The sequence below is a fragment of the Ornithorhynchus anatinus genome, chromosome X5 (genome assembly GCF_004115215.2).
Source record: "Ornithorhynchus anatinus isolate Pmale09 chromosome X5, mOrnAna1.pri.v4, whole genome shotgun sequence".
Taxonomy (NCBI): Eukaryota; Metazoa; Chordata; class Mammalia; order Monotremata; family Ornithorhynchidae; genus Ornithorhynchus; species Ornithorhynchus anatinus.
The window spans coordinates 22,552,721-22,679,412 of NC_041753.1; the positions used below are offsets into that span (position 1 = coordinate 22,552,721).

At 44.9% G+C, this 126,692-nt stretch overlaps 1 protein-coding gene across 1 annotated transcript; it reads left to right on the forward strand.

Moving 5' to 3' along the window:
- Positions 1 to 4,393: 4,393 nt before the first annotated feature.
- Positions 4,394 to 74,825, forward strand: B4GALT1 (beta-1,4-galactosyltransferase 1). Its single transcript, XM_029055799.2, has 6 exons — positions 4,394 to 4,819; positions 44,976 to 45,211; positions 62,426 to 62,613; positions 68,320 to 68,442; positions 70,577 to 70,681; positions 71,233 to 74,825. Exons 1-6 carry the CDS (start codon positions 4,495 to 4,497, stop codon positions 71,363 to 71,365), a joined length of 1,110 nt encoding a protein of 369 aa, XP_028911632.1. The 5' UTR covers positions 4,394 to 4,494; the 3' UTR covers positions 71,366 to 74,825.
- Positions 74,826 to 126,692: the final 51,867 nt, after the last annotated feature.

A 126,692-nucleotide genomic window follows, 5' to 3' on the forward strand; every position in this document is an offset into this window, starting at 1 on the left:
CCAGGCACTTAGTACAGTGTTCTGTACACACTCAATAAATACCACTGATTGAGTCTGCTGCAGTTCCACCCGCTACCCTCTCTGATGGTGCATCCAGAGGCAGCTGCCTCTCTTACTTACCTTCTGGAATCGGCCCTGACTGCCAGGCCCTTACTCACCTCTGTGTCTTTTCCCCATCTGCAAAATAGGGACACAAGAGTACGCCACTCAACAGTGATGTATAAATCCGATGAATGTGCAGTGGTGACTCCTGTTGAAGAGGGCAACCAGAAGCAGCGTGGCCTAGTGGATGGACCCCGGGCCTGGGAGTCAGAAGGACCTGGGTTCTAATCCCAGCTCTGCCACTTGTCTGCTGTGTGGCCTCGGGCAAATCCCTTTACTTCTCTGGACCTCGGTTACCTCATCTGTAAAACGGGGATTAAGACTGTGAGCCCCATGTGGGACACGGACTGTGTCCAACACGATTAACTTGCACCCAACCCAGTGCTTAGTACAGTGCCTGGCACCTAGTAAATGCGTAAGACGAGACATGGAACTGCTAGGTTCTCCCCCCTTCTAAACCGTGAGCCCGTTGTGGGCAGGGATTGTCTCTCTTTGTTGCTGAATTGCACTTTCCAACTGTTTAGTACAGTGCTCTGCACACAGTAAGCGCTCAATAAATACGATCGAATGAATAAATGAATGAACATGAGGTGCCCACGCTGCCAACTCCGGAAAAACAGATATTATACCCTACTCCACTAGGTGGTGCTAGCCATTACCTAAAAGAACTGGGAAGTTGAGCATTGGAAAGTATTCACCTTCATTTAGCTTTGTCCATTTATTAGAAACAGGATGGGGATCTTGTTCAAAGGTAGTGATTATAGGGGCATTTACAAGTCATTCAGGGACACGGTATAACCACCCCTAGCCCTGTTGTTGGCCCAGCGGGTTCATGCCACTGAATGACTTTATCCTGTAGCTGCTACCTGGATCGTCTTTCTAAAAAGTAATTCAGAACACATCATTCTGCTCCTCAAAATCCTCTAATCCTCTCCCCATCCAACTGAAATTACTGACCACTGGCTTCAAAGCAGTCCACCAGCAATCGCCTTACCAATCCGCTCTCTTCCCCTGTTATGGTCCAACTTGCTCTCTTCTCTACCCCCCTACTATACTTTGAGGAGCAGCGTGGGCTGATGGAAGATGGCCAGGCTTAGGAGTTGGGGAACCTGGGCTCTAGTCCCAACTCTGTACTTGATTGCTGGGTGACCTTGGGCAAGTCACTTCTCTTTGCCTCAGTTTCCTCACCTGTAAAATGGGGTTTCAATACCTGTTCTCCCTCCTACTTAGACGGTGAGCCCCATGTGGGGCAAGGGACTGCATCTGACCTGATGATCTTCTATCTACCTCAGTGCTTGGCACAGAGTAAGCCCTAAATACCATTATCATTAACACTGCTCTGAGAATTGGGTTCTGCCATCAGTGGTGAAGGTTTCTGACCAAAGAACCCCCTAGGGCACTCAGTGAGGTGAAAAGGCCCAGCAGGAATAACAGCTGACTAACATGGGTGGCAAAGACCACAATGGCTACCAAAGGCAACCGTCTGCCAGGTCTGCACAGCAACAACCCTATGCCGCGATCACTTTGGCTGCGAATGGGTCCTGTGTGTAAAATATCTCTGCGTGCACTTTGCAATCCACTGCCCCCCTACTTATTCGTTCCACTCCGCGCCTCAGCAGGAACACATCTGACCCCAAGATGAGAACGTGAGAGTGTGCTGGGCAAAAGCACTAACACTATAATCGATTCCTTCGCACAGGTTCTCGGTCACTCGATAGTATTCATTAAGCACCTATTAAGCGCTGGGAAGAAATTCACAGGTGAAGAGTAGAAACCGTCTCTGGGCCCCAAGGGACTCACAATCTAAAAATAAGCAGGAGGAAGGTCGGTGATGGAAAGGAAAGAGAAAACAATAAAAACCAAAAAACAGACAAGGACAAGAGTGATAACAGTAAACTGCAGAAAGGTGAGGCTAAAGGAAGAGATTCACGCTCCTCTCTGCTCAGCAGCTGTTCAGAGTCCAGGCAGAGCTGTTCAGATTTCAGACAGAACAGACGCTGTACAACTGCTCCAGCTCCCGTGTTCTAAAAGTTCAGAAGGCTTTGCCTTGACGCTTCATTCTCGCCCCGTCGAGCTGGAGGTAAGCAGGGTGGTCCATCATTTTCCTCATCCACCTATCCATCCACATAACCGCTCATCCAAAACCCTACTTAGAATGGAAGTACAGTGTTAGAGAAAAGTCAAAAGCAAGGGAAGCCCTGTAGTAAGAATTTGATAGAACAACTTCAAGATTTCCCCCCCAAAACCATTTCCAGTGCCTCACAATGACAACTAGAATTTCAATCCTCTTGAGCCTCTTAAACCAGAGCAGACCTAAATAAGAGGAGATTTTTAACATTAAAACCACTGATTTGCCCAAATTCCTGATCCCAAGCCATTTTCCAATCAATCAATGGTATTTATTGAGCACTTACCATGTGCAGAGTGCCGTAGCAGGCACTTGGTACAACAGATGTGGTGGACACAATCCCTGCCCACAAGGAGGTTTTCATTCTTCCTTTTCTGGCTTCCCTGTTTCTTGCTTTTGATAAGCTGCAGTCCAGAGCCACTTTGTTTATTCTTTGGAGAGGGGAAGAGTTGAACCGAGAAAGAATTCAGAATTTAAATGGTGATGGTTATGGAATATATCTGTATCCATAGTGAAGAGCCAATGAAAAATTCCTTCATCTTGTGCCTTCTCCAAGAAACTCAGAAGGAGTCTGGAAATTTGTCAGAAGGCCCACTGGGTGACTAGCTACCTAAATTTCATTTTATACCAACCCCTTCCAGGATTACCTAAATTCAGAAGGTTAGAGTTGAGCCCCTTGCAGTTCCCGGGGTTACTATTATTATTACTATTATTATCCTATTTTGGACAACTTCACTGTCCCAGGGTGGGGCCCCTTTGGTTCCCTCGGCAACCTTCCTTGTGCTATTGTGTTGGGGCCTTTGGAGGGGGAAGTGTGGAATGGAGGCTTATCTGAAGCTGTCGTGCCTCAGGGAAAGCAATTCACCATCGAACCCCGCGCTGGCTCCCCGGCAATTATGGGGCCTCTTTTGGTTTGTCTTTACCTGTCCGGGCAACAGGAATTGTTTGGAAGTTTTTCAACCATCTGAGAAACGGTCGTTTACGGGACCCAACAAGGGAGTGGGAGGGCGAGATGGGAGTCAGGGGGAGCAATTCCTTAATTTCCCTCCCCCTCTATTATCCCTCACAAATGCCCCGCAGTAGCCCCACCAGCCCGCCCGGGCCGAACACTCAAAAGAGGAAGTTAAGAGGTTCTGCTGTTTCTCCCAATCTAGCGGCCGCGACCTTCTGTTCGAGTTGAATTTCGGGGATCCGCAACCCCTCTTGCTAAACCCGAGGTAGGAGACTCGCAAGGAAGGAGGTGAGCGAACAGAAGGGCTCTTTTCATTCATTCGCATTTATTGAGCGCTTGCTGGGTGTAAAGAACTGTACTAAACGGTATATATAACAACAAAGAGACATTCCTGCCCACAAGGAGTAATTGAAGAACCAGAAATAAGGTTGGGAGGGGCAAGGCTGGGCCCCACCTAGGTTTCTTTTAAGTAGTGTAAGGGTGGAGGGGCGATATCCCCGAAAAGTAGGTAAAGACTACAAGATGACTGCTTCCTGTAAAGAAAGCCCCCCCCCCCTTCTCATTATTTTGAAAGAACCAAACTATACACCCCGCCCCGGATTTCGGAGGGGAAGGAAGCGGCATTCTCGGGGCTGGTGTCACTGCCCCGCAACAGAGGCGTACGGTGCTGCTTTGAGAAGTCTCAAGAGAAAAAAAGGGGACGGCTTAGAGTTGGCCGAGTTGGTCGTGGGCAGGGAAGGTGTCGTTGGTGTCCCCTCCCAAGCGCTTAGTACAGTGCCCCGCGCGCGGTCAGCGCTCAGTAAATAACGATCGATCGAGAGTAGGGCTAAACGGCAGGAGCAGCTGCTCCCAATCCTCCCTCGCTTCTCACGCCCCGCCTCGGAGCCAAACCGGGGGCCGGGGGGAGAAGCGCTCGGGTTCGGGTAGCGGCCGCGGCTTCTCCCGGCGCGGGAGGGCCCCGAAGGCGCGGAGGGCAGCAGCGACTAGGGAGAAACGATCCAGCCAGGTCCTGGAGATCTGGGGGAAGGGGAGAGGAACGGTGGGTCGCTTGCCCGGTCTTTCCGATCTTTGCAGGAGGAAAACGGGGGGGGGGGGGGGAGAAAGAGGGGGAGAGAAGAGGCCCGCCCAGTCGGCTCTCCCCTCCCCTCCTGGAGCGCTGCCGCTCCTCCTCTTCCCCTCCCCGCCCCCCTGCCGAGAACCACACTCCTCCCACGCAGAGAGTCCGAGCCCCTCGCTGCGAGCGGCCGCCGGCCTTGGGGCTGCGCCTCCGCCTCCGTCCGGCCGCTGGCCCGCCGAGCCCCCGGGACAGAAGATGAAGGAGCCACTGCTCGGCAGCGTGGCCATGCCCGGCACGTTCCTGCAGAAGGCTTGCCGGCTGCTCGTGGTCTTCTGCGCCCTGCACCTCACCGTCACCTTGGTCTATTATTTGTCCGGCCGAGACTTCGGCGTCCTGCAGCTCTTCTCCGAGAACCAGCAGAGCCAGGACCTGCGGGGCGCGACGGAGGGAGCGGGGGCGGCGGCGGCGCAGCAGCCGGGGACGGAGAAGCCCCTCGAGTTGGCGACCGAGGGAGCGGAGCCGGAGAGCCGGACGCGGGACTCGACCCGAGCGGATTGCCCCGACCCCTCCCCGTTGCTGGGTAAGATTGACTCTCCTCCCTTGCCCCGAACGCGCGCGCCTCGTCTCCCCCCGACCACCTCTCTTGGACCCCAAGCGGAGCTCCGGGCCCGGGGGTAATTCCATTGGAAGCTGGGGGGAGGGGGGGCAGGTGAAGGAGCTGCCCGAATTGCAGCCTCCCCCGCCCCCCACGAACGGAAAACGTTGATGGGGGTCCCTGGAGCCCCTTGGGGGGTCGTTTCTGACAACTTGGGCCGAGCGCAACAGCTTCCCTCGTGCTTCTCCCAAGTCACCTCCCCCACCCCCTCCCTTTTCGGGATCTCTCCTCCGCCCAACAGGCTCTGTTATTTTTGTTGTTGTTGTTGTTGTTGTTTGCTTTTTTTAAAAAAAGTCTAGATCGTTTTGGCCGGAGTTGCCCCCAAACCCTCGCTGTCCTTTCCTCTCCACCTTCCGCTCTGACCTCGGGCTCAAGGAGCCGGGTAAAGGCTCTAATTTGGTCGACCCCGTTAAGCGCAGCAACTACTACAGAGCCCTTGGCTGTATGCTGCTCTTGTTATTATTGTTATCAGTGTTCTTGTTTTTCCCCGTCTCCACCCAAGGAAAGTTAGCAGTTTTGCACCTTCCTCGGAAAATCGAGGGTGGTAGCCGCATCTTCGAACCGATGAAGTAGGGGTTTTATTGAGTTCAGAAAGAATCGTGTGACCAGTGACCCCGGTGAAGTAATAATACCCTAACTGGCTATTTGCTTGAAGCACGCAGTAAAAGCCCAATCTTGGAGAAGTCCACCCTGTAAAGTGTGAAATTCAGAGTTGTTCCGTTATTCGAGGCCGGTTGAAATTGGAACTCGAATCCCATTTATGTCAGTTTTATAGAGAAATAACTCATAAAGGGGATTGGGCGAAAGTGGAGGAAAAGGTGTTCCTTGAACGACACAGAATCTCTAGTACAATCAGTCCTCATCAGCCTTTTAAAAAAAAAAAAACTGACTTAAACTGGCTGCCTTTTAAGGGACAGGTATTGAAACAGGTAGTTCCTTATTTCTAAAATCAGGTTTTGGAGAATGCTGTTTTTCAAGGAAGAGTTTATTGGGAAGATGCAATTTGTAACTTTATCAAAGTACAGCTAAGCTTACTGGTAGTTACCCAACTTCCTCTGTTAATGTCGTAATATTTATATACTTTTCAAAGCATGAAGAACCATCTGATCCATTTGAAGTAGTGAAGTGGAACTTAGTTGTTAAATTTAGCTGTCTTGCTGAAGAGGCTGGATTTTTATCGTATTAAGAAGGAAGTCTTTGGATGCTGTAATTTGGAAAAAATGAAATCCCTGTGAGTAAGAAGTCACTTCTAGAGAGATTCCTTACATGAAAATTAGCCACCTGCTGACTGACGAAGACACTGGAGTGTCCTTAAATTCCTACAATTTGAAAGATTTGTCAGGAGCCCCCAGATGTTAAGTAAGCGGCTTTTAAAATAGATCCAGATAACTTGGGGGGGGGGGGATGGATTCAATTTGGCAATTTAAGAATCCCTACTATTTTAGCAGAAAGGTTAGCATGAAAATTAGTAAACAAAGAACAGATTGATTTTTCTAATTTTTCTTTAAATCCTTACTATTGCATGACACCTCTGTTATCACACCGATTTACTGGTTATCAAATTGATTTTCTAAATTAACTTAGCATATCCTTACAATATTGATTTGCTCTAAGATGCTATAGTGTAGGAAGACCTAATTTTCATGTATTAACTGCTTATATTGTACACTTCAACCGCTTGCACTAATATGGAGTTTCCTGAAAGTTTCACATTGTTTGTAGGCTTAGTTTGGCGGTGACCATATGTATCATTTACTGAGAAGCTTTTTTTAAACTGTAAAACATTTTTTTCTGCTTCAAGGAAGTTTCATGTGGATTCCAATTAGAGGAGCTCTGAGATCAAACGCATTTGTCTGTGAGAGCCTATTGGTGTTTATAAGCAAGGACATCTAGGTAAAATGCCAGTTGTTTGACCACTGGTGGGAAATTTGGGGATCAGTAGAAGACACTGTATATGGTGTAACTGTTCACACTTTTGCAGATCCATTCCCTAGTGTGGAACGGTTAGTATGTCCTCTCTGCAGCAGTCAGGTTAACTGTTGAAACAGGATTATTGGCCAGTTACCCAATTTTATGGGCTACTACTGATTGTTTGTAAAGTTTCAGTAAAAATTTTAATAATAATAAAAATTTTGGTATTTAAGCACTTACTCTCGGTCAAGCACTGTTCTAAGCACTGGCGAAGATGCAGGATATTCAGGTCAAATGCAGTCCCTGTCCCACAGTAGGCGGGAAGACGTATTGAACCCCCCATTTTGCAAATGGAGAAGCTGAGGCCCGGAGAAGTGAAATGACTTGCCCAAGGTCACACCAGCAGACAAGTGGTAGAGCCGGGATTAGACTCCAGATCCTCTGACTCCCAGGCCTGTGCTCTTTCCACTAGGCCATACTGCTCCTCTTGGATGAAGTCTGGTTTGCTTTTGGTTATTTCACTGGCGTTAAGGGGAAAAGAAAAATAAAGTACTGAGCAGGTTGACTGCACAAACAAATCATTGATTTGTGTGTCTGTGTGTGTGTTGCCCGGTGATGCTTTTGCAGTGGGTAATACTCCTACCTGGATGCGGGCATTTTGTAAATAGTTCACAACCTGCAGACTCAACAGGTTCTCATCTTTATTTTGGGTCCATGTCTCCAACTAACTGTCAAGAAAGGTTCTCCCAGGAATCACCGGGATATGATTTGACCACCCTTTTAATTCTCTGAGGAGTTTATTTTAGAAGTCCATAGCCAAGTTTAGGTAGTATTCCTGTTTGACTTCACTCGTAATGGTCTAGACCTTTTCTTGCTGACTCCACATTCTACTAGGTGCATTTTAGTTTCTGTTTCACCTCTCCCGATACATAGGCGTCAATTCTTTGACTATTGAGAAGCACCTTGATTTGTGTGAAGAGAAAGCCCAGTACATTTTGCCATTGAACTAGAGTACTTTAAGCCTAAACAAAGCTAGGAGGTAACCCTCCACCCTCAAGAGGTTTACCCAGGCCTGCCAGCCTCAAGTCAGGTAATAAAAATTGACCCAGGCTTGGGCCAATCTCAGACAGCGAAGATCATGTAGTCTTTATTTCAGGTGTCCTTGGGTCTTTGAGGATGTCAACCCACCCTAATAATAAGATGGGAGGGACAGAGAAACACTCCATTATCATTGGCTCCTGTCAGTGACCTGAAAAGCCAAAGATTCAGAGCCCAAGCTGGCATCAGTGACAGAATGCAGCAGGCAGTGATAGAATCTTGGTCTGGTCAAAGCAGAGTACCAGAATCATGGTGTTCAGGTCTGAGCTGGAGTGGGTGGGGGTGGGGAGGTCAGGGTTAGACATACTCTCTGCAGTGGTGCTACAGGAGCATCCAAACCCAGCCCTAACCTTCCTGAGTTTTCTTTTGCCCTGTCCTCAGGCATGGGACCAGTAGATTCTCTGAGCTGCTTTGGGTCTGAGCAAGAGCTGTGGTGGAAGACTGAGCCCAAACTCAAAGGCCAGGGTTTGGTCGAGGGAATTAAGTGAGCAAGGGAAGTTGGGCCTGGCTGAAAGGCTATTGGAGCATTGGGCTGGGTCCAGATGCTGCATTCGAAATGGCTCTTTGGGTCAAGACTGGTTTGGGACCGAAGATTTCAACCTGGGCAAACCTCAATCCCCCTCATCTCATTTGGTCTGTAGTCCTTTATTCAGCTGTTCAAATGAATTCTGAAAACATAAATTGAAAAGTTTGTCAAGCTCTCTTGTCTACATAGAATCAAAGTTGTTGTCTTAAAGTTCTCTAGAGTGTAAGCTCATTGTGGGCAGGGAAAGTGTCTACCCATTCGTTATTGTACTCTCCCGAGCGCTTAGTACAGTGCTCTGCACACAGTAAGCGCTCAGTGAATACCATTGATCGATTGGAGACAGTCTTATTTTCAAGTGCCGTCGAGTCGTTTCCGATTCATAGCAACTGTCTTCTGCCATGATCCGTAACCTTTCTAACGGTTCTTCCGCTGTCGTTGTTATGGTCTCTATCCATCTAGCTGCTGGTCTGCATCTCTCCCATTTTCCTGGATGTTTCCTAGCATTAGTATCTTCTCCAGGGAATTAGTCCTCCTGATTATGTGTCCAAAATATGCTAATCTAGTTGAGCCTTTTGGCCTTCCAAAGACCACTTTGGTTTAATTTGCTCCAAAATCCATTTGTTTGTTTTGGAGACAGTCCATGGGATTCGCAAAAGCCTTCCCCAACACCACATTTCAAAAGCATCAGTGCTTTTTCTATCCTGTTTTAACACTGTCCAGCTTTCGGACCCATACGTTGTCACTGGAAGCACCATAGAATTGACAATTTGTATTTTCGTGGCAATTGTTACTTCAGCACATTTCATGAGTGGCTTAGGCAGTGTTATTATCTGAGAAGCTTGGGGCACAGAGGGCTTGGCATTATACCCTCCTGCCAGTTGGGGCCCTGGGTCCCAGAGAAGCAGGGTCAGGACCAAAATGTCTGGAGTAAAGGGTAGCGTCAATCTTCCCTTTCCCAATCTCCCACCCAGCTGCCCCCACAGCTCAGCCACACCTCTCACAAGAGCAGGCCAGCAGGATGAATCTTGAAGGGGATTAAGGAGACTCACCAGCCTTCCTTCCCTCACCCACCCTTCAGGCCCTGATGGATGCCGCTTGCCTTTCGAACCAGCAGCTACTTTGGGCTGTAGTCATCTGTCTAAACAATTATGTGGAAAGGGAGGCTGGGTGAGTGTATCCGTTGCTTCTGTCTGTCTGTTTTTGTCTTTTGTTTTTTGTTTCTTTATTTTCACTCTCTTGCTCCTAGATATGTTTGTCTCTTGCTTTTGTTTTTGTTTTCTCTCTCCCTCTCTCCCTCCTCCCACCCCCTCTTTTTATGGTATTTCAGTGCTTAGTATGTGTCAAACACTGTTCTAAGCACTGGGGTAGATACAAATTAAGTGGGTTGGGCACAGTCCCGGTCTCACATGGGGTTCAGAGTCTAGGAGGGAGAATAGGTATTGAATCCCCATTTAGCAGTTGAGGAAACTGCAGCACAGAGAAGTTAAGTGACGTGTCCAAGCATTTGGCAGAACTGGGATTAAACCCAGGTGCTCTGACTTCCAGATCCATATTCTTTCCACTAGGCCAAGCTGCTTCTCACCCAGCTGCCTCTCCTCCTTTCCAAGAAAGGGAAGATTTTCCCCTCTTGCTCAGCAACCTAGAGACAGAAAACCACAGGCATACATCATCCCTATGCCCACCTATTTACATCTTCTCTCCCCCGCCCCACTTCAGAGTCTGACCTCCCTTCCTCCTCTCTCGCCCCGCTCCGGTCTATTCTTCACTCCGCTGCCCGGCTCATCTTCCTGCAGAAACGATCTGGGCATGTCACTCCCCTTCTTAAACAACTCCAGTGGTTGCCTATCGACCTCCGCTCCAAACAAAAACTCCTAGGGCTTCAAGGCTCTCCATCACCTTGCCCCTTCCTACCTCTCCTCCCTTCTCTCTTTCTACCGCCCACCCCGCACACTCCGCTCCTCTGCCGCCCACCTCCTCACCGTCCCTCGGTCTCGCCTATCCCGCCGTCGACCCCTGGGTCACGTCCTCCCGCGGTCCTGGAACGCCCTCCCTCCTCACCTCCGCCAAACTGATTCTCTTTCCCTCTTCAAAACCTTACTTAAAAATCACCTCCTCCAAGAGGCCTTCCCAGACTGAGCTCCTCTTCCCCCTCTACTCCCTCTGCCATCCCCCCTTTACCTCTCCGCAGCTAAAGCCTCATTTTCCCCTTTTCCCTCTGCTCCTCCACCTCTCCCTTCCCATCCCCACAGCACTGTACTCGTCCGCTCGACTGTATATATTTTCGTTACCCTATTTATTTTGTTAATGAATTGTACATCGCCTCGATTCTATTTAGTTGCCATTGTTTTTACGAGATGTTCTTCCCCTTGACGCTGTTTAGTGCCATTGTTCTTGTCTGTCCGTCTCCCCCGATTAGACTGTAAGCCTGTCAAACGGCAGGGACTGTCTCTATCTGTTGCCGACTTGTTCATCCCAAGCGCTTAGTACAGTGCTCTGCACATAGTAAGCGCTCAATAAATACTATTGAATGAATGAAAGAGTCACAGTTCCCCAACCTACTCACCTCACATACATATATCCATATTTCCCTCCCATACATAGTGCATGGATGTGCATATTTATCTGCCTATATATATATGCCCCCCTCACATGGAATAAAGGAACTACTTGCATGTAGAGAACCGTAGAATCATGTTTAAATTCAGAAGTAGGAATAGAGACTTGACTGCAGGAGACACAAAACTAGTACACAGAATGGTGAAAAAGGAAGAGTGTGTGACACAGGACTTGGAAAGGACAGCAATTGCTAGAGAGGGCAAAAAGAGAAATGGATTTGAGAAAAGGAAATCTAAATTAGAGAAAATAAGAAATGCATACTTGAACCTGGGCAGTTTAGGTACTTTGACGGGAAAAGCATGTAAAACCTTGGTTCCCTGGCAAACCTTGTAAAACAATTTCACTGTATTGTGAATCAATGGCCTCCCCTGGGGAGGGTCAGATTCTGTGTTCACCCCCCCACTCCCAACCCGCTCTTTTTCCTCCCCGAGTGAAATGTGAGAAGTCATGGTGGGTGGGATGGGGGGACGAGGGTAGAGGGTAGAGCTTTTGCCCATTGAGAACCATGTAAACTTTCATTCTGCATTCTCTTAGCGTAGACTTGAGAAATGGAAAAGTTTCAGAGCTCTGCATCCATTCATTCAATTGTATTTATTGAGCACTTACTGTGTGCAGAACACTAATACAGGGCTTGGGAAAGTACATTCCAGCAATATAATATTTGTGGTTTTTGTTAAGCACTTACTACGTGCCAAGCACTGGGGTGGATACAAGCAAATCGGGTCAAACCCGGTTTCTGTCCCACGGGGCGCTCATAGTCTCAATCCCCATTTTACGGATGAGGTTAACTGAGGCACAGAGAAGTTAAGTGTCTTGCCTCAGGCATTCCAGACAGAGGAAGGATGTGGGCTAGTGGTCGGAGGGGAGACGTGAGATCGTGGCACAGTGAGAAGGTTAGCACTATACACACATACCCATGCTTTCATAGATGCACATATTCCCTCTTAAACACTCAAATGCAGGCTCACTTTTCTCCACCCCAGTGGAAAGGGCAGGGGCTTGGGAGTCAGAGGTCATGGGTTCGAATCCCAGCTCTGCCACCTGTCAGCTGTGTGACTGTGGGCAAGTCACTTAACTTCTCTGTGCCTCAGTTACCTCATCTGTAAAAGGGGGATTAAGACTGTGAGCCTCACATGGGACAACCTGATTACCCTGTATCTACCCCAGTGCTTAGAACAGTGCTGTGCACATAGTAAGCCCTTAACAAATACCAACATTATCGTTATTATTATTACTATTTCAGGATCAGAGGGAAAATGGCTAATGCTCCCCCTTAGTTGTAAGCAAGATTGTTAAGAAGCATCCTGGCCTAGTGGAAAGACCACATACCTGGGATTTGGAGGACCTGGATTCTAATCCAGGTCACTTGCCTGCCAGGTGACCTTGTATAAGTTACTTAACTTCTCTGTGCCTCCATTTCCTCTTCTGTAAAATGGGGATCTATTAACTGTTCTTCCTCCCACTTAGACTGTGAGCTCCCTCTGGGACAGGGACTATGTCCAATGTGTTCATCTTTTATCTACCCTAGTGATTAGTACAGTACTTGGCACATTATAAGTGCATAACAAATACCATTGTTCTTTTCATGCTTTTTAACTGGAATTATTAGAATACTATATGGTGCCTAAGGTGAACTCCCTTTAACACTTGTCTTTGCAAATAAGGCACAAGCTTTAGGGTTAGCTGTTTTATTCCATCATTTTCCTGCTATATGGCATTTTGGAGAAGGCTTTGCTAAATGTGTTCAAGGAGAGCTGTAATCTTGTATTGCACCTTGTGCCAGTGGAATTTGCTTAGTAACCGTTGGTTGAGGATCCAGGGTTGAGTCGTTGTTAATTAGAAAGAAGTATGTAGATACAAAAAAAACCCACAACAATTCAGCGATGGGTGGGTGGGGTTGTGTGTTTCTTTTTTTTTTCCATATGTGTATTTTCATTTCTAAAGGAACTAATTTCAAGAAGTTCTGAGCAAGTAGAAACAGATCAGAATGAGTCATACTAAATTTGAGCATGAACACCTGATGGTATAATCTGACTAGCATTTTGCAACCAAAAGTTCATCAAAGCCCTAACCTGGAAGTCTAGAATCTACAGATTACACTGAATGCAATAGGCACACACATTTTCTGTTTGGATTTATTATTGTTGTCACCTTTTTCCAAGGAGCTCAGATCTCATTAACTGACAATGTCTTATAGTCTACCTACCACAGGAGGGCTGATGGTCCAATTCCCATTTTCTAAGGAAAACTGAGGCACTATGAAGTATTTTGCCCAGTGTATCCATTTTGCCCCATTTCATCACTTCATACTGCTGCATACGGGATTCCTCAAATGAGACAGCAAGGAGGTGAAGTAATCAAAACATAAGGACAAGAGCAAGTAGTCCCAGGTATTAAATGCCATCCCAGAGTATTGAAGGTATAATTATCACTCCCACATACTGTTGCATTATTTACCTGTAACCAGATGTCATTTAAGGTAGTGCTAGAGGCCTGACTAAGTTTGGGAGGTGAGTTTTTATTTTGAAAAATATGCTCCTTTAAAACAAAGGGAAAATGCTAGCGTGGAACCAAAGCATGCTTAAAAACGCTCGATTAAATGAAATGAGCAGCCGTGCATTAATTTTTTTACCGTAACTACCACATTACCTTGGGTCTTAAATGAAACAGTTAAAGACGATTACAGGCTTGAAAAAAAAATTACGGGTCAGCTTCCTGTCACTGGCCTTCTGACATGTTAATTTCATGACCATGTGTGAATTGGTGCAAAGTAGGGAATCCTATGAGAAATCATCTTTTCTCAGGATCTGGTCACAGGGTAACCAAAGATCCATGATATGGAGTGGTAAAGCAGTTTCTCAGTACATATGTACCAAAGCAGGTTTTCAGAGGGTGAAACGACATCCATATTTCACGTGGCAGGTTGGCCACCCCTTCACCATCATTCATTGAGAGCCTGGTCAACCACTGGACACGTTTGACCACCCATTCTCATCCATAATTGGGTAGAAGAGGAGGCAGAGGTTTCACCGGGTGACAGAAAAACTGTTTTCATTTTTACATCACCTGTGTTAGGGAGCCTACAAACTGTCTAGTGGAAAAACCAAGAACAGGAAAAGAATGGAGAGTCTGATGTGTTGTTGTACTTTTTCACTTTAGCAAGCATCTTTTGTTATGTTCTTAATTTGAAGAAACCAACATAGCTTCAGATTTTTGTGTCTTTTCCCCGACTTCTCTTCCCTCCCCTTGAATAATTGTATAAAGTTAATTTTTAAACTGAAATCATTATGGGCTTGATACATTGAGATTCTTGTTTTGTGTTAAATCTGAAGTGGTGAGATTCTAGCCACCTTTTGCTATAGAAAGAGAACATGAGGTAGAGTTACACAGAGAGGGATTTGGCATGGTTTAGGAAGTTATTTTATTTGTGTATAAAGGGTATGTGTTCTGAAATCTTTGATTAGGGAAAGAAAATTAGGAGCAAGAACAAGATATTGCACAAAAGATGCTCGAGAGATCTTACTAGAAATCTGAAGTACTAATTAGATTAAAATTGTAATTTTAAAAGAGATTGGTATTCCTTAGTGTTTCTGCGATATATGTTCATGTGTATTGTTTACCAAACATTGCAAACTCAGATTTGGGGGAGGGAGGGGGCGGAAGAATTGTCATTCTCAAGTAGAACTTTACAGCTTCTATTACTAAGTCTGAGATATCTTTGATTTCAGAGTGAGCCTTGACTATCAAAACTGCTTGGCATTTCTTCACACTCCCACTTAATCATGAACACTTGGTAAAAGCAGCTGGTTAAGGCAATTTGGCAAAGGAAAAAAAGGCAATAAATTGGAAGAGTAATCAGAAGGACAACACTGAACAGTTGTCTGAATATGTCCTCCCGAAATTCTTTCTTTTCAGAAAAAAATTTTGTTCGTTGCTTTCTGGTTTTTTTCCCTGACATTCTGAAATAATAGTAGTAGCCGCAACAGTGGTATTTATTGAGCAACCATTTGGTGCAGGTACAAGGCACTTGGGAAGTACAGAATAAAGTGACACATTTCCCCACTCACAAGGAGGTTACACTTTAAAAATGCTGCATTTCATCATTGCCATGCAGACTGATTAGAAAATTATTTACATGGGATTTTTTTTCACTGTAATTGCTGATCTTTATTATTTTAGGTTGATATTAAATTTGTGGGGGTGGATATTTCACAATCTATCTGCATCTGAATTTGGACTTGTTAATTGCTCTTGTCTGGTTTCAGAGGGTTGCCTCACTTTTTCCCAGGAACAGAAGTGATTCAACTTGCCCAGTCATACCACTTCACTCTCAAAATTTTATAGCCCAATTGTGTATGTTAAAATAGTCTCGTTTTCTTTTCATATCCATTAGGAGAGGTGGAGACTCTAGACTGTAAACTCATTGTGGCCAGGGATTGTCTTTCTCTATTGCTGTTCCTAGCGCTTAGTACAGTGCTCTGCACACAGTAAGAGCTCAATAAATATGGTTGAATGAACTGAATGAATGAATGAGAAAAGGGCAAGACCACATTTTCCGATTGGTAATTTTTGTGCATTGCAACAGTGTTTGGAACACAGTATTTGGAGAAATGTGGCTTTTTCCATCGTCCTAAAGCCTCATTCCCACCAACACAAACTGTCTGTCCCCTCTTAGGGTAGCTTTGGTGTTGTGAAGGGCTTTTGGAGGAGATATCACTGACTGAAATTCACCTATGGGTGAATTAGGTCACATGCATGGGACCGAAAAGTGTCAGCACCACCACCATCTTCCTTGTCAGAGAACCCCACAGATTTGGTGTCTTCTTTGACTCCTCTATAAATCCTATTGTTTTTCCTTTAATTCACAGATCTGCCTCTTCCCCTTCACCCTTTCAGTCACCACCTTGTTTCAAACCCTCATGATCTCCAGACTGCATTACTACAAAAATCTTCTTGTCTTGTCTCCCCATTGGAGGGTCACCCTCTTCTTTCTGTCCCATATAACAGATGTTTAGCTCACCTTCTTAAAGTGCCACTCAGCATGCATCACTCACTCCTCCCCCCCCAATCTCCAGTGATTCATTTCCTTATTGCATTAAACTCATGTCTTTTACATTTAAGCCCATCCACCAGCTAATCCTCTTAACATCTGCTCCCTTCTCCTGATACATCCCAACTTGCACTCTTTCTTTTTGTTCCTCCCAAACTAACCTTCAACTCTACCTCAGTTACAAGTCTCCTGTCTCTGACCCACTTCCCACATCTTTCCCTCTGCACAGATGTCCCTCCAGTCAGTCAAATTATTGAAGGTTTACTGTGCCAAGCACTGTACTGAGCACTTGGAAGAACACACTGCAATAGAGTTGGTGAACATGATTTCCTACCCTCAAGGAGCTTACAGTTTAGTGGTGAGAGAGGCAGGCAGTCAAATAAATTACAGATAGGGGAAATGGCAGAGTATAGGGATATGTTCATAAGACATGCAGAGCTGGGGGCGGGTGGGGGGAGTATCAGGTGCTTAAGAGGTACAGACCCAACTGCACAGATGATGCAGGAGGAAAGGGGAAAATGAGTTAGGGAAATGTTGGAGGAGATATTGTTTTAGTGGGCTTTTGAAGATGGGGAGAGTGGCGGTCTGTCAGATATGAAGGGGGAGGGAGTTCTAGGCCAGAGGGGGGATCTGGGTGAAGGGTCAGCATTGAGACAGATGAGATGGAGGTGTACAGTTAGTAGGTTGGCGTTAGAGGAGCCAAATGTGAGAGGTAGATCATAGTAGATCAGCGAGGTACGGTAGGAGGGGGAGACCTGATTTAATGCCTTAGTCAATGGTAAGGAGTTTCTGTTTTGATGCAGAGCCGGACAAGCAACCACTGGAGATTTTTGAAGAGTGGGGAGACTTGGACAAAATAATTTTTTCAAAAAATGACCCAGGCAGCAGTGAAATGGCCTGGAGAGGGGAGAGACTAGAGGCAGGGAGGTCAACGAAGGGGCTGATGCAGTAGTCTAGGGCTTGGATCAGTGTAGCAATTTGGATAGAGAGGAAGGGGCAGATCAGTTATATTTATTGAGCTCTTACTGTGTGCAGAGCACTGTTCTAAGCACTTGGGAGAGTACAATATAACAGGATTTGTAGACACATTCCCTGCCTATAAGGAGCACACAGTCTAGAAGGGGAAACAGACAGTAAATTATGGCTATGTACATAAGTGCTGAGGGACTGAGGGTGGGGCGAATAAAGGGTACAAGTCTAAATGCAAGAGCGATGCAGAAGGGAGGAGTAGGGGAAATGAGGGCTTAGCTGAGGAAGGACTTTTGGCGGAGATGAGATTTCAATAGGGCTTTGAAGGAGAGGTGAGTCATGATCTGTCTTGGGAAGCAGCATGGCTCAGTGGAAAGAGCACGGGCTTTGGAGTCAGGGCTCATGAGTTCGAATCCCAGCTCTGCCACTTGTCAGCTGTGTGACTGTGGGCAAGTCACTTAACTTCTCTGTGCCTCAGTTCCCTCATCTGTAAAATGGGGATTAAGACTGTGAGCCCCACGTGGGACAACCTGATTCCCCTGTGTCTACCCCAGCGCTTAGAACAGTGCTCTGCACATAGTAAGCGCTTAACAAATACCAACATTATTATTATTATCTGTCGGATGTGAAGGGGGAGTTCAGGCTAGAGGCAGGATGTGGAGAAGGGGTCCGCGGCGGAATAGATGCGATAAAGGTTCAGCGAGTAGGTTGGTGTAAGAGGAGCAAAGTGAGCGTGCTGTTGTAGTAGATCAATGAGGTAAGGTAGGAGGGGGCAAGGTGATTGAGTGCTTTAAAGCCGATAAGAAGTTTCCATTTGAGGAGGTGGATGGGCAACCGCTGGAAATTCTTAAGGAATGGGGAAACATGGACTGAACAGTTTTGTGGAAAAATGATCCGGGCATCAGAGTGAAGTGGGGAGAGATGGGAGGTAGGGAGGCAGGAAGGCCAGCAAGGAGACTGATGCGGTAGTCAAGGCGGGATAGGATAAGTGCTTAGATCAGCACAGTAGGAGTTTGGAGCAGAAAGGGCAGGCTTTAGTGGTTGTTGTGAAGGTAGAACTGACATGATTTGGTGACAGAGTGAATATGCAGGGAATGTGTCTGCCAACTCTGTTGTATTGTACTTTCCCAAGTGCTTAGTACAGAGTTCTGCACACAGTAAGTGCTCAGTAATTACCCTTGATTGATATGTGGGTTAAATGAGAGAGTTGAGTCAAGAAGAATGCCGAGGTTAAGGGCTTGAGACAGGGAGGATGGGGGTGCGGAGAAGGAGAAAGACAGAGTTGGAGATGTAGATTTGGGAATCATCCACATAGAGATGGCAGTTGAAGCCATCGATCAATCATTTGAGTGCTTACTGTGTGCAGAGCATTGTACTAAGCTCTTGGGCAAATGAGTTCTCAAAGGGAGTGGGTGTAGATAGAGAATAGAAGGGGACCCAGAACTGAGCCTTGAAGGACCCCTACAGTTAGGGGGTGGGAGGCAAAAAAAGAGCCTGTGAAAGACACTGAGAATGAGCGGCCACAGGGATAGGAGAACCAGGAGGGAGCAGTATCAGTGAAGCCAAGTTTGGGTAATGTTTCCCAGGAGAAGGGGATGGTCCAGTGTCCGAGGCAGCTGAGAGGTCGAGAAGGATTAGGATGGAGTAGAGGCCGTTGCATTTGGCAAGATGGGGATCATTGGTGTCCTTAAGGTGGTTTCTGTGGGGAGTGAAGGGGGGTGGAAGCCAGATTGGAGGGGGTCACTATTCCCTCATCCTCCAAATCACATCATTTTCCACCCTGAAACCCTTCTTAAAAAAAAGCCACCTCCTCAAAAAGACATTCCCTGATTAACCCCCACCTCATCAACATGGAGTACTCCCATGCATACCGCGTGATACGACTGGGTTATGGTCCTTGAACATGGGGTTGTTTTTTTGAAATGGCTGTATTTTGGTTGGGATGTTGCAAATATTTACATGTTATACATTAGGTTTCATTCCAGAACCTCAGGAAGAGCAATGTGAAATTCCTTTCCCAACACTTATCACTGGTATAGACCATGTAAATGATTGAATTACTTTAATAAAAGATTAAACAAAGCAAAACACTGCAATAGTAATTAAATGAGGAATTGTGATATGATTATGAGTCTTGGAGAGGAAGGGGCAGATCTGGGAAATGTGGAGGAAATACTGGCAGGATTTAGTAATAAATTGAATGTGAGAGTTGAGCTAGGCATCAAGGACAGGGAGGATGTTGGAGTTACTCTGATGGGAAAGTTACGGGGAGAAGTGAATTTGGGAGGAGAGAGGAAGAGTTCAGTGTTAGACAAGTGCTGGCAAGACATCCATATGCAGATGTTCTGGAGGGAAGAGGAAATGCAAGACAGTGAAATGGATTAAAATGCATCTGCATAGGGGTGATAGCTGAAGTCATGGGAACAGATGAGTTCTCTGAGAGAGGGAGGGAGTGTAAAGTCATAAAAATGGGGACCCATAGCTAGAGTTTTGAGGAAAACCCTTAATTTAGGGGATGTGAAAAACCAGCCAAAGAGACTGTGAAGGGAACCATCAGAGAGAAGAGGGGAATTAGAAGAGAACTGTTTTGGCAAAACCAAGTTTTCATAGTGTTTCCAGGAGAGATCTGGGTTTATAGGGCCAGCTAAGTGTTCTATTTGAAATTGGTATTATCTGCCTAATGGAATTACTCTGCATGCATCACTCCCAGTGGCTTCAACGTGCTTCCCAGTTCATTCCAAGCAGGATTTTAACAAAAAAACACTCCAGTGTCTTCTGAGCAAAAATGTGTTACCTCCTCTAATATCCACAGAGCCTGAGTAGAATTTCATGTGATTAAAATGTTGACTCACTAAAAAGCACGATACCATTTTAATTCTTCCTGGATATTTGCATTCTTTTAGGTGTAACTTGTTAGAACACAAAATAAAAAAGCCCTTTGTCATCCATGTTCCAACTCACCTTTGATTCAGATTTTAATTTCAGGTCAGTTTTGTTTGCCCTAAGTGCTATACAAATAAGAATATTTCCTCTTAATGATTATTATTAATATGCTGGTACTTAAGTGCTATGTGCTATGGACTGTATGGAGTGCTGGGGCAGATTCAAGCTAATCATGTTGGATACAGGCTCTATCCTACAAATGGATCTAAGTAGGAGGAGTAGGATTTAATCCCCATTTTACAGATGAAGAAGAAATGAAGTAACTTGTTCAAGGTCACACAGCAGATAAATGGTGGAGCCAGGATTAGAATTAAGGTCCTCTGATTCCCAGACCTGTGCTCTGTCCACTAAGTTACACTGCTTCCCTTCCCCCTTCCTTTCTCTCCTTTCTCCCAAAACACAATTTGTTGCCTTTTTTTCTTGCATCTGAACAAGTTGTTTTTGTGTTTTGTGTTTTTTTGTTGTTGTTTTTTAGCACATACAACTAGTGCTCAGGATTTCAGAAAGCTACCACCTCAGAGGTTCAAATTCTTTTTTCACATGGGCACTTAACTCTCAAGAGGAGAACTGCTGGCAAGGCATATGTTTGAGGATTTGGGGCATGCTCATGCTTGTTGTTAATTTTAGTAATGACTTTGCTGCCTCCAGTCTCTTGGGTAATTCTTTTCCCATCCTGGGTGCTTCATTTTCTATACTTGCTCTAAGGGCCTTGGAAACAGAAACGTCAATGTTTTGAAACACCCATTTCCCCCCTTCCTCTTTTCTTCACCTTTCAATCTCCAAGAACAAAGCACTTTTCAGTGGCAGTAATGATGACATCCAAAAAAAACAAAATCATCCTAAGAAAAATGGATAGGATCTAAGAAAAGTAGTGGCATTCCAGTTTACTATTAGGAGTGTACATGAATTGATGGTAAAAGTGCATTTACTCATTATATCTGAAGGGTTTGCTGTGGAGAGTGAGATCTTGCTCAGGTAGGTTGAAAACAATACCTGACTGGTGCCTGCCTTGAGACTGTACTTCATTGTATCTTTAAAACTTGGTTCTGCTCTTCCTGCTTGCACTTGTCCCATTTCAGCTCACCCAACAAAGCAGTCCTCGACCCGGTACTCTGACGCTGGGCACTTCTGACATTAATTTTCTAAATTGACACCCTCTTTGGTTCATTGACGGTAAGAAAGATGTGTCAACCCTCTGTATTGGCTCCACTTAACTGTCAAATCCCCCAAATCTCCCTCTGCCCCCATTTGAGCTTTCTCTCCAGATTGTTTCCCCATTTACAAGAGCCCATCTACCTGCCCTGCAACTTCCCCCTCTCCAGATGGGGTCTTTTCTTTATTAGCACAGTGGTATACAGCCAAGCCGGAGCTTTCTCTGATCTCAACCTGTCTCCCCTCTTCTCTCTCCTTCCCCTCTACCCTTATTATTATTATTATTAGGAAATATTCTTATTTGATTAGCACTTAAGGTAGACAAAGCTGACCTGAAATTGAAATCTGAATCAAAGGTGAGTTGGAACATGAATGACAAAGGGCCTTTTCATTTTGTGTTCTAACAAAAGGGTGAGGGGCTTCTTTCTTCATGCATGCCCTCCCCACAACCTTTGGAGCTCTCCCTCTCCCCTCCTCTCCCCCCAACCAAGGTATCCTCTCAGGCCTAATGGTTTCCTAGTAGAGAGGCACCCATTCATTGTTCCTCTCAGTACTTGTAGTTGGGATCCCGTGCTCCAATAGAACTGCAAGGTACTCACAACTTTTTTAACCACCAGACATTCAGACCACCAGACATTGCGATGCCTGAATGACTTGGATGCCATCTTGGACTGTGTCCAACCCAATTTGTTTGTATCCACCCCAGCACTTAGTACAGTGCCTGGCACATAGTAAGTGCTAACAAATGCTACAGTTATTATTATTAAACATTCAAATACAATTGATTTACATTCCCGCACAATAATCTAAATGAGGTGCCATGATTTAGCCTTCGAGTGCATCTAATGATGTCTCGTGTCCTGTGAGACAAATGATAGTACAAGGAGTTTTGAGCTGATGTTGGATTTAAAAAAAAACAAATTATTCAATGAAAATTAGCATTCTCCTTCCTTGAATGTATTTCATATTTTAGCATCCAGTACCAACTTGAGTAAGAACTTTACACCCTCCTTAGCACTTATATATATATAGGTGGATCCAATTTTGTATTTCAACTACTGTAGTTGTAAATATTTTTATGTTTGTCTCCCTCTGTCTAGAATGTAAACTCCTTGACAGCAGGAAACATGCCATTTTGTTTTTCCGTACTTCCTAAGCATTTGTTGAAGTGCACCGTAACTAAAAGAGCACACAGTAAATGCTGCTGCTTCTGCTCTAAAGGCCTTGACAAATGGAAAAGCTTATGCCATTATAGCCACAGAGCTGAGTTCCGGGCAACTGCCTTCTTGATAATCCTAATCGTCACCAGCCCCAAAACCACAGTAGCACACATAGTCAATATCTATGAGAAGCAGCATGGCCTTGTGGATAGAGCACAGGCCTGGATGTCAGGAGGACCTGAGTTCCAATCCCAGCTCTGCAACTTGTCTGCTCTGTGACCTTGAGCAAGTAACTTCACTTCTCTGGGCCTCAGTTACCTCATCTGTAAAATGGGGTTTAAGGCTGTGAGCCCCACATGGGACATGGACTATGTCCAACTGGATTAACTTGTATCTATCCCAGCACTTAACAAATACCATTAAAAAAAATTCTGCAAATATTTGTAGGTACCCCTAAGAGAGCAGGATCAGGTCTTTGAATGGTCCTACGGTACAACAGAATGCAGTTTTCACAACCTCAGGCAAGGCTTCACCCTGGGTTAGAAAAACATCCATTGTCCAAGTCATTGTTAAAACCCATGCTTTCCACTACAATTACAGCAGTTTTTCTTAGAGTTTAATGTTTTGGGTTTTTTTGTTTGTTTTAATGACCCCGACAGAACTAGCTGACAACAGACAGTTTTCTTTTCTGCCCCTCTGGACTAAACCTAGGTTTCAGCAAATCCTGCATACTTTCTTCGGCCTACTTCTAGGAAGGGGAATATGAGAAAACAAAAGCTAAATTCCTGAGAGGCCACTAAAGAAAATGAGATATAGAGCTGGCTTTGAAAGATACTACTAGTAATAGTAGTACAGGGCCTGTTGCATAGTAAGTACTTAAATACTATTTTTTAAAAAAACAAAACACCTTGGGAAGTACAGGGAAGTACCTTGGGAAGCTTAGCGGAAAGAGCCTGGGCTTGGGAGTCAGAGGTCGTGGGTTCTAATCCCAGCTCCGCCACTTAGTGTGACTTTGGGCAAGTCACTTAATTTCTTTGTGCCTCAATTACCTCATCTGGAAAATGGGGATTAAGACTGTGAGCCCCATGTGGGACAACCTGATTACCTTGTATCTACCCCAGTGCTTAGAACAGTGCTTGGCACACAGTAAACGCTTAATAAATGCCATCATCATCATTATTATTATTACAAAGCAGACAAGTAACATTTCCTGCTCATAAGGAGCTTACACTCTAATGGGGGAGACAAATATAAGAGTATTTTTAGACAGAGTGATCAAAATAAATGAATACATTTTTTAATGGTATTTGTTAAGCGCTTACTATGTGCCAGGCACCATACTAAGCGCTGGGATAAGTTGTTGAGCTTGAACACAGTCCATGTCCCACATGAGGCTCACAGGCTTAATTCCTATTTTACAGATTGAGGCACAGAGAAGTTAAGTGAAACATCCAGTTGGAGGTGGTAACCTGAATCCACGTGAGCTCCTCGAGAGAGTGGTCCTAGAGGCAGAAAAGTAGGGGACCCAGAGTAGAGCCTTATGGGACACAAGGATTGAAAAGGTGGAAGAGGATCCAATAAATGAAATTGAGGAATGAGAAGGTGAATCAGATGAATACCACTAGTCTGAAAGTGTTTCATGAAGTGGGGAATGATCCACAGTGTCAAAGGCAGCCAAGAGTTCAAGGAGGAGAATAATAATAATAATTGTAGTATTTAAGCACTTACTATGTGCTGAGCACAATACTAAGCAACGGGGTAGATACGAGATAATCAGGTCCACACCACACCCCTCTTCCATACAGGGTTCACAGTCTAAGTAGAATGGGGAATGGGTGATAAATCCCCACTTCACAGATGAAAAAACTGAGGTGCAGGGAAGGTAAGTGACTTGCCCGTGGTCATACAGCAAGCATGTGGTGAAAACAGAACTTAGGTACATACGTGCTTATGTACATATCTGTAATTTCTATTAATGTGTCTCCCCCTCTAGACTGTAAACTCATTGTGGGCAGGGAATGAATCTGTTGTTATATTGTACTCTCTCAAGTGCTTAGTACATACAGTGCTCTGCACAAAATAAGCATTCAATAAATATGATTGATTGAGCTCCTTATCTTCCAACCCAACCCCTGTCCTCCTCCTTCCTTTTCCATCACTGTATACAGCACCACCATCCTTCCTGTCTCCCAAGCCTGTAACCTTGGCATTATCCTCGACTCATCTCTCTCATTCAGCCCGCATATTCAATCATTAAATCCTGTCAGCTCAACATCGATAAAACCTTCCCTTTCCTCTCCGTCCAAACTGCTACCTCATTGATCCAAGCAGTTACCCTATCCCGCCTTAATTACTCTGTCAGCCTCCTTGCTGAACTCCCTGCCCTCCTGTCTCTCCCCACTCTAGTCCATTCTTCACTCTGCTGCCCAGGTCATTTTTACAAAAACGTTCAGTACATGTGTCCCCACTCCTCAAGAACCTCCAGTGGTTGCCCATCAGCATCCGCATCAAACAGTAACTCCTAACCTTCAGCTTTAAAGCACTCAGTCACCTTGCCCCTTCCTACTTTGCTTGCTGCTTTCTTACAGCAACCCAGCACCCACACTTCCCTCCTCTAATGCCAACCTACTCACTATACCTTATCTATCTCACCGCTCACCCCTTGCCCACACCTTGCCTCTGGCCTGGAATGTCCTCCCCCGCCCCTTCATATCAGACAATTACTCTCCTGATCTTCAAAGCCACATTGAAGGCACATTTCCTCCAAGAGGCTTCCCTGACTAAACACTCATTTCCTCTTCTCTCACTCCTTTCTGGGTCACCTTTGCATTTGGATTTGTGCCCTCAATTCACCCCATCCTCAGCCCTACAGCATTTATGTACATAGCCATAATTTATATATATGTCTGACTCCCCTTCTAGACTGTATGCTCATTGTGGACAGGGAATGTCTACCAACTCTTATTTTGTACTCTCCCAAGTGCTTAGTACTGTGCACAAAGTAAGCTCTCAATAAGTACGGCCGATTTCCTTGATGTGGCAAAGTCAGAATTTAGAACCCAGGTCCTTTGACTCCCAGGCCCCTGGTGTTTCCACTAGGCCACGTTGCTTCTCAGGGATTAGGACAGAGTAGGGCCCGTTGCTGTTAGCCACCTGCCAATCTTGATTTTTGTCACCATCTTGGACCATTTTAAATGGGTAGATTTGTTGACCCCTATCCTAAAAATAATACTTTCTTCTTTGGCCGAATTACCTTCCCCTCCACTTCCACTTAGAAGGGAGAGCTGTTCCCCAGCCTGCTGTAGCTAGTGGAGACTATACTGATTTGCTCTAAAGCAAATTTTTACTGGGAGCAAAGGTGAGAGGGAGTGTGAAAGGAGAGAAGTGGAGTAAAGATGAAAGGAGTCATAAATACTAGCGGCAAATCTCCTAAAGTGATTGATTTTGAGATTGCACATATGGAGTTCTTCCAGTGAGCTTGGAAGCCAGGTGACAGAGGAAAAAGAGCTCTCTAAAGTTCAAGGGATCTTTCTAGGACATCTAAAAGAATCCTCTGTCCATTTTTTTTTTAATTTTTCATTTTAATCTGAACACTCTCCACCCCACCAGAATCTGACCTCCCATCTACCTCAAAGGTGTTGTAAGGATATGCAGGTTTGTGAGTTGAGGCTCATTTCAAAGTTGGCTCTGCTGTGTAAGGAGATCTATTTAAAGTTTGGGTGAACCAGACCCCAAAATTTTGAGCGACTCTGGCTCAGGGAGGAGGGATGGCAGAAGTGCAAATCCTTCACTCTTTTGGTATGCATTATGACATTTGCTTCCCCCACATACAAATTCAGCAACATTATCCATAGTTTGTTTTCCTCTCTTCGGAGTTAGTACTGATTTCCTATTAGGTCAGTTGCCTACCTAGTAGGGACACTGTGCTGGATTGCTTGTGCTTAGCACAGTATTTGGACCCCACATATTTTAGGAAAAAACAGAATCGTCTTACTCAACAGAGCATTTTCATGTGTGTACACATGCATACAGATACTCTCATATGCAACAGATGCGTTTTCCATGCCCTCAAAATATTTGATGAAAAATGTATTATGATTCCATTTGAGTGATCATTTATACATATATACAAGCAGTGTGGCCTAGCGGAAAGATCCTGAACCTGGGAGTCAGGAGGTCGTGGGCTCTAATTCCAGCTCCACCACTTGTCTGCTTTGTGACCTTGGGCAAATCACTTCACTTCTCTGGGCCTCAGTTACCTCATCTGTAAAAAGGAGACTGAGACTGTGAGCCCCATGTGGGACAGGGACAGAGTCCAACCTGATTTGCTTGTATCCACCCCAGCACTTAATATAGTGCCTGGCACATAGTAAGCACTTAACAAATGCCATTAAAAAGTGATAGAGAACACTGATCTTGATATTCGAAGAGGTTAATTACTATCTCTATATGGCTGAATAACTGAAAATACAGAAACTACAGTCTTGTTCACAATATGCACGCACAGATCATGGCCCTGTTTGGGACATGGTCTTGGACTCAGAGTCTTTCCAAAAAGGGTTATTCCCATTTCTGATCGTCACCCCCCTGCTGCCATTGTACTCGTGTTCTGTAACATTATTGCCCTAGTTCAGGTCACAGAACCACAGTTGCTTGGTTATCCTGTTTTTCATCCGTTTTCAGTGCACATCCTGCCCAGTGAAGTTCTGTTGCGAGGCGCATTGCTTCAGTGTTAGCGAACTGGCTTTGTTCCAGAACCTTGTTGTTAGCGACCCTGTCCTGTTGCTAGGTATGGCACATAGGCAATGCTGGTGAAAATGCCCAAGAAGCCATTATTATATCTCCGTATCGTGTCCAAGTCTCAGCCGTATAGAAACCTGGACACAGACACTAAAGGCTCAAAGTTCTGTAACCAATTGAAGGGCAAACAGATTTCAGGATTGAGTGCATTAATGAAAAGCATGCCAGTCGACACCCAAATGCCAATGTGTTTGCAGAGCAGCGCAAATGTAGGGTATAATGAGGCTCAGCTGAAAGGTGCAAGGATACTCATCCATTCCTAGCCACAGTGGCACCGTTGCCTAGAAATAGTGGGGAACAGTAGGAAGTACAACCACATATATCAGGTGAATCGGTTGGGAAACAAACTGGATATGTAAAACTTCAGATAGTTTTGGAGACAGATGTATAGAAGGGTTCTAATGAAAGGGCATGGTTAACGGAACACTGTCTAAGGCAGACTAGCATCTCGTGGCTGACAGAACACCTCCCAACCTTGCATGTACAAAACCATGGAAAGACAACTATGTTGTACTGCTTTGTGCTAAATGAGAAACCATCTGGATAAATAACTAACCCAGATAAGTGAGGACCAGACGGATGATGTTGCACAACAATGAGCTTTGAATTAAGATGGTTGAATCATTTTTGAAACCCGTGATTTTCAGAAATAGTGGGGTATTATGGTAAATTCTTTGGTACCTCTGCTTTGCTTGAAGCTGCCATCATTTCTTTAAATCTGAATTATTTCCCCTGCTCTTCCTTTCTTTAACTGTATTGCCAAAGCAACGTTCTGGCCTGTTCTGTTACTTTTGTATTTCTTGTCCTATCCCTCTCACCGTGCAGTTGGTTCAACCTCTTATGTGCTCAAGTGGAATAGTTCAACCCCAACTTTGAAATTGTACTGAGGCATGTGGGGATTTACTAGGCAGCAGGTCTGTGCTGTTCAGTATGGAGACCCTGTTTTGACTTTGCTAAACTGACAGATATGTCCCCCTTAGGTCAAAATCCTGTTCACAAAAAAAACATTTGCGAAAGCCTGCTGGGAAAAAAATCAACAGTCTAATGTTTTGAGAAAAGATTTTGGCAAAATTGCCTTGCTAGCTAGCTTGTTTTGTATGCTTGCTGATTTTTAAAGGCACAGACCCTCTGAAATGCTTTGTTAAAATTACACTAGTCTGAAATAATTATCTTTTTACCGAGAGTTATCTACAGTTTCTGGGTATCAAAGGCTCCTTAAAAGAAGGACACGCTTGGCTTTGTTTCTAGTTGTAATGTCTCCCAAAGTTCTAAAAAGCAATGCAGAATGTCAAAGAATAATTATCCTACAAGCTATGCTGTAGAAACTAGTCACCTGCTTAACTAGCTGGAACTATAATCGCTAAAGTCACGAACACTAAAGGGAGCTAACAGGTAATGCCGTGTAAAATATAGTCAGTTCTTGTTTATGTTGTGGGCAGTCTGTTGTAATTTATTGAGCACTTACTATGTGCAGAGCACTGCACTAAGTGCTTGGAAGAGTCCAGTATAACGGTTGATAGACATTCCCTGCCCATAACAAGTTTACAGTCTAGAGGGGGCACAGAGATGGCATGAATAATCAAATACCTAGATAATCCAGGATTATCCCAACCTCTTATCAAAGCTGCCCTTTCTGATAGCAAACTTAAGGTGTTTGTGTTTCATTTATTTCTCCCATCCCCTCTCTGATGGAAGTGCTTATAAGCAGAAAAATGATGAAAAGGAGGTAATAGGAGAGAGAAGGTAGGGGACCCAGATAAGCTACATACTGCCTTTTACGGTGGACCCCAATTCCCCTGAGAGGCCGGGAACGTGTCGAACAGCTCTGTTGTAGTCTCCCAAGCACTTTGTACAGTATTCTGACCGTAAGCGCAAAAAATACCATTGAGTTCTTGTACCCTGAGTCAGCCCCATCCCCTTGGATGGGTGGGTGAGCCTGGAGGAGCGGGGAGGCAACATTCAACCAGGCCAATTCTGGAGTCTAATGAATTGTTTGGGAGCAGAGGTCTTAGTACAACATCTCTGATTTGACATTGTGTCAGAAGTTAAGGGTATTGTGGTAAAAATGAACCTTTTGCAGACACATTTAAGGCTTGGGAAATATAGCATCTTCTCTAGTGCAAACCAAAATAATAAAACCCAATTGAACTGGCAAATCGGCAACTTCAGCCCTACCTCCCTCTAGACTGTAAGCTCCTTGGGGGCAGGGAATATGCTAAATCTGATAGATCGCACCCTCCCAAGTCCTTAATGCAATGCTCTGGACACAGTAAGCGCTCAGTAAATCAGACCAAAATACCTCAGAGTCCCAAATAATTGGGTCAAATCTATTTTGGATAACTAAAATGGGGAGAATGCCTGGGTAATAATAATAATGGTATTTGTTAAGCGCTTACTATGTGCCAAGCACTGTGCTAAGCGCTAGGTATCACTGTATCAAGTGCTGGGGTAGATACAAGCTAATTAGGTTGGACACAGTCCATGTCTCACACAGGGCTCACAGTCTTAATCTCCACAGGCTCACTTTTCTCTCAATCCCCTGCAACACTGGATTCTTTTTTTAATGTATACCCGGACAATCAATCAGTGATATGTAGTGAGTGCCTGTTATGTTCAGAGCACTGTACTAAGAGCCTGAAAACCAGTAGCACCGCCTGAGAAAGAAGGCAGATGAGGAGGGCAAAAACCTTTCCTTTTCAGACATTTCCTAGTCTGCTTACTTTCAAATTCAAGTTGCCACAGAGTCTTTTGCGGCTAAAAGGGCAGGCAGTTGATTCATTATCACAATCGGTGGTTTGAGCAGCCAGACAGACGTTAAACAGCTGGACCATATTCTTTCCAGTTCAACTGCATGCTGGACAAAATTGGGATTTAGTGGTGGACTGAGTAAAAGAAGCTGAAGATTTGGAATCAAGCTTAGAAATTAAACGTTTGACAAATTCGGTGAACTATGGAATGAACGACGACACTATTAAGGACAACTGAAAAGAGAGAGTTGCCACTGTCAATCTATATTTTGTTCATTTTTGAAGTGAAAATAAAAATCCCTTATTGAAACTATGAAGGAGGCGATTTAAGTGATCGACATTGTCCTGCTTTCCGTATGCATTTTGTCATTGTGTTTTAATTTTACTTCTCTAATATCATAGGAAGGAAATCCATTCCCGATAAATTAAATGTGAAGAGGGAAGATCAGAGAACTTGTGAAATATCCAACCAGCTAATTTTCTTTTTTAAAGATAAAAGAATTTAATAAAGGGTACACAGATGAGCCCCCAAAAGGACGATGAGATCATGTGACAATCCAATTCGTGCGAGACTAAATTTCTCTAAAATGAGTATGAAAGTAGACTCTGTATATGGGAAATCCTCGACTTGGCGACAGTCCGAGCTGTGATGAACGGCACTTCGACGTCTCTGAATTTGCACCCCGTTTCAGGTTTCCGCCGTCGGATCCAACTTTACAGCGCCGGGCTTGTAAGGTAAGTATTTTGACACCCCGCCCCCCTCCCTCCTCACAACTTTCTAGCTCCAATCCTCTTCCCTATCTCCACTCCCTGATCATTGCTGCTCTCGCCGCTGGTCCCGGTCACTTCCAAGGCTAAAAGCCTGGAGTGGGGGGCCCGGCCCAGGCCCGAGGAGGTGCCTGGAGGGAGCCAGTGGCGACCATGATAAGGGCAGCAGCAACCTTGATTTGGGCTTCCCTAGTGGCTTTTAGCCCCCTTCTCGTCCTCCCCAAGGCTGAAGACCCAGTCTGGGCCTGCCTCTGGGTTGTCCCCCCACCCACCTGATCCCAATGTGGGTCTCTGATGGCAGCGGCTGAGGGGAGGCCCTGCTCAGTCGACCTCCCCCAAACATCCTGTCTTCCCTGTGGGAGTGCCATGCACCTACCCCCTCCCTTTCTGCAGCCTGTCCTCCCTGTGTCCAGCTGTTTGGTCACTGAGGGACCAGCTGCTGTGGGGGAGGGGCTAAAGGGGTGAAGTGGAGCCACCCTTTGCTCCACTGGGTCACTGCTTTGGGAGACTGGCTCCCAGCCAGGAAGGGTCCCCCTTGGGCCCAGGGGGAGGTGAGGGGGTGGGGGAGCTGGGGAAGGGCAAGCGATAGCTGCTGGAGCAACGTCAAGACCTCCGTCGCCTCCCAGATCTGCCTGGCCAGTGTCTCCCCTCAGCTTCTTCCCCCGGAGGACCCGACCCACACTAGAACTGCTTGTAGTGATGCCACAGCATCACCCCCAGCTCATATGAGCACCCCCTCACATCTAGCTCCTCACTGTTCTTCTAGGCTTTCCCCTGTTTTCTCCTTTCGCCTCTGTTGGCCTGGGCTGAGAGACCCCCTGCCACCCACCTCAACATTGCTTGACTGGTGTTTCATCCCTTTACCTGCCTGCTGGTCTGCTTGCCTGAAACCCTGGAAAGCTGGGTGACTTTCAGCAGCTACAGCAGAGGGATTCATCAATAAGTTTTTGCAGGTCACTTCTATATACTATAGGTCCTTTTTTTTTTTAATCTGTCTGTGCCTTTTGGATCATTTGTAGATAGAGTTGATGGACATCGTACAGTACTATGTTTAGCACGCTCTGTTTTGAAGTTTTTTGTGGCTTTTTTTTTGGGGGGGGGTGTTCAGTGTATTGGTATTATAAACAGAGATCATATTAATGTAGCTCCATTTCTCATCTGTAATGGTTGAGTACATAATCCTGAATCGTTTTAGTAAAATTGGGGGATCTGGCCATGGTTCAGAATCTGATCTTCATTTCTAACATTGTTCCTGTTGGAAAATTGATTTTGACTTAAGATGCAGTTTTCAGGAACCAGTTGTGTCTTAAAAAAAAAAAAAAACAAACCCAGGTATTCGTTAGTTGCTTACTGTGTGCCGGGCACTGTCCTGAACACTAGAGTGGATTCAAGCAAATTGGGTTGGATGCAGTCCTTGACCCGCATAGGGTTCACGGTCTTAACCCTAATGTTACAGATGAGGTAACTGAGGCACAGAGAAGTTAAGCGGCTTGCCCAAGGCCACACAGCAGACAAGTGGCAGAGCCGGAATTAGAACCCATGACCTTTTGACTCCCGGGCCCCTGCTCTGTCCACTAAGCCATGCCACAGTGGTACAGGTCTTGATGAAATTGTTATGCCTGATAGATACTGACAACCAAATTAGTCCCTTGGATGGTAGTGTGCTTATCAAAAGCTGTATTCAGCAGTTATTCAGGGAAGCAGCTTGCCTAGTGGGTAGAACATGGGCCTGGGAGTAAGAAAGACCTGGGTTTTAATCCAGGCTCTGCCCCTTGTTTGTTGGGTGACCTTAGGTAAGTCACTTCACTTCTCTGGGCCTCAGTTATGTCATCTGTAAAATGAAGGTTAAGACTTTGAGCCCCATATAGGACATGGACTGTGTCCAATCTGATTAACCTGTATCTACCCCAGCACTTAGTAGAGTGCCTGGCACATAATAAGTGCTTAACATATACCATGAAAAAATTTGCCTGGAGAGTCCCAATTTGGGGGAATTCTCCAGTACTGATAAATAGCTGCAAAAATCCTAGTAGGGAGCTAGTAGAGAAGCTGTAGGGACTAGTGGAAAGAGTACAGGCCTAGGAATCAGAGGATCTGGGTTTTAATCCTGGCTCCACCACTTTGCTGTGTGACCTTGGGCAAGTCACTCAACTTCTCTTTGCCTCAGTTCCCTCATCTGGAAAATGAAGATTCAATACCTGTTCTCCCTCCTACTTAGACTGTGAGCCCTATGTGGCACCTGATTATCTTGTATCTACCCCAGCACTTAGTACAGGGCTCTGCACATAGTAAGTGCTTAACAAATACTACAGTTACTATTAGGGACCTCAGAGATTCATTCAATCATATTCATTGAGTGCTTATTGTGTGTAGAGCACTGTAGTAAGCTCTTGGGAGAGTACACTATAACAGACACATTCCCTGCCCTCAACGAGCTGAGCTGATTATTGTTTTCTTGCTTTCTGTTCTAAATCCCAGGCTACTAGAGAGCAAGGGAGTCCTTGGGGCCCTTTTTGACCTAGAGGAACCCCAGAAAGGGGAACTTTGGAGGCCCCCTTTCTCTCAACAAGCAGCACAGACATTATAGCAGAGTGGATTAGAAACCACCACTTCCACTCCTCTGACCTGCCTCTGTATCCTGCGCTGCTGGTGCCATGATCCCATTTGGTAGCACCTAGGGTTTAAGAAAATTATATTATGCTCACTCTAGCAACATTTATAATAGAGTTCATATTCCATATCAAGGAAGGGTGAAGTGAAGAAAGAAGGGAAAAACTGGAGTAAGGAAGTAAATATTCCAAGAGGACACACAGACCCAGTTTTCCTATGATGTGAAGGTTGCGTTCTTGTGTTCTGTTGTAACTGAGTGTATATACATTGATGGTTGACTATGTACATAGTCATACTTCATTTATATGGATGTCTGTCTCCCCTTCTAGACTGTAAGCTTGTTGTGGGCAGGGAACTCATCTACCAACCCTGTTGTATTGTACGCACCCAAGCACTTAATACAGTTTCTGCAATCGGCAAGTTCCATAAATGCTCCATAAATACTGTTGATTGATTGAAATTAGATAATCTAAAAAGGGAATCCTTAAACTCCCAAAATCAAAAATCAACTGTTTCTTTTTTCTGAGAAGCTCTGAGGTTCTTCAAATTCTGTAGAGTGTTCTATGGAGCTTCACAACATTTAAAAAAAATGCATTGAACTCTTTTTAAGTAAAATGTAGAATTTCCTACAGATGAGGTAATAGGGTGCTGTGCATTTGATTGCTACATACAGTATAACAAGCATGATTTTCAAAAATCAGAAAAAAGTTGGGTTGGGAACAAAGCAAGAAAGAATGACCAAATACAAAAGAAACTCACTTTGGGAAATTGACCTATGACTGAATAAAGTTTATCTCCCTCAAGGATAGTTCATTCATTCAATAGTATTTATTGAGTGATTACTATGTGCAGAGCACTGTACTAAGCACTTGGAATGTACAAATCGGTAACAGATAGAGACAGTCCCTGCCCTTTGACAGGCTTACAGTCTAATCAGGGGAGACGGACAGACAAGAACAATAGCAATAAATAGAATCAAGGGGATGAACATCTCATTAAAACAATGGCAGATAAATAGAATCAAGGCGATGTACATCTCATTAACCAAATAAATAGGGTAATGAAAACATATACAGTTGAGCAGACGAGTACAGTGCTGAGGGGATGGGAAGGGAGAGGGGGAGGAGCAGAGGGAAATGGGAAAAGAGGGTTTAGCTGCAGAGAGGTGAAGGGGGAGGTAGAGGGAGCAGAGGGAAAAGAGCTCAGTCTGGGAAGGCCTCTTGGAGGAGGTGAGTGTTAAGTAGGGTTTTGAAGAGGGGAAGAGAATTAGTTTGGCAGAGGTGAGGAGGGAGGGCATTCCAGGACCGCGGGAGGACGTGGCCCAGGGGTCAACGGCGGGATAGGCGAGACCGGGGGATGGTGAGGAGGTGGGCGGCAGAGGAGCGGAGCGTATGGGATGGGCAGTGGAAAGAGATAAGGGAGGAGATGTAGGAGGGGGCAAGGTGATGGAGAGCCTTGAAGCCTAGAGTGAGAAGTTTTGTGTGGAGTATTGAAAGTGCTAGGATGAATGGAATTTCAAGGCATCCAAGTCTAAAGATAGAGGAGGCTTAAGCATAGCCTTAAGGTGAGAAGATTTTTCTCCTGCCAGTTATTTATTCGTTCATTCATATTTATTGAGCGCTTACTGTATGCAGAGCACTGTACTAAGCACTTGGGAAAGTACAGTGCAGCAATAAAGAGACGCAATCCCTGCCCACTACAAGGTCACAGTCTCACAATTAAAAAGTCCATCAATCCATCATATTTATCGAGCACTTACTGTGTGCAGAGCACTGTAATAAGCACTTGGGAGAGTACAATATGACAGAGAAATGTAAATTTCCAGACCATTAGCAGTAGCCAAACCGAGATCTTTAGGAAGGGTGAATGTGTAGCAAATGCCCATGTTTGATTGCTTTCACACAGGATGTCAATTTCAGATGATCGATTTTCGGGGGATTTTTTTCCTTTTGTTTCTTAGGTAAATGGAGGGGAAAGGGATATCTGGATCTTATTTCAGAATTCTGGATTCAGAGGTTTCTGGATCAGAACAGAACCCAAGTTTATCTTGGGAATCTGGGGTTTCAGGGCAGTGAAGGGGTCACTTATGTTCACAAGAAATTACTTCATAATTGAAACCATCTCAGATTTGAAAATTAAGACATTTTATTCAAGTGTGTGAAATTTTCTGAATAATCTTTTTGCAAGGGGAGTTCTTTGAGCTTACTTGGAAATGTAAACCTACAAATATCTTGTTCATCGTGCAGAAAAAGAAAAAAGTGGTCACAGTCTGTCAATGTTTGAGTTTTTGTGGAAATGTGAACTTTCAAAGATTGGTGGGAAGCAATGTTGAAATCTCTGTGTGTGTACATTGATTATATGAAGTCAGACACATTAGTGAATTATCACTAATATAACTCATTCTATTCTGATCAAGATTAGTGCCTTCTTATTACTCTCCTAAAAAAAATTCAATCATTGAGCTACAGGGGGAAGGGATGTGGTTGACTGTTGCCTTTTTTCAATTTCTGAAACTTCCTTTGAAAGGCACTTCCTGTTTTTAGAGAACAGAGGATGAGTTATCACTCATCCTTGATACAGTTTGAATATGTGAAAAGAGGAAAGTATAAAATTGGAATGCTCATAAGCTGGAAGTTCCCCTGTGAGGGTCTTTCTTTTGGTGTCCTTTAAGTTCATGTTTTTTCCTTTAAAAAAAAAATAGCATTTTAAAGATTCTTAAACTCTGACAAAGAGAAACTTTAGCAGGAAACTTTTACCTAAATGCTAATAGTTCCAAAGAAGCAAATGGCCTTCAAAGGGAAATTGAATGTTGAATTCAGTAGGATATGATTGTTTTTCTGGCCGGATTCTAGGCTGAAAAGTGTCACTTCCTGGGTGGGTGAATGTGTGACAGCAAAGGCTGGGGCATTGACCAGCAGTTCCTTCCTTCCGATTATGTAGGTGTGGGTTTTGGGGTTTTTTAATGACAGTTGTTAAGCCCTTACAACGTGTCAAGCGCTGTTCTTAAACTCAGGAGTAGATACAGGCTAATCATGTCGGACACACTCCCTGTCTCACATGGGGTTCACAGTCTAATAGGAAGTAGAACGGGTTTGAATTTCCCATTTGCAGTTGAGGAAACTGAGCCACAGAGAAGTGAAGTTACTTGTCCAAGATTACACAGCAGGCAGTGGCCAAACCAGGATTAGAACCCAGGTCCTCTGGCTCCCAGGCCCGTGCTTTACTCACTAGGCATACTGCTTGCCAAGTGACCAAAAATGTGTCATTTGGGGGTTTTTGTATAACATCAGTAGCTTCGAGTCCTATCATTGTTTTCTGCTTAACTTCACAGTTAGCTCAAGTGAAGAAAAACAATCAATAATGGGAAAAAAAATGAACATTAGACCTTAGAGCCAAAACCATAAGCCACCAACCAGGGCCTCTCAGAACTGTGCAGTGGTACTCCAGAAACCTCTAGGCCAATATTTATCCCCTCTTGTTCCAGGGCCCTAACACAGCTAATTTTATTTTTAGCCTCCAGCAATAGAAGTAAGAGGGGGTAATTCAGAGGCAGGAGGAGGGGTGAGTTCAGGGTACTGAGAAGGCCACCCTAGGAGCCTATTTTATGGGCAAATCCAAAAAACTGGATCACCATGCAAAAATCAGTTCATCAAAAAGTGAAAATTTTTTTTAATGTTACTTGTTAAACTTTTACTATGTGCCAGGCACTGTACTAAGTGCTGGGGTAGATTGATCAATCAGTCACTTTTGAGCACTTATTATGTGCAGAGCACTTCACTAAGCACTTGAAACAGTTGGTAGACACATTCCCTGCCCATAACTCACAGCCTGGAGGGGGAGAGATAGAAGCTAATCAGGTTGGACACAGTTCCTGTCCCACATAGGGCTCACAGTCTTAATCCCCACTTTACAGATGAGATAACTGAGGCCTTGCCCCAGGTCACACAGTAGTGGAGGTGTAATTAGAACCCAGGTCCTTCTGAGTCCCAGGCCTGGGCACTATCCCCTAGCCCATACTGCTTGGTGGAGGAGATAGATGACCCTAGGTGGACTGTAGGTCAGGCATGCCAATTTTTTTTGTTTTTCATGTGGAGATCGAACTTGGGGTGGAGGTTTGAGGGGATGTGGCTTCCTGAAGCAGAAACCAGGCCATTCAGAATTCTCTAGTTGGCTGCAGGGCTTAGTCAATCAATGGTATTTATTGAGCACTTATTGTGTGAAGAGCACTGTACTAAGTGCTTGGGAGAGCACAATACAACAGTGGGGGAGAGAAAAGCCTTTTTTCCTGGGCCTGGAGCCCCAAAACCTGAGGCTGAAAGGAGGGGAGCTTCAGCAGTAACAGCACCTTCTACATGCAGAGTACTGTGATAGGCCCTGGGGAACATACCAGCTCTCAAGGAGCTGACACAAAAGAGCTAAATATACAATAGATGAGAGCTAGATAGAAATGATAAAAAACAAAACTAGGTAAATAAATTAACACTTGAATGGGAAACAGGGGAAGAGAAGATGGGGGAGGGAGAGGAAGGAAAAAGGACAATTAGCACTAGAATCCAGGTCCTTCTCGCTCCCAGGCCTGGGCTCTATCCACTAGGCCACGATGCTTCTTCTGGTGGGCCAGGACAGGCCAGTTGAGTCCGGAGCCCCGCTGTTTCACCAGTGGCAGAAGAGAAAGCATCAAGGCAGCTGGGTCAACTGATCCCATGGGATTGACACTGCTGCCTCAGCTGCTGTGAACCCTCCAAGTCCCCCTAGGGCCCAGGATGTGAGGCTCGCTCCCACTAGGGTCCAGAGGTGGAAGGAACTCCAAATCTAGCCCCTGTCTGTCTCCAAAGGGCAGGAGAGGGCAGATTGATGACGCTGGCCAGCCTGTCCTGCCCAAAAAGCATTACACGATTAGACTGTAAGCCCGTCAATGGGCAGGGATTGTCTCTATCTGTTGTCGAATTGTACATTCCAAGCGCTTAGTACAGTGCTCTGCACATAGTAAGCACTCAATAAATACTATTGAATGAATTACACACACACCCCAATCCTCTGGCGTGCCTTTGCATCAGATCAATCAGAGAAGCAGCATGGCCTAGTGGATAGAGCATGGGTCTGGGAGTCAGAGGGACCTGGGTTCTAATTCCAGGTCTGCCACCTGTCTGCTGTGTGACTTTGGGCCAAGTCATTTAACTTCTCTGTGCCTTATTCATTCATTCAATATCTCATCTGTAAAATGGGGGTGAAGACTCTGAGCCCCATGTGGGATAGGGACTGTGTACAACCTGATTAGCTTGTATCTACCCCAGCTCTTAGTACAGTGCTTGACACATAGTAAGTGTTAACAAGTACCATCATTATTATCTTTACTATTAATTAATGGTATTTATTGAGCACTTACTTTGTGCAGAGCATGGTATTAAGCACTTGAGTACACTACAACAGTCAATTTTATTTATTGAGCACTTGCTGTGTGCAGAGCACTGTACTATAAATGCTTGGGAACAGACACATTTCCCTGCCCACAACGAGCTTACAGTCTAGAGGGGGAGAGTTGGTAGGTACATTCCCTGCCCACAAGAAGCTGACAGATCCTTCAGAATGAGACAATCAAAAGAATAAAGGTTGCTTAGAGAATTGTGAGTGGATCGTAAGTCAGTGTTCCATTTAGTAACAGGTACTGTGATACCCGAGGGAGTTCATACAGCATGGCGTAGTGGATAGAGCACCGGCCTGGGAGTCAGAAGATAATGGGTTCTAATACGGGCTCTGCCCTTATCTGTTGTGTGGCTTTGGGCAGGACATATAACTTCCTTGTGCTTCAGTTATCTCATCTGTAAAATGGGGATTAAGACTGTGAGCCCCATGTGGGACCTGGAATGCATCCAACCTGATTTGCTTGTATCCACTCCAGTACTTGCCTGGCACGTAGTAAGTGCTTAATACATACCACAATTATTATTATTATATCACTTCACCTCCTGAACAATTTCCCACCGACTTGCTTAGGAGCAAGCCTCCTTTTATAACCATTTCAAGATCCCATTTCCTATTTAGTTGCCTGTTGTCGTGACAAGGTGCTAGGCCTTATGCGCTCATTTATATTTAAAAAGTTGGTTTCCACAACAGGTTTTATGGTGTTGAGAATAAAACTTTTAATTAAAAGTTAAGCATTTCCAGAAAGATTTTGGAAAAACAGACTTGCATTCACAAATGAACAACGTGTCAGTAAAACATTGCTTCCAAAGAAGCAGTTCCACTTAATGGATTCCTCTTTTTCTATAATCCTTTTGCAGTTTATACCATAATCTGCCGTGGTTTTGGAGGTTGCTTTGGTTTCTTTGCTTTTTGCTTTCTGGTTAGCTTTGGTTCACAACTTTCCTTTTTTTTGGCTGCTAAATTCTTGTGTGCTCAACTTTGCAGAGACCCATATTTAGCTCACTGATTCAGGGTTCAGACTGGGCAGTTCATATCGAATTATTTACATAAAAATATTAGTGTGGATCCAGACCCATCTCTCCCCTAGATCTGACACTGATATGGTTTGAAATTTTTATAGGTGTCATGTCGAGTTAAGTTCCTTCTTCCTGGAAGGGCTCTCCAAAAGTTGATCTTGTGATTTTTTTTTTTTCAAGCCATAATAAATACATCCTCGAGGTCAGGAGATATTTCTGACTAAAATTGTGAAAAAACCTATAGAATGTAAAAGAGCCTGGGGCATCCTGTGAATACATAGTAAATGGTAGTGATGATACCCTCAGCCATGGTAAGGATCGGGAGCTGCGTCAATCAGTCAGTGGCATTTATTGAGCAACTGACTATAGCAGAGCACTCTACTTAGCACTTGGAAGTGTGCAGTAGAGTTGATAGGCATGATTCCTGATCCCTGTCCTTAAGGAGCGTACAGTCTAGTGGGATCAATCGATGGTATTTATTGAGCGCTTACTGTGTGCAGAGCACTGTGTTAAGCACTTGGGAGAGTACACTAGAACAGAGTTGGTAGACACGTTCCCTTCCCACAGCGAGCTTAGAGGATGCATAGCATATCATGGCTAGAACTTAATCCAAAAGTACTTGAGTTCCCGTTGTGTCCAAGGCACTGCACTAGGTACATTAGGATGGGTATAATAAAAGTAAGACAGGGCCCCTACCCTCTAGGAGCTTACCATCTAATTAGGGTGAGGGGAGAGACACAAGTTGCATTAATGGAGTGAGAGCAAGATGAAAAATATCAATATAACTGGTAATAGCACTAAGTATGGAGAAATGAACAGACCCATGAAATGTTAAATGTGTAAGTGCTAAGGGAGATTTTTGGTTAACATGGCCAGGACAGTGGAAATTAGGGAATGCTTCCTGGAGGAGGTGGATTTTCAGGATGGCTTTGGAGATGGGAAATGATGTAGTCAGGGGGAGGAGATTAAGAGAGGGGGCAAGTTGACTGAGTACTTTAAAGCCAATGATAAAGGAGTTTCTGTTTGACACTGAGGTGGATGGCTGACCATTTTGAGGAGTTGGGGGACATAGACTGAAAGGTGTTTGTTTTTTTTTTTAAGAAGAGCGATCCAGGCATCAGACTGAAGTATGGACTGGAGTGAGGAGGCTTATGCAGTAGGCAAGGTGGGATAGCGTAAGTGCTCGGATTAATGTGGTAGCAGTTTGGATGGAGAGGAAAATGTGGTGGTTTCTGTTCTGGACATGAGAATGCAGTTAGATGTGGCTCAGTCAGTTGGACGTATATGCATACGGCTGAGATATGGTCATATGGTGTTGCCGGTAGCAAAATCTACCCACAGAATAACAACAACTGGTATTTAAGTGTTTACTGTGTGTTTAGGAGTGTACTAAGATCTGGGGTAGATACAATATCATCAGATCAGGCAGTTCCTGTCCCGCATGGGACTAACAATCTTAGTAGATGGAAAAGAAAGTATCGAATCCCTATTCAAAACAGAGAGGTTAAGTGACTTGGCCACGGTCACAGCAGGCAAGTGGTGAAACCGGGATTAGAACCCAGGTGCTCTGACTCCCAGACCCAAACTCTTTCCACTAGGCCGTGATGTTCCTTAATCCCTCCATGGTGATGATGATAGTGGTATTTGTTAAGCGCTTACAATGCGCCATGCACTGTACCAAGCAAATTGGGTTGGACACAGTCCCTGCCCCACATGGGGCTCACAGTCTCAATCCCCACTGAGGGATTGTGAGGCACAGAGAATTGAAGTGACTTGCACAAGGTCACACAGCAGACATTATTGGCCAAAAAAACACTTAAACATTTCTACACCATTTAAGTGACTTATAAATGGAAAAGAAAGTGTTTTAAGTGTGAAATGTTGCAGTTTTCATTTGGTGATGCTTTACTAAGCAAGTCCAGACTATTTCCCCGCTACTTTGCAAAAACTGGGCCAAGCCCGAATCCAGTAGTCAGACTTGTGAGGCTAGGTCAAGCCAGTCCTTCCTGTTGCCTGTATTTTAAAGCAAAGGAGAGGGCTAGTCAAGATACATAATGCGCATTTAAGTTCCTTTCTTTGTTTTGGTTTTGTCTACAAGAAAAAAAAAATTGAAATCCATACTTGACCCATACTTTGAGTGCTTGCTTTGCTATTGAAGGCAGGAGGTGGCTGGGATCCCTTTAGCATATTGACCCTCCATAGAGTCAATGCTTCAAAACGACAAAGGGGAGGGGGCTCAGACCAGGGAAGATTTATGATAGGTTGCCCCTGCCCCCAAATCCATCTGGTACATTCTTCTAACTTTTCTCCCACCACCCCTGAAAACTGGGTTTTGTTCTAACAGACCCCAAGGTTGTGGGTCTCGAGCAGAATTAGGAGGTTGTCCCAACCCCAGTCAGATTCTGCTTCTCAGAGCCTGGGCCAGAGTTATAGTTCGCAGGGAGTTGGGGGAAGGAAGATGTAAAACTCAGTTTTCCAAGATATCCCCTCCCTGGCCTTCCACAGATTGTCAGCAGGAAATAGCAGTTCAACATCTAGTAAATGTGTGGCACATTCACGGGGCTCCAGGTGGCTTGCAGCTGCCTTGGCCCGCGGAAGATACAAGATGTGAGTCAATCCTGAGTGCCTGGTTTGGGTTGAGTGGTTTAGGCAGTTTCAAAGTCTTTCAGCTTGCAAACAGGTATTTACATTTTTATCCCAGCTGCCTACTTAGTTTTAGAAAATGGATTGTGTGGAGCTACATTTTTAGAATCAAATCTTTAAAAAGAATAGGTAGTTTCAGGTGTTGCCAAATACTTGTAAAGATGCCCCCAGAAAAGATTTCTCTTCCCGTTTTTCATTCGATTAGTATAGTTTTTATATAGCGCACAAGCAAGCCGTTACAGAAAAGGACAGTCTTATAAAGAACTGAAGGTGTGAACCATGCTTGTTTTTTAAAAGAGAGAACAAATCACTGTTAGCATCTAACAGTCATTAAATCCCGATTGGGTGTTGGGTTGTATTCTGAACAGATTTTTTTATGGTATTCCTTAAGCCCATATGTGTCGAGCACTGCTTTAAACACTGGGGTAGCTAAAAGGTAATCAGGTTAGACACCGTCCCTGTCCCTGATGGGGCTCAGTCTTAATTCCCATTTTACCGAGAAGGAAACTGAGGCACGGAGGAATTAAGTTACTTGCTGAAGGTCACACAGCAGAAAAGTGGCAGAGCTGGAATCAGAACTCAGGCTCCTCTGACTCCCAGGCCTGTGGTCTTTGCACTAGGCCATACCTCTTCACAGGAGGATACAGACTGATAGAGATCCCAACCCTGACCTTGCCCTGAACTCTCTCTAACCAGGACCAGCTTCAGATACTTCATCACCTTGAGGCAGCAAAATTCACCACTTCTGCCTCCCTTTGCATATGTTGCAGGATAGGGTGATGACTTACATGCAGAAGTCCTTTTGAAGCCCAGAACCTAGAGCCACCAACCAGTCAATGGTGTTTGCTTACTTTGTGCACAGCACTGTACTAACCACTGGGAATGTGCAATGTAACAGAGTTGGTTAGACACGTTCCCTGCCCATAAGGACCTTATAATCTAGAGGGGAAGACAGAAATTAATATAAATTTACAGATAAATTTCAGGACAGCTGAAGGTGGCCCTGCCCTACTCCGTCTTTCTCTCCATTCCAACCAAGCTTGCCTCCTAGGCCCTCCCTCCCTCTCCCTCTGTTCCTTTGCCATAGAGAAGCAGCATGGCCTAGCGGAGAGAGCACAGGCCTGGAAGTCAGGAGGATCTGGGTTCTAATTCTGGCTCTGCCCATTGCTTGCTGTGTTACCTTGGGCAAGTCGTTTCACTTCTCTGGGCCTCAGTTTCCTCAACTGTAAAATGGGTATACCTGTTCTTCTCCCACCTACTGTGACCTCCAGGCCTGTGCTCTGTCACCTCTATTGTAAAATGGGGATGAAATCCTACTCCCTCCTAGACTGTGAGCCCCATGCGGGACAGGGACTTGTACCTACCCTAGCGCTTAGAATAGTGTTTGACCCATAGTAAACGCTTAACAAATACCATTAAAAAAAGACTGAATGAAATTAAATACCCAACCCCATATAGCCTTTTCTTCAGGTTGCTGTCCCTGATCAATAACACCCTAATCCTTTCCTTAGACCTGCCCTTCATTGGATTGTCATGAGGAATGTATTCTAATCTGTGTGTTTGCTAGCCTGCTTGGTATCTCTGTTGGTTTGATGGCTTTCTAAAGGCAAGGGCTCCCTATAAGATCTTAGTACCAGCCTATGTTGTTATCATTATTAATAATGATAATGGTATTTGTCAAGCACTTGCATGCCAGGCACTGTTCTAAACACTGAGGAAGATATAAGACTATCAGGTTAGACACAGTCCCTGTCCCACATAGGGCACACAATCTAGGAGGGAGTATGACTTAATCCCCATTTTACAGATGAGGAAATGGAGGGCCAGAGAAGTTAAGTGACTTGCCCAAGGTCACACAGTAGACAAGTGGCAGAGCTGGGATTAGAACCCAGGTCCTCTGACTTCCAGGCCTGTGCTCTTTCCACTAGGCCATGCTACTTCAATTCTATCTCCATTGTCTATCAACTCTATTGTACCTTTCCAAGCGCTTAGTACAGTGCTCTGCACACAACAGGTACTCAGTAAATGTCATTGTTTGACTGATGTCCCCTGTGGGCACTCAGTAAATTCTTATCAGTCAAATTGACTACCCAATAGGCATACTTGTCCCCTTAAACTAAAGCAAAGAGTGAGGTAAACTCTTCTCCCAAAGAGTACAGGATATAGTCAGTCTTGCTAACTCTAGAGGGTGCGTTGTCCATTAAACTAGCCGGCCCCCTTGAGATCTTCCAGTTCACCACACATACCCTATCAATGGAATTGATTGAGCGCTTACTGTGTGCAAAGCACTGTCCCAAGAACTTGGGAGAGTATAATATAAGAGTTGGTAGGCACGTTCCCGGCCCACAAGGACCTTACGCCATATAGCACATTCATTTTAAATTCAGTTGTCCTTTTTGTCTCCCCTCATAGATGGTGAGCTCCTTCAGTCTTCCTAATGGGCAGGGTGATATGAAAAGTAAGAGGACTAGGGCAGTGCCTTTTAGGGGCAATTACATGGTACATGCAGTGGGTGGGGGGGGGGGTAGAGCGGAGGGGCAGGAAAGGAGTGAGGAAAGGAAGCAGAACACAAAATATTTTGTTGCGGTCCTATGCATTAATTGCTCTTCAATATGAATATGCTAATCTTCACCATCCTATTTTTTCAGTTGGTGCATTGCGAGTAGAATTTTCCCAGCCAGTGAATCTGGAATCTGTGAAGGAATCCAATCCGGAAGTGAGAAATGGAGGCCGATTTACCCCAAAGAACTGTAAAGCCCTTCAGAAAGTGGCGATCATTATCCCGTTCAGAAACCGAGAGGAGCACCTCAAGTACTGGCTGTACTATCTCCACCCGATCCTTCAGCGACAACAGCTAGACTATGGCGTTTATGTTATCAATCAGGTATGATATAACAGATTGAGTGTTAATTTCTGTTGGCTACAGTTTTTAGGAAACAAAAGGGTTTACTGGGATTCTAAATCTTAACGTTCCCCAAAAAAACTGGATGCATACTGGATGCATTGTAGCTATAGATTGACAGCATTCTGAGCATTTACATTATGAGTGACTTGTCAAGCAACCTGTGTAGGAATCAAGATTAATACAACAGCAAAATAATGAGTGAAATGGAGAGAATTAGGAACTTTGACTTGCCAAAAACTCATTTTTAACTTTGCTCTTCTGGGATTGTGAGCTTTGTATTTTTATTTTTTGTAAACTGTAGTGAAACATGTGGTAAAAATGTAATGAAAGCTAGAATCTTCCATTAGTGAAAGGTGTCAAAATGAATTCACAAATCAGCCAAGTTATGGTTAAGACAGTGCTCTTTTATCTAATTAACATGAGGGCACACTGTTACTTTTACGGGCTTTCAAAGACTTTTGATATGAGTGTTTCCAATTTAACGCTCGCAGCACATTTAAGTGTCTCTATGAGTAGAGTTCATAGATGGGAAAATAATTCAAGATTTACTGCCTCTAAATTGAATTGAGGGGAAAAGTTTAATGTTGCATGTGATGTTCACTCAGTTTTGCCAGAACACGAATTTCACTATACAGTTTGGCTAAAACATAGTGGCAGAGTTAGGGAATGTTCTTCCCACAATATGAGTCTGCCTGGATACAGTGGGACTTGGTGTTGGAAGAAATGACCGTGCATGTATGTGTGAATTTGGACAAGGGGTGCATCCTGAACGTGAGTTTTCTTTAATGTGGGGTTTTTCAAGAATGCAAGCCCTACGCTTTAAAACTGAGTGTATTTGGTTTGCATCAAATTTTATCATTGCGTATAAGGTTTATACTTAGAACGAGAACCAACCTGTGCCTTCATGAGTGATCGCTTGGGAAATGTGTGGGCACGGAAGTTAGCTTTATTCAAAAACAACCGTCAGTTTCCCATCCCAACAATTTGACTTTCTTTCAAGATATCAGAATGGCTGGATTTCAATTGTGATAGTAGATTTTTCAGACCTGGAATTGGCCAGTGTAAATACAATAGGTATAGGGCCAACAAACCAATCTAATGATGTAAATTGTTAGGGAAAGATAAATGCCGAAAACATCATGCATGCTTGATCTTTTTTAATGTGTGGTGGAACGAAGCACGGTGATTTGTCTCTGTGCAAGACTTTTTAATCTCTGAAGACAAAGGTAAAGGCAAAAGATCGATCTTTTTAAATAACATCAGAGCTTTATAGGAGCATCTTATAATATTTTAAATCAGAAGACAAGAAACAATCTAATTGATCAGTATTGAGTGGACTATTGCAGTACAAATGATTATGTTCTGAGGTGAAACAAGCTGGGCGCGTAGAGGAGCTAGCTACACATAGTCTAGTTGTATTAATACTTGGAAACTTGCAAATAGCAGTCTCAGTTGTGACGTGTAACTTTCTAATAAGTGAACAAATACACCTATCTTGGTATATTTATACTGCATTGGTGTGTCATCTTGGAAGTCTTCTAGTTTTGGGTTCCAGCCTTCTCCTGTCTCCCACCCTCACCTGCCCCATTTTTTTCCCCATAGTAATTAAGATGGTTTTTTTTCCTCCCAAAAACTAGGCTCAGGCTTTGTCAGGTGGGCCGATAAGATATTATCCTTACCCCTGCTTAACCTAACACCAGGTATGAGGGACAGTGATATGAGTTGTTAATACAGACAGTTCCTAATGGAAAGGTCTCTCTACCGCACCAGTTAGCCTCACCGTTACTAGCAAAATCTAAAAGACACAGAGAATTAATCTGTGAATATCAAAGGCAAACATACTTTTAATTCTGTACTTGTTTCCCTTGGGCCGGGTCAAAGTGTAGATTGGCGGAACCCTGGAAGGAAGCCTGCATTGATAGCCCAGAGCTTTGTCAGTGCCTGCCTGTTTTTCTTTGGATGAACATAGTTCTAGCTTTGCCGAGCCTTCCCTTCTAAATTCAGCCCTGCCCCAGCTGCCCGCAGCATGGCATAGTGGATAGATCTTGGGGTTGGGAGTCAGAAGTCATGGGTTCTAATTCCGGCTCTGCCACATGTCTGTTGTGTGACCTTGGGCAAGTCACTTCACTTCTCTGGGCCTCAGTTACCTCATCTATAAAATGGGGATTGAGACTGTGAGCCCCCATTGGAATTGAGACTGAGGGCCCCACATGGGACAGGGATTGTGTCCAACTGGATTGGTTTGTACTAAGCCCCAGCACTTAGTACAGTACTTGGCACATAGTAAGTGCTTAACAAATCCCATCATTATTATTATTATCAAGAAAGACCCTCCCCTTCTCCCTCTCCCTTCCAACCCGATTCCAATCCAGCTCTAGAACCGAGCCAAACATCTAAACGGACTTGAAATCATTCTACTCTTTTCCAGGTCCATTTTGACTGGGCAGGTGCTATATTCTCTTCAGTGTTAGGCTTTGGCAAGGGAAGGGAGCCTGTTTGGATGAGTATCAAATGAATGAATGTCGTATAAGTATATCCAAGTTTCTACAAAGTTTAAAGGCACTGACCTATCTGGATCTGTTTACTTGGATTACTCTTCATTGAAGGGTGGATTTACTCCTAGGTCTGGTGAAAAGCCAAGAGGAAATGTATGTGCAGCTGGGAAAAACTAGGTGATTATTTTACCAGGCTGCTCTGTCATTAAGCTGGCAGGAAAGAGCTTTTTTCTCTCCCCACCCCACCCCCCACCCCACCAAGTAAAAGTATGTGGGAGGCTAGCTGAAAATGTCGTCTTTAACAGCGATACCTAGGAAAGCATTCTTATTTCTTTGCTGTCTTGACAATTGCTTTTCTTTTTCTTGTCTGTCCTTCCCATGCAATCCATCCTTCCTTTTTGTTTTTCCTTCTAGTGGGGCAATTTTACCTTAACTTGTTAATCCTGTCTGTAGCAAAGCAAACCCGAAGCAGAGTTACTGTGTGGTCTGACTCTTACTCTCCGCCTCCGTTCTCTTCTGTACTCTCCATCTCGTAGAAAGAAAAAGAAGTGTGCTGACCCTTGCTGCTGCTACGCTGCTGCTGCTTCTGCACTGGTAATGTCTGGGAAAATCCAATCGAAACAAACACAAAAAGAAAACCACTCATATTGTGCAATGCAATTTTGATGATTTCATTGCATCTCCATCATTGGGTTCTTGGATTTAAGAAGCACTCTAGATTACATGTGTTGAAGTAGTTTAAAAATATATATTTGTGAAGTTGCCCTGGAATAACAAAGATGAATGAAAAATAGTGAGCACCCTAAGAATCAGATGCTTGTCTTCATTCTGGTTATTTTGCCGGATCTAAAACTTAACTTGAGGTATTTTGTGTGTGTGTGTGTGTGTGTGCGCGCGCGCGTGCGCATTTTGCTCTTGAGGCTGAAACCATCCAAAATGTGTATTGCTGTTCTGTTAACCCAAACTTGCCAGAAACTAAATGATAGCACCTTTTGCAGCTTCCACATAAATCTCAGGATCCTTTTCATCTCTTGATAAGTGAGCAACAGCACTCTTAGTCAACCATTACTAAACTTGGAGCTTTTGAAATCAGTGTCTTTATGGCCTTCCCTCATTTTTTTTTTCCCCCTAGCTTATTCTTTCTTCCAACTATGATTTCCAAGCCACAGATGCCTTTGAAAGAGGTTCAGTGCTATTATGGAAAGTATGTTCTAGATAATTTATCAATCTCTTCTGGAAAATCCCCAGAGTTCATTTTGCGTTTTCTTTCTTTAAAAAACAAAAGGGGGAAAAAAAGGTTTTCTGCTGTCAACTGTACTATTTCCATGCCATTTACTTGCTAGAAGTGAAATGCTGAGCTTGAGATCTTAGTTTAGCTCTTTCATCTGGTTTTGCGTGGTATCACTACAGTGTCACGGCTCCTGCTTGGCGTGTGGGGGAAGGGGTGCTTGTGTGTGTGCGCGTGTGCATGATATTTTTCCTTAAAATCATAGAAGGCTCTCAGCAAGTTGTGGCTATCAGGAGGGACTATAACTGAAACTATACAGTGACAGTTTGGTGAAATGCTTTGTAAGATTTTTTTCCTTCTGGTTAGTTCACTGGCTGTAAATTTAACTTCAGAATTTGCATTACAGCTGTATTTTGTTACTGTGTAGCTACATATATGTATATATTTAGAGAGAGATACCTATAGTTTTGTAAAACCAGGTAGCTTTTATTATGGGTGGTGGTAAGTGTAAGGATGAATCTGTATATATAAAATGTTGCTCGTTAACAAAATGTGACCAGATAGCAATAGGACCAATTAGTTTGATATGACATAAGAAAATTGATTTGAATGAACTATAAATACTGCATGCTTGGTACTTCATAATACTCTGCATCTTATGGGGATTCTAATGAGCGACTGAGGCCACCCATTCCTGAAGACCACAACTTGGAAAGAGCTCTTATTTGGGGCTAGGATACTAAAATACTGAGGGGGCAGGTTAGAGAAGAGAAAATTGTATAATAATTATAATTGTGGTATTTGTTAAGCACTTACTCTGTGCCAGGCACTGTACTAAGCGCTGGGGTAGATAGAAGCAAATCGGGTAGGACACAGTCTTTGTCCCACAGGGAGCTCAAAGTCTCAATTCTCATTTTACAGATGAGTTAACTGAGGCACAGAGAAGATAGGTGACTGCCTCATGGTCACACAGCAGATAAGTGGCAGAGCAGGGATTAGAATCCAGATCCTTCTGACTACCATGCCCTTACCCTATCCATTAGGTCATGCTGCTTCTCTAATGAAAGTAAATACCTCTGTTTACTATAGTGAATTGAAACTTAGCCAGGTGGGTTTTATTTGGAAGTGTATATGTATGCCTGTATAGCTGCAGTTTACTTAATAACATTATCAAGCAGCATTTATTGTGCACTTATTATGTGCAGAGCACCATATTAAATGCTTAGAAGAGTACAATATAACAGAGAGTCTCGAGGAAGAGAGACAGACATTAATATAAATAAATACATTATGGTTATGTCCAAAAGTGCTGCAAAACTGAGGGTGGGGTGATTATTAAGTGCTTAAAGAGTTCAAATCCAAGTGCATAGGTGACGCAGAAGGGAGGAGAACTAAGGGCTTAGTACGGTGCTCTGTACTACAGCAATATTGACTGATTGAAAAGAGGGCTTAATCGGGGAAAGCCTCTTGAAGGAGATGTGATTTTAATAAGGCTTTGAGGTGGGGACAGTTGGTGGTCTTTCATATGTGGAAGGGGAGGGAGTTCCAGGTCAGACGGAGGGAGGACATGGGCAAGGATGTGGACAAGGAGTCGGCGACAAGATAGATGAGATGAGGTACAGTGACGAAGTTGCTTTTGGAGGAGCGAAGCGTGCAGACCCGGTTGTATTAGAAAATCAGCAAGGTACGGTAGAAGGGGGCAAGGTGTTTGAGTGCTTCAGAGTCAACGGTTAGGAGTTTCCGTTGGATGCCGAGGTGGATGGGCAACCAGCTCTTCTTGAGCGAGGAGACGTGGACTGAACTTTATTGTAGAAGAATGATCCAGGGAGCAGAGGGAAGTATGTACTGGAGAAGGGAGAGACAGGAAGCAGGGAGGTCACCAAGGAGGCTGATGCAGTAATCAAGGCGCGATAGGGTAAGCGCTTGGATCAGCGGAGTAGCAGTTTGGATGGAGAGGAAAAGGTGGATTTTAGCGGTGTGATGGAAGAAATGACAGGATTTAGTGACAGATTGATTATGTGGGTTGAACGAAAGAGAAGTCAAAGATAATACCAAGGTTACAGGCTTGTGAGATAGGGTGAATAGTGGTATTGTCTACAGTGAAGGGAGAGTTATGGGGAGGACAGGAGTTCCATTTTGGACCTATTAAGTGGGACATCCAAGTAGAAGGAGGCAGGGGGAAGTATGAGACTGCAGTGAAGGAGAGAGATCAGGTCCAGAGATACAGATTTGGGAATCATCTTCATAGAGATGGTAGTTGAAGCCATGGGAGCGAATGAGTTCTCCAACGGAGTGGGTGTAGATGGAGAACAGAAGGGGACCCAGAACTGAACTTTGACGGACTCCCACAGTTAGAGGGTGGGAGGCAGAGGAGGAGCCCACGAAAGAGACTGAGAAGGAGCGGCGGTCAGAGAGATAGGAGGAGAACCAGGAGAGGACAGTGAGAGTGAAGCCAAGGTTGGATTAATGTTTCAAGGAGGAGGGGATGGTCTGAGGACTGAGGCAGCCGAGAGCTCAAGGAGGATTAGGATGGAGTGAGGCCATGGGATTTGACAGGAAGAAAGTCATTGGTGACCTTAGAGCGGGAAGTTTTTGTGGAGTGAAGGGGGCAGAAACCAGATTGGAGGGGATCAAGAAGAGAATTAGAGCAGAGGAACTGGAGGCAGTGGGTGTAGACAACTTGCTCAAGGAGTTTGGAGAGGCGAGGTAGGAGGGAGATGGGGCAATAACTGGAGGGAACTGTGGGGTCAAGAGTGGATTTTATAAAGCTAGGGGATACATGAGCATGTTTGAAACCAGTGGGGAAGAAGCCATTGGAAAGTGAATGTTTGAAGATGGTGGTCAGGGAGGGAAGAAGAGGGACCGAGTGTTTTGATAAAGTGTGAAGGGATGGGGTCAGAGACCCAGGTGAAGAGGCCAGATTTGGAGAGTAGGAGAGAGATCTCCTTTTGAGATGCTGCTGGGAAAGATGTACAGATGGTCAGGTCATTAGGGGAAAGAGACCCTGGCACTTAGGAACTTATTTCCAGCCTCCTTAGTCTGCAGTTTTATTTTTGATCTCTCCATTTGTGACTAGTTCTAATGGGGAAAACAAATATATGTTAGTGTCAGCTCCTTGTGAGCAGGGAACATGTCACGTACTTTCCAAGAGCAGAGCAGTGCACCTCATGAGAGCTCAATAAATGTGACTATTATATATATCATCGTTCGTATTCAAAGACAACACCGCTTCTATAATAATTTTCTTGATTTGTGTCTACATGGAGCAGTCCAGTAAGCTTTTACTTTATAGCTAAATAGAACTGGAAAAACCCACCTTATGTATTCTCTGCTATTCACTCAGTGAATCGTTCTTTGCAAATGATTGAAAGCAATTTCAGCTTTTAAGTTCTCATTCATCCATGCAAAGAGCCTTTCCTTTGTGTGTTGCCTTTATTTTTAGCCCTCCCACACACACAAAAAAAGTTGTGACTAGAACCACATAAGAACTTACGTGGAGATAGGAATTGAAAAATAGAGAGGAAGTATGAGATGGATGGTTTCTTGTACATCTAAGAATTATTTTCAAGTATTTGTTTCCCCCTTTTCTCTTTAGGAAAAGCAACCCTCGTAAATATGTATGAATATCCTCTTTATTGTTTTAGAGAGTGCTAGAAAGAAGTTACATTTACAAAGAGGCATAGAATGAAGCAGCATGGCATAGTGGATAGCATAAGGGCCTGGGAGTCAGAGGGTCATGGGTTCTAATCCCGGCTCTGCTGTGACTTTGGGCAAGTCACTTAACTTCTCTGTGTCTCAGTTTCCTCATCTATAAAATGAGGATGGAGACTGTGAGCCCCACGTGGGACAGGGACTGTGTCCAACCCAATTTGCTTGTATCTACCCCAGCGCTTAGTACAGTGCCTGGCACATAGTAAGCACTTAACAAATACCATAAGTTTTAGTATTATTAGAAGTTTTATGGAATTGTTTTATGAAATTAAATCAAATGGTGCTATTTTTCTGCCCAGTGCCCTTAAATAGAAGACTATGAATATGGTTACTAGCCAGATAACAATCACTGTGTGCAGATTTTGATGAGTTTCCTGAAGTTGTTTGTGCTTTTGGCCATGCCTTGCGTGTAGACATACAAATTTATTTTCTTGAATTTTTTGTCAACTTGATATCCATCAATAAAATAGGTCTCTGATAAAAAAAAAACCAACATTCTAATGGAAGGAGCACAGGACTGAGAATCAGATTCTAGTCCCAGCTCTTCCACTTGCCTGCTGTGTGACCTTGGGCAAGTCACGTCGCATCCCTATGCCTCTGTTTCTTCATCTGTAAAATCGGATCCAATACCTGTTCTCCCTCCTCCTTTGACTGTGAAGGCTGTGTGTGACGTTGACTGTCCGATCTGACTATCTTGTATCTGTCTCCACGCTTAGCACACTGGTTGGCGCATAGTAAGCGCTTAATAAATACCAATCGTATTTGAGTGCTTACTGTATGCAGAGCACTGTACTAAGTTCTTAGGAGAGTATAGAATAGCAGAGTCAGTAGACACGTTCCCTGCCAACAAGGGATTTACAGTCACGTTATTATTCTTCCTCCCCTGCTAATTTACCCTAAAGGACAATTTCAGAGATTGTTGCTTTCCTAGAATCTCTCCCTTCAAGATTAAATTATTAAAACTAATTGGATATGGATTTGTCTGGGTCATGTGTTTCTTGTTTTTCTTTACACAGAAGGTCCACAAAGCACTAGGTACAATACTTGTAACCAGTGGGTATGTATTTGAATAATTGAATAGTGTCATAAACTTTGCTCCTTTCTTTAAGGTATTTAAGCGTTTACTACATGCCAGGCGCTGTACTAAGCACTGGGGCAGATACAAGCTAATCAACAGTCCATGGCCCACGTGGGGCTCACAATCTTAATCCCCATTTTCCTTGACCCAGGCTTTCAAAACAGTTTCCCAGTGGAAAAAACTGCAGTAATGCAATTCTTCTTTACAAACCATTTCATTCTAAAAATGACTTCAAAAGATATTTTTTTCTATTATCATGTGTTAATAAAGGGGACCTAAATGTATGTCCTTCACACATTACCTTTAGAAGACCACTTAGTTTCAAACTTATCCTATTGTGGGAGTTCTCCAAGGGGAGAAAGTGAATCTGGGTGTGATAGGAAATGGGTTGCTCCAATTAGACTACGTGCTCGAGGTCTAGAATACAGTGTTGATTTGGTGACAAGGTTCCTGGCTTTTCCTTCCTTCTTGACCCTTAGGGCATTTACCAACTCTATTATATTGTACTCTCCCAAGTGGTTAGAGTGCTCTGCACACAGTAAGTGCTCAAATACAATTGATTGGTCAATTTACTATTTCACCCCACCCTCAGCCCCACCGCACAATTGTACACCTCTATAAATTATTAATATCTGTCTCCCCCTCTAGACTATAAGCTCATTGTGGGGAGGGAACATGTCTACCAACTCTGTTGTACTATACTCTCCCAAGCGCTTAGTTCAGTGTTCTGCACACAGAAAGCACTCAATCAATACGATTGATTCTAGAAGCAGATCGGAAGGAAGGAATATGACCCATCCTTGGGAATAACAAATGACAGGTGAGGTAGGCAAAGAGAGGCCCTGACAAATTCCCAGACCTTGAAGCCACTTCCTGAGGTAGTGGGGGAGGAGAAGGTGAAATGGGTGGAATAGTAGATCCTGATTGGTGCAGTCTAATGTCCTGACATTCGACTCCAGCTGCCTATTTCCCTGGGAAATATGAAGCGAGCAGTTCAAAAGACTTTTTTCCTGCAGGAAGACTATAGTTTCTTGTACACCGCTGATCTGAAAGTGTTCCATTTGCATATACTCTTTGATTGAGCTGTGAACTATCTTGCAACGAAGCTCTCCTTTCTTGATAACACAAGTGGAGTGTTACAGTGGAGTGACCTTGACTGGTCAGTGGGAGTTCGGGACCTCTCTGAAAAATGACAAAAAAGTTTTCACAACCAAAGCACTGCCCATCTGTTCTAGTCGGTACTGAATGAAGCCTGGAGCCTGAACGCCTGGCTTCTTTTCCTGCTGCTGTGTGACTTGCTGTGTCATCTCTTTATTGGACAGCATGGTGGAACTGCGAGGAAATCCCTGTATCCATTTGAGCGTCAGCAGAGCACTGGGTCCAGTTTCAGGTTCCATTGCTTAAGTGAGGTGGGGAGATGGTGCAGTGGAACCATGAGAAGCAACCTGGCCTAGTGGATGTAGTGGCCTGCAGAGTCAAAAGAACCTAGGTTCTAATCCCGGCTCCCCCACTTGTCTACTGTATGAACTTAGGCAAGTCACTTCATTTCTCTGGGCCTCAGTTACCTCATCTGTAAAATGGGGATTAAGGCTGGGTGCCCTATGTGGGACAGGGACTGGGTCCAACCTGATTTGCTTGAATCCACCCCAGCGTTTAGTACAGCGCCCAGCACATAGCAAACACTTAAAAATACCATTTTTTTAAAAAAAAAAGAATAATAATTATGGTTTATGGTAAGTGCTTGCTGTATGCCAGAGTTAGCCTGCAGAGACCCAGGGGTTTCTCGTCTAAGCTCCCTCTAGAGCAGGGCAGAGAATGTGTCTATTAACTCTGTTCTATTGGACTCCCCCAGGGGCTTAGTAGAGTGCTCTGCCTACAGTAAGCGCCTCAATAAATACCACTGATTTGATTTTTGTGAGCGCATGGTTTAAAATTGAGGTGCCATAGACCCAATGGCACGCGCGACCCAGTGACTCTCATTTTGGCAGAGTTCCCAGCTTCCCACCTAAAACAGCGCATTGTTTCTTTTACACCCATTTAGTGTTTGTTAAAAGAGGACCCTGGATTTCTCTGCCTGGGACCCCTTTTGGGTAGCTACATTGTAGTCTTTCCATTCAGTTGCTCAGCTCCAGACCCCACCGTAGGATCAATGTCACTCTTTTTCTCCTCTTACCCTTGCTAAGCTAGTTCCTCCTCCTGTCTCTTACACTCAATCAATCAATGATATTTTTTGAGTGCTTACTATGTGCAGAGCACTGTACTATGCGCTAGGGGAGAGGACGATACAGCAGGATTAGCAGATAGGTTACCTGCCCATAGAAAGCTTACATTCCAGAGGGGGAGACAGACATTAATATGAATAAATAATTTATAGTACATAAGTGCTGTGGGGTTGGGTGGGTCAAATATCAAATCTCCAAGGTCACAGATCCAAGTGCATTCCTCTGTCTCATTCGCCTGTCCTTCCTTCCTTTCCTTCCCCAAGAATCCCATGTGAACTTGACCATCTCAGCCTCTTTTAATCCTCTTTCCCTTTGACACACTTTGACTACTTCCTCTGGTCTAGAAAATTTGCCTTGGTTTGAACACCTCCCTCCCCCTCCTCTTCAACCTCTGAATTATTTTGACTGCCTTGAAATGACCTTTCATCTCTTCAGTTTATCATTAGGTTATGACATTCTTAGTGTGGGTGTTCAAAGTGTCTTTGTAAATTAATTATTACATATATATCTGTTCAGTGTTTCTAATTTGATCATGTAACTGTATGGTGCTCTTTTTTAAAAATCTGTTTAAAACATTTATCCTGTTTTGGATCTTGGAAATGCATTAATGCATTTTCCATCCGGTTCTGAGAGAAGCTGTCCCTCGTTTAGCACTCTATCACTCAACACTCTTATTTTCCTGGAACCAGTGAAGAACAGTAACAGTACAAGGACAAAAGTAGCAAAATGTTCAGGCCAGTATGAAATACAACCTTGCCCTGCTCTAAACTTAGTCTAAAACTAGGGTAAGCAGAATTAGAATTTCAGAAAGGGCCATCCTGTTCCACTAAAGGCCTTGTCTTTCCAGCTAAGCTTTGACAAATGTGGATACGTTGTGCCGGGTAGTTTCTCCAGACTCCTTTTTCCATCTGAGGTGTCTGCTCGCTGTTTTCCATGTGGCCCTTAGCAACCTTCCTCTTAAAAAAGAAAAAACTCTTCTGACGTCATTCGTGGGTGCCCTAGTTCTTTGCAGATTGTAGTCTCTTACTGACATCATCGACACCTCCAGGTCATCCCCCCCCAGGCTGTAAGTTTGTTGTGGGCAGGTAACGTGTCTGCTAATTCTGTTGTATTGTACTCTCCCAAGCGCTTAGTACAGTGTTCTGCATGGAGTAAATACCACTGATTGATTCCAGGTGAGTCTACAGAGTAAAGGCTTCATGGGTGTTTTGGGCCCTGACTGCCAGACACTTGGACAAGTCAAACTACCCACTTCTTCCTACAAATTCTCCCCCCACCCCCACCCTGTCCCATTGGTTTCCACTACTCTGATCCACAGCAGACTGCTTTTTGAGATCACTCCTCTTCTGTAGTAGCACTGCCCAAAAGGTATGCCCGACAAAGTCCCCAAGGTGCCATGAGAGACTTAGACTTTGGATTTTCATGTATGAATGTGGACATGCTCCTGACTGTGCCCATGCAAACGGTGGCCTGAATCTGAACTCAGGTGATGGGTATGTATGTGCTATGCTTTTACCTGTGCTCCTGCTGCTGTTGAAATTGTGTGAACACTCTTCCCCACCTTTATTTCACCTATTCTCCTCTCCACCCCACCCTCTGCAGGCAGGCAGTATGACAAAGCATCGAAAATAGAACAACTAGATTCAAGTAGTTGGGAATCCATTCATCTGACTCTCAATAGTCCAGAGTTGAATTGAGTAAACCGCAGTAGGCGACCTTTACCGGTGGGAAATCCCAGTTCTCATTTCTTGTTCCTAGTTATTCCCATCATAGAGAGTTTTCTACAGGATTTTTTTTCTTTTTTGTTCCGCCTGGGCCTCTGTAAACTCCTCGAGGGCCAGGATTGGGTCCACCGCCTGTACGATATCATGCTCTCCCAAGCACTTAGTACCGTGCTGTGCACATAGCAAGTGCGCAGTAAATACCTCAGATCGACAGTGACATTTCTCGTATTGCCTTGATGGCAGATCACTTTGTCCAGGACAAAAAATCTTTCAGTGGGAACTGCTGTCCTTAGGAACTACAGTGGACCCCACCCATCGATTGGAATTGCAGTTCCCATTGATGGAAGTGACCCATTTCCTGACTATGCGAACTCCCATCGACAAGATGGAGAGAAAGCATTGCCTATTGAAAGCACAGACATGGCTCTGAAGAAAAAATGGTCAGAAAATGTGAAGTTTCAGTTCCTTTTGGGAGGAATTTAACTTTTTCAGTATAGTTCAATTTCTGAAACTCATAGGCATAAATGATCTTTTTTTGGTCAGACTTTAGTTGTATAAGTGATCATCAAACTGAGAGGGAAGTTGATTTAAATGGAGAAGCAGCTGTATTTGTGCCACAGTCTAAGGGTTGGAAAACACCACTCTCAAGTGTGAGGGTAAAGTATGCAAAAGGAAATATTCCTTACTTGTGACTTTGCTCCCTGGAAAAAATGTATAGTAGCACAAATTCCATTCTAATATGCCGTTCTGACCTATTTCTTAACTCGTGGCATAATTAAGTGGCAGAGAACACCAAAATTTGCAAGTAGTTAAGCCTGAAAATCTAGTGGACCAAGACTCTCTACTGTCAGAATCAAAATATCTTTCTCTGTTAGTCTTTGTTTACTTTGGTAACAGTAAGATACGTCCTCTCAAGATACTGTTTAATCTTTTTTGAAATTTTTTTTTAATTTAAACCAGGGAGTTTTATAACTGTTTTTAAAGGTCTCTATAAATATTTACATTAAAACTCAAATCCCCAAAGAATAGCAATTGTAGTTCCTAATCTATCTTGTTAACAAAGGGAGGATGTTGCTTGGCTATTGGAAACCCCTGCACTTGCATGAAAAGTTTCTCAGTCATCATGGGCCCTGCAGCCCTACTTGAGGAGACAAAGGGCTGTTCCTCCCCAGAAGTACTTAGGAAGGAAGAAATGGTGATTAAGACCCGCGAGCTCCATGTGGGACACGGAATGTAGCTTGTATCTACCCCAGTACAGTTTCTGGCACATAGTAAGTGCTTCACAAATACTATTCAAAAAAAGAAAAAAAGCAGTGAGAAGTTGAGTATCATTCTACCTTGAGAGGGGGTTGGATTCATGGAGAGTGGAAAAAAAGACTAGCAGAATTGTATTCTTTACATCTTTTCTTTCACCAGCCCTCATGCCTCTCCTCCCTTGGTCCAGCTCTCTTTCTATGATTATGATTATTTTGGTACTTTTAAGCGCTTACTATGTGCTAGCATTTACTAAACGCTGAGGTAAATACACGATAATCATGTTGGACACAGGCCCCATCCCACACGGGCTCACACTCTTAAGTGGGAAGTCGGATTTAATTCCCATTTTACCAGTTTTCTCAACTGAGGCACAGAGAAGTTAAGTGATTTTGCCTAAGGTCACACAACAGACAAAAGGTGGAGTCGGGGTTAGTACTTGTATAGTTTTGTTGTTTGTCTCCCCCCTTCTAGACTGTGAGCCCGTTGTTGGGTAGGGATCGTCTCTATCGGTTGCTGGATTGTATTTTCCAAGTGCTTAATACAGTGCTCTGCACACAGTAAGCACTCAATAAATACGATTGGATGAATGAAAGAACCCAGGTCCTCGGATTCCCAGACCCATGCTCTTTCCACTAGGCCATGCTGCTTCACTCTTGCAGTTTTCTTCCGCCACAACTGCCATCACTCCACTACAGCATTTCACCACTGTGGACAACTCACTTAACTTCTCTGAGCCTCAATTCCCTCAAGTCTTTCTTTCCCATCTTCTTCTTTATTGTAAACTCATTAAAAAAAAAGTTCTATACCAACTCACTTGGTAATGGAGAATTTAAATCCTAGCAATTGAAAGTTCTGTTGGTGTCCTTGAAGTTGCCACAAATTGTATTTCAGATACAGTTTCATATTTGAAAAGCCATATTTCAGATAACTGTCTTGAGTCTAACTAGTCAAAACCTGCCCTCCCATCTAACAGAAAACCCACTTTAAAAAGTCTCATTTCCTCTGCTTTTTCTCATCCCTCCCACAGCCCAAGCTGTAACAGTTTTTTTTTGTTTTTTGTTTGTTTTTTAAATGGTATTTGTTAAGCGTTTACTATGTGACATGCACTGTTCTAAGCACTGGGAGTTTGGGAGCTTGGTAGTGTCAGAGGTAATTCTGGGATATTATATATATAGCAAAAGGGTGCCATCATTTTAAAATGCTATAATCATTTTGAAGGCACTGGGTTTTGTTTTTTGGTTTTTTCATGGAGTATTTTGTTAGCGGTCACCACTTTTATTTGCGCATCTGGCATTTGGGGAGGTAAATATTGGTGAGTGGTGCAAACTCTTATTTTTTAAGAAGAAATGACAAATGGAAACCGGGAACAAAGGAAAAAATATGCAAGTCAGGCACTTAGTCTGGCCCTTTCTAACCCCTTCACCTTTGCAAATACACAGCAGATGAAGCAGTTGTCCCTGTCGAAGTGGTATTTTTACACCCTCTCTTTTAATGTACCATCTGTCTTGGAAGTTCGGTGATATATTCCAATAAGTGACATACGGTTTCGCCTGTAATTTGATGACTGTGCAAAGTTTGTGGCTCACATCATTCTTGAGAGCCCGTTATACTGGGGTGGGGGGCGGTGATCATGACAGTAGATATTCAATGTGGTTTAGATAAATTGCAATTCAGCTGTCTAATGAAAAGGCTAAATATGAAGGCCATTGAATACGTGCAGCATTTTCATTTATATATCATGGAAACATAATAATAATAATGTTGGCATTTGTTAAGCGCTTACTATGTGCCGAGCACTGTTCTAAGCACTGGGGTAGACACAGGGGAATCAGGTTGTCCCACGTGGGGCTCACAGTCTTAATCCCCATTTTACAGATGAGGTAACTGAGGCACAGAGAAGTTAAGTGACTTGCCCACAGTCACACAGCTGACAAGTGGCCGAGCCGGGATTCGAACCCATGACCTCTGACTCCAAAGCCCGTGCTCTTTACACTGAGCCACGCTGCTTCTCATGGAAACATGGCTAGTCCAGAGAGCTTGGGAAACTTCCAGTAGTAGGGGTCAAAAATATAGGTGGAGAATATAAAAGTAATTTTGATAGCTACTCTGTGACTTGTTCAAATTGTAACGTCCACCTTATTCTCTGTTGACCATTATCAAGTTAGGGGGAGGGAAGAATGGGTCTGTTTATTGTTGTACTCTACTCTCCCAAGCGTTTAGTCCAGTGCTCTGCACACAGTAAGCGCTCAATAAATATGATCGAATGAATCAATTTCCTCTTAGGCAATGACTTCAACCCACATATCTGCTCCCCTTTGCTTCCTGTGGCCGAAAATTTTGCTTAGGTCTCCCAGAGATGCTGCTACGGTGTTTTTCTCTGTAATAATAATAATAATAATAATGGTATTCGTTAAACGCTTACTGTGTGCCAGGCTCTGTTCTAAGCCCTGGGGTAGATACAAGGTAATCAGTCCCTGTTCCACGTGGGGCTCACAGTCGTAATCCCCATTTTTCAGATGAGGGAACTGAGGCACAGGGAAGTGGTGACTTGTCCATGTGGCAGAGAGGATCAGACCTTCTGACTCCCAGACCGTTAAGACACGCTGCCCATATAAATCGGAGGGGCTGGTTCTGCATCGCTGTTGGCAGATGTGCATAACGGCAGCAGCTCTTGTTGACTTGCTGTGCAGCTTATGCCTACGTGCTTTATTGGTTCGACAGCACCCCTATCCCCGAGGGACCAGCCCGGAGATAAGTGTGGCACCCAGCCCTGGCTGTCTCTTACTGCCACCTCTCACCACCACCCACGATCCTCAAAATACGGGCTTACCATTCAGAATAAAGAAAATTTTGATCCGTGGCCCTCGACCATCTTGCCTCTTTGGTTTGCGGCCCTTCACCCCTGGCGTGGCTTAGTGGAGTCAGAAGAACCTGGGTTCTAATCCTGGCTCTGCCATATGTCTGCTGTGACCTTGTCACTTAATTTCTCTGGGCCTCAGTTACTTCATCTGTAAAATGGGGACTAAGAGTGTGAATCCCATGTGGGATAGGGACCGTGTCCAACTGATGAACCTGTATCTACCCCTGGACTTAGAGCAGTGTTTGGCACATAGTAAGTACTTAAGTGTTATTATTATTATATATAAAGTGGAGGATGAACATGCATCTGAGGACTCCTGCTCACTGAGGCTTCCTGCTCTATTGATCAAATGAGTTTGATTAAAAATGTGGGCTTTAGAAAAATGCATTTGCAAGTAATTTTTTTAAGATACCAATACCCTCTGTCTTATGTGTATGTGCTCACTCATGCTGAATGGGCAAGTAGGAGGGAAATCATTACTGTGGGAAGATGTCCAGGTGAGTATTCCTTCAAACTGGCCCATGGTTTTAACAGTCAGAAAGCCAGATCTCTGGGTAAACATTTGTGTTGAGAGAAAGGCCTCCTGTTAATTTGCCCAATTTGTTTATTTTAATCTAGGATGGAGAAGAAACCTTTAACCGGGCTAAACTTCTGAATGTAGGCTTTCAAGAAGCCTTGAAAGACTATGACTACGGCTGCTTTGTATTCAGTGATGTCGACCTGATTCCAATGGATGATCGAAACACCTACAAGTGCTACAGCCAGCCAAGGCATCTGTCCGTATCAATGGATAAGTTTGGATTTAGGTAAGTGCTCAATCGGATAAAACCACTAAATAACCCGCGAAGTTACAGTTGGTAGATGCAGAGCGTGTTGAGGTTTTAAAGAATCAGTTCTGTAAATCCAATAGCACACAGTCTTGGCATTTCAGGTGAGGAATTGGAGCCGGGGGGTGGGGGGGCGGGGGACACACAACTCATTCCTAGTTGAAATTTGGTAGACCTATAGGTCTTAAACCAAAAGCGCTTAGTACAGTGCTTTGCACACATTAAGAACTCAATAGGATTGAATGAAAAGAAGACCCTTTAACAGGACTGTGCTCTGGAAGGCCCATGCAGTTGTAAGCTCTTTGAGGGCAAGGACCACATCTTATTTCTGTGGTAAATGCCTAGGCCTCTAGTACAGTGCTGTAAGCATACAGTAAAGGATGTTGATGTTCAGGAGAGGGAAGTCCAAAGTCTGACGTCAAAACCAAAACTGGAAAAGAGGAAGCTAGTCTCTTGCTCTTGGATTGCATTTTTTTGTGGTGGTTCCTGCTTTAGCACCAGAAGAAGCGACCTAAAATTTGGAAGACATGATCTTTTAAAGTACCCTGAACAATGACGTCTCCCATTGCTTCCCCGCCTGAGCGAAAGCAATCCCACTAGTTGGTGCGTAGGCAGGGCTGTGTGTGATGTTTCTCGGGAGATGGAGTTCATCCCTTGGGTTTTGGGGAGATATTAGACTATTAAGAGTCTATTCGATCCTTAGTTTGTTAATGAAGAAAATGGCCCAGGCTTCCTCCAAAATCCATCTCAGAATCGAAACTAAACTCATTTGCGCTTCTGATGGTGAGCTTGGCCACCCGTAACAGAAGCTCGTTGCGGGCAGGGAATGTGTGTTTATTGTTATATTGTACTCTCCCAAGGGCTTAGTACAGAGCTCTGCACACAGTAAGTGCTCAGTAAATACGAATAAATGAATGAAAGGGTCAGTCAGGGCAATTGCCCTGGACCCTAATGACCCCTGCCTCTGTTCACATGGCACAACAGCACAGTGCTGTAGACACAGTAAATGCTCAATAAATACGATTGAATGAATGGAGAACTGGGACTGGTTGAAACAGTGGTATTTATAGAACGCCTACCGTGTGCACAACACCGTACTAAGCATTTGGGAGGGTAAAATTGAGTTAGTAAGTATGATCCCTGCCCTTAAGGAGCTTACAATCTAGCGGGAGAGGCAGGGGCAAAATAAATTACAGATAGGCGGAAGCAATATAGTATAAAAATATGTATATATGTCCAGGAGTTGATTCACTCAATCGTATTTATTGAGCGCTTACTTTGTGCAGAGCACCGTATTAAATACTTGGGAAGTGCAATTCAGCAACAGAGACGACCCCTGACCACAATGGACTCACATTCTAGAAGGAGTTGTGGATGCCCAAGGGTTTGTGTGGCTTAGAAGTGCCCAAGAGGGCCATTGTGGGGAATTAGAAATTAATCGGGGAAGGCCTCCTGGTGGTGATGTGATTTCAGGAGGGTTTTGGAGACAGGGAGAGCGGTATTCTGATGGATGTGAAGGGAGTGGGGAGCTCGTTATGAGCAGGGAATGTGTCTGTTTATTGTTATATTGTACTTTCCCAAGAACTAGTACAGTGCCCTGCACACAGTAAGCACTCGATAAATACAATCGATATATTTCCAATACAATACAATTTCCAAACGGGAGGAAGGGTATGAGCGAGCAGTTGGTGGCTGAAGAGCGTGGGACCCAGTGGATAGTTCAGCTTGAGAGGAACAAAGCGTGCAAGTTGGGGTGAAATGTGAGAGGAGGCGTGGAGAGGAGGGAGATAACTGTATTACTGCCTTACAGCCAATGGTCAAGAGTTTCTGTTCGATGCAGAGAAGAATGGGCCACATTGAAGATATTTGAGGAATGGGAAGAAGTTAGGAATGAAATTTTAGAGCGATGATCCAGACATCAGAGTGAAGTGTATCGGACTAGAGTGGGGAGAGACTGAAGACAGGGAGAACAGCAAGAAGGCTGATGCAATAGTCTAGTTGGGCTAGGACAAGTGCCTGGACTGGAGTGATAGCCTTTAAAATGCTCTGGAGGAATAACCAGCTGGATTTGGCACAGACTGAATAATGAGGGTTGAAAGAGGGAGGAGTCAAAAGATAACGCCACTGCTGCCGGCCTGACAGATGGAGAGAATAGTTTTGTTGTGATGGAAAAATTCAGCGGACGGGAAGTCGCGGGTTCCATTTGGAACACACTGAGCTTGAGGTCCTGGCGGGACAGCCATGTGGAGAGGTCCTGGTGGTAGGAAGAAACGCCAGATTGTAGAGAAGAAAAATGGTCAGAAGTAGCGAAAGAGATTTGGGAATCTCTTTTAATTGTTCTGGGAACGGATGAGCTCCCCAAGGGAGTGAGTGTGGATTGCGAACAGAAGGGGACCTAGAGTTAAGGATTAGGTGAGTAGAGGAAGAGTCGACAAAAAAAAAACCCCACAAAACTGAGAGGCATCGGTCAGAGAAGTAAAAGGAGAACCGGGAGAAGACTTTATCGGTAAAACCAAGCTTAGTTAGTGCTTGCAGGAGAAGAGAGCGGCCCACGGTGTCGAGGGTGATTTGAACCACCAGCGGCCCGAGAAAATGCAGTAGCAACCAATTCCTCACTGACGGGTGACTGTGAGGTGGGGGTGGTAAAGTACGAGCTGTGCAACCCTTGGGACAGCGTAGGTTTAGAGCTTTAGAAGGAGAACTCTTGGGCCCTAAAGATAGAGGTTAACTATACCTGAATAGTTTTGCTTTGTTTTTCTTTTTCCTCCTACCCCCTGGCTTGACAAGTGTAATTACTACTTTGCAGTCTTTTTTTTTTTCAATGAAAAGCAGCCCTCACTGTGAACATTGAAATATTATGAATAGTGTGCTAAAGGTTGACCACAAGGATAAGTACACTTCACAATAGGAGGCAATGGGGTCCAGTGAACAGATCTCTGAATTAGGAGCCAGGAGAACTAAACTGGGTATGAAGCGTTAATTTTGTCAGGCCGTTCAACAGCGTTGGGCAAAAGTCTTCATTCTGATGCTTTTCCCCAAACTACTGTAATAACAATTCTGGTATTTGAGCGCTTACTGTGTGCCAGGCACTGTACTAAGCGCTGGAGTGGATACAAGCAAACGGATTGGACACAGTTCCTGTCCCACATGGGGCTCACAGTCTAAATCCCCATTTTACTGATGAGGGAAATGAGGCACAAAGAAGTGACTTGCCCATGGTCACATCAAACAAGTGGAGGGGCCAGGTTTAGAACCCATGACCTCCTGACTCCCAAGCCCGTGCGCTATCCACACTGCCACGCTGTAAGAGCCCATTGATCCAAAATGCTTAGGATCCAGGCCAGTTCAGAAGCCAGGTGATTCTGGAAAAATGAGCTTTCTATTTTTATCCCGAGGTTATCTACAAAGCAGTTGGGCTAAATCTGGGGCACCGACTGCTCTAGCAAGGCAGCTACAAAGCCTAGAATGTGGTCAGGGAAAAAGTCATGTGAAATTTAGTACAGGGTTGGACCACGTAAGTTAGATGCAGAATCTCCAAATATACTGTGACCTGCTTGGTATTTGACAGCTTTACTTGTTTGGAGTTCCTATAATATAGTTTGAGGGCATGTAAGTTTGTAAGCAGTACCTTTGATTAATCATATCTTCCTGACCATAGGAATGAGATGACTTCTTTTAAAATGATGCATTTCTTATTTCAATGAAAAAATGCCACTTCATCTCAAGTTATGCTAACCCTTGATTTGATGGAAATTAATGGCTTGGGAGTAGAATTCAAAGATAGTACCATAATTGATATTTTTGGATACAAAGTTGTATATCGTTTCCCCCCACTAGCAGAATGCTTTACACACTTGTCACTCACTTTTTTACTGTATTAAATACAGTAAAGTGCCCAAAACACCAACAGAGTACAGCAAGGGTGAAGGCTGGTAAGCTTAGCAAATATGACACTTCTGACACTTGACCCGATAGGTATGAGTGTAATCATTTCCTCCTGTACCGAATTGACTTGAACTCCTTGTGAGTTCCATTAGACCAGAACAAACTCTGTAGTGAGAAGAACATTTCCTGATTCTTCCACTGTACTCTCTCCAAATTGTGAACCGAAGACACGCATGATTGTAGAACTGACAGTACTCAGGACTGTGGGGCTGGTCTTTCTTCAGTCATTCAGCCGCCCCAAATGGGGGTGCAATTCACCCTCTTCTCCCCCACACCCCATTTTGTAGGACATCATTGTGTCACACACCATGGGCCCATAGTGTAATGACATGAGATGCAGCATTTTGCAAAAGGGCTGTTAATAATAATGGTTTATTTGTTAAGCTCTTACTACATGCCAGGCACTATACTAAGCACTGGGGTGGATACAAGCAAATCGGGATGGACACAGTCCCTGTCCCCCATGGGGCTCACGGTCTCAATCCCCATTTTGCAGATGAGGTAACTGAGGCCCAGAGAAATGAAGTGACTTGCCCAAGGTCACACAGCAGACAAGTGACAGAGCCAGGTTTAGAACCCATGATCATCTGACTCCCAGGCCCGTGCTCTATCCGCTACTCCATGCTGGCAGTTCTCAGCTTGCTGCCCCTGCTATGTTGCAACAGCCACCAGGTAGATCCTTGCTCTAGAGTGACTGTCTCCACCCACAATTGGTCCAGACTACTGAATAGGGCTTGAGGGTGAAGGGCAGGCGCTCCTCCCGCTCCCAAATTGGCTCTGGAGTTGGGAATTGGGGTCAATTCGGCCCCATGTCTGCTTAAGTCATGATGATGTTGGTATTTGTTAAGCGCTTACTATGTGCAGAGCACTGTTCTAAGCGCTGGGGTAGACACAGGGGAATCAACTCGTCCCACGTGGGGCTCACAGTCTTAATCCCCATTTTACAGATGAGGTAACTGAGGCACAGAGAAGTTAAGTGACTCGCCCACAGTCACACAGCTGACAAGTGGCAGAACCGGGATTCGAACCCATGATCTCTGACTCCAAAGCCCGGGCTCTTTCCACTGAGCCACGCTGCTTCTCTAAGTCATCAGTATGTACAGGTGACCGCTGCGGAGCAGAACAAGAACAGGATCTGCCAACCGCGGCCGGGATCGCGGTTACTGCAGAAGCAGCGACTTCCTCATAAGTCCTGCCACCAGGCACATGTCATGGCAGTGTCGAGGCTAGCCAAAGACTCGTCCCTTTGCGGTCCCGGGACACCCCCAGAATCACGAGGTGGGTCTCTGTCATTCCCATCCCCCTCACCACGCCGCCCTTCGACAGAGCACCTCGCTCAGCTCGGTTCCCAGATCCCGACTCCTGCATCTTTGGAAAGGTCTAGTGCCCAGCTACCCTTGAAAAGGATATTTCACTGTTCCCTGCTGTGCTACACCCTGAGGTGATTGCTTACCTCACTTACCGCCTGAAGCCACAGCTGGCCACATCAGAAATCAAAGACTACCCCCCAAACTGGTTGTTGAAAAGTAGGGCATAGACTTGTCTTTCAACAGTCAGTTCATAGAGTAACCTTTAAGCGGTAGGTATTCCACAGGCAGCTTTTCATCACGTTACCCTGCCATCAGGTTTGTAAAGTGGGTTGAGATCCTCAAAAGAAAGGCACAAATCTTTATACGATTAAAATGCTAGTTTTTGACTTGCCAACTGTCTAATATATATTTTTCATTTTTGTTCCTTCAGACTACCTTATAATCAGTATTTTGGAGGTGTATCTGCTTTAAGCAAAGAACAATTCCATAAGATCAATGGATTCCCTAATAATTATTGGGGATGGGGAGGCGAAGACGATGACATTTATAACAGGTAAATATTCACTCCAGTACTACTTGTAAATCCATCATTTTAATGAAAAATTTTTCTCTTAAGAACATTGTTCTCTGAGCTTTTATAATATCCCTTCTCAATTTGCTTCCAAATCTTGAACTCTCAATAGCCCCGTCATCCCAAGAGGAACATTTTTTTTTAATTGAAATGAGCTGAATTTCCATAATGTGGAACAATTTCCTAGGATTTTTCTTAACATGTGTACTAATCACCAGTCATTTGTATTTACCCAATAGTCCTGCCCTATTAGCTGTAGTTTTAATCTAATGATGAAAATATAATTCAGTCTCTCACTAGCCAGTTGCAATGTATTATTAGCAGAAAATTGTAATTTCTTCAGAGAAGCTGAGAAGTTAGTTTTGGTACTGTTCAGTTAGCTCGCTCTTTCAATCCCCAAATAGCTTAGTAGCAAAAGAAATGTGCGAAATTGCCTACGAAAAGCTTGTGGTTCATAATTTCTTCAGAATCTCATTGTGAACTTGATATTAAATAATAGTTGGGAAATGAATAACTTCCAAGAGCTCCACAAATTTTAAATCTATGAATATTCACTTGGTTATCTGGAGGGATTGTTTTGGGACTCTCTTTTTTTAATAGAGCTAACATTTTCTACAGAGGGAAGGGAGGAAATAAGTGGAAGCCTTTTTTTTTTTGGAGAGCTAACAGTGTGTAGGTGAGTCTCTTAGAGGACAGGAAGATGGGGTTCTGTTCTTTGCTTCATAGCAGACATAGGCAGTCTATTATTATTAGAACTATTAAGCACTTACAATGTTTCAAGCACTGTTCTAAGCCCTGGGGTAGATACCAGTTATTCCGGTCAGACACAGGCTCTGTTTCACATGGGGCTCACAGTCTGAGGGAGAGCAGTCTTTGCTTTCATGCCCCATTTTCCCTCCTGCAGAATGAAGTTACTAAAATTCCCCAACCCTCGGGTAGCATTGCAGAAATGTGCAGGATCCTAATCTCAACATAATTAATGCCATTTCTGGGTCAAACAAGTAGTTCAACCAGCCCAACACCCTGTCTCCAGTGTTGGATGGTTGTCCTCTGTGTCCCTAACTTTTCTCTCTTAACAGTGCTTCATGGGCCTGATGTCTGTAAATCTTTCTAAACTCTTCTCAAACTCTTGAACATCCTTAAAGCTCACCTACAAGAGTTCTGACTCTACCTGCTAAAACCATTATTCACTTCTTGTCTGTGAATTTATCCAAACCCTTCTTGAAACGATTACTACTTTCCACCTACACATTTCCTGTGGAAATGGATTCCATCTGCTTATTGTATGAAAAAGTCGTTTTGTTTTTTGAACCTTCCTCCTTCAGGTTCCAGGATGTCAACCTTGTCCCAGAGGGATGGGACTTGGTGAACAACAACTCCCTGTGTGCCCTGTCCACACCCTTCACGTGTTTGTGAACCTCAATCCACCCTCTTTCCAGACAGGAGAATCTGAATCTTTTCAGACTAAAGTCTCATGGAAGCCATTCCATCCGCTGATCAGCTCTATTCTGTCCTTCAGCTGTGAGGGGCCCGAAAGGCCTTAAATGAAAATCAGGGTGACCGGGACATATTTCCAAGTCACACCTGCCATATAGAGGGAATCGGGACGTTTTGGCATCTCTGCAGCCCAAATGGAACCGAACAGCAAGCTTTCAAATGAAGCTGGAAATTAAGTGTGTAGACTGGGGAAAGAAGAGTTCCGTTCTGCAGCACAGCTTCTTCCCCAGTTGTGAATCTTTGCTGGAAGGAACTAGGAGCAGAGTCGGGTGGAAGGAACTGAATGAATCAGAGTGGGAATGGGAACTTTGAAATGGTACTTTAACCTTCCACCCAAAGACTACGCTTAGAATTACCTGGTAGCTTTCACATTCTATGGGCCCCGCTCCAAGGCTGTATTGATTAAAATATTTCTAGCCGATCCCTACTTTGGCTCAGTGCATGTTGCAGCCTCCTTCTGCCAATTGCAAACGGCCTTTTAACTTCAGTGTTAGGCAGTGAAATTCAGACCATTAGCTAGCATGACAAATTATTAAATAAGGTTAGAGTAAAGCAGTGTGTGAAGGGATGTTTTTAAATACAGCTTGGGAGTGACTTTTCGTGTGTTTTACTTTTGCAGATTAATTTTTAGGGGCATGACTATATCTCGCCCTGATGCTCTTATCGGAAAATGTCGAATGATCCGCCATTCAAGGGACCAAAAAAATGAACCCAACCCACAGAGGTTTGTGTTTTAATAGTAATAATTTTGGTATTTCTGTGCTTACTATCTGCCAAGCATTGTACTAAGTGCTGGGGTAGAGACAAGATAATCACAGTCTAAACTGGAGTGAGAACAGGTATTTAATCCCCGTTTCACAGATGAGGGAACTGAGGCACAAAGAAGTTGTGACTTACCCGAGGTCACTCAGCAGGTCCACGAGGGAAGTGGGCTTAGGACCCAGGTCCTCTGATTCCCAGACAATATTCTAGGATATTTTCCCCCAGTTCAAGCATAAGGAATATAAATTGCTTGGACAGTGCCAGTTCAATCCAAACAAAACATGTAGCAACCGTGTAATCTGGCAGTCTCGTAGAAATGAGATGAGTCCTGCATCACTTCCTGATTCTCTGACTCAGCCCAAGATCCAGGGTTACCTAGATCAAGAAAGCTTTCCCTCCAATTGTAGCCAGGACCAATTAGGGGATCAATTAGGGGCTAATGTGTAGGAGAGAGTAACTATCCAATCTGTTCTTTGGGTTTGATTATTGACACACTAATTTTTATGTTTGCAGGTTTAACAGAATTTCACACACCAGGGACACCATGAACTCTGATGGTTTGAACTCACTTTCATACAGAGTGGTGGAAATTAAAAAATACCCCTTGTACACCCAAATCACAGTGGATATTGGGTCACCAAGATAGCATTTCATGGGGTGCAATAAAACACCGGAAAATAATCAAGGACCACAGTTTCCTCTGTTTGCAAAATTGCTGGGATTTCCCCCCACCCCCCTCTGGTTTCTCCTGCAAAGTGAACAAGAAGGCATCGTTTAATTGTTCAAAGGCCTTTCCAAATTCCTAGGAAGAGTGGGACTTTTCATCCTCAGTTTGCCTCTATACAAATTTTCTAGCTCTATGTCAACTTTAGAGATTGTAAATAAGTTGTATATATTTTGGTCTTGTTGGCAAGTACCACCTATAGTTCTCGGCAGCGCACCCCAGGAGGAGTTAATAGATGTATGAAACTGAAGACAGATGCTCTCAAATTACAGTAAATTGATGCTTAGTTCCCAACGATAATCTGCCAAATGTTAATATAGGTAAGAAGAATACTGCTTTAAATTTTTGCTATGGCTCACTTTATGAAGGACTGGAAAATGCTGCTAAAATTGGTTTACAAGTTTACAGTTTGGGTAATATTTTTTTTCATGGAGGCAGTATCATTGTGCCTGGTGGTGTTTGTCTTTGACTGTTTTCTGACAACAACCAAAACATCTACCGTGTCCAAACATTTTTTTTTTGTCCACATATTTGATCAGAAATCTTCCTCAAATGCTGCAGTTGTATTTTTTATTGCTCTGGAGAGAAGATTCAGAAGTCTAGCATTGGCATTTTGCCTTACCAAAGTTTTAAGCGTGAGAAGAGTATTCTATAGCAAAAGTCAAAAGTGTTGGGTGCTGGATCATTCATCTGTAAAATATTCTGTCTCCAGCTATCTTATTTCTGAATGTAAAGATGTTTTCTGGTTTTATATCAATTTGCATTTGTTCAAGGACAAAGCAGATTGTAACTGTGGGTTAAAGTGATCGCTTTGGACTCCAATTTACCTAAATATTTAGAATTCTGTAAATCATGAAAACTTATTTTTCTGGCAGTGCTGTACTTGAATTTACTATGTACATTTTTATTGTGATATTTTAAATATATTGGGGAGGGAAAGTTGTTTTTTTGGAAAAAAATGTATTTGTAAGCTGTATTCGGTATGGTAAATGCCCCTAGCAGGTAAGACTTAAAAAACCACCTTCTAATGCTTCACTATGTAGATGCCATTGTGTTTAGTTGCCCCTGCACATGTGATGAAATCTTTTTATGTGCTGTGGTACTAACAGGACAACCGAGATCTACTCCATCTGACTTAACCCCTTGCTCTAGGGACCCTGAGACACTAGCAAAATATCTGATGACTTCAGGAATTCCTCCCTAAAGGGGAGAAAGTATCATCTCGGGCCCCCTGCTACCACTCAGCACATCAGGGAAACGGGACCAAAAACTGTCCAGCTTCTCCCTTCAACTTTGGCGATATAAAATGAAGGAAAAAAAATTTCTCTCACCGCCAGGACTAGTAGCCCTCCTGACCAAAAATGGTGCTACCCTACATTTAGTCTCTCTCCTGACCCTAGCACCTCCCTCAACCAAGTCTCGAATGTGTCAGCATAAGGGAAAGTAAGCTAGCTATACAGTTTTTCTTTTGTTGTACCTGGAGAGCTGCCGTCAGATGTGCTTGGGCCCCCTTTAATTCTTGTCTCTTATGCTGTCGCGTCATCTCTGACCCATAGCGACTCCATGGACTCCTCTCTCCCAGGATGCCCCACCTCCATCTGCAGTCATTCTGGTAGTGTACCCATGGAGTTGTGATAAAGATACGGAAGTGGCTTACCCTTGCCTTCTTCCGGGCAGTAAACTTAAGTGTCCGCCCTCGAGTCTCTCCCGTGCCACTGCTGCCCAGCACAGGTGAGTTTTGCTTTCCACTCTCTAGCTGCTGCCCAAGCTAGGAATGGAATGGGTCCCTCTGCTTGACTCTCCCTCCCCTAACCGACAGAGTACTGGAAACTCACTCTCCAGCGGTGATCCTGAGAGGGGCCCTTTAATTCTAGGGACAATCTATTTTTTCTTTATTCTAAAAGCTCAGCAGTGTCTCCCCCTGTGATAGAGATGCCGATCACCGGCAGTTGTTCTGCTGCCTGTGATCGTCATCACTCAGCTGGTCTAGCGGATGTGTCCGAATGAGGTGCTCCCCCAAATTTCCCTTTGATTTGTACATCCGCATCTGGGCTTGGCCCAGACCGAGTAGGCCTAGGACGGCATCAGGTCTACCAGAAGCGGAGTCCATTTGGAAGTGCTGGTGTTATGGGTGGCTGAAAGAGGAGGGGAAACTAAGGAACTAAAACCACCCTGTACCGTTGAGGTAACAAATGACTGCTATTGCACTTTTTATTACACTGAACTGAGTGGGTACAGAAACACTAGTCAGAGCAACTGACCTTGCTCTCGTGGGTGGGTGGGAGGTGGGGGAAAGAATTCAGGCTGGTGCCTTACGTAGTTTCTCACGTGTGCCTTTATCATTTTGAGTGTCTTGATTTACTTTTTTTAAGAAACAATTTCGTGTATAAAAGCTGTTTTCCACTGCTTTAAAAGTTATGCAACAAGATTACTCTTCAGGCTTTCTCCTGTGATGACAATGTTATCAAAACGGGGAACTATTACAGTAGAACTATAGCCCAGGAGAGAGGACTATTAACTGCAAATCTTAAAAATGAATAATCTCTCCCTTTGGGCAAGGTCATCACTGGGTCAGTTTGCCTATGTGCCTTTAAAGGAGGGGGTAAGGACCGGAATAACAACTTTTCATGTTGCTCGCTCAGTTTTCCAAGCAACGTTTTTATTAAATGACATTCCTTAGGTAGGTGTTTTCTTCATTGTGAATTTGAACACTTTTGATCTCATTAAGTGTGTCGATCACTATCTGCCCCAGAGGAGAAAAGTTTCCTCTCCTCCCCATCTTGCTAACCTCCTGATGCTCTCTTGGGCTTTCCCCTCGCTGAACGTCGATGGAACCTGTAGCTCTCAAGACTGTGAAATTTCTCTGGGCCTTGACCAAGCCGTGTAAATCCAGTCTTTGTTCTCTCTGGGATTTTCAGGAGCCTAGTTTTTCATTCAGAAGTGAATTTTGACTGTGAAACTGACATTTGTGTTACTACATTACCACCCCATTCGGTTGCAGGTGACACTGTCGGCCTATTGTTGGGTAAATGGTCAGAAGCTTAAGCACATAGCTCAGCATAAAGAAAACACAGGTACCTGGGCATCTTAAGCATTCATGTTAACTTCTTAGGTGTGGTGTTCATTTTTTCTCTCCCACTCTTTGTTTCTTTCATTTTGAATCCTGAACTTCCAGCAGATGCTTTCTGTAGGCAAGTAGGCTTTGCACTTTGATCACATGTTCGTGTGTGTGTGTGTGAGTGTGTATGTGTGTATATGTGTATGTGTGTATCTACAATCAAAACGCTGGAGGTTCCCACCTTAATTTTCATATCAAATGACAAATGTATTTTCTGCCTTTAAATTTAGTAATATAACTTGAATAAATGGCCTTATCTTTGTAGTTGCTTGTTTTTGGTTTCTGAACTGCGGGCTCTTTTACGGATGATACATAATTCTCTCTACACGTGCTCATGGGAGCAGTACCTCACAGGAGGGAAGCAAAATTAATGACCTGTGAGTTTCAGTCCAGCAGTGGCACGCTAGGATAATGAGCAGGCAGAATTTTGGATGATCAGGGGTCCATTCCCCAACTCCATACACCCACCCCCTTAAGGCTCCCATCAGTGATCGGGAGAGTGCCAGCTACAGCAACTCCTCAGCAATCGGATGTGTTTATTTGAGCACCTGCTATGTGCAGAGCACTGTACTAGGCATGTGGGAGCGTGCGTGCACTAGAGTCCGTAATCCTCTCTAGACGGTGAGCTCTTTGTGGGCAGGGAATCTGTCTGTTAATTGTTCTACTGTACTCTCCCACGTGCTTAATAGAGTGCCCTGAACACAGTAAGCACTCAAATTGAATGAAACCAACACTTAACCCCTTTCCTTCCAGCATCTCTCCTTCCATCGCCTCCATCTCCAGTAAATTCATTGGTCCTGGTTTCCCCAGCAAAGAATTCCCAGTCCAGTTGGCTTGAAAAAAAAAGACTGTGAAATTTTTTTTCCCCCACTGCTTTTCATGTAGAACCCCACACTTCACCACAAATTGAAAAACTAAAAATCCAACCCAAGATGAGCTCCCCTCTTGCCACCTTCACATCTGCCAGGACCCTGTCCTCCCCGGCTACTGTTTGGTTCATTCCCTTTTCCAAACTTCACATCCCACCGCATCCTTTCAGTCCGTTGGAACCAGATCATCTTGTCCTTTACCACAAGCCTCTTCTTCCCACTCCTCGGAAACTGGACAAAACAGACAAAGAAATTAGTGGGGCTGAAATGGCATATTGAATCTTTTCTCCACCCTCTACTCCCTAATTTTGCTAAATTTGACTTCAGACCCCTCTCTGACCTTAAAGCAGTCAGCTCTCCACATCATTTAGATCAGGCAGTAGAAGACAGTTTTGGTGGTCTCCATTCTCAAATACAATTCATGATGTCCACCTCGGTACTGCAGTTGAACCCTCCTAAAGCCTTTAGACCTCCTAAAGGGCAGAGGTCATGTCTACCAACTGTACCGTACTCTCTCCCAAGTGCTTAGAACAGTGCTCCACACACAAAAATCACTCAACTACTTTGATTGCAAAAAGAGCCGGACCCAATGCCCAATCCCATGGCTTTTGACACTAATTTTAATCTGACATTTTGTTTCAACACAGCTCAGGTCTTCGAAGGAATTGGACGGTTCTCGTTGTCCCATGAATCCAGCTCTGTCCTAGTAATACTATTCCTAGTACTTGGTGTGTCTGCACTGCTGAAAGTGAGTTTAGACACAGATGAATTTTCCGGTTTGCTTACCCAATGTAGCCAAACTGGGCATTTCAGGAGAAAAAATGACTTTGAGACCCACATGATCTGATTGTACTGATCCATTTCATGGAAAAATGGATTTAGTGTTGGGTTGCCACTTCCACCTATGTGATTCAAGTGTCTAATCTTCCTGTTCCTGCCCTTTGTCCTACAGTTCTCCCTCCCCGCCTCCCCCTACTCACACACATACCACCCCACTCCTCCCAGACAGTGGGCTACTTATCCAGGGCAGTGTCAGACTTTCCTACCATCAAGCCCCATGAAGTAGAGCCCTTAAAGAGGCTCTGAAAGCCCATTTGGAGTGAACGTCCCTGGTGATATGCCAGGTGTCAGAACTCTTGGCTGTGAAGCACCATGGCCTAATGGAAAGACCTCGGGCCTGGGAGCCAGAGGACCTGGGTTTTAATCCCAGCTCCACCACTTGGCTGCTATGTGACCTGGTGCAAGTCACTTCTCTTGTCTGTGCTTCAGTTCCCTCATCCACAAAATGGGGATTCAATACTTGTTCTCCCTGCTATTTGGACTGTGAGGCCCATGTGGGACAGGGACCGTGTCTGACCAGATTATCTACCCCAGCACTTAGAACAGTGCTTGATACACAATAAGCACTTAATACCAATTTTAAAAATCCCAACAAACCACAGTACCAGCAAGCAATACCCCTCAGAAGAAGCCATGGAGGAAGGGCTCTGCAAAAGGACTCTCCAAATTGCCTCCTCCTGGCCCTGAGCCTGGATTCTGGGCTGAAGGGACCACTCTTCTCTGTGGTGGGTGCAAGTTGGCACTGGCCTTCGAGACCTGGAAGAAGTCAAGCTACAGGCAAGTAAAATGCAAATTCAAAATGTTAATAATGGTAGTATTTAAGTGTGTACTATGCAATAATGATAATTGTAGTTTTTTGTTTAAGTGCTTACTATGTGCCAAGCACTGTACTAAGCACTGGCGTAGATAGATCATCAGGTATCCATATGGGCCTCAATCTAAGTAGGAGGGATAACAGGTATTGAATCCCCATTTTGCAAATGAGGGAACTGAGGCCCAGAAAAGTTAAGCGACTCACCCAAGGTCACACAGCAGGTAAGTGGTGAACAGGGATTAGAATACAGGTCCTCTGACTTCCAGGCCCGGGAGTTTTCCAGTGCCAAGTGCTGGACTAAGTACTAGAGTAAATACAAGATAATCAGGTTATAATAATAATAATGTTGGTATTTGTTAAGTGCTTACTATGGGCCGAGCACTGTTCGAAGCACTGGGGTAGACACAGGGGAATCAGGTTGTCCCACGTGGGGCTCACAGTCTTAATCCCCATTTTACAGATGAGGTAACTGAGGCACAGAGAAGTGAAGTGACTTGCCCAAAGTCACACAGCTGACAAGTGGCCGAGCCCGGGATTCAAACCCATGACCTCTGACTCCAAAGCCCATGCTCTTTCCACTGAGCCATGCTGCTTCTCTAAGGGGACCAGGTTATACATGGTCCCCATCCCTCATTAGGCTCCCAGTCTACAGAGGAGGGAGAACAGGCATTGAATCCCCATTTTACAGAAGAGGAAACTGGGGCACCAAGAAATGCAATGACTTACCCAAGATCACAGCAGCCAGCACAGTGGCAGAGTTGGGGGTAGATCCCAGGTCCTCTGACTCAAAGGCCCTCCATTTATTAAGGTTCTAGATGCTGGATGTCACCAATAAATACATCCTTCTGGGGAAGGAGAAGCAGCGTGGCTCAGTGGAAAGAGCACGGGCTTTGGAGTCAGGGCTCATGAGTTCGAATCCCAGCTCTGCCACTTGTCGGCTGTGTGACTGTGGGCAAGTCACTTAACTTCTCTGTGCCTCAGTTCCCTCATCTGTAAAATGGGGATTAAGGCTGTGAGCCCCACATGGGACAACCTGATTCCCCTATGTCTACCCCAGCGCTTAGAACAGTGCTCGGCACGTAGTAAGCGCTTAACAAATACCAACATTATTATTATTATTATTATTACCTTGAGAAGTGAAGCTGCTATAGGGAGTAACATGGGGGCAGGGGTGGCACTTGAGTAGGTCCCGACCCTTCTCTGCTCGTTAACCTCATCTGTGGACTGCTAAGGCTTATTCAGACAATTAAAAAAAAAAATATGTGACCGGCCCTGTTTTAAGCGCTGGGGTAGTAAGTACTTAATACCATAATTATCATTATTCTTTGGTCAAGCCAATTTCTGAGCAGGGGAGGAGATGTCTGCCTACCCATTGTGTTGCACAGGTTCGGAGCCCCTTTGGGCTTGTGGGACCTGCAGTTCCAGGAGGTCCCCGCAACTTTTGGTCCACGCCCAAAGATCCCCCATGTATGCTTACCTTATCGTACCTCCCTGATTTCCTACTACACCCCGGCGTGCACAGTTTGCTCCTCTGATGCCGACCTACTCACTCTATCTCGCTCTCATCTTTCTTGCCCCAGACCTCTTGCCCACATCCTGCCTCTGGTCTAGAACGCCCTCCCTCTTCCTATCTGACAGATGATCACAGTCCCCCCCCCCCCCCCAAAGCATTATTAAAAGCACATCTCCAAGAGGCCTTCCCCAATTAAGCCCTCATTTCCTCTTCTCCCACTCCCTTCTGCATCGCCCTGGCATTTGGATTTGCTCCCTTTATTCACCTCTCACTCAGCCCCACGGCACTTATGTCTATAGCCATAATTTATTTATTCATACGAATGCCTCATCCTCTAGACTGTAAACTTGTTTTGGGCAGGGAACGTGTCTGTCGACCCTGTTGTACTGTACTCTCCCAAGCATTCGGTACACTGCTCTGCCCATGGTAAGTGCTCAATAAATATCATTGATGATGTGCTCCCACAGAGGAAGGTCTCCTCCTCCACCTGGGCCAAGATTTGTTGAACCTTGTCCCAAATCTATCCTCTTTTATTCACAGTCATTGCAAAAGCCATCCCCCAGGATCAAGGATTAGGAGCAGAATCTTAAACTTTACCCAGTGAGCATTATAAGAAGTTAGTCCCTTCAAATACACAACTCCCCTACCTGCCCCCCCAAATCTTCTCTAGACCCCACTATATCTCTAGCTGTTTGTCACCCTATTACTCTCCTCTCATTCCTGTCAAAACTCTTCCAACAACCTGCATATGACCAGTCACCACTTCCTCTCTTACAACTCCCTGCTTGACCTTCTACAATCCAGTTTCCAACCCTAATAATTGTGGTATTTGTTAAGCGCTTATGTGCCAAGCACTGTACGAAGCATTAGGGTACACTCAAGATAATCAGGTTGGACACAGTCTCTGTCCCACACGGGACTCACAGTCTAAATACGAGGGAGAACAGGAAATTAATCCCCATTTTACACATGAAGAAACAGACATAGAAAAGTTAAGTGACCTGGCCAAGGTCACCCGGCAGGCAAGTGGCAGAGTCGGGGTGAGAATCCAGGTCTGACATCCAAGTCCGATGTAAACTTATTGTGGGCAGGAAACGTGTCCATCAGCTCTTTTATACTGTATTTTCCAAAGCACTTAATACAATGCTCTGCACACAGTAAGCACTCAGTAAGTATGATTGATTGATTGTACATTCACTCCCTTAGGAAGCTCACAAGCTCCCATGGCTTCAACTAATACCTGCATTTGGATGACCTCAATACCTCAATAGTCCCAACTTCACCTCACCTGCAATCTTGCATTTTCTCCCGCCTCCCATTCACGCATGGATGTTCAACCAGCACCTCAAGCTGAATATGTCCAAAATTGGAGCCCTCATCTTCCCTCTCAGATCATGGCATAGTCGATAGAACATGGGCCTGGGAGTCAGGAGTCAGGCGATGCAGAAGGAAGAAAGAAAAAAGTGGGGCGATGAGAGGTTAGCCAAAGGAGGACGTCTCGGATGCCGACTGCACTTGGATCCTCTCCTGTTCAACTGCTTGTCATAACCCCTCTCGACCACTGCATCAGCATCTCCGGGCCATACTTCACTCTCCTGCCCGGATCATTTTTCTAAATCATTCTGCATACATCAACCCCACTCCTCAAAACCCTTCACTGGTTGCCCATCCATCTCTGCATCAAACAGAAACGTATCATCAGCTTGAAAGCACTCAATCAGCTCTCTCCCTCTACTTAATCCTTCTCCTCTCTCCCTAACACCCAGCCCCCACCCTCCGCTCTCACTTATCTGCCATCATCTTCTTGCTCAACAGCCTCTCTCCTGACTGGAACTCCCTCCCATTTCATAGCCAGCAGACCGCTACTCCCTTCCCCTTCCCCCTCCAACTTCAAAGCCCCACTAAAATCACATCTTCTCCAGGAGGCTCTCAGACTAATCTCTCATCCTCCAAGCTCATTTCCCGCTTCTACTGCATCACAAATGCACTTGAATCCTCATCCTCTAAACGCTTAAGTACTCACCCTATGTTACCGGCTCCCAACTCTCCCAGGAGCACTTAGCTATAGATCTTTGCACTTTACTGCTGCCCCCTTTTTTAAATTTACATTCTTGTCCATCTCCCCTACTGGATTGTAAACTCCTTGAGAGCAGGCGGCGTGTCTACCGGCTATCGTATGCTCCCAAGCCCTTAGTGCAGTGCTCCGAACAGAGTAAGGCCCAATAAGTACTTCTGCTTGATTGGTTGAAAGATGATTAGTCCTCAAGACTTCCTGGGAATCACATTCATTAAGCATTTACTCTGGGCAAAGCAATGTATTGAGCGCTGGAGAGATTCCCTGGACATTGATTCACACGAGTTTCCCGATCCAGCGGAAACTCACAATCCATGAGAGGGAAAGGACAGGGCAAAAGAGGGAAAGAAAACAGGCTAAATAAATCAAAATACAACAGTAATATCAATGAATGAGTAGAAGTGTCCTGGGCCTTAGATGATGCTCGTTGTAGGCACGGAATGTGTCTGTTTATTATTATATTGCACACTTCCAAGCGCTTAGTACAATGCTCTGCACACAGTAAGCACTCAAATACTATTGATTGAGAAGTGCTGAAGTGACAGTAGAGGGAGAAAGAGGGTGGGGAGATGAGAGATGAGAGAAATGACCCCCTGGAGGACATTTGATTTCGAAAGGGCATTGCAGATGAGGAGAGCAGTGGTCTGCTCCCTGTAAAGTGGGAAGGAGTTTGGGGCAAGAGAGAGGATGTGAGCAAGAGGTCAGTGGCCAGAGAGAGACCAGAATGAGAGAAGCAGCATAGCCTCATGGATAGAGCACAGGCCTGGGTGTCAGAAGGGTCTAGGTTCTAATCCTGGTTCTGTCACTTGCCTGCTCTGTGACCTTGGGTGAGTCGCCTCACTTCTCTGTGCCTCCGTGATCTCATCCGTAAAATGGGGATTAAAAGTGAGAGCCCCATGTGGGACAGGGACTGTGTCCAACCTAACTTCTCTCTGCCCCAGTGCTTAGAAGCAGCGTGGCTCAGTGGAAAGAGCACGGGCTTGGGAGTCGGAGTTCATGGGTTCTAATTCCGGCTCTGCCACTTATCAGCTGTGTGACTTTGGGCAAGTCACTTAACTTCTCTGGGCCTCAGTTACCTCATCTGTAAAATGGGGATTATGACTGTGAGCCCCACGTGGGACAACCTGATTACCTTGTATCTCCTTCAGTGCTTAGAACAGTGCTTGGCACGTAGTAAGCGCTTAACAAATACCACCATTATTATTAGAACAGTTCTTGGCACAGAGCAAGCAATTAACAAGTACCATAATTATTATTATGGGGGGTTGGATTGAAACAACCAAGTGCCCTCCCAGCATGCCCCCTGCACTGACCTGGTCCCCAGCTTTGACAGACTACCATCCCCCAATGTCAGGACTAAGGTGACCATTCATCCCATTTTCACCTGGTCTGTCCCCTATCCACTACAAGTACAACTCTAGACACCTTTATGTCCAGTATTTTTTTTTAATGCCTGGCCTCCTACTGCTACAGCTAAAGCCACCGAGCTCCACCATTTAGTAAAAGGAGTATCTTTAACTTATAATAATAATAATAATTACATGGATCCAGAAGAGAAACAAAACAATTCTGGAACAGGAGGGGCATCAGAAAAACATTCTAGGTTCAGGTACACTTAAACTTCCACAAGACGGAGTCAAACGTCATCACTTGACGCACACTCCTAGGTGCCCAGCACAATACACACGTCAGCCCCGGGGAACCGAGCATCCGCTATCCGGGCTGGCGGGGCAGCGACCGCCATAGTCGAGACCGGCAATCGTGCCGCCTGAAGGACCCACGTAACTCCACCATTTGCAGGGAGAATGAAAGATGGACCGTCTGAGATCTTCACACTCCGCAGTCTCTATATCTCTGTAATTTATCTATGTAGATGTCTGTCTCCCCCTCAAGAATCTAAATTCGTTATGGGCAGAGAATGTGTCTGTTGTATTTGACTCTGCCAAGTACAGTGTTCTACACACAGTAAGCGCTCAATATATATGACAATGAATGAATGAATGAATGAATGAATGAATGAATGAATGAACGCTGGTTCTGGCCCATCAACGCGCAGGCGGCACTTTCAGCTGGGAGTGAGAGAAATCAGAAAGTGCCAATTTTCCTTTCACCCCTTTTCCTTTCCTCTCTTCCCCATTCTACCCCACCCTCTATCTTTCGCTCCCTTTCTCCCTTCCTCTCCCTCCCCCACCATTTTTGGTCCAGGAAAGTTCTGCCTCCGGTCCCTGGGAATCCACTTACCTTACTCCGATCCCTACTTGAGCATTCCGGGTGTGGACACTTGAGTCTCCGAAATGTCCGTTCACCTTCTCCCAAGGGGAAGTTGTAATTTCTGTGTAGAGAGTAGGAGAGAATGCTGATGTCATTCATCATCATCATTGAGGAACATCAAGCTCCTCTTAGTCCTCCGCTGAGCACTAGATGAACAAACTCGAGTTCCAGGGCACTCAGGTGACTAACAGTCCGAGAAGCAGCGTGGCTTCATGGAAAGAGCACGGGCTTGGGAGTCAGAGGATGTGGGTTCTAATCCCAGCTCCGCCATTTGTCTGCTGTGTGTCCTGGAGCATGCCGCTTAACTTCTCTGTGCCTCAGTTATCTCATCTGTAAAATGAGGATTAAGACTGTGAGCACCATGTGGGACAACCTGATTACCTTGTATCTACCCCAGTGCTTAGAACAGTGCTTGGCACATACTAAAAACAAATACCATAATCAGTAAGACAGACGACATGGTTGATGATGGTGATGATGGTATTTGCAGATGGTTGCAGTCGAATTCAGGACAAATGTGCAAAGACATAAAAATGAGGCAGGAAATTGAACCAAATAAAAATGTGTTAAGATGGGAAATGTAGAAATATAAAAATAGAATTTACCTGTACAGACATAGCCCAGGTTACAACCACTGTGCAATACGATCAGCTCAGGGATACGACCTATATGGTGTGGAGAGACTTACCCCACCATACATCTGCCCGGGCCAAATGATACACCAGATTGGTCCAGGCACGTAGATTCCTTCTCTCGCCACTCCTCCTCCAACCCCTTCCCCCCTCTTCCCCTCTTTCCAGCTGCTTTCCTGCACCCTGAACTCTCCCACCCTCTCAGCTCCCCAGTTCCCCCTACCCCCTTGGCCATCTAGAGTATTTTTTCCCCTTCTCTTTAAATCAACGTTGACCTTAGCTACTGCTGCTGCCAAGGCAACCACCACCATCACTGCTTCCCCTTAATGACGACTGGTATTTGTTAAGCGCTTACTCTGTTCCAAGCACTGTACTAAGTGCTATGATAGATATAAGATCATCAGGTCAGACAGTCCCTGTCCCACATGGGGCTCACCGTCTAAGTAGGAAGGAGAACAGGCGTTCAATCACCATTTTGCAGTTAGGGAAAGTGAAGCCAGAGAAGTTAAGTGACTTGCCCGAGGTCACACCGCAAGCAAGTGGCGGACCCGGAATTAGAACCCAGGTCTCCCGACTCCCAGGCCCGTGCTCTTTCCACTTGGCCGTGCCGAACACTGTATTCAATACACCCTGGTTAAGGTTTAGACTCCCCACCGAAAGCAGAAATCCTTTGTGTGTCTCAATCCTCACTATTCCCTTCTTTATACCCTCAAAATACCCTCATCAATTTGTTTTCACCAATTCACTGTTCTATCCGATCATAAGTACAAGGCAACGTGGCTCTATTTGCAATCTAAGCAGTAACATTTGATTATGTGATTGCTTGTGCCTGGAATCACCAGTTCTGCTAGGAATTGAAGATTCTTGGACTGATCACCCAAGTCACTCAGTTATGTAACAAACTGGCTTCCAAACAATGGGTGCAACAAAAACAATACTAGCAGTAAATCAACACTGAAAGGCTCAACATCAATCAATGCTACTTACTGAGCCCTTACTATGTGCAGAGCACTGTAGTAAGCGCTTGGGAGAGTATAATTCAACAGAGTTAGACATGTTCCATGCCCATAACAAGCTTACAGTCTAAAAGGAGGAGACAGATGTGAATGTAAATAAGTAATTTATAACATGCAGCCAAAAAGGATCCCCTTCAGCAGAACTTAACTTTGTTAACCAAGAACTGGGGAGTATCAGTTTGTTTGGGGTGCCTTTAATAATAATAATAATAATAATAATAATGTTGGCATTTATTAAGTGCTTACTATATGCAGAGCCCTGTTCTAAGCACTGGGGTAGATGCAGGGTCATCAGGTTGTCCCACGTGAGGCTCACAGTTAATCCCCATTTTACAGATGAGGTAACGGAGGCACAGCGAAGTTAAGTGACTTGCCCACAGTCACACAGCTGACAAGTGGCAGAGCTGGGATTCGAACCCAAGACCTCTGACTCCCAAGCCTGGGCTCTTTCCACTGAGCCATGCTGCTTCAAGTCCAATGTCACCAGTGCCTGTGAAGACATTTTTGGATTCTCTACTGAGAACCTAAATTAAGTGAATGGGAATGACCAGAAAATCCAAGAACCGATCCACCTTATGTCCTAGAGCTGGCGTGCCTGGAAAACTGATACCAAGTGGCAGTCAGTGAACCTTAAAAAGCAGCGTGGTCTAGTGGAAAGAGCAGGGGCCTGGGAGTCAGAGGACCTGGCTTCTGATCCCAGCTCCACCACCTGCCTGCTGTGTAATCTTGGGACAACTCACCTAATTTCTCTTTCCTCCATTTCCTCATCTGTAAAGTGGGGATTCAGTAGCTGTTCTCCCTCCCCCTTAGACTGTGAGTCCCATGTGGGAAAGGGACTACATCTAATCTGACTATCTTGGCGTGGCTCAGTGGAAAGAGCCTGGGCTTGGGAGTCAGAAGTCATGAGTTCAAATTCCGCTCTGCCACTTGTCAGCTGTGTGACTGTGGGCAAGTCACTTAACTTCTCTGTGCCTCCGTTATCTCATCTGTAAAATGGGGATTAACTGTGAACCTCACGTGGGACAACCTGATTACCCTGTATCTACCTCAGCGCTTAGAACGGTGCTTTGCACATAGTAAGCGCTTAACAAATACCAACATGATTATTATTATTACCCCAGAGCTCGACATACACATCAAACAAACACCACAGTTATTTTTATTCTTATTGTAAATATGCTGATACTGGAGATGGGCTCGGTCGAGAAGCAGATGATAATAATAACGGTATTTGTTAAGCACTTACTATGTGCCCCGCACTGTTCTAAGCACTGAGGTAGATACAAGGTAATCAGGTTGTCCCACGTGGAGCTCACAATCTTAATCCCCATTTTACAGATGAGGTAACTGGGGCCCAGAGAAGTTAAGTGGCCTGCCCAAGGTCACGCAGCAGACAAATGGAAGAGCCGGGATTAGAACCCACGTCTTCTGACTCCCAAGCCGGGGCTCTTTCCACCGAGCCACGCTGCAGATCTCCAAATATAGGAAAACAACTGAGATTGCCACTTAACCCAAAAACTAAGACTTCTAATGAGCATGCTGCAACCCCAACAATTTACGATTAAGGGGAAACACTGGAGAATGTAGAACATTTGTAATTGTATTTATTAAGCACTTACTATGCGTCTGGCACTGCACTAAACCACTGGGATAGATACAAGCTAATTAGGTTGGACACAGTCCCTGTCCCACATGGGACTCACAGTATTAATCCCCATTTTGCAGACGAAGTAACGGAGGTACAGAGAAGTGAAGTGACTTGCCCAAGGTCACACGGCAGAAAAGAGGCAGAGTCAGGATTAAAACCCTGCTCCTCTGACTCCCAGACCCATGCTCTTTCCACAAGACCCCACTGCTTCTCGTACGGAGGAAGTCATCGCTCACAGAAAGGTGATGCGGATGAAAAAGAATTCAACACTATCTCAGATGTGCAGGCACAGTATTCGGATGCTTGGAGGAACAGGTGTTCAGATACTGCCTCATCGAATATAGATAGAAGTGTCCTTTGGTTCGAAGAAGGCCCAGCTGACAGGGGAGACTGCATCCCTACTGCCCCATTAAATCGCAAACAAAGCACGGCTTAACAGGCTGCTGTGATTCCCCGTGTTCCGATATGGAGCCGAGGGGCAACGGCATTCTGAAGACTTCAATGCCGCCTGTGGAAAATGCTCTGAGTCTAAGGGTGTGGCCTACTGGCAAGAGCACAGGCTTGGGAGTCAGAGGATGTGGGTTCTGATCCCAGCTCCACCACACATCTGCTGTGCGACCTTGGGTAAGTCATTTCACTTCTCTGGGCCTCATTTCCCTCATCGGTAACATGGGGATTAAAACTGTGAGCCCCATGTGGGACAGGGACTCTGTCCAACCTGATTACCTTGTATCTACCCTAGTGCTTGGCACAAAATAAGCGCTTAATGAATGTCGTTATTATTATCCCTCCTTATGTGGGCCTCTGTTAACAGGAAAGCACTCTTAAGTATCAAAGCACAAAATGTAGAGCTCTAGCTTCACTGGACTGGACACCAGATCGGAATGCCTCCTCCCAGACTCCCCGAAATTGGTGCTGTAAATCCAACTAACCAAGGGAGAAAAGTTTTTTTTTTTCCTTATGGCACTTGTTAAGCACTTACCATGTCAAACACTGTTCTAAGCACTGAGGTAAGTACTAGATAATCAGGTCAGACACAGTCCCTGTCCCACGTGGGGCTCATAGTGTAAGGGAAGGGAGAACGGGGATTTAATCCCCACTTTACAACTGAGGGAACTGAGGCACGGAGAAGTGAAGTGATTCGCCCACGGTCACACGGCAAGCAATTGGCAGACCAGAGCTGGGATTAGAACCCGGGTCCTCTGACTCCCAGGCCAGTGCTCTTCCCGCTAAGCCACACTGCTTCTCGTTTGCAGAGATATTTCTCAGGCTGATTTTATAAAATGCAAAATAAATACAGCCTCTTGGGAAACTTGGCACATTTCACATGGAGGAATAAATGTAATGCAAGGAGTCCAGCACTATCCAAGGGAGACAGAGATATGAGAGTGAGGGAAGCAGCTAACCGAGAACCCTTAACCCATCCCGTACAAGGAAATGCTTACCGAGCTTCAGACCTTGGGCGAGTCACTTAACTTCTCTGTGCCTCAGTTTTCTCAACTGTAAAATGGGGATTAAATACCTGTTCTCCCTCCCCTTAGACTGTGAGCAGGTAATGGTCTCAGATTTGCCTGATCAGCCACAACCAACCACATTAATAGCCTCCTGGGAAAGAAAAACAATTCTTGTTCCCAAGAGACACCCCAGAATCTCGACGATGGGGACGATGTTGACAGAAAGGAAAATAAGTGACGTATGTACACTGTGTGCAAGCGAAGTTATAAGATCATTTAGAAAGATAGTAGTAAGGGTCACAAGAGCCTAGCCAGGTGCAGAAGATGCCGTAGAGGAAAAGAGATTTTAAGAGTTGTTTGAATGCTGAAAGGAAGAGGATTGGATTTCCTACATGGGAGTGGCTGTTTGTTTCTATTTTGGATTCAATGATCACTGTATTAATAATAACAGTAACGATTGTATTTATTAAGTGCTTACTATGTACTAAGCGCTGGGGTAGATACAAGACAATCAGGTTGGACGCCGTCCCTGTTCCACATGGGGCTCACGGCCTAAGTAGGAGGGAGTAGGATTGAATCCCCTTTTTACTGAGGCCCAGAAAACTTAAGTGAGTTGCCCAAGGTCACAGCAGTGGCAGAGCCAGGATTAGAACCCAGGTCCTCTAACTCCCAGGCCTCTGCTCTTCCCGCTAGGCCACACTGCTTCCCGTGGCGCACGGATTCTGTCGGCACCGTCCAATGAAAGAAGAAGGTTCGGTTCTTCCAGTGAACGGGACCTCTAAACCAAGAGGCTGGACAACGTGGACGTAAGTAAACGCAGGAATTTTTCAATTTTCAAAATTTTTCAATTTTTCTGACCAGACAGGCTCAGAAATCCTAATGGAAAGGCAGAAATGTGGAAGAAGCTAGAAGAAGAGGAAGAGTGGAACACAAACTTCGGTGTGGTGACAGAATTCAGGGACAGTTTGGGGGAATATAATTTTCTGGTCGAAAATTCCGGTTTGGGCTCAAATCTGCATGGGGCAAACCTAATGTTAAGCACTAACCTAACATCACTCGAATTGCAGTCTGCAGAGAGAGGACCGATAGTTTTGGACACAAACGAGTCTTGTTTCTGAGCTCCCCTCATCAGTAAGTCTGTCTGCCAACTCACACACCCTAGCAAACCTACGCTGGGTAGGTTCTCAGATTCAGGCCTCTTGGCAGCAGGGTGAGAAAGGCGGTGCATCTTTGCCAACATTTTCAAGCAGCAACTTGCCTTGGGGCGCAGTCCTGAGCCATTCGGGAAGCCCGTACAGTCCTCTAGACCGGAAGCTCATTGTGGGCAGGGAAAGTGTCGACCAGCTCTGTTATATTGTACTCTCCCAAGTCCAGTGCTCTGCACACGGTAAGCGCTCAAAAAAGACCACTGATGATGACTGATGGCATCCAAGAATGCCACCTCACTGAAAACTCCTTCACAGCTTCCGTCGAATCTTTTCACCCTTTCTGTGCTGAATTGCAACCATGCATTCATTCAGTCGTATTTATTCGGAGTTTACTGTGTGAAGAGCGCTTGAGATTCTACCATCCAATCCTCTGACATTAGCTGGCTTGGGAGTCAGCTGTCTTTGTCAGATGTAAGCAAATTCCCTGCCATGTTGGCCACCTACCCATAGGTTGGCTCTGTATGGGCTCAGCCAGTGAATCATAGAAAAACCACCCAGGGATTCTTAAAATAATCACCCTCTGCCTGGCAAAAAGCAGTAAGTACTGTACTAGGCTGAGACAGGCGTGACATGACATGTGGATGACACCCCCTAATGCAAATAGCTGGTCGGCACCAAGCCCTTCCCAAACTGTTTTCTGTGGAAGCGCCAGGAAAGATGGAAAACATTCCCTAATCTCACACTTCATTAATCACATGGTCTTCGATAATCTTCAACCAAGGCTGAGCGCCTATTGATCGCCCCGGGGTGACAGTCCAGTTGAACGGCACTTTGCAGACTGGGATGACAATCATATTTAGGCGTTTAATGATAATAATAATAATAATAATTGTGGTATTTGTTAAGCACTTACTGTGTGCCAGACACTATACTAAGCACTGGCGAAGATACAAGGCAATTGAGTTGGACACAGTCCCTGTCCCACATAGGGCTCACAGTCTTAGTTCCCATTTTCCAGATGGAGTAACTGAGGCACAGAGAAGCGGAGTGACTTGTCCAAGGTCACCCGGCAGACAAGTGGCGGAGCCAGAATTAGAACCCCGGTCTTCTGACTCCCAGATCCGTGCTCTATCCACTAAGCCACGATGCTTCTCATACCAAGCACTGTACTAAGCGCTGGGGTAGAAACAAGCTAATCAGGTTGAACACAGTTCCTGCCCACATAGGGTTCACAGTCTCAATCCCCACTTTACAAATGAGGTAACTGAGGCCCAGAGAAGTGAGGTAACTTGCCCGAGGCCACACAGCAGACAGTGGTGGAGCCAGGATTAGAACCTAGGTCCTTCTGACTCCCAGGCCCAAGGTCTGTCCACTAGGTCACTCTGCTTCTCAAGACTTAACTCCCATGTACTGTAGTGATGGCTGAAGAATAGCAAAAGGGAACAGGGATAGGGGCTCGAGACAGCTGAAGACCTGGAACCATTTGGCAGAGTACCGGAAAGAAATTCCGTTCTCACGTGTAGTCTCCGGCCTTTCACCGCCCACCCGTCGACGGTCTCTGACCTGTGGGGACCATAGGTCAACGCTGGACCAGTGACGGCTACTTGGACTTCACAGGTCTGTGGGTCCCAAAAGGATGTGAGGGGAAGGTATCAAGCTGAGCCCTGGGCTCTCTTGGACCCAGGGACAATCATGTTCATACAGACAGTTGCTCTGATGGCAAATGATAGTTTTTCCAGAGGGACAGACTAGCCCGTGAGCAGATCTGTTTTTGCCATTAGGAACCACATGAAGTTGGATGGGAAATATTCCTAAAAATTGAGCTTTCTAAACAAAAAGTTAATGAGGGAATTTCCGTTCCATCTGCGAGTCGTCAGAGACTTGAATGTCTAAATAGTGATGGGCCACATTTCCATTTCCTTGCAGATAGTCACCACCCCCACCCCCACCCCCACCCCCCCGCCACCCAGTTCTCCTACTATGTAGTGGGTCATGATGAACCCTGCTTTAAGGAAAACTCATGTTAAAGAGCACGGGCCTCGACCAACACCACAGATGTACATACCACTGTTTCCTCCAACACCATGTTGTGCTGTTTCCAGACAGTCACACGCTGTCAGAAGAATGTTCTGTAATTTTGTTGTGGCTTTCTAATCTAAATATATTCTGGCAGAACTCATAATTATAATTGCAAAGGGCTTCTCGGGTAATAACGGAAGTCTAAGTGCTCCCCAGGGACAAGGTTTTCCCAAGGAGTCGATCGATCGCTCAGTCGATGGGATCTGAGCCCTTACTTTGTGCAGAGCGCTGGGCTGAGCGCTTGAGACAGTACAGTACCCCCCCTTTACCTCTCCGCAGCTAACCCTCTTTTTCCCCCTTTCCCTCTGCTCCTCCACCTCTCCCTTCCCATCCCCACAGCATTGTACTCGTCCGCTCAACTGTATATATTTTCATTACCCTATTTATTTTGTTAATGAATTGTACATCGCCTTGATTCTATTTAGTTGCCATTGTTTTTACGAGATGTTCTTCCCCTTGACTCTATTTATTGCCATTGTTCTTGTCTGTCCATCTCCCCCGATTAGACTGTAAGCCCGTCAAACGGCAGGGACTGTATCTGTTGCCGACTTGTTCATCCCAAGCGCTTAGTACAGTGCTCTGCACATAGTAAGCGCTCAATAAATACTATTGAATGAATGAATACAGTATAATTGGTACACGTGGTTCCCGCCCTCAAGGAGCTTACAGTCTAGTAGGGCAGAGGCATTAAAATAAAGTACAGATACAGGAAACAGCCACGTGTAAGGATATGTACTTAAGTGCTGTGGGGATTGGACTCAGTGTATGGGAGAGGCAAGAGGGAGGGAAAAATAGGGTAGGGGAGATGAGAATTTAGGCCAGGGAGGCTTCCTGGAGAAGATATGATTTCAATAGGGTTTTGAAGATGGGGAGAGTGCTGGTCTGTCAGATATGAGGAGGGAGAGAGGAGGCAGGAAGGAGGACGTGGGCAAGGGTTCAACAGCGGGTGAGATGTTTCAACGCGCTGTGGTGCCTCCATCTCTCTGCACGTATCAATTCCAGCTTCCACGGGCAGTGAACCAGGTTGTGTCCTACACAAATCCAAAGAACAACAGCCACCTTGCCGTCTTTGATGTTAACAACAGGATTTCTGTTTATAGATCCGGTGGATTTTTTTTAAACATCAGGCTTCATTTTGGGCTTGCTTCAATCATAGGTAATTACTCCCTTTCCCCTCATCAAACTTGATCTCATTTGTTTCTCTTGGGGCCTAGAGAAGCAAGATTTACTGCGATTCCCGCTGATCATTTCCATGCGCTGTACCCATGGAGCCTGTTCATAATCCAATTCAAAACCAAGTTACTACAGTTAGACTAGGAGATTGCTTACAAAAGAGACTGCCTCCCCTCTTGCCCATCCCCCACTCCCACTTAGGGTGTGAGTTCCCCAAATTCTCCCTTTTATCTTCCCAATTCCCTCCCACCCCAGCATCCATTCTCTCCTCCTAATCAACAGTCTCTAATGCGATTTCCAGCCTGCTTTCAAAATCTCCCCCCCTCTACCTGTGCCTCCAAACCTATCTCTTCTCATCTTCTCAAAATTCTTCCACCTAGTCTTCTTCCCTCCTTGACGACCACCTTGTTCTGCTCCCTTTATGTCTTCGAACATTCCCGCATCTCCCCATCCTAAAAAAAAAAAAACACCCAAAAAACCTGCCTTCTACGGGACCACACTGCACTTTCCAGCTAGCTCTCCAACCCTCCCCCGCCCCCCCAATTCCTGTCCAAGCTACTCAAACTGGTTGTATACACCCATTGCCTCCACTTCCTTTCCTCTAATTTCCTTCTTAACTATCTATAAACTGGTTTCCACCCTCTGAACTCCACCGAGGTCATTTGTGAGCTCCTACTTGGCAATTCTAACACACTTTATTCTGTCCTAATTCTCCTGAACCTCGCAGCTGCCTTTTTGACACTGTGGACCCTTCCTTCATCTGGAAACACTAATCTCAGTTTTTCTGACAGTTTTCCCCTGGTTCTCATCCTAATAATAATAATAATGTTGGTATTTGTTAAGCACTTACTATGTGCCGAGCACTGTTCTAAGCACTGGGTAGATATAAGGTAATTAGGTTGTCCCACGTGAAACTCACATTCTTAATCCCCATTTTACAGCTGAGGTTCTAATCCCAGCTCTGCCACTGGCCTGCCATGTGTGACCTCGGGCAAGTTATTTCACTTATCTGAGCCTCATCTATAAAATGGGGATTAAGGCTGTGAGCCCCATGTGTGACATGGACTACGTCCAACCTGATTAGCTTCTATCTACCCAAGCGCTTAGTACAGTGCCTGGCAGACAGTAAGTGCTTAAATACCATAGAAAACACCCCAATAATCTGAAGTAGGGCAATTACCTTTCAGCTTCCAGTCTCCAAATTTCCCATATAGAATTCATTCATTCAAGCAATAGTATTCAACCTACTCTACTGTACTCTCCCAAGTACTTATTTCAGTGTTCTGCAATCAATATTTATTGAGTGCTTACTGTGTGCAGAGCACTGAACTAAGTGCTTGGGAGAGTACAAAATAACAGAGTTGGTAGACAGGTTCCCTGCCCATGAGGAGCCTAGAGGAGGAGTCTAGAGGGGGAGACAGACATTAAAGGAAAGTATGGTTGTAGATTTAAGTGCGGTGGGGTGGGGTGAATAAAGGGTACAGATCCAAGTACAGGGATGATGCGGGGTGGGTTGGAAGTAGGGGAAATGAGGGTGTAGGTGGGGAAATGAGGGTGTAGGTGGCGAAAGCCTCTTGGAGGGGATGTTATTTGAATAAGGCTTTGAAGGTGGGGAGGGTGATCATTTGTCTTAAAGGGAGTTCCGGGCCAGAGGCAGCACTTGGACGAGCGTGGTCAGTGGCGTGAAAGAAGAGATCAAGTTACATTGAGTAGGTTGGCATTAGAGGAGCAAAGGGTGCAGGCTGGGTTGTCGTAGGAAATCAGTGAGGTAAGATAGGAGGGGGCAAGGTGATTGAGTGCATTAAAGCGGAGTTTCTGGTAAGGAGTTTCTGCTTGATGCGGAGGTGGATGGGCATCTGCTGGAGATTCTTAAGGAGTGGGGAGACATGGACTGAACATTCTTTTAGAAAAATGATTCTGGCAGCAGAGTGAAGTATGCACACAGTAAGTGCTCAATAAAGACCATAAATTATTCATTGAGCACCTACTGTATGCACTGGGGATATAGCAAAAGGAGCGATTGCGAGATGATGTCAGCTATTACAGAGAATCACCTGAGGAGCAGCACGGGAAAAGAGCACGAGTCTGGGAGTCAGAGGACCTGCATTCTCATCGCGGCTCTGTCGGCTGCCTGTTGCGTGACTTTGGGCAAGCCGCTTCGCTGGGCTTCAGTTTCTTCATGTGTAAAATGGGGCTTCGGCACCTGTTCTCCCTCCTTCTTGGACCGTAAGCCCCATAATAATAATGATGATGGTATTTGTTAAGTGCTTACTATGTGCCAAACACTGTTCTAAGCACAGGGGGAGATACAAGATCATCAGGTTGTCCCACCTGGGGCTCACAGTCTTCATCCCCATTTTACAGATGAGGGAACTGAGGCACAGAGAAATTAAGTGACTTGCCCAAGGTCACACAGCTGACAAGTGGCGGAGCCGGGATTAGAACCCATGACTTCTGACTCCCAAACCCGTGCTCTTTCCACTGAGCCACACCGCTTGACTTGGTTAACTGGTATCTACCCCTGCACTTAGAACAGTGCTTGATACATAGTAAGTGCTTTATGGATGTAGTAATAATTGTAACAATAAGAAGCAGCAGCACTTGGGAGAGTCCAGTAGGAGTAAAAGACATGGCACCTGCTCTCAAGGAGTTTACAATGAAAGAGGTTCTTTCCCAGAGTGTATACCCTGATAAAACTGGTGAACAGTGGGAAAGGTCAAAGGAGAAGCAAGGATCAGAAAGATAGAGGGAGAGAATAATAATGTTGGTATTTGTTAAGTGCTTACTATGTGCAGAGCACTGTTCTAAGCGCTGGGGTAGATACAGGGTAATCAGGTTGTCCCACGTGGGGCTCACAGTCTTCATCCCTATTTTCCAGATGAGGTGACTGAGGCCCAGAGAAGTTAAGTGACTTGCCCACAAGTGACTTGCCCACAGTCACACAGCTGACAAGTGGTGGAGCCGGGAGTCGAACCCATGACCTCTGACTCCGAAGCCCAGGCTCTTTCCACTGAGCCACGCTGCTTCCATAGAAATGCCCTGCAGAAATGAATGCTCATTTGCCTTCAGGAATAGCCAAAGCAATAATGAGAGCACTGCCTTCCAGACAGACAGACTGCTTGTCTCCAGGTGTCAAATTCAAAGAAACTCAATTCTACTCACATTTCCAAATGTATATGGCCACATCAATCTCCCACCCATTTCTTTTAAACGGTATCTGTCGATCACTTACTTTGTGCTGGACACTCTAATAGGAATGGGAGTAGATACATCACAGACACAGGCCATGTCTCACTTGGGACTCATAGTCTTAATCCCCATTTTACAGATGAAGTAACTGAGGCCCAGGGAAGTTGCTACTTGCCCAAGGTCACACAGCAGACAAGTGGCAGAGCCGGGATCAGAACCCAGGTCCTCTGACTCACAAGCCCCGCGCTCTTTCCACTAGGCCACACTGTTTCTCACTTCTCAGTTGTGAGCGTTCACCTAAACTTTTTTTTAATCCTTACAGACCCTGGGTCTGAGACGGGTCCAGGCGATTACAGGAAGACTATTCCAGCCTTGGCTTCAATTTGCAAGAGAAATTTCGTGGGTCAAGGGTAGCGTCGAGCTCCATCAGGTTAGGGATTCCCGGAGGGAGTCTGGACAACATGTACATTCAGACTTGCACGTGTCTGTGGGAGTGCGTCTGACTCGGGAATTTCTTAAAGTAGAAGATCCTGCGTCTGTATTACACGTTTTGTCCAGTGGACTCCAGATTTATAGCCTTAAGTATCGCTTTCAAAAACCCGCCTTGTAAAGTTAACAGCCTCGCCTATGTTGGCCCCCAGTACTGTATCCATAGCAAATCACACTTAGTAACTGCTTAACTAATTCCACAATTACTGTGCGCCAAGCACTGGAAAAGATAAGATACCATCAGATCACAGTCAAAATCAACACAATCATGTCCCTCACGGGACTTACTACCCAAGGGGGAGTGGGAACAGGTATTTAATACTCACTTCACAGATGAGAAAATTGAGGCCAAGAGAGGTCAGGTGACTTGCCCAAGATCACACAGCAGGCAAGAGGTGAGCCTGGATTTGCACCCAGGCCTCAATCGTTGGAAATTTATTGTGTGCTTACTGTGTGTAGTGCACTGTATTAAGCGCTTGGAAGAGTACAGAGTTAGCAGACATGTTCCCTGCCCATAATGATCTTACAATCTAGTCTCCCGATTCCTAGTCTTCTGCTTTTTCTACCTGCCCAAGGTAGATCTCAGGTGTAAAAAAAAAAAAAAAAAAAAGCCAGAATGGGTTGTTAGCTATCTTAATTTGGGGTTATTTTTGAGTAAACCTTATTTCCCCAGCACATGACCTCTTCCTTCCCTCAGTCAAAAACTCATCTTAGCCCTGACAGTCCCAAACCTTAGTTGCTGTAACTATTACCTTGCAAACCTTGATTTTGGTATCTTACATTGTGAGTGTCTCCAACTGTGTTACAAATTAAACCCTGACTTCGATCTTATCTGGTCTGGTTCAGTCACGGACACTGAGGCTGACACAGAACTTTCAATTGGATCCTGGATGGACTTCCTAATCCCATACCTTCCTTTAGTAGTCCTAAATACAGGATGGCTGATCTTGGTCCTCTTATGGGTATATGGAAAAATGACCCCAATTTTGTTCCGACAACAAATCACTGGAGTCTAATACCCTTTCTTCCTTCTTTACCATCTTCCCTCCCCTGATCCCTGTTGTCTCATTCTTGCTAAGGGCAAACATACTATGCCCTTATGTAAATACCATCATCATGATGATATTTATTAAAGCACTGTGCTAAGCGCTGGGGGAGATACATGATAATCAGATGGGACACAGTCCCTGTCCACTAGGTTCCAATGCCTCTCGATATCAATTAGTAATATTGCAGCCAAAGCACATGGAAGCAAATGAAATTGAATGATCATTTTCTTCATAAATATTTTCCAGCTTGATCTTTTCTTTTAGGCAATAGGGGACTATTTTTCAGACTCTCAAACTAAAATCCCAGCTTTTCGGTTAGCACCTACTGTTGCCCTAGTGACCCTGAGTCAATCACGCCTGCAAAGCCCATTGAAGAGATGTAGGGCCAAGCAGCAGCTGTGTGCCCCACCCAAGGTCACCCCTTTAATCTGAATAAGAAATCATGCCTTCGCCCATGCCAGCCAACTCATTTTCCCCAAGGCTAGCACACACAGCCAGAAGCAAGGGAATTGGGGTGATGCGATAGCACTGTTCCACCCAACTCATAGGAAAGTCCTTCTGACTAGATTTGGGGACCAGGGCACCCACCAACCATGCAAAAGAGCCTAGCGCATGCCACCTTCCCTTTTCAAGGCAGTAAGCATTAGGTCACATGTTTGAATCTCCAATCAATTCTAAATAATTTCTTGGTGAAAACACTCTAGGAGAATGGAGAAGACCCACATGATCTACTGGAAAGAGCACAGGCCTGGGAGTCAGAGGACCTGGTTTCTAATCCTGGCTCTGCCGCTTGCCTGCTGGGTGCTCTTGGGTAAATCACTTAATTTCTCTGTGGCCCAGGTAAATGGGGATTAAATACCTGTTCTCCCTCCTGCTTAGACTGTGAGCCCCATGTAAGATAAGTACGTGGACTTGTTTAACTCGTTTCTATCCCAGTGCTTAGAACAGTGTGTGACCCACAGTAAGTGCTTAACAAATACCATAGATATTATTACAATTATTATCATCATGAAGAGCCATATTTTGGACAAAATGAGACAGGGAGGAGATTTTGGAGCTGCCAGGGAGAGGGAAGACAGCCTTGGCTGTTTCCAAGAGAAGATCAAAACATTTGTAGAAAGAGGGAATTTGTTTCAGAATTTTGTTTCCCCTCCCCACCACCCTCCAGCATAGATTTTATAATCTACTCCTCGTCCTGTTTTAACCCACCCCTATCAGTAGCAGCCACTTCTAATATACAAAGGTCACTCGACTTAATCACGTATGCCTCTGTCATGAAAATTACAATCGGTCCAGTTTCTGTGGGCTCCAGATGATCACACCCAGAAGTTCAGCAACCTCTTGGCTGGGCGAGGTAATTTGGAGGAGTGGCAAATTCGCCACTGGTTCCTTTTGAGCCAGAGCTACCACCAAGCCACGGACCTAACTAAATCCATTTCCCAATCAATCGTATTTATTGAGCACTAACTCTGGGCAGAGCACCATGCTGAGACCTTGGGAGAGTACAATTTAACAGGGTTGGAAGACATGTTCCCGTCCTACAGCGAGTTTATGGTCTAGAGGGGGAGACAGACATTAATATAAATAAATTCCGGATATGGATGTAAGTGCTTTGGGGCTGAGGGAGGGATGAATAACGGGTGCAAGGGTGACACAGGAGGGAGCGGAAGAAGAGAAAATGAGGGCTTAGTCAGGGAAGGCTCCCTTTCCTCAGAGCAGGCGGGAAAGCAGAGAAGGCTCTAGGGCCAGGCAACCCGGCCGGTTTCTCAGACCGCCCATTTGAAGGAGCGACACTTTGTAGGCTCTGACATTCCTCGGGTGAGCAGCAGAGCCCCCAAGAGTGGAAGATCGTTTCCTACGGACCATGGGGGTACCTCCGTTCAACCAGATGGTGCATTCTGTGGCTATTACAACCCCTAATAGCAAAGTTTTGCTATTTAAATCACTTCTTGTTCCAAACCGACTAGACTGCGAGCTCACTGTGGCCAGGGAATGTCACTGATTATTGTTGTATTGTACTTTCCCTAGTGCTTAGTGCAGTGCTCTGCACACAGTAAGTGGTTAATAAAGACAATTAAATGAATGAATGAATACCATCACCCAACACCCAGCTGCGGCCCAGAAATTGAGGGGTTGGTGGACGAGAGACAACAGTGGTATTGGATTCCTGATTCCTACTCAGAGCAAAGAAAGGAGAATAGAGACAAAAGAGCAGATGGACAAGAAGTGTAGGGGGTGGGGAAAAAGAGGGCGGGGGGGTGGGGAGAGAGAGAGAGAGAGAAGGGGTGGGATGAAAGAGGAGAAAAGGGCAGGGAGAAGAGAGGAAGATTAGGACAGGGAAACTGGCGAGGAAGACGAACAAAGAGAACAGAGAAACAAAGATCAAGCACCCAGCCCAGAAAGTTGGGGGACAGAGACATAGTGAAACAGAGACAGAGAGCTATAGAGACACAGAGACCACCACCCCCTCGAGATGTGAAAAGACCAGAGAAAAGCCTCCCACACCCCCAAATGAGAGAAGGGGATTGTAGCTTTTCCATGTAATTGTGAGCTTACATCCAAAGGGCATCAAAGGCTGTTATTCCCTGTCTGAGAATCCTTCACCCAAATTAAAAGAGAGTTTCGAGCACACCTTCCTACCAAAGGAGGGTGTGGCCTTCCTACACTGTCCTGAGCAACAGACAGCTTGTCATTCTGGTGAATGAGAGGATTTTCTAGGGAGAGCAGATGCAAAAATTAAAAAAAAGGAACTACAAAAAGCCACTGTGACAAGGAAGAGGGGAATTGAGCTAGGACATAGTTCTATCAACAGGCTGGAGTGAGTTGCATTCTGAATTATTCAACCACAGGAGTTCTGATTCTTCACTCCGGGCATTCTGACCTTGGATTGTTTACTGAGTGAACCCCCTTGCAATACCGCCTTTTCCCTGCAGTGTAATTTTAAGAGGAACCCACTTTAATGAGCCCTACAATAATCCTTCATAATTACTCTGGTCCATTCCTTTCTCAAGAAGCATTCGGCATTACCTCACCGAATCCTTAAGTGCCCCTCTGATTCATGGAGATGGAGAAACTAAGACCCAGAGAGGTTGAAGTGACTTGCCAAGATCGCACAGCAAGTCGGTGATGGAGCCACTCCAGTCAATCGATAGCTTTGAACTAGGCACCTGGGAGAGTTCAAACACACACACACACATCTCCTGCCCTCGAAGAGTTTACAATTTAATGGAAGCAGCAGGCAGACAAAGTATTTCCAAATTCTAGGAGTAGTAGGGAGAACAGAGATATAATGGATAGCAGTGAAAGAATATCAGGATGAATAATTGAATATATAACTATGCATAAGGATTAAGGTAATGTTACATAAGTACTAAGAACTCAATTCCCTGAATTCTACCTGCCAAGCTATCAAAATGCAAAATTGGTAGACTTGGGTCTCCCTAATTGCAGTAGAGAAGAATCGTTCACTTAGTCAAAAGTATTCATTGGCATCTACTCTATGCAAAGCCCTGTAGCAAGTATTTGGGAGGGTAAAAGACATGGCCCCTGCCCTCAAGGAGTTTACAATCAAATGGAGGAGAGAGGCAGACACAGTGGAGCGGCAGGTCAAATACAGATACAGTGCCGTGCCGCACGTGGTCTATTTTCCTTCCCTTATTTTTCTCCCGTGGCGGGGGGGGAAGAAACAAAACAATCAACATTTAGGTGCCTAGAGGGCCTGGAAGCAGCACGGCCTAGTGCAAAGAAAACAGGCCTGGGACTTAAAGGACCTGGGCTCTGATCCTGGCTCTGCCATTTGTCTGCTGTGTGGCCTTGGACAAGTCACTTCACTTCTCTGCACCTCAGTTTCCTCAAGTGCAAAACGGAGATTCGATACCTGTCCTCCCTCCTACGTGGACCGTGAGCCCCATGTGGCACAGTGATTGTATCCAACCTGATTAACTTGTATCTACCCCAGCACTTACAGCAGTGATCGACACATAGTAAGCGCTTAACGGATGCCATTAAAAAAAAGAAAAGAGCTGGGCCTACGGCACATTTGCCCTGTGAGTCTCTGTTCCCTCCCACAATGGCCAATTGTTTTTGAGCCCAGGACCTCCCAGATAGACAATAACATGGCCTGAAATGAAAAGCGTCTTGCAGGTTGGGCTTTCCTGCAACTGTTAGTCAAGCTAGTCCCACACATGCACAAAGTCTGAGGGGGACAATCTTACACATTTCTGGAAGGGAAAAGATGGGGGGGCTTTAGGGCCCCGAGTGCATCGTTGGGCATCCGGGGTCTCCCAAGGGGCTCCTGCGGCTATCTGGGCAGGGATTGATTGATTGATTCATTCCTTCATTCATTCGTTTTATGCAGGGCCAAGGAGAACCCAGGCCAGCGTCTTTTACGGTGCCACCTCCCTCATCGTTTTAGTGTTTTCCTTGCCTGTCCTTTGCTTCCTAAGCAATAGTAGAGCTGAGTGACCTGCCAAGGGTCACCTGAGCCAGCCTCTATTTTGCCCAGGTCTCTCCCGGTTCTAATGCCGGCTCCGCCACTCGTCCGCTGTGTTACCTTAGGCAAGTCGCTTCACTTCTCTGGGCCTCAGTTACCTCAACTTGTAAAAAGGGGATTAAGAGTGTGAGCCCCATTTGGGACAGGGACTATGTCCAACCCGATTTGCTTGTATCCACCCTAACGGCTAAGTACAATGCCTGGCACATAGTAAGCAGTTAAATACCACAATTATTATTATTACCACCGTCCCCTCCCTCGGTCCGTTACGTCCAGCAGAGCGCTGCGATTGCATACCTCAGACAGAGCTGTGGGCACAAAAACATGCCAGTGAATGCCACAGGTCACAGCCCGCAGTTCCGCATGCAGCAAGCCAAGCCCCACGGCACCCAACTGGAGCCGCTTAGGCTACCAACCCCACCTCTCTCCTTCCCTCGCCCGATGCCATAAGCAAGTAGGAATCCGTTCCAGCTGGCCAGCCAGGCAAAGGTGAGCTAGGGAAGCAACATGGCCTAGTGGAAAGAGCACGGGCCTGTGTGTCAGAGTACCTGCGTTCTAATCCTGGCTCCGCCGCTTGTCTGCTGTGTGACCTCGAGCTAGTCATTTCACTTCTCTGGGCCTCAATCTCCTCGAGTGTAAAATGGGGATTCAATACTTGTTCTCCCGCCTTCTTAGACCGTGAGCCCCATGAGGGACAGGGACTGTGTCCAACCTAATTAACTTGTACCTACCCCAGTGCTTAAAACAGTGTTTGACACATAGTAAGTACTTAAATACCATAAAAAAAATTCCTACTGACAGAAAAAGCAAAAAGTCGGAGCAGAGACTGGCTGCAGAATTTGACCTTACTCTCATCATAAGTAAGCTCTGGAAGACCCTCAAGGAAGTAAATACCAAGAGATAGCAGGGATGTGTGAGAGAGTGGTTGTTGGGAATAAGATGAGGAAGCTAAAAGATTTCAAAACGAAGTTAAAACATCTTTTTTAGGGTGGGCAAAGTTTTACATCTGTCAACCTTAATAGTGACTCTAATCACACCTATAAAAAGACAAACATTCTCCAAAACAGTATTTTTTTTCAACCTAGAACTAAAGCGATGGGATACCTTTCCCTTTGCCTCGGCATTGATCAGCATAGGCACTATTAATGAAGCCACTGAGAGAATTGGAGCTACAGGGCAAAGTTCTAGGGACCAAGAGACACACACAAGAGATCCAACCAGCTCCTCCACTGACTTAAAAAAGCAAGTAGCTTCCCTTGTCTGTGCCTCAGCTTACACATCTGTAAACTGGGTAAGCTGCCAACTTCCAAGGAGGTTTAAAATGGAAAATGAACACAGTGCCATATCCCCATGTACCCAGTGGGTGCTCAATAAATATTAGATGATGGAGAGGATAATGATGATGACAATGGAAAGCTAGGAGCTTTGAATTATTTAACATTTGAAGTATGTGTTTTAATGTTTAATGCAGTACTTTTTTCTTTCAAAAGAAGTCTTAAAACGGTTGATTTCCAGGGCTGAGCCCAGCTTTATCAGCAGGAATTGGGTGGTAAAATTGTTTAATAACAATTACCTCTAGAGGGTAAGCTCCTCTAGACTGTAAGCTCCCTGTGGAGCTACCAATTCTGTTGCAAGCACTCGCTACAGTTCTCTGCACACGATAAGCAGGGCCTTGCAACACAAAGCCTCTAGAATCATCAATGGCGTTTTTAAATGCCATTGATAAATACTGTTGATTAATTCCAGAGATTTTGTGTTGCAAGGCTCTGAACAGCTTGTTGGATGGGGAGCTGAGCAGGACAAGTCTTTGTAAAAACCTTCCTCCCTCCACTTCTCGCTTCCTAGTCTAGGGGTGTACCTGACCTCTGGGATAGGGGTTTTTTTTGGGGGGGAGGATAGCTAATGGTATTTAATAATTATGGAATTTGATAAGCGCTTACTATGTGCCAAGCACTGTTCTAAGCACTGGGATAGATACTAGGTAATCAGGTTGGATACAGTCCCTGCCCCACGCAGGGCTCACAGTCCTAATCCCCATTTTACAGATGAGGTAACTGAGGCCCAGGGAAATGAAGTGGTCACACAGCAGACAGGTGGCGGGGCCGGGATTAGAACCCAGGTCCTTCTGATTCCCAGGCCGGTGCTCTATCCACTAGGCCATGCTGCTTCTCTGTGGCATTTACATATAGTTGGCATTTATTCTTTCCACTCTGAGAAAAGGGGAACATCTGTGATGCGAGTCATCATTCTTCCCACTCTAGCATAGAGCCTTCACCTCCAACCCAAAGTCTGGATATCGTTCAGTTTTAGACGGTCGCTGGAATCCGATCCCCTAAACTAAGCTGGACTGCCTGGACATGCTCTGGATACCAAGAAGGTGCTAAGATGTTGAGTGTTCATTAAGTCACTTGCAAAAAAAAAAAGGAGTAATAGTACAGAAGAAAAATTCACCCTACAGATGTTATTGTATGTAAATCATAAAAATAAAATCTAATTCCAAAATGTAAATCTGATTTCATTTTGTGTCCTGTAAATTAAGCTCGTCTCTAGACTGTAAGCTCGCTGTGGGCAGGGAATGTGTCTGTTTATTGTTATATCGCACTCTCCCAAGCGCTTAGTACAGTGCTTTACAGTAAGTACTCAATAAATACGATTGAAAATGAATGATTTATGTGATGCCTGTGCATCTGTCTCTATTATACTGTGAACAGAGGGATCCTGTCTTCTACCTCTATTGTTTTCTCCCAAGCACACAGTACAGTGCCCTGCACATAGTAGACACTCAGTACCACTGACTGACTTAAAAGGAATAAAATCCGATAGTTATTCCCCAAATTGTTGGGGTTTTCTAAACCTCAAAAAATCCACACCCCCACCAAGAATCTCTGGTCAGAAAGTTGAGAAGAGGCTGTTCTCACCACAAGGTCAAATAACCACATGACTAAATCATGACTACGCCCAATGATGATTCATTGTTCTCATCTGAAATGACAGTCTGGAGAAGTCCCTCACTCTGTTTTCCTGCATACGTGAAGACACGGCCTTTGAGAGCACGTAGCTCATTTCCCTCACCCACCTCACAGCCAGGGAGGCTGAAGAAAGCTCATGAGACATACTCTGATGCCTCTGGGCATAAACTCAGATAGAGAGGAACAGAACAGAGTAGATGAGCAAACTCAGATAAAGCAGCAGCATGGCCTATTGGATGGAGCCCAGGCCTGGGAATCAGAAGGACCTGGGTTCTAATCCCAGTTCTACCACTTGTCTCCTCTGTGATCTCGGGCAAGTCACTTCACTTCTCTGTGCCTCAGTTGCCTCATCTGTAAAATGGGGGTTAAGGCTGTGAGTCTCATGTAGGATGTGAACTGTGTATACCTTGATTATCTTGCATGTACCACAGTGCTTAGTACAGTCCCTGGCGTGTAGTAAGCATTTCACAAATATGATTTAATAATAATTTTGGTATTTGTTAAGCGCCTACTATGTGCAGAGCACTGTTCTAAGCGCTGGGGGGATCAAGCAAGGTGATCAGGTTGTCCCACGTGGGGCTCACAGTCTTAATCCCCATTTTACATTTAACTATATATATACACACACACACACACACACATATATAGATATATATACACACACATACATATATATATATATACATGCACAGTGGGGCGGAGGGAAACTCTTCTCCCCCATTTACCCCTGGAGTCCGTGCGCTTCTAAATACAAAAAAAAGTATAGAGCCCAAAATGAAAATTAAAAAAAAAAACACCCTCCTGGCTGGAAACAGAATCCTGCGTCATTTCCCGAAACCTTTTCTTATAAACAGAAAAGAATATAATTATTATGTTTCTAGTGCCCAAGGACATTTTGTATTGAACCCAACAGTGGCCCTTTGATACCCACTGCAGCTTAAAGAAGCGATTAACTTCCTGCTGTCATAACTCAGGGAGTGATTAAAAACCAAGTGCAGTAGGTTAGTGGGGAAGTTAGGGGAAGAATTCGGAGTTGGGGATAAGGATATATATGTGTTGATGACCTGTTTTTAGGTAATCGAAATATTGCAAATTGAACATTGGAAAGTCTTTATATTAATGGTAAATTATGTATTTTATATTAATGTCTGTCTCCCCTTCTAGACTGTAAGCTCACTGTGGGCAGGGAACGTGTCTGCTGACTCCACTGAATTGTACCCTCCCGAGTGCTTAATGGAGTGCTCTGTATATAGTAAGCGCTTAAATACCAGTGATGGTGATGATTTACATGCAATTCATCCTCATATCAGTAGTTGCTGAATACCTACTTGGGAGCACATAATAAAAGAAAACATTCCCTTATTATTATTATTCCCTAGCCCCAATGATTTAACAATCTAATAAAGAAGAGCAGACACGGGAAGTACTCATACAGTAGAAATAAAAGGCAAAAAGATAGATACAGCTGCTTACAGCAAAGTAAGCCAAGTAAATAAACCAACCTATCTGTAAACACTAAAGGTGACCTTTCCCAATGAATTCACAATGCCCCCATCCTGTAAATCAATAAATAGTATTTATTGGATGCCTGAGTGCTAGGCACTGTACTTAGCTCTCGGGGGAGTATGTCATTAGTAAGGCAAACATTCCCTACCCTCACAGAGCCTACAACCTAAGGGCGAACACGACATTTTTTTTTATTATTTTTTTTTTTTACAGATAACAAAGGCCAGAGGCAGAAGAACTATAAAGCTGGAAGCAGTACAAACACATCCAAAGGAAGCAGCTGAACAAACTATTGAATGAATGGATAAAAAGCTAAATTAAATATATGAACAAAAACCTAGATACACACACAAGTGCTCAGGGTGGGTGCTGATCCACGGAGATAGAAGTGTTGTAAATCAATCAGGAAAGACCTCCTGAATAAGATAGGATTTTAGGAAAGCATTAATAACAACATTAATTTGGGCATTTAAGAGGTGGGCTTGGGAGGAATGAAGAGAGTGAACAAGAGAGTAGTGGGTGAGAAGAGGACAGTTGGTGTAGAGCCTTGAAGCGGGAATTTTATTTCTTTCCTCAGCATCCGTGTATGTGTGGATATTTTTATCTATACATTTTACATAGTCATCTATTCAGGGATATGTTTATCCTGCTTCCTATTTTATCCTTGTTCCTTCTTAAGCTTTCATTGGCTGTAGATAATTTGTGTCTGTCTCCGTTAGGTCAAAAGATCCTTGAGGGAAGGGAACTTGGGCCTTGCTATTGTTCTCCCCCAACAGCTTAGTACAGTCCTAGCACTCAGTAAGTACCGTTACAACGATGACACTGATTAAGCTCTTCCGTGCTAGTTCGGTCCCACACAAGACTCAGGAAGGAGTCTAAGGAAGGAGAATTGATATTTTATCCCCATTTTTCAGATGAGGAAATTGGGGCACAGGAAAGTTAACCAATTTGCTCCAGGTCACACAGCAGGAAAGCAGCAGAGCAGGGACTAGAACTCAGGTCTCCTGACTCCCAGACTCTCTTTTCATTAGACCAGACTGCCACCCAATGAACGCTGTTGATTGATCAGCTAGAAAATGTCTCTTGGGGGAGATGACTCTTTGGGAAAGCTTTATAGTAGGACGGGATATATTTTAGCTAGTTTGATGGTGAGGAGGGAGTTCCTGGTATGGGGATAGGCGTGCGTAATAGACTGGAGATGGGAGCAAGATAGAGCTTCTAGAGGTTAGCTTGGGAAGAATAAAAAACACGATCTGGGACGAAGGGGGAAAAAAGAGAGGAAACGTAAGAAGGAGAAAGGTGGTGAAGCCTGGAATCCAATGGTCAGGAGTTTCTGATTGATGTGGAGAGGAAATTAGTAGCTCTTAGAGACTTTTGAAGAGTGACGTGTTCTGAATGGCATTTCAGGAAAATGATCCTGATAGCGCAGCGTACAGTAGAAGGCCCTGAATTGATCTCACAATATCCCACTTCCCAAAAGAACTGGGGTGCGTCGGTCTCACTTACAGGGGACTTGAGTTCGGTTCCATACACAACTGCAACACACTGGGGAGGCCCTGAGGCTGAACTGATCTCCCAACTATCTGCTGTTTGACCTCGAGCAAGTCACTTCACTTTTCAGTGCCTCAGTTCCCTTCTCTGTAAAATGGGGATTAAGACTGTGAACCCCATGTGAGTCATGGACTGTGTCCAACGTGATTAGCTTGTATCTACCCCAGTACTTAGTACAGTGCCTGGCACATAGTAAGTACTTAAATACCGTAAATTTTTTCTTCACAAAATTAGAAAAGGATCCTCAGAACTGGGCCAGGCCCTGTCCTAAAGGGACCATTACTGAACCCCCAAAGTTTAGCCAGAATGGGCTGACGTCACATGAGAAGCAAACTGAAGAGCTTAGCTCTTTTTCCTTTCCAATCCCCATGTTGTCTCAATAACTCTTCTCTGCTTCAACTTCTGAGACACCTTCCTTGTGAGACTGAAATGGCACCTCCTCCAGAGGAGAAAATCCTCGAATAACCCCCCAACCCAGCTGCCTCCCCTTCCCGGGCTGTTTCCAGTTCTACAGGCTTAAGTCGGTTTGAGGGAGACTTCGGTTTCCACTCAGTACCACTAACCTGGTCACTCAGTCAGCTCTCCCCCCTCTGGAGAGGTTTTTCTCCCCATGCCCTTTTTAAGGGGTGAAGGTCAGGGAGAACGACTCATATCCCGGCTAGAAGCCCAAGGTAGTTTACCTCTATGATTCTAACCAGGGTGGAATCTTTTTATACGATCCTGCAATCCTAACGTGCCTAGCCTTCCAGAATCTAAAGACTTTCAACTTTACTCTCTCCGAAAGCTGTCAGCCCTATAGCTCTATCAGGGTTCTGAAGACTGCTATTTTTCTTTGAGAGCTACCTGCTGTGACTTTTTTAAACTATCATGGCTCGAAAAAATCTACTGGGAGTTGGGGGGGGGGGGGCTACTTTTCATGAGGTCACTCTCTCTCCTATCCAGTAATGCTTCAGTGAAAAACATAGACATAAGTCGCTCTCTTGCCTCACTAGGCGCTAGAGCTTCATGCTATTTAGCTGAGAGACCGAAAGGCTGGGTGAAACCTAATCACAGTTTTCAAACGCAAGATGGGTTATTATTATGCTGAGAAGGGTGAACAGCCTGTCTCCATCTCCACCAAGGAAAGAAGAAGAGGAAATAAGCCTAAATTGCAGCATGAGGGATTTAGGATGAATTTATGCAAGCCCTTCTGGAAAATATTGGAATGGTTTACAGAGGAGGTGATTATGGGCAAGGGATTTTACAGTGCACACATGGGGCCCTCAGTACAAATGGAAAAACTGAAAAGACAGAAGGAGTAGAAAGGCCCACGAAGGCCTTCCTCAATTATTATTGTCTTATTTAAGCGCTTTCCATATGTCAAGCACTAATCTAAGCCCTGGGGAAGATACAAGTTAATCAGGTTGGACATAGTTCCTGAACCACGTGGGACTAAAAGTCTAAGTAAGAGGGAGAACAAGTATTGAATCCCCACCTTACAGTTGAGGAGACTGAGGCACAGAGCTGTTAAGTGACTTGCCCAAAATCACACAGCAAGCAATTGGCAGAGCAGGGATTCGACCCCAGGTCCTCTGACTGCCAGGCCCGTGCTCTTTCCACTAGACCACACTGCTTCTTAACTGAGTTCTAATCTCCCTAGATAGCATTCCCCAACCCTATCCCTTCACTTTAGCACTTCTGTGGCACCTGCACACTTATGTACTCACAATTTCCCATATTACTCTTATACAAATTCCCTTTCCCTTCCTCCTCTCTGTAAATCATTTTGTCTGTCTCCCCCAATAGATGGTAAATTCCTTGAGGACGGAGATCATGTTTATTCATCCGATATATATATACTGAACACTTACTTTGTCCCAATCAGGACAATTGAGGGTGTTCTTTTTCTGTTGGAGTATTTGGTGGGCTAAAAGGCACTGCTTGGGGTTGTTAATTTTTATGACTGTTTGGAATGTATTATTCTTAATGTGAATGTTCTATTCTATTTTTAATATGTCGGTGTACTCTGAGGCAGAGGGACAGAGTGCAATTTCCATAAATCCAATCAGTTAATCAATAAACAGATACTCCATGGCAAATCCTCTGGCTACACCTTTCCCATTGGAAAGACCCTCTTCTGAGGTTCTGTAACAAGGATTTCTGTGCCTGTGGGACCCGTAATCTGGAACCTCTCTGTCCTCTAACCACATAGCTAGGTCCCTGTCCCTAGGAAAGCAGTATGGCCTTGTCTGTGGAAATTGCCCAGGCCTGGGAGTCAGAGGACCTGGGTTCCAATCCCTACTCCATCTCTTGCCTACTGTGAGACCTTGGGCAAGTCATTAAACTTCTCAATGCCTCACTTTCCTCATTTGTAAAATAGGGTTAAAAATCCCTCTTCTCCATCCCCCTTAAGGAGGTCTGAGTGGAACAGGACTGTGTCTGACCTGATTATCTTGTATTTACATCAGTGTATAATACATGAATACCACTATTAATAATGATAATAATAATGGTATTTAAGCGCTTACTATGTACCAAGCATTGTACTAAGCGCTGGGGTAGATACTGGTTAATCAGGTTGTCCCACGTGGGGCTCAAAGTTTCATTCCCCATTTTACAGATGAGGTCATTGAAGCACAGTGAAGTGGCTGGCCCAAGGCCACACAGAAGACGAGTGGCGGAGCCGGGATTAGAATCCACGTCCTCTGACTCCCAAGCCTGGGCTCTTGCCACTAAGCCACGCTGATTATTACTGTGTGAAGGATGAGGATGAGCTTTGTATGTGTGAATGGTAGATTTGAGTTACTAAGAAGAATGGGTCTGATTAGATGGTAAGATCATCAAGAGCAGGGGCCATGTCTTTTACATCTATTACTGGTTCCTAGGAGCCCAGGACCACACTCTTCATACAGGAGGTGCTCAATAAATACCAAGAGGGGTTATGATAAGGAAATAATAATGATTTGACAGTTTAGGCCAACTGGCTGGGTCTGCACAGCCAAAGTGAAATAAACAAATCAACAGGTTATCTGGTTGATCGCTTCTGCATGTAACAATAGTAATAATAATAATAATTATGGTATTTATCTGCTTACTATTGTGCCAGGCACTGTTCTAAGCACTGGGGTAGATACAGGGTAAGGGGATTGGACACAGTCCCTGACCTACTGGTGGCTCACAGTCTTCATTGCCATTTTACAGATGAAAGAACTAAGGCTCAGAGAAGTTAAGTTACTTGCCCAAGGTCACACAGAAGAAAAGCAACAGAGCCGGGATCAGAATCCATGATCTGCTGATTCCCAGGCCCGTGTTCTTTCCACTAGGCTATTCTCAGCAGACAGGTAGCCCAACAGATAATCCCACATCCTCCCTCTAGCCTGAAACTCCTTCCCTCTCTATTTACGCCAGACCACCACTCGCCCCACCTTCAAAGACTTATTCAAGTCACATCTCCTCCAAGAGGTCTTTCCCAATTAAGCCCTCTTCTCCCCGGCTGGCTCTCCCTTCTGCGTCATCTCTGTACTTGGATCCATGACCTTTGAGCATTTGATATTCATCGCACAGCACTTCTGTATATATCTATAAAATCATTTATTACGATTTATTTATATCAATGTCTGCCTCCCCCCTCTGGACTGTAAGCTTTTTGTGGTCAGGGAACGTGTCTACCAATTCTGTCGTATTGTACTCTCCCAGAGCTTAAGTACAGTGCTCTGCACACCGTAAGCACTCAAATACCACTGATGAGGACTGATAATGATTATTTTGAGCTTGCATTATTCAGGGGCGCTGCCTCCATGAGGCAACCCGACCAGAAAACGGCTCAGTCCACCCCTTCACTTGCCCTTGGAAGACAACCAACCAGGATCGTCTATGAAACTCAACAGCTATTAAGCTAAAAAAATATATATATATTAATGGAAGCTCTGCTGGTATAGCAAACAGAGAAAGAGCAACTTGACAGCTAGAAATGGAAAAATATAAATGGACCAATTGCGGAAGCATTGTTTGTGGGTCAGTATATCCTGGATATAAATGAATGCACCTTATAATAAAGTCTTGGCCACCCACCATGCAATTTAAGAAGCCTCTAAACAAAGAACTCCCACAGAGTAAAACCTAAAATCAGTCCCCATCTTGAAATAACAGGGGAATGAGATGCTCAAATTTGAGCTGCCGATCAATTGTATTTGAGCGCTTACTGTGTGCAGAGTATTGTGCTAAGTGCTACGTAGAGTACAATATAATAGAGTTGGTGTAATGATGTCTGTTTATTTGTATTGATGTCTGTCTCTCTCCCCGCCCCCACCAGACTGTGAGCTCATTGTGGGCAGCGATTGTCACTGTTTGTTGTAGTGTACTTTCCCAAGCGCTTAGTACAGTGCTCTGCACACAGTAAACATTTAATACGATTGAATGAATGAGTAGGCCATGCCCATGAGGAGCTTACAGTCGATGATATTTTTTGAGTGCTTACTTCTTTTGGTCAAGAAGCCTCCCCGGGCCACAACGCTTGCCGGGTTAGACCCTTACTGACTGCTCGAACATCCAGCCGGCTCTACCGTCACCTATCAGAGAAGGCCACCCCAACTCCCCGCCCCTCCCTGTATACTCCCACCCCTCGATCTCCTTCTGACTGCCAGTTCGAGGAATGGGAGGACACACAAGGACCTAGGAAGGTGGGCCACATGCCAACCCAATTTAGAAGTTGCCAATGGGTCTCCTGTTCCGACTCCAACTCTGCCACTTGTTCTGTGAACTTGGGCCCGTTTTCTCAGATGAGAATGAATAGACCCGGCTTCTTTCCCAGGCATCCTGGGAGGGTGACTGATCAGTAGTGATTGAAGAGGGAAATGCTGTTATGACTGGGATAGGCTTCATAATGAGACTCGTATTCAGTGGGCAGAGTAACTATGCCAATCTTGTCAAACTTCCCGGAAAACAATGTTTCTGTTGGCTATGAATCTTCTTGGTTGAGGTCTTTTCTTCCAGGTAGACAAGGCGGAAGTTCCGTGTGAGCCAAAGCCCATCTTTATTACCTCACTGCCTGAAATCCACATGACTGGCACGGGTAATCGGGATTCATAGATGACCAAAAAAGCAAGACCAGAGAAGCAGGGAGGTGAGGGGGACACTTTTAAAAATCCCTTAGCTAGGGATAAGGGGTGAGAGTATAAAATAACCTTTAGAAAAGTTAGAACTGAAGCTAAATATCTGACCTTTCCTTTGCCTCTCATGCAGGTTTGTGTTCTGACTCCTCATCCTCACTAGTCCTATGACTCAAAGAAAGAAGAAACTTTACCAAATTAACCCCAAACTGACCAACTAGGATCCTTCCCTCTGCATCCACCTCCCTCCCCACTGCAAAAAAAAAAAAGAAAAATGCATCTCAACAGGCCCAAAAATACATGACCTAATCGTCAACCAAACTTGTGATGGGACAAATGTGTCGCCCAAGTTCACTGTCAGATGCTCATCTTGCTTCATGGAGACATGGTAGCTGATCTGGGTTACTGTTTCTTCTCACGAGTTCCTCGTTCAATGGTATTTGAGCTCTTACTGTGTGCCAAGCACAGTAGAGTCAGTACCTATAAATTACAAGTGGGGAGAAGCAACACAGTTTAAAGACTTATGCGGTGGTGCTTTGGCATACGAGGAGGATGCCCTGAATTTTTCCTATCTACTTAGAACAGCGCTTAGAACAGAGCTTGGCCCACAGAGTAAGCCTGGGAAATGTCATTATTATTAAGCACATGGGTGCTTAGGTGACACGGACATGCCAAAGTGACAGTAGGGGAGGAAACGGGGTGGAGAGATTAGCCCAGGAATAAGCGAGATTGACAGTTGCTCCCACTTCCCTGGACTGCCTGGTGATCTTGTCCACCCAGCCCAACATCCAGCTGACCTTCCCAGACTTGGTGGGCTTCCAAGGAACAAACAGGCTGGTGATGGGGTGGGTAGAAGCAGCGAGGCCTACTGGACAGAGGAGGACCTGGGTTCTAATCCCAGCTCCACTCCGTGACTGCTGTGTGACCTTGGGCAAGTCACTTCACTGGGCCTCAGTTACCTCACCTGTAAAATGGGGATTAGGACTGGGAGTCCCGTGTGGAACATGGGTTGCGTCCAACCTGACAATCTTGTAATTGCCCCAGCACTTAATACATGCTGGGCACACAGTTAATCCTTAACAGCTCGTTATGGGCAGGGAATGTGTCTGTTTATTGTTATATTGTGCTCTCCCAAGTGCTTAGTACAGTGCTTTGCACACAGTAAACACGCCAATACGATTGAATGAACAAACACCATTAAAAGAGAGAGAGAGAGACTGGGACAGGGGAAAATAACAAAAATCTAAAATGCTCCCTGCCCATCAGACTGATGTTGACATTGTGATGTCAAAACCCCTATGCCTCTTCAGCCTTTTCATAGATAAGTTCGTTGTGGGCAGGGAATGAGTCAGTTTACCGTTGTATTGTACTCTCCCAAGCGCTTAGTAGAGTGTTCTGCACACAGTAAGTGCTCAATAAATACGATTGAACAAATGGATCGTCTCCCCCCACTACCAGTTGTGGTGCCAATTAGTGGCTTGCATCTAGAACAATTATGAAAATTCCCCTCTGAGGCAGACACCCCGCCAGGAAGTTTGGGTAAATGGCAGGGAGTAGTTTAATAGTTACAGCAACCAGCTGCTAAATCCCAAATGCCAGTCAGTGTTGTCAATTCTAAAATTGTTCCCCGCACCCCACCCTTCTTTGCTTCAGTGGCCAGAGGCAGCTGGGTGCTCTGGGGATGGATCCCACTGCAATTGTTCTGGTACTTTGATGTCTGAAATAACCCCAGAAATGCACCAGGCAGATGAATCACCTCCTAGAGACGCCTCTCTGCCTCCTCTAATTACATAGAGTCGGCCAAAAGGAACCTAAACAAGATGAAAGTTGGCATCGGGCCACAGATATGGCTTAAACTGTGGCCTTTCCAACTTAACTGTTCTAGAGGGGACACTGTCCGCAAGCCCAGGAAATGAAGGGATCTGGATTCTACCACTACCATCGAGAGACTCCGGGCAAGTCAGTGGATTTCTTTTCCAAATAACTCCAGAGCACCGTTCCCTCTATCAGTGGTATTTATTGAGTGCTTACTCGGTGCAGGGCCCTGTACTAAGTGCGTGGGAGAGTGCCTTTGTGGGCATTTTTGTTATCGCTACGGTTGAACGAGTGCCAATCGCCCACGCGAATGCGGAGGGGCGCTGGCTACGTCTCCCTTCAATATCTTCCCCTCCGAGTCCACACCTGGCCAGCAGGGAAGATTGAAACCTGGCAGCTTAAGCTATCGTCGAGTGAACATAGCAACTACGTTCTTCCTTCTCCTCCTCCGCCTCCTCCACCACAGGGTGGAGGTGACGGTTGGAGCAGACGGCCTAATTCCCTTCTGTACTCCCTCAACGGCTTCTCCCCACCTCAGCCCTACTCGCAAAACCTGGCCAGAGCGGTCCCACCCGGCGATGCCCTCTCCGTTCTTGGAATGTGGCCTGGTTTCCCATCTCCGTGAACAGGAGCACAGAAAGCAGCGGGACCTATTGGATAGAGCCCGGGGCCTCGGGGTCAGAAGGACCTGGCTTCTGATCCCAGCTCCTGCATTTGTCTGCTGTGTGACCCTGGGCAAGTCACTTAGTTATAATGTTGGTATTTGTTAAGAGCTTACTATGTGCAGAGCACTGTTCTAAGCACTGGGGTAGCTACAGGGTAATCAGGTTGTCCCACATGAGGCTCACAGTTAATCCCCATTTTACAGATGAGGTAACTAAGGCACAGAGAAGTTAAGTGACTTGCCCAGAGTCAAACAGCTGACAAGTGGCAGAGCCGGGATTTGAACCCATGACCTCTGACTCCCAAGCCCGGGCTCTTTCCACTGAGCCACGCTGCTCACTAGGCTTCAGTTCCTTCGTCTGTAAAATGGGGATTAAGTTTGTGAGCCCTGTGTAGGAACATGGACCATGTCCAAGCTGATTAACTTGTACTTATCCCAATGCTTAGTACAGTGCCTGACCCATGCTGAGTGCTTAAATACCATTTTTTTTTTTTAAAAAAAAGGATGAGAAATGGCAGCGAATATCTGGATTTTTTTTTTTGGTATTTGTTAGCACTTACTATATTTCAAGTATTGCTCTAAGCACTGGGTTAGATACAAGATAATCAGGCCCGATGCAGTCCCTGACCCACTTGGGGGTTGCAGTCAATTAGGAGGGAGAACAGGTACTGAATCCCAATTTTACAGTTGAGGAAACTGAGGAGTGTGTTGATCTGATTATCTTCATCGTTTATTGAGCACTTACTGTGTGCAGAGCACTGTCCTAAGTGCTAGACTGTAAGCTCACTGTAGGCCGGAAATGTGTCTTTTTATTGTTATATTGTACTCTCCCAAGCACTTAGTACAGTACTCTGCACACAGTAAGCACTCAATACAATTGACTGACAACAATGCAACTGAGTTGGCAGAAATATTCCCTGCAGCTTACGATCTAGGGGAAACAGACATTAATAAAAATACATAATTTATTATATAATTTAAAGATATGTACATAATTTAGAGAGTTTAGTGTCATCTGCAAACCTGGAGATTTCACTGCACATTTCCCCTTCCAATCATTTACAAACATGCCCAGACACCCCATTATTTACACTTCGCCATCTATGCCCAGCCTTATTTCAATGTCTCAGCTTTCTATCCAGGACAGAACATTCAATCCGATCATTTTTCTAAAGCCTTTGGTGTGACAACTTCTCAAAGACCTTTTGAAAACTCCAAATACCTCCTATTCTTTGTTTCCTGCTCTGTTCACGTGCTTATCGATCCTTTCGGAGGACTGCACATTAGCGAGGCATAATTTCCTCTTACAGAAACAACGTTGTCTTCTCACTCTCCTTTGCCACACACACACACACACAAAAAAAAAAGTTTGCCTAAGTGCTAACATTCAAATTCCTGATCTGGATTAGAGTTTACCATCTTTTCAGGTACAGAAGTAAGACTCAGTCAGCCAATCAAATTTGCTGAGCGCTTACTGGGGGCAGAGCACTGTACTAAGTGCTTGGGAGTATACAATATAGCAATATACCAGATGCATTCCCTGCCCACAACAAGCTTACAGTCTAGAGGGGAGAAAGACATTAATATAACAAAGTACATAAATCTATAATTCCCACGATTATATCTGGAGCCCCCTCTAGCCTGCAAGCTTCTTGTGGGCCGGGAACACGTCTACCATCCCTGTTGCACCGCACTCTCCCAAACGCTTAGTACAGTGCTCTGCACACACTCCCTGGGGGTGGGAGTTCCGTTTATGTGCCACCCGGCCTTCAGGATGCCAGCCATCTGTAACGACAGGCTAGCCACCCTGGCCAAGATATCCTCAGGTCCTTTTTTCATTCGATACTGGTGATTCGTCTGCACCTAGTTTATCAATTTGGCCCAGGGCATCCTATATGCTTATCACAATTCGATCCAATCCCTCTAATCTTTTTGCCATAAAAAAAATTGTATGCGAAAGATCTCTTTAGCCTCTGCCTACCAAGTCTGTCATATTGTACTCTCCCAAGCGCTTAGTACGTTCAGTCCATGTCTCCCTACCCCTCAAGAACCTCCAACAGCTGCCCATCCACCTCGGCATCAAACAGAGACTCCTTACCATCGGCTTTAAAGCACTCGATCGGCTCGCCCCATCCTATCTCACCTCGCTGATCTACTCCAGCCCAGGCCACACACTCCACTCCTCCAGCGCTAGCTTACTCACTGAGCCCTGATCTTGTCTATCTCGCCATCGACCCCTTTCCCACATCCTCCCCCTAGCCTGGAACCCCCTCCCCTTCCATATACTCCAGATCACCACTCTCTCCACCTTCAAGGCGTTATTAAGATCACATCTCCTCCAAGAGGCCTTCCCCAATTAAGCCCTCTTTTCCCCGGCTCCCTCTCCCTTCCGCGTCGTCTATGCCCTGGATCTGTGATATTTGGACATTTGATATTCACGCCTCCCCACTCCCACACCACAGCACTTAAATATCTTTAAATTACATAGTATTACTTATTTTCGTATTAATGCCTGTCTCCCCCTCAAGACTGTAAGCTCATTATGGGCAGGGAACGTGTCTGTTGATTCTGTTGTACTGTACTCTCCCGAACACTTAGTACAGTGCCCTGCACATAGAACTCAAATACTATTGATTGCTCTGCACACAGTAAATGCTCAATAAATACCATTGATTAAAACCACGTTAGCCATCACAACCACCTTCAAGTGTCCATTTTCATTACTATGTGTCATATAGCATTTGCCATATATGCAACACTTTCAGAACCATTACTCTGGTGGATTTCCAGTCCAATTACAGAGCTTAGAGCAATAGCCTCCCTTCCCAGGATCTTCCTCAAAAGTTTCAATCTCGTTCCAACGGAAGCAGCCCAGCTCTCACATACTGCCACTGTACAGCAACTTTTACACAGAGACATCAGCTCAGCTTTCACCGGAGGAATTTCCTGGTGTGGCTAGTTTCGACGGAGAGGCAGAGAACTTGGGAAATGAACAATAAATAGCAGAGGGGAAAATAATATGATGCAAGTTTTCTGTGTCTGGCAGAACCACATGTCTTTTCTTGGATTTTTACAGTGGATGACTCGATTCCCAGCCTAGCATCCAGGCAGACTAAAATTTATGATGCTTTCTTCTGAGAAAACCAGGAGACGGTAAGCTTTCGGGGAGTAGGAGGACATAAGTCCTGTGGGGTAGGGCAAATATCAAACATATGAAGGTCACAGATCCGAGCGCATAGAGGACGCAGAAGGGAGAGCGAGCCAGGGAAGAGAGGGCTTAATTGGGGAAGGCCTCTTGGAGGAGATGTGACCTTAATAATGCTTTGAAGGTAGAGAGGGGGTGGTCTGGCATATGTGGACGGGGAGAACGTGGGAAAGGGGAAGGAGGGAAAAGGATAGACAAAGCTTGAAGCAGAGTTTTGGTAAGTCGGAGGCGGGGGAGAGAGGAGGAGGAGGCCATTCATTTTTAAGGAGAAAGATGCAAACAGAGAAGTTGGAACAGGAAGATGAGGAAGAGAGGAAGAATTGAGAATTCAGATGTAATCGCTCTGCTCCTCGTGTTTTAAGGGTTAATGAGGTCATCCTACCTCTCCCCCAAACCTGAGCTTTGGCTGCATTGGCAACGTTTGTTAAGGGGAGATGGAGAGGAGCCTCTCCAGCCTTTTCTCCAGCCCCGTCTCAAGTTACAATCCAACACTTACCCTTCTATTAGTAATATTTACATAGTCCGTTCCTTGTTTAGGCTGTGCACTTAGGTGCAGCTAGAGAACTGCCAGTCCCCCCAGCAGCTGGCAGGAGGTTGGAGTGGGCATCAACAATCATGACATTGTCCATGGAATGCTGTGGGGTGGCAATAGAGACACCCTCTGAAGGAAATGACTTTGCAAAGAAACTAAAACACTAGATACTTTCTGAAACACACACATACACACAAACATACACACGCGTCTGGAAAATGGTTCATCCAAAATGCAAATGCTTTGGTTTTTTCAAATGACAATTCAAATGACAGCTTTACTGCCAGTGTCGTTCTGGCCATGTGTCAATTATTCAATCAGAATTTGAGCACCTATCCCGTGAAGAGCATTGTACTAAGTGCTTGGGAGAGTACAAAAGAATTAGGAGTTATGATCCCTGCCCTGAAGGAGCTCACAGTCTAGTTGTGGGGAGGAGGAAGCGGGGGCGCAGCAGGGAGATAGAGTTTAACCGAGTATGTACCTAAATCCTACAGGAGGTTAAGTTCCGAGGTGGCTGTTGGGGGTATATAAACTGGGGAAATTCGAAATTAATCGGGGAAAAGGCCTCCTGGAGAAAACACTGTTTCAGAAGGGCTCTGAAGAACTGCCATCTGCCTGGCGTTCCAGGCAAGAGGAAGGTCATGAGCAAGTGGTTGGCTGTGGGAGAGAGGAGAACAAAGAACAATGAGTAGGCTGGCTTGAGGGAAATGAGGAGTGCTATGTTGGGTGTGGTGGAAGAAGACAGGGGATAAGTAGGAGGGAGAGAGCTGATTGAGTGCCTTAAAGTCAATAGTCAGGAGTTGCTTTTATGGTTTGTTTTTAATGGCACTGGTTAAGTGTTTAATATGTGCCAGGCACTGTAGTAACCACTGGGATAGATACAAGACAGGGTGGACACAGTCCCTGTCCCACATAGGGCTCCCAGTCTTAATCCCCATTTTACAGATGAGGTGAGGTACAGAGCAATTAAGTGACTTGGCAAGGTCACACAGCAGGCAAGTGGCAGAGCTGGGTTTAGAGCCCGGGACCTCTGACCCCCAGGCCCGTGCTCTTTCCACTAGGCCACACCATTTTTGAGGAGTGCATAAATCGACATTTTAGAGAAATGATGTGGGCAGTAGTGAAGTGTGGACTGAAGAGGAGAGAGACTGGAGGCATGGAGATCAGCAAGGTCACTGATGCGGTACAGTGCTCTGCACACAGTAAAAACTCAATAAAGACCACTGCTTAGTATAGTGCCTGGCACATAGTAAGCGCTCAACAAACACCATTGCAAAGAAAAAAAACCACTGATTGCCTGCCAGGATACGTGTGCCTGGACCATCCAAACTGGTGGCACTTAGATGGAGAGGAAAGGGTGGATCCTGGAAATGTTGGGTAGGAAAACAAGTGACAGGAGTTGGTGAGTCTGAATGTGGGTGCTTAAAAAAAAAAAAGAAAAGAAAGAAAAAGAGGTTGTGGGCCTCAGGCATAGGGACGGTGGTGGCATTGTCAACTATGATGGGAAAGTCAGGTGGAGGAGAGATTAGGGAGGGAAGATGAAGAGTTCAGTTCTGAACATTCTGAGCTTGACCTGGCTCTATTACACCAACAGCCACTGCCAGATGGGTCTGAGTGTGATGTCTGCATTGATGGATGGCCCTGTACAAAATGGCCACACAACTGAACCCCTGCCAGAGGCCAACAGAGAGATACTCTGAAGGAACTCCTGTTCTAATCTCCTAGAGGATTATCTGCGGGAGAGATGATGCCCACTCTGCTCCCTTCCTTATCACAGATTACCTCATGTTGTTATAAATATTGCAATAGGGGTTGCGGAGGAAGGAGATAGAGGCCAGCTGAAGTGAAAATAACAACAATAATTACATTGATAGTGATATTTGGGAAGAGTAGCAGAGTGGCCTAGCGGCTAGAGCATGGGCCTGGGAGTCAGAAGAACATGGGTTGTAATCCTGGCTTCGCCACTCGTCTGTTGTGTGACCTTGGGCAAGTCATTTATCTTCTCTGTGCCTCAGTTACTTCATCTGTAAAATGGGGATTAAGACTGAGAACCCCAAGTGGATCAGGGACTATGTCTGACCTGATTACCTTGTATCCTCTCCAGCGCTTAGAACAGTGCTTGGCACAGAGTAAATGTATAACAAATACCATTATTACTATCACCATATACCAAAGACTGTATTAAGTGTTAGAGTAGATGCAAGATAACCAGATTTGGATAAAGTCTAAGTAAGAAGGAGAACAGCGATTTAATCTTTTTTTTTTTTTTTAACAGTGAGGGAACTGAGGCACAGAGAAGTGACTTTATCCAGGGTCACACGGCTGGCTAGTGGTAAAGTCGGCATTAGAACCCAGGTCTTCTAACTCTCAGGCACTGGCTCTTTCCACTAGGCCATGCTGATTCTCCAGAAGAAAGTTTTTACAGTGAATTTTCCCAGAGCCAAACAGGTTAAGAGTGGGTGCTGGAGACAGAAATAAGGATTTTTCAGCTAAAAGAATAAGCACACCGCTAAGAGACTTCTCGCATCCAATTCTTAGAGTATCTCTCACCCCTAGCAGGAGCGTCTCTGCTGCCAGCTGTCGATATCTTCCTTCTCTTGCCCCTGGTCTCTGTGGGCTAGAGGGAGGAGTCTCTGGAAGGTTCCCCCAAATCCCAGGGCTTCATAGGAAAAAAAAAAAAAGGAGCAACTAACACGAGCTCTCACCTCTCAAGTCCTTCCAGTAAGAGGGAGGGAGAATGACTGCTGGAATGAAAGGGAGAGAGGAATAACCGAAGGACCCATAAGGATCACCACAATGAACTGGCTGAATAAAAAAAAAATTAAAATCAACCGACATACCTCTCTTCCCTAGTCGGAAATACCATACCCACCAATCAGAGGCAGCGTCGCCTAAAAGAAAGAATATGGGAGTCAAAAGATCCGAGTTCGGGTCTCAGTTCTGCCACTGACGTGTTGTGTGACCTTGGGCAAGCCACATAGCCTCTCTGGGCCTCAGTTTCCTCCTCTGTCAAATGGGGATAAGCTAGATGTGAGCCTGGGGTGGAAAAGGGCCTGTGTCTGATCTCATAACCTTGTATCTACCCAAGGATTTAGCACATAATAAATGTCATGATTGTTTATGTTGACATCCTTTGTTCAAATTCAGTCCCAGAATGTCAAAGTCACGCGATGGATGTAACTTGACCATTTAAGAACACCGTGCATGTATAAGGACCGCTAAACTAGTTGGGGTGGTTTAACGATACAAGAATCAACTGTTAAACTGTACAGTTCCTGAAACCACAGGCTCAAAACCCACTGGCTCATTCTTTCCTCCCACTAGAGCTGAAAGCCCTGCAGTTTCTTGGGAGAGGACCAGACCTTGGAAATCAGAACCCTGTCCATTCTGCAAAGAGACTGGATTTAATTTGCCAGTCTTTTTTTAAAAAAAAGGTGGCATTTGTTAATCGCTATGTGCCAGGCACTGTACTACTACTAGTAATAATAACAACGATGGCATTTGTTAAGCGCTTACTATGTGTCAAACACTGTTCTAAGCACTGGGGTAGATACAAGGTAATCAGGTTGGACACAGTCCCTGTCCCACTTGGGGCTCACAGTCTTAATCCCTATCTAATAGATGAGGCAACAAGCACAGAGAAGTTAAGTAACTTGCCCAAGGCCACACAGCAAACAAGTGGTAGGATCGGGATTATTCATTCCTTCAATCCTATTTATTGAGCACTTATTGTGTGCAGAGCACTGTATTAAGCTCTTGGAAAGTACAATTCAGCAACAGATAGAGACAATCCCTACCCAACAATGGGTTCACAGTCTAGAAGGGGGAGGCAGACAACAAAACAAGTAGACAGGCATCAACAGCATCAGGATAAATAGAATTATAGATATATACACATCTTTAATAAACAGAATGCTATTTAGTCCCCAGGTCCTCCTGACTCCCAGGTCTGTGGTCTATCCTCTAGGCCATGCTGCTTCTCCTAGTACAGTCCTCAGTACAGTGCTTTGCACACAGTAAGCACTCAAATATGATTGATAGATAGTAGTGTGGCTTAGTGGATAGAGCACAGGCTTGGGAGTCAATCAATCCCAGTCCACCACTTGTCTGCTGTGTGACCTTAGGCAAACCTCTCTGTGCCTCAGTTACCTCATCTGAAAAATGGGGATTAAGAACGGGAGCCTCATGGGGGACACCGACCGTGTCCAACCTCATTAGTTCATATCTACCCGCAGCACTGAGTACAGTACAGGGCACATAATAAGCACTTAAACACCACTTAAAAAAAAAAATCACAAGAAAAAAACATCAAGTGGGACACCGCATCACGGGCACTTTCTATCCCTACAGCAAGGGAAATAATATGGGATCGGGAATTGAAAAGCACTCAAGGACAGATCAAATTGCGTCCCAGCCCTGAGATCCATTCTCGGCACGTGTGAATATACAGCATGAACGTTCAGTTAAGTGTTCTAAAGACTGTGTGTAAAATAGTTGTATAAATCTCTAAATTCTTATATTTGGATAAATCTGTAAGCTCCTAGTGGTCAGAAGACTGTTCCCATGGGACTGTTACAAGCTCCCGAGCGCTGAGTGCAGTCCACCCAGTGGAAATTCCCATGTGGGACAGGGACTGTGTCCAACCCGATTTGCTTGTATCCATCCCAGTGCTTAGTACAGTGCCTTGAACATAGTAAGGGCTTAACAAATACCATTACTACTATCCTGGGTCAAAGGTGGATATGGTGAATTGTCTTGCAATGTCATTTACAAGTGCAGTCAAAATCCTTGCACACCCAAAATCTCCCCTGAAAGGGAGCTGACCTGCTGGCATTCACTTTTTAATATTCCGTGGTTATTCATTCGATCATATTTATTGAGCGCTGTGTGCAGAGCTACACTAAATACTAAATACTTCAGTGGTACCTATTTCTGGGCTAAAATCAGATGTAAGGGAAGAACTACCAGGCTTCGCAATTGGGTAGAAAGTCCAACTCCTACCCCTGAGAATGACACTTACCTGTCACAGGCAGCTTTTATCCATGTTTCTTATCAGGCCAGGCTCAAAGACAGGAATTTCTGCAGAAATGTAAACTTGGGCGGGGCTCACATCTGAGTCCCACACATTAATGAATCAATAATCAAATTACTTTAGGTCCTGGTTAAGACACCAAGTTGGGGCTCCATTCCCAAGGGCATTTGGAACTGGGCCCAAGGTTGCAACTCTAGAGTAGGCTGCATTTTCCCAGGCAGGAAACAGCGATGGCAACATGGTTCCTCTATCACCTTGCTCCCTAGAAATAATCTGGAAAATCCCAGGAAACCCCAGATTAGGTATCCTCCACTCTCCAAAGCCCCAGGAGCCTTCGCATGCAGATTGCATGTCAAAAACACAGAAGTGTCCAAACAGATTATCTTGGGCCTATCCCAGTGCTTAGTACCCTTGATTCTATTTATTGCCATTGTTCTTGTCTGTCTGGCTCCCCCGATTAGACTGTAAGCCCGTCAAAGGGCAGGGACTGTCTCTGTTACCAATTTGTACATTCCAAGCACTTAGTACAGTGCTCTGCACATAGTAAGCGCTCAATAAATACTATTGAATGAATAGCAAGTGCTTAATAGGTACCTTACGTAATTAAGTATTAAGTAACTATTGATTGAGTAGAACCCCCCCACCCAAGTTTATATTTTTATAGTAATTCCTGCCTTTCAGGCCACCCTGATGAAAAGCACTAATAAAATTTCCCTGATCCAAGACAGCCTGGTGGCATTCTTCCCAAATCCCAGATGCCCCAAAACTGATATAGAGAACCCTGATGGCCTGCCTACCTTTGCAGTCTGACTTCCCCTGCCTCCCCTAGACTGTAAACTCATTGTAGGCAGGGAACATGTCTACCAACTCTGCTATAGTGTACTCTCCCAAGCGCTTAGTATAGTGCTCTGCACACAGTAAGCACTCAAATATGATTGGTAGAATTAGTCTAGTCCTGGCTCTGCCACTTGTCTGCTGTGTGATCTTAGGCACGTCATTTCGCTTTTCTGTGACTCAGTTACCTCATCTGGAAAATTGGGATTGAGACTGTGAGCCCCACTTGGAATAGGGACTGTGTCCAATCCAATTTGCTAGTAAACACCCCGATGCTTAGAAAAATGCCTGGCACATAGTAAGTGATTAATAAATATCATTATTATTATTATTAAGCAGCATGGCTTAGTGGATAGAGCATGGGCCTGGGAGTCAATCAATCCCAGGTCTACCACTTGGCTGTGTACACATCTGTAATTTATTTATTTATATTTTCTGTCTCTCTCTCTCTCTCCATCCCCCTAGGACTGTAAGCTCATTGTGAGCAGGGAATGTGAATGTATCTGTTTACTGTACTCTCCTAAGTGCTTAGTACAGTGCTCTGCACACAGTGTCTCAATATGCTTAAATGAATGTGACCTTGGGAAAGTCACTTCTCTGGGCCTTGGTTACCTCATCTGTAAAATGGCAATTAAGAATGTGAGCCCTATGTGGGATAGGGACTGTGTCAAACTTGATTATCTTCTATCTAACTCACTGCTGAGAACGGTGCCTGGCAGATAGTAAGTGCTTAATACCCCAATCATTATTATTATTGAACAAGAACCTCCAAAACACCTCATCCCTTATGGTTACTCACCTTGATTTCAACCTCACCACCTCTATCCCACCCCCCATACCCAGGAAAACCTAGCCGTCCTCTCTGTATTTTTTGCTTTTAAAGTCTGGACTCATTTACAAAGACCTCAGGGATCCTGGCTCCATTTCAGAGCTGCTTCCCAGTTTTTCGCTCCTGCTGTAAAGCAGCTTGGGTTCCAAGGTCAGATTTGGAGGTGAACTGGAATGGACAGACACTTCCAGGGTTTGCCCGGAACCTGAGCAGAAGTCTAAGGTAAGAAAATGGGGGAGGGCAATAAAGGAGTGATATCCTCAGCCGGACTGCTGCTTCTTCCACCTACATTCTTTTTCTTGTTGAAAGGGGCCTCCGGGAGGTCTGTGACCATGCCACCGTCACCACTAAGTTAAGAAGCTAGTTTCCTTTACGGCCAATGATTGATGAGACTGTGACTGCTGACCATGAAGCAAAGCAATTTCACACTTGAAAAGGCAGTGATAGCAACCTCTGCTTTTTGAGGGTGTGGGAGCACCAGAGGAAGATCAAGACTCTACCCCGAGCAGGAGGGGAAAAAAAAAAACGAACCGAGAAGAGGGGGTTGGAGAGAGGTCAAGAGACTGAGTGGGATGTAAGGCTGAGGAGTTTGATGGGGGTGGGAGGTAGTGAAGCTAAAAGACACATGTTCTGGAAGGTTTACTGGAACGGGTCTGATTAAGAGCAGAGGACCTCCCTTTCCCTTTCTGTTTCCAGAAGTGAAATGGATTGTCTGCAAGAGTCCTTTGCCCCACTGAAATGGTTGGTAGTCTGAAAAAAAAAAAAAAAACTCAAGCAATTCAGTGGTAAACCTTTGGGTAGTCTCTTTTCCTCTTTTAATGGGAAACATTAAAAAAATGACATGGGTGGTCAAAAAAATGATCATGTCAGCAGTAGGAGAAAAATGCCTAGGCTAGGAATAAATGGAGAATTAGGGGGTCTGAAGGCTTGGTTGTTTAAAGAGTCTCTATAGCCCTGCTACCACAAAACAGTTTAGAATCCTCCATGGGACCAACATCTTAAAAAAAAAAAAAAAATCTTACCTCCTAACACCAACCAGCTAACCAGGCAAGACTTGGAAGACAATAGTCCTGAGACCTTGTGTTAGGGGAAAAAAAAAAAATGTACCAGATAAACCAAATTCCATTAAGAGATTTTCAAGGGACTCATGCAGCAAGATGGTTCAGCACTATGGTTTAGCCAAAACACCAGCAAGTTTCCAAACCCCTTAGGTATAAAAGGCAACCCACAGTCATCTTTCAGAGTAGAAAGATGAAATCACGTCTTGGTCCAGATCCTCATATTGCTTTCCAAACATCTCACCTCCTGGGATTAGGAAGCACTGGGGGAAAACTGCATGTGGAATGCAAAGGGTAAC

Coding starts and splice junctions, on each gene's coding strand:
- B4GALT1 (XM_029055799.2), top strand. CDS start 4,495: ATGAAGGAGCCACTGCTCGGCAGCGTGGCCATGCCCGGCACGTTCCTG. Junction 62,614..68,319: donor ATGGATAAGTTTGGATTTAG/GTAAGTGCTCAA, acceptor TTGTTCCTTCAG/ACTACCTTATAATCAGTATT. Junction 70,682..71,232: donor AATGAACCCAACCCACAGAG/GTTTGTGTTTTA, acceptor TTATGTTTGCAG/GTTTAACAGAATTTCACACA.